Genomic DNA, 121,896 nt, shown 5'->3' with positions numbered 1-121,896 from the left:
TTGAAAAATACAAGTACACACGCAAGCACAAACTGTATAGGTATATATTACACATACTTTAACTTAGCACACAGAGCACCTCCATTAAAAGCACTAACCCAGAGTTAGGCCCAGGTTAAAATGAGCTGCAGAATAATCAGGTGAGTCCAAATGAAGCACACAAGACGTCTGTGGAATTTCACAAAGTTTCCACTCTCACACATGGACACACAGACACGCATGAAAACACTTGACTGTGTGCAAAAATGTCCTCATGCAGTCAGGTGCCAGTGTCCGTCTATTAATCATTTCATCTATTACACACTTTCTTTTGTGACTTATTAGAGGACATGGCTTTCAAGTAAATCAATGGGATCACATGCATTCAATTGTCCTGTTGTATCAAAATGTAATGCTGCCATCTAGTGGTGCCACATGTTTTTACTTGTCTGATTACCTCACGCTCCCATTTCCCCAAATAATGAATGATTCTTAACGGTCCTTAACATTCGTTAGTAACCGGGCTGAAGATAGAAACACTCACAGAATCAGCAAATATTCTCCTTTAAATTAAAATGGCTCCCATTTAGTGACACTGTTAGAGAAAATTTCAACAGTTGTTGTCATGAAAAACCCTAAATGTTTATACTGACATGCACGTTTAATACATAGAGTGATATAAGCCTGGTTAGGTTTAGTCTTCATACATTCTGAAACAACTCAAAACAAAACAAGTCTTGTACGTTATTTATTACATTTAGATTTGCAGACTTTTCCCTCACATTTCATTTAAAAAAGGCTAACAACTGTGGTGTTACAGATATCAATGTACAATTAATTTAAACGACTGCATTGGTTGCACAGTTCAGAAACAGCTGCAGCGTGTGGCCGCTCAGCTTTTCTTTTAACTGTGTCAAGTCCAGGTCCCAAAAGAGAAGAATTGCTTTGCTGTAATTAATAGCGGGGCATTTACATCTTTCATAATGATGACATGACAGAAGAGGAAAAAAATATATAACTGCATGTATGTGTGTTTACGCGCGCGCACACACATACACATACATGTATACTGTATGTGTATATGCTACATACATGCAGACCATAAAAACACATCCTTAAATTGTGGAAAAAAAGAATACAATAAAACAAATTCCTCAATATCACCCCGAAAAAGATAGAATTCAATCAGCTGGTAGAGAAGGTGAAGGGTAACAGGGAGGTAGAGATACACAGGGGAAAGACAGGAAAGAAGTAATGAGGGATTCTGGTAGTTCCCTCTAGCTTATGATTCTTTTTAAAAGAATGTTCCTTTATTCAAAGAGCATCCAGATAATCTCATCTGTAATCTCAGTTTAAGTGCAGGAGTGGCGAGGGGCTCTGCTCTCTCCTGCCTCTCTGGGCTTAGCTACGTGTTGTCCTTAAAACAATGTTCAGCGCTCGCTCGCTAAGTTCATTGCTCTGTACTGCCTAATTGCCGCTGCCACAGCAACGGCCGCTGCGACCCTGAGGGGCGGGTTCTTGTAGATCCACTCCTGTCCGGGTTCGTCCGCTCTGCCCGGCTCCGCCCTGAGCATCGTTCTTCGGTAGCTTCTTAGCTGCAGGGAAAAGATGCACACAATCATATTCAAATGTAAAATTCAAAGCTCATGGGTAAGTGGACTCCACACAAGACAACAAGACAGTTAAGAGGAGAATCATAGAACCTGTTCAGGCTTGGTACTTAAATCTGTTCTTCTCATGGCTGATACTACAGCCTTAATTACCACATCATTTTAACCTGTCAATTAAAAAGATCTGTTTGTGTTTGAACTTGAACCAATTTAAAACGATAATAACTGTGATATGCAGGTCAACTGTTGCTGCGTCCTGGTGCAGCTGCATCAAAAAACAAAATATTAGAATTAGAAAACCCAAAATATGCTTCACAATGTTTTTCTAAATAAACTTAATAGTTAAAAGGAAAGGAAAATATACATACTTACGCCAATAAAAGTGCTCAGATAAGGTCGGCGGTCTCAGTCATTAAGTTAAATAAATTCATAGCCTATTTAACTGAATCCTTTACACCAAAATATAATGAATATTATACCACGCTGAAACCCCGTAATTGATCAATTTTAATGTCTGCAACATTAACAGCTGACATTTTGTTATGGGGGCAAAACTGTAGTGTAAAGCAGCTTTAAGTGGTCATCAAGACTAGACAAGCATTATATACATTCACAATACTAAGATTGAGAGAAAATTCAGATTTAATTCAGCTAATCACTATACACTGCGTTTAGAGGACATGCACTATTTTGAAATAGGTTTATTCTGAAGTGCCAGTGTTCACACTAGCTTGAAAAATGATTTCAATGTAAACCTCAGACAAACACTAAGTGCTATTCCAATCTTTTTGTAAAATGCAACATGTTGGCCAGTAAAAGTGCTCATTTTGAACACCATTCGCCTGGACTTCTTTTCGAAGCCTCCACTGCCTACCACTACTTGCTAATCGTGCATGCACGCATGCACACACACACACACACACAGAAGAAACATAAATGACTATGTGTTTCAGCATATAATGTGTAATAATGTGGGGGAAGTGAGATCTGATCACAAGTGGTCACAGGAGACTGATGCAGGAGATATTTTAAAGCCAGGTGTGAACACATGATCTTCTCGTCACATCTCACAGGACAGACGCTAATAGCAGGTCTGAACATGGTCATAGTTTGAGCCCTGAACTTCAACTTTAAATTAAATGAAGAAATTTGATGGTGTAAAAATGTCATATTTGCCTCAATTCTTAAGGCTGCTCCATGTTCAATAGGCCATGAAACAAAAAGAGATGATGACGGGATTTCACTTTTTGTTTTGTGACTGAATTTTATCCACTAGTTCTAGTCTAGCAGAATTTTTCTTTTTCCTCCTTTCCTTTTACTTTGTTACTCTCAAATTAATACAATTTCTATAGCAGTAGTTGAAGGTGATGTTAAAATAAAGCTCTAGTATGTAGCCTATGGTCATTTCTTTGTTGTTGATTATGTTGTTTGTTGTTATCCTGCCTTTGTTTTGGTCTTTGTGAACAGAAAAATCATAACATTTGCTGGTTCCTTCATCTGAAAAGAAGGCTCTGTCAAGCAATACTATCACACCCAACTGAAGGAGTGCTTGTGTGCACACAGCAGCACTGCAGGATTGAGTGGGCCCAACAGGTTTTTATGAGCAGTAGAATTCACTTCTGCAAGTTTTCGTGGGAGCTTCTTCGTGTTTTCAGTCATATGCCCACCTGTTTCCTGTCATCTCGCTTCACAAGCGCATGTTTCTGCTGCCTCTATCTCGACATGAAACAAATCACTTTCTGCATGCAGCATGGGAATGTCACTGGGCGACACCGCAGATTAAACACCACTATAGTGAGAAACACACTAATACGAGCTAATACGATGAATCAGCACTGTGTGAACTCATTTGACAATTGTTAAATGGAACAGACATTCTTTACATCGTTATAAACTACTGTTTTGGAACCATGAACTTTTGCTTTGAATATTAAGTTCACTAACGTCACTTGAATATATGCAAAATTTTATCACTATATAAAAATAATCATTGATATACCTTGACAATGTTAATCAAGAGCACAATTATTTGAGCGCAAACACTACAAATTCATCTCCATGAACAGGGTATTTTCTATTGTTATTGTTAAAACATGCCCAAAATATGTGAGGAAACCTGAATCACCTTTGTTTTGTTTTGTGTGTGAGAATTCGTTGTAATATTACTTTTCAGTGGAAAATAAGTGAGCGTATTAAAACCTACATGGTGTTTAAAAATACTGATCTGTGGGAGTGGGGTCAGAGTGGAGTAACATTTGACTCATCAGGGTAACACAACACACTTACCAATAGCCATGAAAATTTCATTAACATTCATGGCAGTCTTGGCTGAGGTCTCCATGAAGAGTAGATTGTTTTCATCCGCATAGGCTTGTGCCTCCTGAGAACATTATTTCAACATTGTTTTTTTGATTTTTTTTTTTTACAATATAACAAATTGACACTTTGAATAATGAAATGAATGTGCTGTAAAAACTGATTTGTATGTATGCTTAAACCTACCTGAATATCCACAGCTCTCTTGTTTGCAATGTCCGCCTTATTGCCTGCCAGTGCAATCACAATGTTGGGACTTGCTTGTCTCTGCAGCTCCTTCACCCAGTTTTTTGCTCGTGCAAAAGTATCCTAATCAAGCAAGTAACTTTATTATTATCACTCATAACTGCTTCCCTGGGGTAAACTGCTCTTGTAAGTTAAAATGGGAGAGTCTCTTTTATCTCTAAGTAAAGAAAAACAACTCACATGTATTAAGTATTCAACAATGGACAATTACATCAGGATTTCACTGCCTATTTAACAGCAAAGTCCAACAATGTTTTTAACAAACACAAAAAACAATAAAGTTAAAACTAACTCATTATCAAACTGATATTTAAGCAACAACCCATCTCAGTTCATTGTATTATTAATGACTGATGACTAAAACTCTGCCCCTCTTTGTTACCCTATATGTCCGAAACCTACTGTGTTGGTAATGTCATAGACAACAATGGCCGCCTGTGCTCCTCTGTAGTACATTGGAGCCAGGCTGTGGTAACGCTCCTGACCCGCTGTGTCCCAGATCTCAAACTTCACAGTGGTGTCGTCCAGACAGACTGTCTGAGTGAGAAAGGCAGCTGAGGGAAGGAAAAAGGATAATAAATATTAGGAGAGTAAAAGGTGTCCATGTCACTCAAAGATACTGTTCAGGTGAAGTTATTGTATCGAGGCTGTGTAGCAATTCAAATTAGCCTGGCCTTTGGAGGGGTCAGCTGAAGATACGGGTTTGCAACCCAGGCAGAACAGGGATACATGGAGTTTGCACGTTCTCCCCGTGTGTGCGTCTACAAAAACATGCAGATTTCGGAATTTGGGATATTGGACACTCTAAATAGACCTGTCCAGGGTGTACCACGCCTTTTGCCCTATGTCAGCTAAGACTGGCACCAGCAACTCTCATGTGGATAAAGCAGTAGAAGATGAGTGAGTGAGTGAGTGAGTGAATGTGAGTGCAAATCATCATCATTCATCTTCTATCACCTTAAACTGTACTGTAGAGCTGCTTTTTAATTAATGATGTACCAGTTAGAGAGATCAAAATGTAATACAATTCGCAGCATTAATTCTGCAAAAATATGGCAAAAGTAAACCTGGTATGAAACTAAAACATCTCTAAATAATTTATTACTGAATCCAATCAGGACCTTGTAGAATTGGAATTGGACTGTTTTGCCATTTTACAATAATTATCATTATTGTTGACGTAGAGAGTCATCAACAAAACCACAATTTTGGTGTCAGCATGAACATGAAGGAATTATTTGGACACTTATATATTTTATATTTTTGCAGAGAAAAAAAAGGCCACTTTTGCCAACGTCTCTTACCTCCAATGGTACTCTCTTGGAATTCGTGGAACTGGCCTTTGACAAAGCGCAGGACTAAGCTGGACTTGCCCACTGCTGATTCCCCCAACAGCACCAGTTTGAATTGGCAGATTTTGTTGGTTGCTGTGGCTCCATTGGGCCTGGTTGTTGTTGCACTGCGACCAGCCATTGACAGAGAGACACTGATATTGAGGGAAACTATGCGCTCACAGGATGTTACGGACAGGTGCCAACTCTAAACAAACCGGTACTGTTGGTGGTCAGTGGGGTCAAGGATCAGTCTTCCAGTGGGAACAAGCAAATATGGCAGCTTGTGGTGGAGTAACCAAATTTACCTTAAAGAACAAAAACATGGAGAAATCAGTCAATCCACTTACATAAGAATAAGGAAAAACTGTGACTTCAACTCTATCTTTCTGAAGCTACTGAGGATGTAACCGACAGACTGGCATTTTGATTATTTGAAGATTATTACATATTTAGGATATTTTACAAGTCAATAAATATTTGAGCAATACTTTTCTGTGCAAAAAAGTGTGTAATTTTTAACCACAAAAGCAGAGGTGTAAGACCACAATTAACTGGTAACTCAGAAACTAAATTAAGTGGGTTAACCATCTCATATTTATCTAGATATTTTGTTGCAACAGGATAACATTTTGGCACTATCGCCCAGCCCTATTGTTGCATCAAAACACAAACAGTTGCAGTACAGAAGGACTATAACAAACTATAACTATATAACAGGCTAGCATTCATTTTGATGAATTGATTAAGTACTTTATGGTAAAGTATTTAAAGTCCAAAGTAATGTGTGTACTGTGCTTTAGGTGCCTGAACAACAACTCTTACATTGAGGTGTTGCGTTATAAAAGCTGGATCCAGATAAAAAAAAAAACGATTTAATGATTTACTGCAGCACAAGAGTACAAATACATGCCGTGTTTGTTTGATTATATCACTTAAACAGGAGTTTGATACGCAACCGCGTCCAACACACAAGCTGTTCTTATGCGTTCATTAGAAACCTGGCACTTCAAAGTGTCCAAAAGTTTAAAACCACAGCTACAACGTCAGGGAGTCAAATTGTCATGTAACAGGCAAGGTTACCCACTAAAATAATATAATACGATAAACTAGAAGGAAAACAACAGTTGGCTCCAGACCAGGCCTCAACTTTGACCGTGTAACCGGACAAAAACAAATCCACTTGAAGTTAGCCCCGAGGCTAAGCTAGCCTTGCTAACGTCGGATTACAAGGAAGAAACAGTGAAAGTGGACAAATATCACGCTAGAGTCCATACCAGCGACGAAAGACGACCTCCTCTCCGTGCGGTGCACTGTGACTTATATCAGTGTTGTTCCTCTTTTACGCTCTCTTCTTCTTGACTGCCAAAACACTTTTGGGGTTCAGTAAAAAATTGTGCTTCCGCTTTGTGTGACAAGAGCACTTCCTGGATTCGTCTGTCATGTGACACATAGTAGTAACCAATCAAATGAGCCGAGAGTCTTACTCTGTATTATCAAGAATTCGCCTCGCTGCCACTGTTCACAAATGATTTACACCCTGGCCTGCGCAGTCTTACAGAATAACATTATGAACTTATTTGACCTACAAAAAACAGATTCAGTTCCACAAAAACAAAAGAAATCCAAACAGTACAATACCTACCCTTCCAGTGAATTTGTAAGATTTGGATTTTGGATTATTGGGGTAAAAATTGCGTTACCGGAACAACAGAACATCTCTTTGTCTTGTGCTCTCATACTCAGTTGTTCTGGAAACACTTTATGGAATGGTTAAATGAAAAATACAGGTTTGAAGTTGTTACTACTATAAATAACAATTACCTTATTTTGGTGTAATAATAGAGGACACAAAACTGGACCTAATGATGAATGTTATTTTGACCAAATCTTTCCTCCACCAGGCAACATTTATTCAGACCCCACCCATATTTACATGCTTTTGTAATGAGATCCAACTCTATATAAATTGTGAAATGACCTCACAAACTGAAATTTAAATTCTGACTTTTGTACTGTACTTTTTTACTTTTTGTACTTTTGTACATTATATCTACTCTATATATGTATATATATATATAAATATATATTATATAGGATTTTTATGTAAGCATTATATGAGAAAAAAAATTGAACAGACTATTCAGTTTGTGTAAAATATTTGCATTTGCATAGTTTACTCTCTCTCACTCTGTGAATAAAAAAGAAGTTCATATCTTGTTAAATAGGACAGATGTGTCATAATCACAATATCACTATATCACAATCATTAGGCAGAGTGAGTGAGACGAGGATGAAGTTGGCAAGGTACAGGTGTGATATGTGGTGTATCGTACATGCCCACAAGATGGCAACACAATCTATGATGACATTTTGCATTCTGTTTTACCCTCCTCCAAAATATGAATCATCTCTATGTACAGTGCTCAGTTAATTATTATTAACTATATTATTATTAATATATCTCATGAGCCATTTATATTCATATAAGGAGCTGTGTCAGCACTACTGAGGCTGTCATTTTGGACCACTATGTTTTTAGCCCACGATGGACAAAAAAAAAAAGGATGCTCACTTTTAACACGTTTGACCTTGAAAGTGTTGTGAGCTGTAATTCTCATTTGTGACAATGATTGAATGCAGGTCAAAAGAAAAATATTGCATGTGGACAAATGTTTGAAATGAATAAACTTTATTAGGACAATGCAGTAAACACTGCATTCATTCATTGGCAGATGTGCTGCATGGCGTTCATTTATCAGTTGCACAGGTCACTGCTGCAGCATCTACCAGATCCTATCTCAGAATTAACCAATCTTGAACAATCAAATGCACTGTAGCAACTCCTGAAGTAGCCAAGATCTGTGACGACATGGAAAAAAATATGACAGAATGGTTCCTTAGACAACTTGTTCAAGTGTTCAGGCAAAGTCATGATTTTTTGCTGCCATTGAGAAGCCAATACTTACCGGTGTTAGTGAACCGAAAGTTGATACAGACTTTGTTTGAACCAGAGCAGGTTTGTGTTCCAGAGCTTGGACAATTTGTCCTGCCTCCACAGTTACACCTTAAAGCTTCACCTGGAGATGGAAGACGAATTGTATACAGTACTCAATTTTCACTGCAACGAAAGATTATTATTTGCCTCATAATTCCAAGAACAAGAAAAACAAGCATTTGTAACTAAATAAAAAGGTTGGTTCTGTAAACACATCACAGCTGTCTTGTTTGGTGAACAAATCGAGTTCACGCTCTGAAACAAACTCAATGTGAAGGTTTACTCACTGTGGCTGACGACCAGCACTACCAAAAGGGCCACGATCACAGTCTTCATGTTGTCACGTCACGTCTCTTAACACCTGTCTATGTGTGAAGAAAGTAAGACAACATCAAACTCTGCAGTGTTGAACACATATTAGAGCTTTGCTTTCATTATACACACTGTCAGAAAAGAAATCAAACATATCTCACCTGGTTGATTATCCCTCTTGAGTTGTGATGCCTCAAATGTTTGCTGCCACTTTACAGGATTCCCTTATTTATCTGGTGTTTGTTGCACAATTGGTGCAAATCCCATGTTTCATTAACTCAGGGAAACACACCATTTCACAACTGACTCACCTTTGATCACCCAGATGTTTCTAAAAAAACAAGTGTCTCACTGGGACTATGAGCTGAGTAGAAGTGGGGAAATACAAAGTCATATACAATGTCAATAACCCTCTCCCACTAATGCACTGATGTACATAACACCATACAAAGTTAATAACATCTATAGATGTTCTTGTGCATATTCTGTGATGCAAATCTGCCTATATTCAGATCTAATAGGCAGGCATACCTCTGCAAAAAGAACAAAACAATGTACACAGTAGTGCAGGCCTCACCGGCAGGGAGAGAGACAGACTGTGACTGCGAACCCATGGCCACAGCAGCACCATGTAGTTTCACACTCTCTCCATACAGCAGTCGGTGTTCTGCTGCAGGTGGCTGATGAGATCTGTAGTGTTTCCACCTTTTGTCGTAACCTTTTTCATGCACGTTTTGCAAATCATGTCGCTTTGCTCTTTGTTCTTTATTCTTTTCCTTAGCCACCAACTGCTCACTCTCCACCTGCACCGTGTCCGCCATGTTTTCATTCAAATGTTTGTTGTGATGCGTAGCAGCTGAACTCGGCTTGTAGGCTCAGAGAGAAGCAGGCGGCCGGATAAAATAGTGTTCACAAGACAACATAAAAATAATATATATTATACTGGTATGGCGATATTGTCTCAACTACTTTCAAAAACATACCGATATAACTCTTACTACCGATATGTCGCCCAGCCCCAGATGAGAAGTAAATTGTATTCAACTTAACTCAAGTAAGTCCAGTCGCCCACAGCTAACTGCTGAAGGAGATTATGACCTGGATGACTGAGAACCTTCGCCGACATATTTTTGGGGTTCAGTAAAAAATTGTGCTTCCGCTTTGTGTTTTTTTTACTTTTTGTACTTTTTTACATTATATGTACTGTATATACGTATATGTATATATATATATTATATAGGTGTGTATATACTGTATATACACAATAAGATTTTTATGCGTTATATGAGAAAAAAATTGACTATTCAGTTTGTGTAAAATATTTGCATTTGCATAGTTTACTCTCTCTCACTCTTTGAATAAAAAAGAAGTTCATATCTTGTTAAATAGGTCAAATGTGTCATAATCACGATATCACTATATCACAATCATTAGGCAGAGTGAGTGAGACGAGGATGAAGTTGGCAAGGTACAGGTGTGATATGTGGTGTATCGTACATGGCCACAAGATGGCAACACAATCTATGATTAAAAAAAAATAGTGGTTGAATGGATGAAAATGTTGCATTCTGTTTTACCCTCCTCCAAAATATGAATCATCTCTATGTACAGTGCTCAGTTAATATTATTAATATATCTCACCTGATTGCATTATTTGGTGATTTTCATTACCCCAGAATGAGCCATTTATATTCATATAAGGAGCTGTGTCAGCACTACTGAGGCTGTCATTTTGGAACACTATGTTTTTAGCCCACGATGGACAAAAAAAAAAAAAAACATCTCTTAAATTTGGATGCTCACTGAAAGCTACATAGGTTCTTCAACACAATTGGAAGGGAAGGGCAATGAATTATTTTTATTTTTAACACATTTGACCTTGAAAGTGTTGTGAGCTGTAATTCTCATTTGTGACAACGATTGAATGTAGGTCAAAAGAAAAATATTGCATGTGGACAAATGTTTGAAATGAATAAACTTTATTAGGACAATGCAGTAAACACTGCATGGCAGTGGATTATTCATTCATTGGCAGATGTGCTGCACGGCGTTCTTTTATCAGTTGCACAGGTCAGTGTGGCAACATCTACCAGATCCTAACCCAGAATTAATTAATGTTGCACAATCAAGTGCCTTGTAGCAATTCTTGAAGTAGCCAAGATCTGTGACAACATGGAAACAAAATGACAGAATGATTCCTTAGACAACTTGTGTTCAGGCAAAGTCATGACTCTGATTTGGGCCATGAAACTCATTTTTCTTTTACTAGATGAACAACGGTGCCATTGAGAAGCCAATACTTACCAGGGGTAAGAAACACAAAGCTGATACAAACATGGTTTGAATCAGAGCAGGTTTCCTGAGAGCTTGAACAATAAGCCCTGCCTCCACAGTTACACCTTAAAGCTTCACCTGGAGATGGAAGACAAATTGTATACAGTACTCAGTTTTCACTGCCATTTGTAACTAAATAAAAAGGTTGGTTCTGTAAACACATCACAGCTGTCTTGTTTGGTGAACAAATCGAGTTCACGCTCTGAAACAAACTCTATGTGAAGGTTTACTCACTGTGGCTGACGACCAGCACTACCAAAAGGGCCACGATCACAGTCTTCATGTTGTCACGTCACGTCTCTTAACACCAGTCTATGTGTGAAGAAAGTAAGACAACATCAAACTCTGCAGTGTTGAACACATATTAGAGCTTTGCTTTCATTATACACACTGTCAGAAAAGAAATCAAACATATCTCACCTGGTTGATTATCCTTCTTGAGTTGTGTTGCCTCAAATGTTTGCTGCCACGTTGCAGGATTTCTTTATTTATCTGTTTTTTGTTGGACAATTAAAGTAAATCCCATGTTTCATTAACTCAGGGAAACACACCATTTCACAACTGACTCACCTTTGATCACCCAGATGTTTCTAAAAAACCAGTGTCTCACTGGGACTATGAGCTGAGTAGAAGTGGGGAAATACAAAGTCATATACAATGTCAATAACCCTTTCCCACTAATGCACTGATGTACATAACACCATACAAAGTTAATAACATCTATAGATGTTCTTGTGCATATTCTGTGATGCAAATCTGAAATGAATGACACTCTTTTGTGCTGGTGATTGTGAACCTTAATAACATGATACATAAAGGCTGACAGTGATTAAATCTTCTCTGAAAATCATTGCAACTCTAAAGTTTTAAGTCTCTTGTTGTCGTATTGATTCAGTTTTGTTCAAACTCAAATTAACCTATGAACCTAATCTGCTTGTCTTTGAACTGTGGGAAGAAAGACCTGCAGAAGACCTGTTTTCTTGTGTCCTTAAAGCATCCCATGGACTGTGGTTTCAAATGAATCATCTTTATTAGGACAATGGCAGTGAATCATTCATTCACTGGCAGATGTGCTGCATGGCGTTCATTTATCAGTTGCACAGGTCAGTGTGGCAGCATACACCCATTGCTGACGTAGAATTCATCAATTTTTCACAATCAAATGCGTCGTAGCAACTCAAGAAGTAGTCAAGATCTGTGACAACATGGAAACAAAATAACAGAACGGTTCCTTAGATAAATTGTTAAAGTGTTCAGGAAAAGTCATGACTCTGATTTGGGCCATGAAATGTGTTTTTTTTCTTTCACTTTTCTTTTTTTTTTAGTAGATGAACATCGCTGCCATTTAGAAGCCAATACTTACCAGCAAACAAAAAGGCGGCACAAACTTGGTTTGAACCAACGCAGGTTTCCAGAAAGCTTGAACAATAAGCCTTGCCTCTACAGTAACACCTTAAAGCTTCACCTGGAGATGGAAGACAAATTGTATACAGTACTCAATTTTCACTGCAACAAAAGATTATTATTTGCCATTTGTAACTAAATAAAAAGGTTGGTTCTGTAAACACATCACATTCACTCTCTGAAACAAACTCAATGTGAAGGTTTACTCACTGTGGCTGACGACCAGCACTACCAAAAGGGCCACGATCACAGTCTTCATGTTGTCACGTCTCTTAACACCAGTCTATGTGTGAAGAAAGTAAGACAACATCAAACTCTGCAGTGTTGAACACATATTAGAGCTTTGCTTTCATTATACACACTGTCAGAAAAGAAATCAAACATATCTCACCTGGTTGATTATCCCTCTTGAGTTGTGATGCCTCAAATGTTTGCTGCCACTTTGCAGGATTCTCTGATTTATCTGGTGTTTGTTGGACAGTTGATGCAAGTCCAATGTTTCATTAACTCAGGGAAACACACCGTTTCACAACTGACTCACCTCTGATCACCCAGATTTTTTTATTTATGTAAGAGTAAAAAAACAAGTGTCTCACTGCTGCTATGAGCTGAGTAGAAGTGGGGAACGACACAAGTCATAAACAATGTCAATAACCCTCTCCCACTAATGCACTGATGTACATAACACCTTACAAAGTTAATAACATCTATAGATGTTCTTGTGATTCTAATTAAAAACTCCCCTCCAACACTCACTGCTCTCCGTGGACACAATGTAAGACCAGAGTGTCGCTCGGTCTCTCGGAAGATCACGCACACACATACACACACACTGTCCAACTTGCATTGACCCGTTTTTGCTGCCAAATCCAAATCCCTTCTATTTTTTTGACTCCCATTTTAGTCTCTTTTGGGACGTCACAGCAATATGACAGAGAAAGAAGAAAAAACTCAAGAGCTGAGTCATCAGTCGTGTGACTCAGTTCTGATGACTCAGTCTCTGACTCACTAACTCGGCTGATGATTGGCTTTTAATAAAATAAGAGGTGACAGAATATTGGTTCTCACGTTACTCTTCAGGAACAGATAAGGCATGAGTGACGGTGCATGAAGAGAAAGAAAACACTGACATTTAAATGGTGTTAAATGGTTGATGTTTACTGTGCATTGTTTTTTCACCCTCCGTGCAACATTACAGCACATGTCCACCTTTTTTTAAAATAAACACACTGATAGAGTTAATGACAGAGAAATCCTTTCATTTATTTTTTCTAAATCAATCTGTCCTTAAAGCATTCTGCGGTGTCATCATCACTTACTCAACGTAGGTTTGAAGAAAATGTGAACTATTAAAGGTGAAAATGGACCAAGGTTTCAAATGCATCATCTTTATTAGGACAATGGCAGTGGATTATTCATTCACTGGCACATGTGCTGCATGACGTTCACTGATCAGTTGCACAGGTCACTGCTGCAGCATCTACCAGACGCTTTCCCAGAACTAATCAGGTTTGCACAAGCTCTTGCATTATAGCAACTCTTGAAGGAGCCGGAACCTGTGGAAAAGACAGAATGGAAGTTGTTTAAGACTTTGATTATGAAATGCACATTTCATTCATTCTTTCTTTCTTTCTTTCTTTCTTTTTATTTCATTATGTTCTAGATGAAAACTACTTTCATAAAGAGGCTTGTACCTACCAGGGGGGTTAAACGTCATCCTGGCACAAACTTGGTTTAAACCATAGCAGTTTTGCTGAGAGAATGCACATGGAGCCTTGCCTGCACAGTTACACCTTAAAGCTTCACCTGGAGATGGAAGATAAACTGTATACAGTACTCAATTTTCACTGCAACAAAAGATTATTATTTGCCATTTGTAACTAAATAAAAAGGTTGGTTGTGTAAACACATCACAGCTGTCTTGTTTGGTGAACAAATCGAGTTCACGCTCTGAAACAAACTCAATGTGAAGGTTTACTCACTGTGGCTGACGACCAGCACTACCAAAAGGGCCACGATCACAGTCTTCATGTTGTCACGTTACGTCTCTTAACACCAGTCTATGTGTGAAGAAAGTAAGACAACATCAAACTCTGCAGTGTTGAACACATATTAGAGCTTTGCTTTCATTATACACACTGTCAGAAAAGAAATCAAACATATCTCACCTGGTTGATTATCCCTCTTGAGTTGTGATGCCTCAAATGTCTGCTGCCACTTTGCAGGATTCCCTTATTTATCTGGTGTTTGTTGCACAATTGATGTAAATCCCATGTTTCATTAACTCAGGGAAACCCACCATTGTGAAACTCATCTGAATCACTGCTGCTATGAGCTGAGTAAAAGTGGAGAAATACCTATAATCACATATCTATAGATGTTCTTGTGCATATTCTGTGTTGCAAATATGAAATGAGTGACACTCTTTTATGTAAATAAAGCTGGCGATTGTGAACCTCGTGTAATAACACGATACATAAAGGCTGTCGGTGACTAAACCTTCTCTGAAAATCATTGCAACTCTAAAGTTTAAGTCTCTTGTTCAGTCGTATTGCTTCAGTTTTGTTCAAACTCAAATTAACGTATGAACCTAATCTGCTTGTCGCTGAACTGTGTTTTCCTATTTCCTGAAATCATTCCATGGTGTATGGTTTCAAATGAATCATCTTTATTGGGACAATGACAGTGGATTATTCATTCACTGGCTGATGTGCTGCATGACGTTCATTTATTTGTTGCACAGGTCAGTTTGGCAGCATCTACCAAATCCTAATGCAGAATTAATCAATTTTGCACAATCAAATGCCTTGTAGCAATTCTTGAAGTAGCCAATACCTGTGACAACGTGAAAAAAAATTGTTAAAGTGGAAAAATCATGACTCATCATGGTTTTTTACCAGATGAACAACGCTGCCAATACTTACCGGGCTGACTAAACACAAAGCTGATACAAACTTGGTTTGATCCAGAGCAGGTTTGCGTAGAGCTTGAACATATAGAGTTGCCGCCACAGTAACACCTTAAAGCTTCACCTGGAGATGCAATAAAACATATACGATTATTATTATTTTCACAAGTGGTTTGGTGAGCATATCTAGTTCACCCTCTCAAACAAAAACTCTTGTGGGTTTGCAGGTTTACTCACTGTGGCTGACGACCAGCCCTACCAAAAGCACGACAATCACAGTCTTCATGTCTTTAAGCTGAACGCCAGTCTGTGTATGAAGAAAGTATGACATCATCACCTTGAATTATAAATATAGAAAAATATAAAGAGAAGGACCTGGATGCAGCCATGTGGAGGAGTCTTCTAACTAACCCGAAATGCCCAGACGTGGTAAATGTCTATTGTTCACACAAGACCAACTTAACATCGGTCAACTTGTGGTACGGAGGTTTTGCAGTAGCCAGGTACTCTCGAGCACATATTACCTGCTTTATTGTCCTTCGCGAGTTCTGATGACTCAAATGCTTGCTGCCACTCAGGAGAACTTCTGTATTTATCTGGTTTTGTGGCCCAATCGATATGAAATTCCATACGTCATTACCTCTGGAGACCTGACTCACCAGTGATAACATGGATTATCAAAAAACAGGTGTTTGTCACTGCTGATACCAGCTTTAACTGGGGTGAACTGAGGATATCCTTGACATTTGCAGACCTGAGTGTCTAACACATGTTGCTCTCTCACGTAAATAGTTACGGGAAACACTGAGAATATTCTAGACAGTTCCACCTGTGTGATTATACCCACGCTCCATAATTGCCCTCTCCCTGTGGAACCCACATGTCTGAGGCTGCCCCAGTGTATTCATCTTCAAAACTACAACAGCAACCTTTAACATTTTAAAACAGTTACTGTTATGCCAATTCAAGAGAGAGTGTTCTCGAACCTTTCTTGTCCAGGAGAACAATATCTACACCAGCATGTCTGTCCTAGTGGCCTGCACAGGCGTACAATCGGGGCCTGAGCCCGGCCCTGGCAATAGGGGATGGAGCCCGAGCCCAAGCCTGAGCGCGGCCCGACATGTTTTCAGAATATTCAGACCCAAACCCAAATCAAGCCCGACTTTTTTGTTTGTTCGTTTGTTTTGAAAAACCTCCCATAGCAACATATATTATTATATGTTGTCCATGCAGGGTGAACGCAGAGTGGATTGCTGTGTTCAAGTGTCGCCGTTTCAATTGCTTTAAGTTTTAAAAAAAACAAAACTTATACATCGCACTTATGTCTAGCACTTCATAGTTTGGCTCACTTGAAGCTCTTACTTTCTTCTAGCTCTTATTTGTACCCAAATGTTTAAATGCACTTATTGTAAGTCGCTTTGGATAAAAGCAGCCGCTAAATGACATGTAATGTAATGTAAAAGTTTAAAAACAAACACATCTTTCAAATTGGGAGGTTAAAAAAAAAAGAAAAAAAAAATCTCAAGCCCAACCTGAGCCCCATGTCCCACGTGATGATGTAGTAATTGCGACTCCACTGCAAACCCTTGTTGTTCTTCTCTCCTCTGGTTGAGGCATTTTTAAGAGGGGCACTGAGGTTTTTAAGTTTGTCACGCCCGAGCTACGAGCTCTGCCGGCATTGTGCTGTTCAACTGCTACAAGCTGCAAGGATGGATCACTGAACAATCCTACTGGGTCCAGGTTTAGGGGCCCAAGGAGCTCAGGGGGCCCTGAAGCCCAAACTCCTGCAATGCTATGCTAATAGACTGGGACAGTACTTGAACAGTTTACGGCCTGCAAATGAAAACAATGTGTCAATACTGGCATCATTGTTATCATCAAAGCCAGTATTTCAGTTTAACAGGTTTACATAACGGGACACACGATGGTGGAGTGGATGATGTTGTTGATTCACAGCAAGATGGTAGCAAGTTTAGACGCAGGTTCAACTGATGGCCTTGTCTGTGTGGAGTGGCCTTGTCTGGCTTCCTCCCATAGTCCACATTAGGTTCATTCTCTGTCATTTTTGCCCTGCAGTGGACTGGTGACCTGTCCAGGGTGTAATCCCGCCTCTAGCCCCCTGTGATCCTCACATGGAGGATAAAGTGTTAGACAATGAGGTGCTATATGTCAAAAATGTGTCAGTGACAGATATTTAATGTGTATAAAGCAATTACAGAGCTTTATTGTCACCTTCTTGTCTCTTATGCGGTAATTCTCCAAAGCAGTTGCCCTTTCAACCTTTGCCTGTAGCTGAAAAGTGAATTTTAACCAAACAGATTCAGTGTTTATAAAAACACTGTATATAGTTGTATTTGTTTGTGTACAAACACAGGGTGTGAGTTCTTTCTGTGTTTTAAACATACATATTTTACATACAGTAACTTTTCATTATTTTTGCAAATAAATCCAAGATTAGAAACAAAGAGTTTAGGTGTGTGTGATTTTTTTTTTTTATTTGACTTGAATTTTAGCATCTTTTTTCACCACAAGGTGGAGCAACATGATAGAGAAAGGAAATAAGTCCTGAGGACCCAGGTCACCAGTCATGTGACTCTTCATGTCTCCAGTTACAAATCCTTTAATCTCTCCGAACAAAAACTGCCCTTAAAGAAAGAAAAAAATGGAAAAGGGACAAATGTAATGAATTAAAAAAAAAAAACTTTATTTGTACACTCTACAGTGGATTCTTCATTCATTGGAGGATGTGTTGCGTGGCGTCCATTTAACTGTTGCACAGATCAGTGGTGCAGCAGGTACCAGTCGATATTGGCGAGTCGGTATAAAATTTGCAAAACGCTTTCATATGGCAACCCTTGAGGAAGCGGGCACCCGAGGCTACAGTGGAAGAAGACAGAATGAATCCTCAGACAACATGTTCAAGTTTTCAATGAAAGTTATGACTTTGATTTAGTCCATTTCCTGTATTTTAGGCCGACACTTACTGTTAGCAGTATATGTGATGTTGGCACAAACATCATCGAAACCACGGCATGTCTCCTGACCGCCTGGACAAACACGCCTGCCTGCACAGTAGCACTTCAACGCTTCACCTGCAAGTCATTATTTGCCTCTTAATTCTTAGAAGAAGAAAAAAAACATGCATTTGAAAGAAAATTCATGAGCACAGGTTTGTGCGTTTACTCACTGTGGCCGATAATCAACACGAGCGAAAGGGCGACAATCACAGTCTTCATGTTTTGTCTCTCAAGAGCAGCCTAGGTATGAAGAAAGTCTTGATCTCCTGATGCCTCAAATGTTTATTCCCACTCTGCAGGATTGCCTGTATTTATTTGGTTTCGTTCCATGTATCATTAACTGGGGGAAGAACACATTTCACAACTGCTCACTGCTTCACTGCTCACTAACCTGCATAAACAGCACACTAGCCCTTTATTAATAATTATTAAGCATGTATTAACACCTTATTCTACATAACCTTATTCTACCTCTATTACAAGATGAATTGATTAAGATGTTAATACATAATAAAGGCCTGGTATGGTACTTATATACATGTTAGTGAGCACCTAGTTAATGGTGAATATGTGTTCCCTAATCTAAAGTGTTACCCTAGGAATGTTTGGGAACCACCACAGCCTCCATTGCACAAGTGAAATATGCAAGACAGACAGACAGACAGACAGATACATGGACGTTAGCACACATTTTTGTGGAAACCACACACTCATCACAGGTGCTCAGGTCATTCGCAGAACAGTACAATATGTCATTAAAGCAATTTCACTAACAGAAACAGCACAGTATTTCCCCATTACCTGCAAGTTAAAAATCAATAGTTCCCTGGCAAGTACAAGTTAAACGGTGTAACAGCCAACAGAAAATAAAATCAATACACACGCTTTACTTCATCTGTCCATTTCTGGTCCATAGCAAACAAACAGTGCTGATGAAAATGACCCAAAAAGCACGACACGAGACCAGAGACAAACATGACTCACTCGTGTTTGTCTTGTGTTTCATGGTGTTCCATATTCAGAGTCCCTGAATATAAAAGTCGAAATGCACACAAAATGTTGATATTTAGTTTATTTAACAGACAACTACTTCACATCAAATGAATCTACTTGTGTCTGCATATTTTTTTTTATTTTTTATCTTTGCAAAAAGAGCTCAGTAACTCACTGCTCACTTTAAAATTCGCTTAAAATCAAATCAAATCATATATGAGCTACAGTTGTCAATACATGATTATTTCCTTACTTTTTCTGAATTCCATTTCATTTGCATCAAAAACAAGTTTCTTACGCAAAGTCAACTCGTTCCATATCATCACAAAAAAAACCCACTTTCACTTTGCAATTCTGTGACATGTCGTGGATATGGTGATTTGATTTTAAGCTCATATCACACATCACTCTCTCACGACCAGACTGGCTGCTCTCGGCCCCCCAGGGCCATTTGAGTCCTCCACATGAGGGGTCGCAGGGCTGCTGGTGCCAATCCCAGCTGACACAGAGCCAAAAGTGGACAGGTCGCCAGTCCATTGCTGGGCCAACACAAACAACCATTCACTCACAAATTCACACCTATTGTCCAATCAGCATCCGCATGTTTTTCCACATGTGAAAACCCACGCACACACAGCAAGAACCTGACTCAGTCCTCTAAACATCATCAGGAATTCTGACCCTGAATACGCTGCTGCCAAACTTCTAGAGCAGAGAGATTTAAAATGTTCTCCTCTCCCCAATGATACTGTACACACTTAGACTGAGCGTCAACACAGATCACATCAACCCTCCTCCAGAAGGAAATAAAAGAAATAAGCTGCAGCTTTTGTCAGCAACTCATCAAATTCACAGCCACAAATGAGAGAAACAACAGCAGCCGACTGCTCTCTGTCTATTCTAATCAACGTAGAGACATTTTCTTCATCACAGTATTGTTTTTAGTCTCCACAGCATCGGGGGAGATTATCAGAGCAGGTTTAAGAATGTACTTCTTTTTTTATTTTGGTAGAAGCTCAACAGAAACCTGACATTTTCATGTCATTAAGTTGCTGAGGTCAAACCCTGAAGAGGAGATTTAACTGGAGCTGAAGTACATGGTCGAAAATGCCTTCTCTTAATTCACCTTAAATTATAAATGGTATGATAAAGTCAAATTTAGATTTATATAGCCCTTTTTCTAGTTTTGGTGACCATACGCTGCCACAGTCGTAGACTAGTAGACAAGTGGAGCCTGGAATCCAACACACAACGTTCCAGTTGAGAGACGACTCACTCTGCTGAGCCACCGCTGCCCCCTTAAATAGTCCCTTAAATAGATTTGGAATTTATCTAAACATGAAGATGTGACTTGCAGTCGGCAGTCCAGCAGAAATGGCAACATTACGGGCTGTTTTTAGAGGGAAAGCAGATAAACACTTTGATTCTCTATAGAATAGACGTTCATTGGAAATCAGCAAGAAGGCAGCGGAGTAATTTTGGCGAATCATTATGCGGCGTTATTTGTCACAGTTGACAGATGTAAAAAAGAATTCTATCAGCTTAAATAGAAATGTGATTGACAACAAAACCAGTTTCATGAGAATGTTAAAAAATACTTTCTTACACCCTCTGATTTTCCGTAAAATCACAGTAACAGATTCACACATTTTAGCTGAAGCTTAAAAGTGATTTCCACTCAGATTTTTGCATTAAGTGACTTTGTGCCACCACCACACGCATCTCTCATTTTATTTATTTGACATTTATGAATGGACACCATCTATCACTGTATCCAAAGGTTTTATTCTTCTCCACACTTCTTCTTGCCAAATGAAGAAGTGTGGACAGTTGGACCAAAAGGTGCAATAAACTCTTATAACTTATATTGCTGCATGTTCTTTCTAAAGTCTGAAGTCATTCCAGGTGAGTTTAATTTCAACTGTAAATAAAACTGTGATACCCGTGTTTTCTTATTAGGATGAAATGCAAATATTGTGGCACTGAACAGTAAAGGATAGAGTCAGAGATTGTCTGTATACTTTTATTTTGTCAGCCAAGGAGAATACTATTCAAAATATCAGAATTAATCAATCAATCAAGCAGTCAATCAGCATAATTCCTGAGCTACTCGGAATATTTTACGAGTACCATGAGTTAATCTATTTTATCTTTTTTTTTTTTTAATTAACAGTCTTAAATATATCATTGGACTCACTATATGTGCATATTTAATTATGTTTCATTCAGCAGAGACGACATCATCTCTATAAAACCTTAAGAAAGAAAATCAGTCTTAAGGTATTTTTCACTGAAAACCAAATAAACCTCATATTTCATACAGTGACGGGGGAAAAACTTGGTATATTTGCAAAAGACTGAGGATATCTCTATGTGCGGCTTTGTTTGGTTTGGACATCAGATTTTCATAAACCATATTTATGAATTTGCAAATACAAAAGTGATAAACTGAGGAGAGACATACAATTTGAAACAATACACAGTCTATGCTGTGATGCACACACTCTACTGAAGCATGTGACCTTTTTCTTTTTCTTTTTTAAATGAAATCATCCAAGCGCTTGGACCTATTTGCCTTATATAAATACAGTATCTGTGTGCACAGTCAACAGCTTTTCACAGACTGAAGATGTTCGCACATTGATTTTTGGAAACATTTTCCTTAGGAAAAGAATAAACAACTTTACCATGCAAGGAGGTAACGGGTATTATCAACTGCAAATGACTCTGAGCACGTCGGAAAACAATATTTTCTACAACCCACAATTGTGGAGTTTTTTTTTTTTTCTTTCCTTAAAGACACACTTCAGAAAAAGCCAAGATAACGCACAAAAATGACATGCTTTTGCATAGAAATGATGTAAATATTGACAAAATATTAGAGCCCAGGAATTAAAAGAGGGAAATACGACACGTCTTTATAAACACTGTACGAATTTGCATTGAAACATCCGCGGCTTTTTGTTTCCAGTGGCAGTGAAATCCACGAGTCTGCCTCCGAAACACAGTTTAATCTGTGAGGTCCAGACACCACGACTGTTCTGTGCTCTGTGTCTGGACGCCGATGCTGGACCTCCGCGATGACACACTTTCACTGTCCCTGCTCTCCATCGATCCCCCGTTCCCCAGTAGGCACTCCAAACTCCTATGTTTGATGGGAGTTTGGTCATGCAGAGGGAGAGGGGGCTCATCTGTTCGTGGTGACCCCAAATCCAGTGAGGGTCCAAGAGGGTGGCTGGGCAGTGTGGGCAGAGAGGCAGAGACAGGGTGGATAGAAGGGTAAGAGTCCTCCATTTGAAAGATGGACGCGTCTTGGAGCAGATTGAGAGAAGATGGCGTGGACATCTGTCCGCAGAGGTCCTCGTGCGAGGTTTGAGATAAGCTGAGATGGGACTCTGAAGGCAGGCAGTGATGAGGGTTAGAGCTCAGTGATGGGACCAGCAGGCTGTGTGTGGACGCACTCACAGTGGCGCTGGACAAATGACTGGAATGTTCATTACTATCACTTGGAGGCTGCAGGCACAAAGTGGGCTGGGACAGGCTGATGGTAGGCGGGTGAGTACCGAGAGGTCTGTTGCCAGAGTCTTTGTGCTCAGTGTCAGGTAAAAGGCCTGGACTTCCACCCTGGAAGCCTGAGCTGACGCTGAGAAGAGATGAAGTGGTCCACAAATGTGGGGTCATGCTCTCAGAGCCATGACCTGAGTCTAACTTGGGTTCAGGGTTTATAGAGAGGGGTGGACGAGAGGGTTGAGGATGATGGTGAATCTCTGTTTCGGCTGTTCCACTGCAGCTCCAGTGGCCAGCGGTTGAGACACTTTGGTGGCTGTGGCCTTCATGGCTGCCAGGTTCATTGTGGAAGTGGTAGGCTGATGCTAGATTGCATGACATGCCAGTGTTGGGGTCTGTTAGATGACCTGCCACCATGTGTACACTGTTTGGGTATGAGGGGAGGGGGACACTGTAGTGCTGCACGGACATGTAAGTCTGAAGGAGATGCATCATGTGGTGTAGGCCCTTGGTGAGCTCAGATACTTCCTGGTTTAAGGAGCCCATCTGTGTAGAAAGAACACACAGTGTTGTCACACTCAGCCAATGTGATGATATTTGTAACCGAACATTTCCACTCATTTAAATCAAACGTACACTACATCGACAGTGGTATTCAGGGACTGTAATGACGTATAACAGCTACTACACTTCTTGGAAGATCTATGCGACGGTCCGAACGCTGTTCCAGTTCATCCCGAAGTTGATCAACGAGGTTGAGGTCTCTGTGCGGGCCAGTCAACTTCTTCCACACCAAACTCATCAAACCACGACTTCATAGTCCAACTTTTGTCCATACAGTGTATGTTGTTTCTGCTGCTAGGGATCTCTCAATCAATATAATGACAAAAGTCCAAGTTTGATGACGTTGGAAATGCTGTCTTGTCTACTTTGGTTGCGCTGCGTGTTTGTACTGAACAGCGAGAGCTTCAGTGGCAGAACAAACAAGACGACGAAGAGTAGTCATGATCCTTTCAGTGACATATAGACACAATAATAAGCGACTAACAAGCAGTAGCAAACATTTCCTTCCTCGCTCCCTGCGGAGGTTATAGTAGAAATAAATAAAGCGGATGACATCATTACAAGACGACCAGAATGAAACAGTCTGTTAATAGAAATACTGAGTTAGTGTTATTGAGTGTTTTGACTCGTGTAAGTAAACTACTCAACAACATTTATAACGCTATCTTTTAAAGATAAAAGATAGCGGCCTCCATAAACCAACACCCTGGCTTAAGGTATGTATAGAACTTGTTGTAGTTTTTATGCATTTAAATAAACTTATATGTATGGGAATGACATTCAATTACTACTAGTAAGCACTTGTCCTTGAAGGTCATGTTCACTTCCTTTTCTGATAAGCCCTTAAAAGAGAGCCAGACATAGTATTGTGCACCATATGGCTTTTGGAAGGTTTCTTATAGGCAGCAGTGAAATCCAGTGGGACACACGCTGACGTAAGCGACGGAAATAGAGAAGAAAGACGACAGAAAAGTGGGAACGAGTGAGTGATACAACAGGGGATAGGGGGCCAGAGCCGGGCCATAAGTAGCGCTGGTCTGTCATCAGATTTTCTGTTTTCTACAAAGTGTTGAGTCAGCACTCCTGGCAGGGCCTCTGCATTGCAGTAATGCTCCACTGATTAATTAGTATCAACTTCAGACAGCACCTACCACGGCCCATCTGGATGCTCTATTTGCACCTGCTTTCACTCTCGTTATATGAAGATGAAGAGTGTGAGGAAAAGACCCAGAGACCCTATGACAGAAACTACATCTACTGACTGACTTACTATTTTTTTTAAATTGCTCTAAATTAGACTCATTTGTGAATACAAACCTGAAACGTATAATTTTTTTGCGCAGGTTTTATTTTGTCATTACGAATTAATATATGCTGAATATGCAGTGCTTCACATTCAGTCTCCCCAAACAGGGTAAGACAGATGATGATGATGACGACGATGATGATGATGAGAGATACGGAGCGGCATACAAAGCTGATTTGGGTCTGCGAGGATTTCAATCAACCACTAGATTAACTTTGGACTCTCATCAATTTTAATTCAAGAGGTTGTACTTTACCTTCTGGTTGAGCTGACTGATACTCTGCTTGACCTCCTCTGTCTCTATTAGCAGAGCGGCATTTGGCTGCGTGGAGTCTGGAAAAAAGAAAGATGAAGGGATAATAATAAGCAGCTGAGTGATGACAATCACATGACAAATCGGAAAGAATTAATATGATGCACATTTTTGCACTGGGACTCCAGAGGAGGCCGGCATACTTTTATGTTTGTGTAGTACATATGATGCATATGAGTTACAGAAAGGCGTTATTCTTTTTCTAAGGTGTCCAAAAACTTTAAGGTTAACCCTTTAAAACCTTTTTTTTTTTTTTTGCTTATTTTAACCATAAAAGGACCAGAAAATGTCCTGTAACTAAGTGCAATTTCTTTTGTCAATGTTTCCAGAATAACTTCCAATATCTGGCAGTTATTTACAGTTTACTGCATGTTAAAATAGTCTTTTAACAGTTTGAAATGAAGAAAAACAAAAAGGTTGATTTAGTAAAATGCAGCAGTTAAAATGAACAACAGATTTTGCATGTCAAATTTTAAATTTGAACAGTAAACAACATATTTACAATAACGTTGTCTCTCAATGCGCAAAAACAGCCTCGACAAGCACATGGAAGCTTTATTGTGCATTTTCTCAACTTTCAGAAACCTTTTGTTGCACAAACCATCACATAATTACAGCAATGCAAAGTGTGTAGTCAGTCTATGCTTCCTACCTACCAATAATAACAACAACAACAATAATAATAATACAAATAAACCTCTATTTAGGTGTACTGTTGTGCATCTGCTGCCAAAGCTCTCGTCTCATGACAGAAAATGAGATGGAAAGAGAACCTGATATTCTTATAATAATGATAGTGATCATCAGTAAAGGCTCAGGTCAGATGATCACGGCCCTGCTTTGACCTTACTTGTCCTTTCACATGTTCTCTGACTCTCTGGACACCTGGCTGTCATTTCATGCCTCCTCGCTCTCATGTTTCCACAGGAGGAGGCTGTGCAGCATCGCGGCGTCCACTGTTTGAACTCCTGAGTTTACCCTTCAGCCACCTGGCACCCAGGTGACCGTCGCAGCTGGAGGCGGTTTGGCTTACCTTGGACGCTGCCTCCCGTGCTGGCCTTACGCCCGCTGTGCTCCATGTTGAAATGGAACGTGTGCCCATTGTCTTCGATACCGTCTACAACCCTGGTAGGAGGGGGGCAGACGAGGAGGGAAGCTTGAGTTAATGTTACAGTAGAGCTTTTTCAATTATCAATGGAGCCGGCAGACGACCCATCAATGTGCCACGAGAGCTGCTGCTGGCAGACGCCCATGTGAGTTTGAACACCTGAGCTCTCTGAGCGAGCACCCACAGCCATATCTTGAACTTATTGGATGACTTAGGGATACATTATGAATACAGCTGGTCGGGGCAGGAGGATAAGGTGCTCTATTAATGGAATGCAGTGGCATCTGTTGAAATTTGCAATGCAAATATTTCAGATTTACATTAAGTAGATGATGCAGGTGACTCGAGCGTGACTTTAGGTGTCCATTACTACGGCACCTTATCCAGAGTCATGCCTGACGTTCTAAGGCTCACACGTGAAAACGAACAATGTGCGTTACAAAGTTCAGTCTGAAAATGTCAAGCAATTAACGACAAAGGGAAACAAACTTCTTTCTTTCTTGCACCACCACCACTCAAGCAATGTGTGCACTTTTGGGCAATCAGCATTTTCATTCCAAGGAACTGGAAAATTCCACTCCATATTAGAGACTGTGCAACTTTTAAAATTTCTCTGAAGACATGGCTGAAAGAGAATCAATCATGTGATCATTGATCTTGTATATAGAACACCTATAATTTATTTTGTCTTTTGCATGATGGTTTTTGTTGCTGTTGTCTTGTTACTGATATTGTCTGCAATGTTTAGTATGTCTTTTACTGTCTTTTAATTCCCTGCCCAGGGACCACAGATGCAAATGAGCTATTCAGCTAACTCTGATATAGACCTGGTTCTGTACAACTAAACTAATAAACTAAACTACACAGCACGGGTAAGTAAGTGAGATCCAATTACCGGAGGTCACAGGACACGCTAATGACGGTTTAAAAAGTCAGACTTTGATCAGATCTCTTAGGGTGGAGGTGAAAACAAGGTCTGAGGTCAGGATTTTCATAATATCACAACTCCTGAAACGAACACTGATCAATACAAATTATAGGATGATGGCCAGCGCAGCAAAATAGATGCACAGAAACAAGAATCATCCTATATAGTCATAGTTACAGTGAAAACCAAACATCACCAACCAAACAAACAAAAGCAACAGTTAAAGTACCAATGTGTAACATTTAGGAGGGTTTATTGGGAGAAAGTATGTTTGCTTATTATTATACTCACTTATCCACATGGAAACTTTCACTTTATGAGTGACGTGTCTTTGTTCTTCAAAGGTTTGCAGTGCCACATGGCCAAGTGGAAACTGATCTGGGCTTGTAACTGGAGGGTTGCCAATTTGAAACCCCACCAGACCAAAAAGGCTGGGGTACCCCTGAGCAAGGTACCCGACACCCGTGGCTCTCCGGCATGCTGCTCAGTTGCTGTCTACTTACAATTCAGGACAGTTCCTAGTAGTGGATGGGTTAAATTTCCCAAAGGGGATTAATAAAGTACCAAATGTATATATAAGGCTTCGATGTGGTATCGTAACTCTGCCACTGAAATACACCAAAAGCCAAGACGCAGATGTGGAGCAACCTTGAGAGGTAGGGCTATGATAAATGTTGCATGGTTGCAAGAGTAGCATTTTAGGGATCGCAAAAAATATCGGTTCCATGCAAATAAAAAGCTGATAAAAACTTTTGTGGATTGTCCTGATTTGATCTCGTGTGTACAGGCCCTTAAAAGGCTGCCAACTTGTCCCATCATGCTTGTCGGAGTCATGTCTCATTTTTATTTGTGAGATTTTCATTTTTTTTTAATTTCTTATATTTTGCCTGAGGCTGACAACGGCACTGGGTTATTTGAGGTCACCTGTCATTTTACTCCGGTGTTGCCGATTGAGAGGGGCAAAGAGTGTTCTACTGTGCTCGGGTTTAAGTTTCGTTTTGATTTGTTTAACGGAAATGGAAAAATAAGTCGCTGATCATTTTTTAGACACAATCTGGTCGTGATTTCTACCTCAGTGCACAGGACTTAGTCGCTAAAAGGTTTCTAAAGAGTGGAGGGAGGAGCTGAGGAGTACTCTGTAACCCTAACCCTCTGCAGTCTCTATGTCTTATACACATTGGAACTTTAAAACAACTATAAGAATGTAACATTGCTCATTTAAATAATTTTGTGAAAAATAATGAATGTAATTGTGTCTGTTTTGAGTTTCTGCTTAAATTTTGGAACTAAAAATGAATGTTTGACTTAATACCTTGGACTAAGGTCTGGGGGTCCGTAGCAGGTGACAGTTGGTATAAGCAGCTTTGAAGGCTTCTGCTCATTGTCCGGCTCTGGCCGAACTGAAGCCAGGCTGGGAGCTGACGCAGGGGTGCTGTGCTCACGTTTCGTTGTTGGCAGAGGGGATAAGCTTTGCCCACGGAAGCCACGGCTCAGATTCGGGGAGCGGCAGCGTCGCAAGGCGTTGAACTGCCGCAACTCGTCTCCCAGGAGGTTCCCCAGGGACGTGCGGCGGACAGGGCTGCTCAAGTTTGGCAGCAGGAGGTTGCGGCGGGAGCGCGTGCCTGGAGAGAGATGGAAGGAGTCGTCCGAGTCGTCGCCCTTGGTTTCCACAATAGAGGGGAGCTTGGACTCCTGTGACATAATGGACTGAATTAATCATCCACAATTTAATAATATTTTTGTTTTAAATACTAACCCCAAACATTAAAAAAACAGAGTGCAGAAATTAAAAGACAATTGACATTTTTATATTTTATTATTATATTTGACTTATACACAATGTCATCCCCTCTTTTGTTTTAGTTTTAACTGAGAGACCCTGAGCTGCAGAACTTACATTTAAATCATTTTATGAATAACCTGGCACATCATAATGACCTATTTATTTTAAAATGCTGCACCTAAACAGCCCATAATGTCTTATTTACATTTTAATGGGTCACAGATGATATTTAATGACATTTTCTTAATCCTGTTACAAATCTATTATACCCTAACCAGAGCTGCGTGTGCTATTTCGTTTTATATTAAATAACGGCGTGGGCTGTGCAAACAAGAGCATATAGCATGATCATAGAAAAAAAAGAGGCAGGTAGAAACAAGGAAATGTGTTTTGTACAAAAGTAGCTCATAAGGTTTCCCATTAGGAGAGCTGTTGACCCAGTTAGAGAGCTAACTCCAGGGAATGAAGTGCCCTTTCTGTTCCAAATGAGTTTCAACCTGTAGGGGAAGTCCTTGCACAAACCCTCCTCCCACAGTGTTCATCACAATTCCAGCATGTCCCAGATACACTGAGGGTTTCACCTAAAAGACTAAAAACCAGCAAGTTAAAAGCACGATAAAAAACCCAGTTCTCCCTATACTCAAATTTTGAATTTATTACAATTTAATAGTGTGCTGAGGAAAGCCTGTTTTATGAACAAAGGGAAATAAAGGGAGCTCAAAGAGAAGAAGGCTGCATTGAACTCACATGTGAGAGTCTGGGTGACCTTGAAAATCTGTTGAGACCCTGCAGTGACAAAAAGAGAGAAACAGGAATTACAAAACACACCTTTGCAGGCGGAATGCTCCACATTTTTCTTTGAAGAGCAATGTGTGAACAAAAATGTCTGCAAAGATACGTGAAATGAATACATCTGGCTGAAGATGATGAGGAAGAATGAGTACTTAGTGACGTAAACGTTGCAACATGATTAACATACAAGCTCAAATTAGCACATACATTATAATGTGCATTTTAGATTGATGTGTTGTACTTTTTGGGACTTTAAGATTTTAAATCTTTGGAAATTCATAATTTGTGTTATGAATTTATGTGTACAGATCTGTAAAAAAAATGTATATTAACGTTTTTGTTTCCTCCACTGGAGCTATTTTAACCTTTTGCGATGACAAACACAGATTCAAGATAATTTAAGCATGATTGTATGCTTACACAACAAGCTCATAATATACTTGGCTAACAATAATAATAATTATGAAAGAAACACAGTGTTCATCTAATTATTACACCTTCTTTGGGAGCTTTTGGATAAAAACACGTCCAGTAACGGCACCTTCGCCAAACGAGCTGAATCACTCGACCGGTCCTATACCCACACTTGATTATAAAGGGATTCCAGCAGACGTTTGTGTTTCTGCGTGTGGAGAAACTGCCTCGCACTTCATTATAATCACCCGCTGCACAGCAAATGATACTGTGCTAGTGTGAAGCCTCCCCTCGTGTGTGAAGAATGTGCCTCTGACAACATGGCTCAATGTGACACAGTCTGTCACCGGTCTACAGCACCAGTAATGCTCTATGATGCATGGGAGCCAATTCACCGAGGATACACATTAAATTTAATCCATCACTGAAGCAAAAAAACAACAACTGAGTTTAAAAAGTGTCACAGTTAGAAGAGAGCGAAAGCAACAGTCACTCTCCAGCTAAAAATCTCTTCTGACTGTGGTGCTGTGTGAGAAATCTGTCGGTCTATCCAAGGCAGAGACTTCATGAGATCTTCTCATGAGCAAAATTAACCCCGGAGCCGCGTGGGATGATTAACAGCCAGTGATGGTTATTAGAGCTAAATGACATTAATTGAACAACAATAATGGGGCATCGATGCCAAAATGTCCCACATATTAAAGTGGGTTTGCAGGACTTAGATGAGTTGTTGTTTTTTGCACAGCTTGCCACTTTATGAGAATATATATCAGTTTTTTGTACTCCATTTGAGAGGACAGATAATCATGAAAGGAGGAGAGAAAGGGGGACAGACACGCAGCAAGGCCTCAGCAACCCAAAAATAGAATTTCTCATTTAAAAAGAAAAACACACACACACGCCCACACTAGACCAGAGTGAGGATAGTGTAGACTTTTTTTGTGACACATATTTTTCTAATCCAGGATATTTTTGGATATGAGAGGACAGAGAGTCTACACTAAGAGTAAATAAACTTCAACCACAGTAACAGAGAAAATCAGTCATCTGAAAATCAGTGGAGCTGTGGACAAATACATGTGATGTCATCACTCACACAAACTATGGCTCCAACAAACTAAAGAAAGTGAAGAAAAAGTGAACGTGAAGCTGCAGTGCACAACTGCTTTTAGTGATTTGTTTTTGTTGTTGTCATTATTCTGCCTCGGCTTGGTTTTGATGAACAGAAGCAATGAAACATTATTTTTATTCACGCCCTTCATTTGAAAACAGACTCTGTCGAGCAATACTATCAGACCTGACTGAGGGAGCGTTTGTGCGTATGTAGAGGCATCACAGGGGCGGACGGGAACAAGAAGCATCTATCCCATGAACCTGCTGAGTGGCCTGTTATTTTTTATTTTTGGAGTAGTAGTAGTACACTGCTGTAACTTTCCATGGAGGCCTCTTTGTGTTTCCAGTCATTCTCAGGTACGGGCAGAGGTACTTTAGGACCTGTTCTGGCATGAACACTGACCTTGTCAGGACCAGTAGTCCTCACAGGGACCAAAACCTGGTCCCAAAGAGGCAGAACCTCATTTCTGTGTGTTTCCAAAGGCAAACTGGAGTGGGGTTAATTGGAAAGTCTAAATTGAGTGTCCAATTAAGGGGGAATGTCTCTGGTTCTCCTCATATAAACCACTTTTGCACTCCGCTCACTCCACTTAGCAGTGGCTGCTTTTATCGACTCTGACAAAGTGCTGTTGTCATGTGTCCACACCACTCCTGACTGAATGGCTTGTTCCTCACACTCCATGTGACCACGGACTATTTAACTCTCCCTATGGCAACATGGTCATTATAGTCATGGTCATTATTCGTACTCAGCGCTGGCTCCCTATAGTGGAGTAGTGACCTTCGCACTCTGCCCAGGACGATAAATTCTCTCCTCCTTAGATTGTCTGAAAAAAACATTATTCAATCCGACCTTGAAGCTGGAATAACTTTGTTTGGCTTACTTGGAAACAGCTGTCAACCATGACAGACTACTATTACCTCTGATGAACAACTGTTTATTTGACTAGTGCATGAAAAGTGGATTTACTTATTTACTTTTCTTCATGAAGACAACCAGGAAGTAAGAATATATTGAATAGCCACCTGGGAGCAAAATGAACTCAGTTTTGTTTAAGTTAAAAATGAGCTGACTTCTCCCTTCATTTATAACGTCAGTAAACATTTTTTAATTAATAGTTAATGGTTAGTTAGTGGTCTCAATCACTGGTTTCAGATTGTCTTGAAAAGAAACATGATGTCACTTGTGAAAATGATATTCCCAGTTAAAGGGAAATCAATCTATCATGGTACATATGAGTGGACACCAGTGTGATTGACAGCTGATTGCAGGTGACTTCAAGATGGGAGATCAAATACTTATGGGTGATGTCCTCACTGGTTGCCATTTTTTTCAATACTACACTGTCAAAGTCTATAATAAACAACTCTATGCCTCTATTTGTAGGTTTTCAGTGGGCTGGGTAAAAAAGATGCAGAAGCTTCATATTCTCTATTCTCTTTCCAGGAATCATTTTCCATCTGGGTGTCCCTTTTGTCATGGTTTACTCTGCGATAGGACTTGTGTCTTTGGCAGTGTCACCACAGTTAAAACTCAAAAAATTTCCCTTGTGTCCAAAAGAAAACCCCCAATCCTACGACATCTACTGCCTAAAATCAGCCATAAAAAGTGGATCAGGTCGCTGGGAAATCCTTCAACCTGTCAAGGGAAAAAAAAACAACCCTCAGCAGATGGTGCGACAGAGATAGAGAGCAGGTACTCGTGATCAGCCAAGTCCCAGAGAAGTCTGCTTCAATCTAAATTAAAGACTGTAAGTAGAACAGAAGTCAGCAGAGCCCACACCTGAGCCAAGGCCCTGAAGTTCATTTACAGTGAATGAAGCCTTAAGGCTAAGCCAAAGAAAATGAAATCATAAGCTGTACTGCAACAAAAAAACAACCTGCATTAAGAACAGCATTGATTCATAACTGCACACATAACCTAATAGCTGAAGGCAATCATTGCAGTAAATTATGTACAAATATGGCCTGAAACACCAACCAGAGACCTTACAATAGTTCACTTTCTACAAGGACGCACATTTTCTCCATGATGTCTCGAACACTCGTCCGGCATAATCATTCTGTTTTTGAAGCCCTCCTTAATTTGGTCAAAGCCACTTTCCCACATCTGTATTCCCTGCAGGAATGAACGTGGCCAGCGCAGATGTCCTGTCCTTCATTTGTCAAACTAGACCAAAACAAACTAAACAGATGAAAAAGAATCTAACAAAAAAAGCCTTCAGTATGCTCAATGTCACACATAACTTTGCATTATTTTGTTTTGAACATATGGTGCAACCAAATGCTGAATTTGTTGCACTTTGTTCCAGCAGGATTGGAGGTGCATCCCTTACAGGACAAGAGCACATCTGGAACATCGACAGGTACATTTTTTTTCCCCCACACACGTTCTCTTAAATAACACTGAGGGGTAACAGGTGGTGATGATGGGGTAGGTTGGTGTCTGAGTGTAATCTCGTCCTGCAGTGCTGTGGTATCGGGAAGGCCATGTGGTGAACACACTGCTGGGACAACTAAACGTTTGTTATGGTGTATGCGCTACTCAATAGTGAGGGTGTAAAAGCTGCTGGCTTATTATAGCATTGTACGCTCTAAAACAGTCATTCCCAACAACAGGTGAGGACCAACTGGCAGTAGGTGGTGACGTCACACATAAGAATCTGAACTCGCGTTTTGAAGCCTTGAGATTTGCAATTCGACCACTGCCGTCACTTATTGTCAATATTCCTGACATGATTTACAATAGTGACATCATGTTCTGCTAAAAAAAAAAGACCTGAATTTAGTGATCGAGGCATTAACTGCTCAGGAAAATATTTGTTGATGTTGTAAATGAAGTGAGAAATGGGATAATTTTCCTGTAGCTTTACAGAATTTACAGAATATTCACGTAAACTGTCCACATGTATTCACGTAGATTGGTCTTCAGACAGATTTCCCTTTTAACAGTGGTTGGTGAAAGAGAACCGTTGAATTGAAGTGCCGATAAATGTGAGGAAATGATTTCGTAAGGAATAAAGAATCATTCGTGTATTTGATACCTCGTCCTGGCTGCCCTCACGCAGGTTATATGTGAGGTTGTTGTGGATGTCCGAGGCGAACACGCTGGCGTATTCAGGGTAAAGTTCAAGAACCTCTCTGAGGCCTCGCACACTGATGTACTGCAGGTCGCAGTAGGTCAACGCCTTCACATCAGCATTAGTCTTGATCACCTGCTCCATTTTAGGCAAGTCGGAGCCGATCAGGTCTCCTTTTCCTAAAAGAAAAAAAAGGTGACATTTTCAGTCCACTTTGTGCTACATGAACAACTTAAATTAGGGATGTCCCCATCCTGATTTAGGTATCAGATTAGAGCAGTTATTTTGTTTTTGTAAATTGCCAGCTACAGGGCTTTCCAAATCCGCTGACTCTTGGCTACTTTCATGAGGTCCTTCATGTAGCTCAGCTGCAGACTTTATTTAGGTCAGACTGCAGGAGTCTGCCTTTCTTTCTGTTTTATTTTCTTCGAAACTCCAGTCAGGAATATATTTTATTTTACGGACAGTGAATAACAATAATAATAATAATAATGATAATAATAATCATAATAACAATAATAATAATAATAATAAAAAGGCTGTTCTGTTATTTAAGCAAATACAAGTATCTGATCGGGACTCAATACTCAATAGTAATAAGATCATATCAGGATTAGCTGATTGGGAAATCCCTACCTTGCTCATGACACTGAAATCAAAAGTCACATGACTGCAATACAAACCTAGTATGGCCAGCACCATGTTGTCTTTCAGGACCTCCAGAGACCCAGAGCAGACAAAATAACTGGCATGCAGCGCATCACCCTGACGGATCAGGTACTCCCCAGGGACGCAGAAGGAGGTTTTTATGTGTAGGGAGAGTGAACGCAGGCAGCCGCGGCTGGCCCCCTTAAACACAGGCAGCTGGAGAATGTCCTTATTCAGATGCATGGCGATGTCTGCACGCAGCTCGTCAGGGAAGTCGTGCAGGAGCTGGGAATGTGTGACAAATGTAATGAGATGGGACACTGATTGGTAATTAGGGAATGGATTGTTTTGCCACTAGTTGCCCTCTTTTGAATTTCAATAAGACATCTGTTGATATGTTTACAGGCAGGTCTGTGTTAGTGCGAGATCATAAATAGTCATGGATTCTACGTGGTTGGATTGTTACCCCTCTGTGATCAAAACTTAGCCTCACAGCACCGTGTGCACAGGTATTACATGACAACAACAACAACTACAGAAGCGACCCCTACCTCGTTGGCGTCTATGCCATTGTTGACAGACCATGTTGTCTGGAAGTACTCCAGCATGCGTTGTTTGAGCTGCTGGGGCAGACGATGCACGCGGATGAAGTCCTTCAGGTCCTTCATACGCGTGTGGTAGAGGGAACGACGCGAGTACATGCGCTGGATGATGGCCGTCACGTTACCAAACACAAGGGCGTGCATCAGAGCTGCATGAGACACGGAGGTATGAAAGAAAGTAAGTGATAATATTTGTATAACCAGGTTAATAAAGGCTTTTTCTAGGGTTATGAAATCAAAAATATTTTTAAGCCATTATACACAAACATACTTATGCAGAGTATATTCCATATCTGCCTCCTAAATGTTACATAATGAGTTTTATTTTTCATATCTCTTGAATACCTTCCTCCAAACACTGAGTTTTCTCACTGTTCTAACAAGCAGTCTCAATTTAAAAATAACTTAAACAAACAATTTACAGGTTGTTGCACCAGTGCTCACCACCTAAGCCACAATAATCCGTTTATTGGTACATAAAGATGGCAACAAGCTGCGTCTTGATGAACAGCCAGACCATCCAACCTACTTCCTGCTGAATTCCTAGCTCTGGTGTGCCAAACAGAGGGACCGCTCTGCCAGGACACGACGGGGAGATTGCACCCCAGTGTCAGACGTACCGCCAATGAGCATGGTGCAGATGGAGAAGATCTTCTCAGCGTCCGTGTTGGCACAGACGTTGCCAAAGCCCACACTGGTCAGACTGCTGAGGGTGAAGTAGAGGGCAGCGATGTAGGAGCTGCGCACCGTCGGGCCGCCCACCGTGCTGTTGATGTAGGGCGTCTCCAGGCGTTTGCCCAGCTCATGGAGCCACCCTTGAATGAGGAGACAGAGCATGAAAGAAGGACCAAGTTAAAGTAGCTAAACTCTATGTTGTCTGTGTATCTCCTATCAGCTTAGAAGCAGGGATGGTTTGAATATTTGTTTAATTATAAAAATGTATGTGATTATTCATGATTATATTAAAATAAACAAAGTGATTGTATTGATAAATAGCCTTTCTACTACAATGACTATATAATTGGTGGTGCATCTTTTACCACAAGCTGGCATCAGTAGCATTAGTGGACTGCCTGTACGTTTGCAGAAGTGATGAGGTTTCTTGAATGCATCTTATAGCCGCTCTTCTAAGCTCAACACGCTGTGGATCCTACAATAGTGACGCAATTTAGCAGCGTCTTTGAATGCATCTTGTTAGCTGATCCTTTTGGATCCACACACTATATTACTTTAACTGGCTCTCATGCACTGGAGTAAGTTTGTTTGCTTGCAGTGGAGAGTTACTCCTCTGACAAAATGTCTAATATAAAAATTTAAAGTCTGTCAAGTACTGTAGGTTTTGGCTGTAGCACCAAGTTTTTTCTTCTTCACTTATAAAGATTTTGTTGAAGTTTGAAGAAAGTGCACACTGCTGGGACGAAAATGACAAATAAGTGCAACAGCCAACATGCACCTTACTTCACAGTTAAGTGCCATATTGTATTTTCACACACATGTTGGTATGTTTCTAATACACTGTCACTTGGGGGAAAGATGATGGTCTGTATTTATATAGCATTTTTCTAGTCTTCATGACCACTCAAAGCTGCTTTACACTACAGTTTTGCCATTCACCCATTCACTCACATATTATTCACACAGTATATCTTTGTGCAGCACAATTTCTGTCACACATCTTTCATACCCATTCACACACTGACAGCAGGAACAGGTGTCTTGGGGTCAAGTCTCTTGTTGACGGACATGTAGAGTAGCAGACCTTCCAGTTGAAAGACAACCTCCTCTACCACTGATCCACCGTGATTTCACCAGTCAGTCTCTGTCAGGTGGCAGCAGGGCTGCACGTGTGTGTATTCATGTGTGTGTTTGGGGGAGTTCATTTGAATACTTGACAGATAATCCCCTTGAATATTTGGGAAAAATATTTTTGCTTGATGTTCCCACCCCTGTTTGGAAGTAGATACTACACTTCAATAGCTGAACTAAGGGGAACAGAAGTGTATGTTTGGGTCCGTGTGTCCGTGTATGACAGGCAGTCAGCAGCAGTGTCAGCAGGCTGGCATGATGGTGCGGGACAGGGCAGAATTAGATTGGCTCCTCCAGGGATAAATATGGCCAAGTGTTAATTAGCGGGCATGACCTAACCTCCCCGTAGACACATATGAGAGCACATACAGTTGCAGTCACACATACTGTAAGTCCAAACAGAAACACACACACACAGGCTGAGCTGTGAAAAGGACCAGATGTTTCATTTTGCTGAAGATGGCAGTATGTCACAGTTTGCCTGTTGCCGTTTATGGTCGTTTAAGAATCATATGTGGCTCTAAAGCTGCGCTATTAAACTCATTAGTCATTTTTGTCAAATGAAAACCTACACATATGTGTGTGCCCACTTGCAGCTATCAACTGTCACTTGTTATAAATGTATTTAATAGTATCAGCCAACCCTCATGAGAGTGACAGAGGACAGTGTTTATCTCTATCTTACCACCGAGTATGGCTGGAAATCCCTATAGTTTAACCTAATAACCGCTGAGTGGGGACTAAACACATGTGCACTCATTGTATTGGTCTGTGTGGTATAAGATAACTGAATTCAGCGTAAGTCTTGATAGTCAGCACTTGAACAAACGGTGGAAATGTTAATTCAATTAAGGCTGGAACTATTAGTCAATTTAATCACTTAAAATAACCATATTTATCAGTTGGGATAGGGGTTATTACATTTTTACTAAGCCAAGGACACACTATAAGATAATATATATTTGTCCGGGCTCTCACTTAAAATTGCTTAGAAGATAATCAATAAACAGTTTGACCTAAAAAGTTAACCTCACCTTGGCTAGCAACTGACTTTTGCACGACACTGTGCAAAAGTCTAAGGCCACTATATGTATACATACTGTATATATGTGAAGAAAGCATGCATATACATGCAGTATTATTACACCTAAACTATAGGATCATGGCTTTTAAACCTAAATGGGGGAAACCCAAATTAATGACACACCTGTATTTATCTTCTCTATTTTAAGTGGCTGCTGTGAAAAAAGGTAAATTTTCCCCAGTTCATTCAAGACATGCTTGAGCATTACATGCTGCACAAGTTGAACTAATCTGAAGCTTGATAATATCAAAGCGCCTTTCCATTCAAAATGCCAAAGATCACAGAATTTGACATAAGACATAAAAATCGTAATTTTGCATCAGGAAGGTCACTCTCAAACAATGGATGGATTAATCATCGGTTGATGGATGTGGGCACAGAGATTAACACGGCTCTCTTTGTCAGAAGCTTGAAACTTAAGTTCCATACTTCCTAATTTACCTTGATACATTACTTATTTTTAACACTTTATATTAGGGAACACATATTCACCATTAACTCAGTGCTTACTAACATATATAAGTAGCATATTAACTATTTATTAGTAATTATTAAGCACGTATTAACATCTTATTGTACATAATCTTATTCTACACCTATTACGACATGAATTAAGATTTTTCCTAAATAAGGTGTTAATACTTGCTTAATATTTACTAATGAAGGACTAGTATGCTACTTATGTGCATGTTAGTAAGCACCTGGTTAATGGTGAATATGTGTTCCTTAATATAAAGTGTTACCCATATTTTCTGTTGTTGTGTGGTTTGTTTTTATTTCGGTCGAGACTACATATGTAAATTATCCAATGGCTAGAATCTGTCATATTTCAATGTCAATGTTTTTTTCAAGTGTATTGAATAAATAAATAAAAGGAATTAATAAATGTGAGTCATCTATATCTCCGGCCTGAGAGTGAGTGACTGAGTTGCCAGTGTAATGTGGGTCTTGTCTGAGGCTATATTTAGTCATAAACAACAAACCTGACCTTCATACTTCTGTCAGGACTCACCGATGTCCCAGCTCTCACTGGTCTCTATCTCCTTGCGTCCAATCATGTACCAGATGCAGGCCATCCAGTGCGCCAGCAGGGCGAACACAGACATCAGCAAGGTTAGCACCATGGCGCTGTACTGAGAGTAGCGGTCCAGTTTCTGAAGCAGACGAAGGAGGCGGAGCAGGCGCACCGTCTTCAGCAGGTGGACCAAGGAGGTCTGAGGTGGAGAGTGGAGTGACCGCGAGCAGAAAAACAAACAAACAAACAGGAGAGAGGAGAGATGGTGAGTAGGAGAAAGTATACATCTTAAGTCTGCAATGTTATTAGCTACACTGAGTGTACATGTTACACATACACAAATGTACATCTAAAAATATGCGCTACTCACCACCGTGATGTTGAAGGCATACAGCAGGTCAAAGGGCAGGGCAGCGACCAGGTCCACGAAGAACCAGGTGGTGGCATAGTGAATGCAAATGGATCGTGCATCATACATGACCTGGCCTGACTGGCTCACATAGGTGGTGCGGAAGTTCAGGATAATGTCTGCGAACATTTTAGGTTATTCTTCCTCATGTAATCACACTTTATAGTAGATAGAAACATAGAAACAACACACTGTCACTAACATGCAGTTTTTAGCTGATAAAACGAACAATTTACAAATTATAACAATATGGTAATAGTAATGGTTGTAAATGGAAATTACTATTAAGTAATAGGAAAGGAAAGCATGACAATAAAGATTATTGTCATTATACAACAACTGGTATTGCACAACGAAATGTCGAGGTCAGATGGAGGGTTAATCAGAGCCGCTGCGACTGACCGAATGTAACTAAAATGGTGGGAGGAAACCGGAGAGCCTGGGGGAAACCCACGCAGACATGGGGAGAACATGTTGACATGAACAAATGTTGAAGGTAAAGATCATTTACACATACCATCCTACCTTGTAAAATAATAATTTGTTTGGGTATGGCTAGAGAAACACTTTTAAATGCACCGCAAATGTGCGAACTGATCAACCTGGGTGAATTTAGACAGAGAAAAGTATTCTCTTAATGGTTGTAGATGCTCAAATGGAGATGACCTGTTTGCTCGTGCTGTGGTGGTGGTTTTCTGTATTGTCTGTTCCAATGATGCAACATATAAGTGTACTGATGCTGCTGTCTTGGCCAGGTGTCTCTTGAAAAAGAGATTTTCATCTCAGGGAGACTTTTCCTACCCGGTTAAATAAAGGATACGGGAGCCAAAGCCAAGGCGTGTAACAGCTGGAATGTGTCAGCGTGTTAAGGCATCAGTGTATATCAGCGAATTTCCCAGACAGACCCATCTAACCTCAGAGTCACAATGGAGCGAGCACACAGCAAGCAGACCTCTGGGTGGGAGGCTTGATATAACAAAACCTCATCTGTCATCCAAGCTGTCAGTGTCTCCTGAGATGCTGGCTCATTGCTCAATAACCAATGTCAAGTAAGGAAAAGTTTGACAAGGAAGGATGGTGATAAAGATGATGAATTTTTAGAAAGCGCACACAGCCATCCCGTACAGAAAAATGAGAGCTGTGAAAACCATCAAAAAAACCATCAGTGGCAACTCCTCGCAACATCCCAAATTCTTCTTTTTAGGAAATATGTAGCAATATGACATCTAAGTCTCAGTGGTGACCGAGTGAAAGCGAGTGAAAAACCTAGTTTCTCCCAAGCATAGTTGGTGGTGTCCTCCCCCCTCTGTTGAGTTGAGTAACTGTAAACCACTGCTCACTAAGTACAAGTAAGTGGAGAACACTGAGTTTCTACCACCTCAGTTCATCCCTTGGGTGCATCCCTACGGAGATTTAGCAGTGATTATCAACTGAGAGGATTGTCCCTGGGAGAGATTCAGGATATCCTGAAGGGACTGAAAAACCTAGGTATCATGGAACTAGGGGGAACCTTGTGGGAGAAGGATGCTGGGGTTGCTCTTGTCCCCTGTTGCCATGGGTTAGTGAGAAATCAACCATTACTTGTACGGAGTGTCTATAAAAACATTCTGTTACAAAAATGATTTGCCCAAACAAAGTTAAAAAACACAATACACAACATCGGGGACAGAGCAAATTAAACTAACAAACTAAGAACAGGAAGATTTATAAAATGGCTTCCCCTTCAAAGATGGGTTTTTGAAAGTGGCTGATCTAATTGGCGACAGCAGATTGCTCCAGGGTGTTGGGGCTGAAACGGCAGAGGCGTGTTCACCTTTTGTTTTGCAGAGAGAGCAGGGATCGGAGTTGTCAGACAGTGGCACAGGGAACAGGAAAATCAGTGTATAATCAAGAGGATCTAGTGATTTATTTAATATCTCACAGGAAATCAATGGAGGGATGCAAGAACATGGGTAATGTGGGACCAGCGATTTGTTTTGGTTAACACACTGGCTGAGGCATGAAATACAAACAAATGTCAGCTACTTTCACTTTCAAACTATTGCCAAATGAGTTCACATGAAGCTGATCAAGCCAATCAGCTCCTTATTAACTCTTTGTGTGTTTTTCAGTATGGTGGTGTTCCGCTCTCAAGGCACACAGGAAGTGACTCATTTTATGTTGAGACAGCCTGGGACAACAGCACCAATATTATTTTAAAAACTCCAGTTTATCTCTATGTACTCTGCTGTGCAACACATTTGATTATTCTATCTATTATTTGGTAAGTTATGTGTTGTATATCTGTTTTTAAATCAGTGGAAGCTCATTTCAGGCCCAGCTATTCATATATGAATTGCAGCAGTTATCCAATCATGATTTCCGCTGGTTTTAAAGCGCCATGCTGCTGGGGTAAATTAAATCTGTGACAAACGGCGGATTCTAACTAGACATGTCGTTAATCGAGTTCTAGCAAAGTTTTAGTGATGAAATGTAAACAAAAACAGTAAATATTTGATTGTTTTTTGCTTTTAGAGGAAGCCGAGTTCCCCTTGCTGTCATGGTCAGGAAACTTGGAGCTGCATGGTGCAGGAACAACAGCAGCTATGTTTGGTCAGGCAGTTGTTAAGGGGAATGCTTGATTTTCAATATCAGATAATCGCCAAAATCGTGATTTCGGTTAAAATGTGATTTTATAGACCCACTGAGCATCTAGGTTTAGAATCGCAAGATCTAAACACTGCTATACTGAAAAACACAAATTTCATGAGTCTCTAGAGTCATGTGGAACCGATTGTATTAATCAGCATTGTGGAAACTCATTTGACATTTGATATTTAAAAGTTATGCATTACAGCTTTATCATCCATTTGTCTTGTTGTGATAAAACAGTTTGACGGCGGCGTTTTAATTCAAGTTGAGTCACAGGAGAAGAACTTTGTGTCTTTGCTCCGTGACCTCCATCAGCACTCACCTATGATGAAGAGCATTTCCACCGCTATGTCGCTCACGATGGTGGAGCGCGCAGCTGTGACCGTGTCGTCGTATGGCGTGAAGCTGACATTGTACGGCACGGTGACGGCCACGTAGAAGGTCGCCAGCAGAATGAGCCAGTCCCACAGGGCTTTGGACACACTGTAGTGGAGCAGAATGAAGCGTGACTTCTGCACTGCTGCCACCTTGTACTCCGGTATTGAGGGTTTGTCAATCATGCCCTGTAAGTGAACAGGAGGACGAAGTGTCAAAGTGTTAAACATCCTACCACGAGAACAGACAGTGAGGACACATACTGCACTAACATGCACACACACCTATAGAAAAGGGATTTGGCATGTTAGGAGTTAAAGTCCAGCAATAACAGCCTCTCTTAATTTTCAAAGCTGAGTTAATAAATACTCGAGGAGCTGTTTAAATGAATAACTTGATGACCAGATGCTGACGAGGACGTGTGCTGGGGAAATAATGATCATCAGATGGACACTGCAGTGCCAAGATTTTGCATGAACAGACAATGCAAATGTCAACATGCTCTCTTGTGGGATGACCGCTGATGATTCAGTATAGGGAGGCAACTCAAGTGGAACAGATATGGTAATACTGCTGGTTATTTATTCTTGACAGCCTTTTTACAGACAGTGATAGACCTTTTTAAATGGCCATGTGGTGACAATATGCAATGATGGAGTTATGACAATGGTCAGTGAAGAGGAAATTTATTACCACCACTGATGCCTTCTAATTTCATACATGACTACATCCACCTAAATCTGTGAGTGTCTTTAAACTCAGTGGTGGATGTGCTAATATTAAGAAACAAGGGGAATTACAACACTGGCCATCCTCTGCTTTTATGTTTTAGAAACACACTGCTTATTCATTCCACTTATTTCATTTTTTGATAAGAAAACCCAATTGGAGAGAGTTAAAAAAAACTCAATTTTTTGCTACTTCTGAGGAGGTGGGGAGACCATTTGGAACATAATGGCTCCGTGGCTCTTCAAACGAGGGCTGCTTGTGCACCTGGCACATAATAGCCTTAACCGTGTTTAGGAGACAAGAGGAAAAGCTATTATCCCTGACAGTGGTGAGAGGGAAAACAGTCTATCCACAAACAATGCAGCCACTTCACAAACAGGTGATGCCAAAGAGGAGGCTAGTTAATGACCTAAGATTTCCCTGCATGATTTGTGAATCTGCCCACTTCCCTTGGCGGGAACAGATTGACTCTCTCTGAAAGTAATTGAGAAAATGAGCGACCCTTTCCTGTCCAACAAAAAAGGAGAAAGGAATACCAGAGAATAACTGGAGGAATTGTTCTTTTACCAAGAAAATACAGCTGATGAGTGATGATGAGTCCTTGTCTGAACTGTGGTGGACTCACAGAAAAGGTTATTGTGATGAGATCATCATGTGATGCTCTATGCATAGAGTCTTTCCATCACAACTATACACAAAGTGTGTGTGTATGTATATTGTAAATAAAACTAAAATGAATTAGTCAATTTTCTGTGGAAGAAAATGTGCAGAAAATAGTTTAATATTACAAAAAGGCATATATATCTGGAATAACTACAAAATTGATCTGGGAATGTCCTGAAAGAAAGAGAAAGAGAGCGAAAAACCAGAACAAAACTAAAAAAATGACCCAGCATTCCCAACTAATTAATGCTGCAAGCAGCAATGAAGGGGCCCCCTCACACCCACCATGCATGTTAGGGTGCACAGCAGCCCAGATGCCGACCAGAGGAATTGGTTCATGTAGAATTCTGGACGTCAATTGACAGAGACTGATGTTGCTTTCTTTATTTGTCCATTTAATAGATAACATATACATACATACATACGAATTCTAAAACTGAATTGAAGCTTTTCATGGTGTCTGTGAGCAGAACGTTCAGAAACAGCACAAACATTACTGACTGTCAACAACGGCTGTCGCCGCTTTAATGCCAGTTCCTGCAATGTCAGCAAATGGAATGTTGTCATGTTGTCTTTTTTTTTTAAGATTTGCATTACATCACAGAGGTCAAGGCGCCGACCCGACCTTTGGCACTTACAGCGGTCAGCCGAGCACATCGCGATGATTAGAAAAGAAAGCCCAGCACTGCAGGGACACGTGTCACACTGACACAGCTGGTCTTCACACTTCATTAACTTACTCTGTAGCCCAGGGCCTCATTATTTTCAACTACATCTCCCAGCATGCTTTGGGCTTTGATAGCAGTGATAAAAGCCTGGCCCTGATGAGTAAGGAGATGCATATGGTTCACCACATTACTCAAGCAGAAACCATTCCTCCATTCCCTCACGTGTACAATCTACATTCTCAGAGGATCCTTTGTCATATAAATTTACATCTCATATCTATTGATTACTTTAGAGCAGAATTGTTTTGTTAAAATGACCACAAGACTGTGTGATAATAGCAACTGGATTGTTTTATATAAAATCCAGTATTCTTCCTCACTAAAATTGAGTTACAGCGAGAGAGTAAAGATAGACCTTCACTGTCTGAAAGTGTGGTTCCAAGTGTGTGCGAGAAACGCCATAATGAAAGAAAAAGAAGAGATTGACTGAAGGAAAGGAAGAAATCTGGGTTGCACTATTTTTCTCTTTCATGGCCCCTAGACAAGTGTGTTAAAGTGAAACGAGGAAATGGTGATCCTTCCCTGAGAAATAGAGCACTTAGAAATCAAATCTGAGCTTCTTGTCAGCATGCCGCGCATTAGTTACACTACGCTGCTGATACACTCACAGGCTGATGGCACCAAAACCGCGGCACAACGGGAGCAAATACCAATTGAGTCAAAGTGCTCGTATATTGGTTTAAGGGGAACTTTTCAGGCTGAATATGTTGTTGAAGAGGTGATGTAATAATTAGGCCATAAATCATTTGAAAAGAGTGCAGCCTCACGATCTCAAACTAAGTTACACACAGCTAGTATTTCAGCTTTAAATCATATTCTTTATTTTATGACTTTATGAAATGGCTTGTCACTCCTGGTTCTTTCTTGTTTGAAGCTTTTGTGACTGTGCTAGGATTTTAAGATCAATGTGTTTGTTTCCCAGTAAAGTTATAGCTATACTTTTTCCTCCTTTACCTGGTTGGTTACAAATAGAGATTTGGTCAGAGCAGATGTAGTTGGCTGAGATGTGGAGGCAGAGTACCAGCCTGAGATCTGCTTGGTGTAAAGAATAAAGCGTAACATAACTCCTCCGATCACATTGCTTGTTAACTGTGGAGGGACGATCAGAAACAAACAGGCAGGGAGGACAGAGTGAAAGGAAGATGGAGGGGGCGACAGGCAGAAAAAGTAAAAGGTGGGAAAATATATCGCATATCAGAGAGGGAGAATTACAGTGGTGATGGTTTATTTTTAGAAAATTTACACCATAATGTATAAAAACAAAAACAACAGAAAATGATATTTGTAGAACATCCTTAAAATCTCAAAATAAAAAAAATATTAATTATGTAGAACTCTGTCAAAGTTAAAAGGTTTAGTTCATAGTTATAGCCAGGCTTGTGGCTTGAGTAAATGGTATTTTAGCATAAATGCACTTGAAAGTGTCAAAAAATAAAGTAGCAACAGAAAATCTGCCCTACACTAGAAGACCTGAGGGACAGGGAGAGATCATTTAAAAAGTGGAAAAGGCAAAGGGAGGTGAGGTGGGGGGAACAGAGAGACAGATATTAAGGGGAGAGACAGCGGGATCCAGAGGATGAGATGAGGTTAGAGTGACAGATGGAGAGCTAGAGAAAATGCGTTAAGGCTGCAGAGAAATAGAGGAGTGGCTGAAGCTATTAAAAAAAAAAGAAAGAAAGAAAAGGGGAAACTGAAGGCAGAGAAAAGGATGAGAGAGAAAAAAGGGTCATTAACATAATTGTGTCTCAGTTTCCTTTCACAAATAACAACTTTACAGCTAAATGCTAATAACATGGCTGACTATAATTTTCTCACAGCGGTGTCAGGTATTATGTCAGGATAATGCTAGTGTTATTAGAGAAAATGTCCCCCTGTGCAATAAAGGCCTCGCCACCAACCAGGCATTATGTAGATGCCATTTCATACTTCTCGCAGTGCATCAGCGATGTGTAGATGCAAAGGCAATTTATGTATTTGTTGTTTTCATTGTGTTTGAATGTACAGTATGTGCCGATTTTACTGTTGTAAATCTAAATTCCCACCTTGACAATAAAAGTCTGCCCCATCTTAAAGCCTCAGTAACGACAGCGATGGTGGAACTGCGTATTATCGTGCCAATAATGTCACATTTATATATGCACATATTAAAAACAATGTTTTAATCACAGGCTTAATGAGAGGAGAACTCTAATGTCTTGCCATGAGAGACCCGTGAGCACTTGGATTCCCGGTGTTACTCATTACATGACAGAGATACTCAACTGTCACTATTATTGGTTTGAGCCTCATTCCCAAGCAACTGCGTGGTTTCTGATTAACAAAGGTGACCGAGCTGCACGGTCTCCAGAGTCAACGATAGCATCACTGGACACAATCCAATAAGCTGTCAACAACCGACAAAAACAACACTGTCATCAGCAGGAATACTTTTTACTTTGCATGGTTTCTTTCATTCTTTTCACCCCAAAACATGCAGTCTCACTATATATATATTTTTTTACTCTTCTACAATATCACAGGCTTGTTCTGAATGTATGCAATTGCTGAAAATATTTTTAATGGTGTACTGGAAGTGTCTATGCTGAAAGACTTTGTCGTATGCCTTTCTTCTATATTCACACTTACACGATAGTTGGCACTGGAAGGCAGCGTCATGATTACACAGTGGGTGTTGATCATGCAGTGTTGTACAGTGAATGTTCTACTTTGTCTTTTTTTCTTACCTGCAGTGTAAAATTAAATAAAAAAAGTAATTTATGCAGGAGTGATTGGAAAAGTAGGGACAGATTGCAGTTTGTAAACATATTATGATTACATTTTTTTTATCCCTACATTCTCTGGAGCAAGCAAAACACTTTTTGAATAATCCATCTTGCGCTGAGAGAGCTGGCATAAAATTTGAATAATAAATCCTGTGTATCCAATTCTGAGTTTGTTGACATTGTGCCATATGTTTTTTTCTGTCCCCCCTTTCTGAGAGGGCAAGTCGGTCTCTGTCTGTCCTCATGTATGCGTCGATGTTTGTTTGTTTTTTGTTGTGAATGTGCACCGGTACGTGTAGGGGCGTGAGCACGCGTGGTGCCATCTGTAAGTAGGGTTGTAAAGCAGGACAGCAGGAGGTTGAGCAGACAGTGGGGAGGAGCGACACACTGACTCCCCAGAAAGGTACAATGCAGGTTGGGTCTGAGCACTAGAGCAAGAATTGCTTTGCTGGAGGCATTAACAGGAAGTAGTTCAGCTGTGCACAAGTTCATGTTACAGATAGTGGTCCTGTTTGTGTACATTAGGGCTGCAATGTGCAATGGCTCCACTGTAAAGAAGTAATTTTGACAAGTCCCAGTCAGAAATGAATGATGGCAGAGTTCCTTTTAGCTTCCCCAGTTACAGGGTGCATGCTGGTTCAGTGTCACATACTGTTTCTGATAAAACAAGTCAAAAGGCCCCGTTATTAGCATTAGCAACCTGTATGCTTTAATCATTTAGACCCATGGTTCTGAAACTGTGATACGTGTCATACATGTACCACCTTCTACTGTTCTACTGTCTATACCAGGGTATGTGATCAGAGTGGAGGTGAGGGATTTTGACCGGAATGTGTAGCAAATAAAACAAATAACAAAATAATATTCACAAATTAAATAGTTATAATTAGTCACCTTATCTCTCGCTCAATCTTCATCTAATTTTGCTATACCAGTGAATGAAGTATATGTGAGGAAGAGGAGATGATGAGAGAGTAAATTATCTTATTGGGAATAAATCAGCCAAAAAGTTGTTTTCATTTTCTTATTCAACATATCAACCAACTAATCATTCGAAACTACTGTTGGCAATTATTGTTCTGTCAGTCAACTCATCAGTTAATTGGTAATTTGCACATGTGGAAGAGTACAGTAAAAGTATGTCATGTCACTAGAGCCCATTAATATACAGTAGTAGTTGGCACTGGATGATGTAAACATTTTCTGTTGCGATTATACTGACCAAAGCGGTTTCATGATTCATGATATTTTTCAATAATTGTCGAAATAAGCCTATATGTGTGTGTATGTGTGTGTGTGTGTGTGTGTTTGTCTATACATTTTATAAAATGTGCAAAAAAAATGAAAGAAACAAGCTACAAATGTGACAAAAAAGGGTTAGAAAATATTGCAATTTTACAAAAGAAAAACATGAACTATACATATTTGTGTGAACATTTTACAGTGAGAAACAGAATCTTAAATAAGATCAGTAGAAATTATGAGTACCTGGAATAACTGGAGAGATGCAGACTCCTCATATAAAATATTGACAATTTCCCACATTCATTATTGTTACAAAAATGGAAATTCACCACGATCAACTTATTATGCATGTCTATTGATTAATTGTTCCATCCCTATACGGTACAGTTCAAATTCCCATACAATTAATGTTCATTTTAATTAAATATTGATACTGGTGTTGCACAATCAGTGAAGCAGTTATTAAGTTATTATTATTTTTAAAATGCTCAATCAGTCATGTCTTAAAACAGTTTTGTTCTATCATTTTGAAATTTAATTTGCTCCTGAAAGTTCCAGAGGTGCCTCAGCTTTTCAGTACCTACCCACTTGGTAACTGAGCGTCTGCAGGGAGGGAGAAGGATTATCTCAAAATGGTGCTCCAAAAAAACCCTGCACCTCTTGCCTCCTATGAATAACATTGCTTGAAGTGCAGCCTTTGTTATTCAAGGCATACAAAGGCCTTTGTTGTGTAGAAATGAAACATGTGGCAGTGGAATAGATCACCACAACAAATTACCTCTCCAGGTACTTTGAGCACAAACACACTTGTGAGACAGGTGAACGATAGTGACTGCACATGGAAAATAGCACACTTATCAGCCAAGGTGAAACATTTCAAATCCATGTTTATCATTCATCCATACATCATTTATCCAACAGGTCGTACATGTACTAAATATGAGGCACTTTGGAAGCATCAGTACAGCTACCTCAAGTGTAAAAAAGAACAATGCTGGTGACATCATGACCTATATCTCAATGGCTAGGACAGATAGTCTCAAACAGATGATGAAGATGCTTCCAGCTCCACCTTATGACCATAAAACACTTAACTGTCCGTGACAATCACCTCCCGGCAATCACAACTACCAAAGTCATCTTGCAATTCGTTTAATTAAAGTGGTTGTTTCAGGTTTCTTTTTAAGTGTGGTTGTAAATGATACTGACATAAGGTCAGGGCTGACTTCTGGGTGTGTGTCCCGGCACTTTCTTGTGAAAACATACTTTTATCTCGCCTTTTCTGACAGGAAACTGATGTTTGTGTTGCTTTGTAAACGGCTCGCTCCCTACGCCAAAGTCCATAGAGAAAATGAGCGATTTACCATTATAGCACACAGGGGTTGTTCATCCATGGCTGCCTCCATCAAAAAGTTCAAATGTGTTGTTTTGTGACTTGGATCTTTGAAATCATTTGTTCAGATGTACCTGAGTGCCACAAACTTACCGAACAAGGCAGCTGTAGACCAGCAGCTCCAGGGTTCACGTGAGCTAAAAATGCTCATTTTCTCAATGGACTCAATGGTGTGGTGGAGGGAGCAGTTAAAAAATGTTTAGTTTCCAGAAAATGCTGTCTAACGGCAGATACAACAGCAAAAATGTTTTTGTGTGTGTGAACTAAAGCTGACATAGATTACATTAGGTGAGCTTTTAGATGGCGACAGTAATTTTTTCTTGTTTCCTCACTGACAGCCATGTTTTCAGTGAGAGCAAGCCTCCATAGCTCAGGCTGTTTCTCGGCACATGTCAAAACCTGAACTATCACTTTAAAGCCACCAAACTATGTATAAATTGCAACAGAAGCACGGTGACGAAGACTGCAATAATTCAGGAGACTAGAAATAGCAAAGCTAGTGAGATGTGGCACACTCTGAGAATCTGGGTCAAAATTTCCCTCTCTTTGCCTTCCTAAAGGAAATCTTCTTTTTCGACATCAACATAAATAATTCAAACTCAAGAGAATGAGCGTGGTGCATGTCTGAGCAACCCCTGACTGTGCAATGGGCGTGTGTGTTAGGACCCAGATGAAAATGCTGTCACAAGCAAGCAGCCAATCAAGGAAGAGTAAATGAGAGTGGTAAAATGTACTCACGCCTCCCAGATTGACCTCTCCTTTGCCTCCCCTCGAAAACTGGTGGGTGAGATGGTACAACATGGTGCGTCCTCGCTTCCTGGCCTGGCTGAAGTGAGAGCTGCTCTTCCTCCGGCACTTCTTGTCGTCTGAAACTGTCACACAGTCATTAAGATCAGTGCACGTACGCTCGAAATGATGCAAGGTTGTGTCACAAGAAAGTTGGTGGGAGCAGAGGACAAAGAACATCTGTCTCTCATTAAATGCAACCAGTCATATTTACACCGACACTTTCTCACACACGCACCTTAACTGCATTCTTAACTGTGTTTCACATGGCTGTGAAACTATCTGAGAACGGGGCCCACAACAAAAATCCTCTGAAAAAAAAAACCCAACTTGGGTTCTTCCTCTCTCATTAACACAGGCTGCAAAACTTTACTACAAGAGAACCATCAGACTTCAGATTGATCCAGGAGTGCTTCTTGTCCAGCAGCCAAATCTCAAACACAATTGCAGTGTCCTCAACTTCACAAAACGACTGCAATCACATCAGCGTTCAAACAAGTGCAGAACTCATTCCACGACTTTAGATGCGAGCACTCGCCGATGCAGCAGACAGCATGCCGTCTTTAAGTTGACAGATTATCTGTGCAGTAACCCCATTCTTTCAGCCCGTCACCACTTTTCTCAGCTGCAGTCGTGAATTTCCTCACCTGTTGTCTTGCCCCTGAAGGGATCATTTCTATGACTGATAATTATTTCCTGGATGCACAAAGACCACACTTTGACCACATCAGGTTTGTTTTGACATATTACCTACAGTCATGTGGTTTACAGGTATTTAAAGCAACATTTTCACACAGAGGTCGAGGGATGGGAGACTGCTTGTAACAAAGAGACCAATACAGTGCCCAAGCAGCAGATTCAAGATCATAAACACACAAAAAATGTAGAAAGTTATGTTATTTAAAAATGACATTTTCCGATTAATTCGATCAATGTCTAGCTCAGTTTCAGAAGTAATCTGCTTCATTGCTGCTACGCCCTAAAAACTGGGCATTCAGATACACTGGGAATGTGCTTTACCAACAAGTATCAGGATGTCTTTTACCTGAGTGTAAGTTTTAATAGAGTTTGTCATTCACAGCTGATCGCCCAGTTGTGGCTGATCAGAATTAATCCAATCTTAATGTTCTCAGCTTTTGCCTGCATATATTAAAAACGCAGCCCTGGAGTTTTTGAACCAAAATGGAGTCCTCAAAACGGACTCTTAACTTCCAGGGATAATGTTGACGACAGGCATATCTGAAGCAAACTATATGCATTTTTAAACACACATAGAATAGTATATGTAGGTGGAGAGTGACATTTCAGCCAGATGTGTGCAGCATGCTAATAAGAATCTTATCATAATGTGTAATGTAACATGTAACATGTAACATGTAACGGATTCAATACAGTTGGTATCCAAAACATTGTTAAAGAATCTTTATCTGGTAATAAATACCCAGCCCTATAATTACAGTAGGTAAGATGATCCTCATGAAAAGTAATTGAGAATGCAGTTTAGTTGTGTAAGAAGACACAAAATCAAATATTTGTACATAAGTTTCACTTGATCATATTAAAACAAAACAACAATTTATTATCTGCTGGTGAACTGCTTAATATTTGCGACAGACCGTGTCCAGGTTCCACTGGAAGACACATTGCAGCCGAAATAAACATTGGGAATCATTGTCTCAGTTCAGCGTACGAACACCAGACCCAAACACAACTGCCGGGTAGAATGTGGCAGTGATGAACAGGGGAGAGCAAAGGAAAATTAAACCTGTAGGCCAGATGATGGCACACTCGTAAATCAAGAGCAAATTAAGCGAGCGACAAGAGTTTTTCTGAAGAGGACTTGTATCCTCCTACCTTCTCTCTTGCTGTTGTGGTGGCCTTTTCCATACGTGTCTGTGATGTCCTTGAAGGAGAAGAGGAAGAGGACCATTTCGCCCTTCTCGTTCTTGATGGGCACGATGTCCAGCAGACACCAGAAGGCCGTACCTGGGGTGGGGAAACCAGATATGTTGTAGGATGTGTAGGAAATCTTCACCAAACTCAGGTGTGCACAGGTTTACGAGATAAAACTCAATTATTTACATGACTGTCAAACTAAAATATGTTAAGAAAGTGTCCAATTTTGTCAATCAAAATCAAACTTTATGAGAAAAAGACGGATCATTTCAAAATAAAAGTGTTTGTTTTGATATGAAATGATAAATAGATCACAATACAAACATATTAATGATGTAAAATGAATCTATTAATAAAAAAAACAAAAAATAACTAATCATAACTTGATATTAAGCCACAGTTTGGGATATCTAATTTAGAGTTGGGTCAACAAACGTAGAATTCACAATCTCTGCAGGTCCTTCTTTTTGCAGATTTTACGTGTTAAAGTCAACTAAAATTGATGGCCACTTCCTTCGTCAAAAGATTATCTACACAATTTAATTGGACATGGAGGGGAAATAGTGATTGTATCCTGAAAAACAAATGACACATCTGTAAATTACATTTAAATAAACATTGGATGTAGTGAATATTAGAATGAATTAAGTATATATCATGTGCAGGTCATTTCTGAACATAATATAATTATAAATTACCTTAAAAATAACTTTGCCTTTTACTCCAACTCACAAGGTTTTCCATGAATGTATTAAAATATTATGCACCATGCGTTTATATGACTGTCTTGATTAAGGCTCCATGATGTACTGCGCCATATGTCAGATTTAATAAAAATTGGAATATTATCAGCATCCCCTGTTCTCTGTTATGTTCTTTCACCTTTACACAAATTCTGATTCTAATAATATGAATCGCTTGTGAGGTTTTATATTGAATTTTTTTTTATTATAACTCCACGACCTGATGAGAATCACCAAGATTCAAGGTTAATGGAGGAATTGTCTAGCGTACAGGCTTTTTACATCAGGAGCCTCATGCTGAATGTTCCTGCTCATTCAGCAACAAAATACAGTGCTTCAACTTTTTCACAGTTTCTTAGCCGGTTTTCAGCACCATGGACAGTTCTGCAGGAGCCTGTGCTGTCAGGGTCTTTTCACGCACACACATTCTTGTACAGCAAGAGAGAGGAAACTCTTTTAGTTTAGTTTAGTGTGTGGATGTTTTGTGTCTTTTCATACTTGTTTGGTAGTTTGTTATTTCAATTTTATGCTACCCCTGTGAAGGACATGTCCTTGTAAAGATCATTTCTTTATGGCTACAGGTTTTTGATTTCCCACGTCAGTTCAGCTCTCACTTTGTCTGTGCCGTGGCTACTTGTGAAGCATGGCGTAGCCTTTCTAAAAATATACCTCACATTAGCTATGGATCATGTTCATGGAGGATTGTGCACAAAGAGAAAGAGCAAGTCAGGGGGGCTGGTTATAACAAGTCAAAGCAGGAAGAGAGCGCCATAGATCCAAGACCTCGCCATAACCCAGTACGCTCATTACTGCAGAAACTGAGCTCTGCCACCAAACAGATGTTTCACATCTCCCCGGTGCACCAGCGTGTGTGTGCTTGTGTGCATACAGTATGTGTTAGACACAGACAAGAAGAAGAAGAAGAAGAAAACAGTGTGGATGGTGATGTTTAACACAAAGCTGTGGGTGTAAATAGATAATGAGAGAAGCTGCTTTTGTGTGTGTATGTGTGTGTGTGTCTGTGTGCCAACTTCATCATGAATTATATCCATCATTTAGATTCTATCTTTAAAAATATGCTCCACTTTCCCCTTTCCCTGTGTTTGTCCTCTTTACTTTTTCTGTTGCAGCGACACTTTGTCATTTTTGGAAATATTAAGAATGACCCTCATTAAGCTGCAGTGGCACTGCTTCACAGTCATTTACTAACTGATTTAGGAATATAATCAATTTAAAAAAAACGGCACTGCATATTTGATGAAGTATCAGCGTAATCAGTGGCTCATACACTCTGAAGCTGCTGCAGGTGTGAATCTCCGTTAAAGAAACCTAATCCCATGTGCCAATCAGGAAGGCTTTATGTTGTTTTTAATGCATGATGTCTCGTTTTAGGTTCAAAAGGGATTAGCTACAATTTAAGAGGGAATGAGGTAAATTCTGGATTTAAGCCGCTGCAATGCACAGGTACACACACACTATGTACAGTAATTTGTAGTTATGGTTGACTTTGCAAATGAGTTATGTGTTATTCCTCCAAACATGCACATTAAGCTGCAGTAGGCAGGATGACATGGTTGTTTAAGTCTCATCTCAAGTTTGTTTGGGTCACAGCTCTCTTCTCTGCCCATATTGACACGTGCATTTATTGCCTGACTCCCTTTTCACATTATTTTTTGAGGTTGCTTTTCCTCATATGCAGTTGATGCCAATGCTGCAATGGTGTCCTTGTTTCATAAAACAGCCAACAGGAGCATCTTCTCAGTGACTTAATCTGTGATTGGTCAATGTCACCCATTGCAGACCAGATTTCTGAACAAAGGCTATGAACAAAATTTGGAGTAAGTGCAGTGCAGAAGTCTTGTTCTGGCTCCAATCACTTGGGATCTGTCAATACTACTTTGTTTTCTTTTAAAAATGCACATATTCTGCTCTAGATACAGCTGTCATCGATACTAAACCCCAGAGTTTAAGAGGGTAGAAAACTGTGAAGTGTGAAAATGCAGCTGGTTCCATTTTTAGTGAGTAAACTACAGGGCTGCCTTTTAGCCTCAGCAATGGCCACGACTTGACAATCAGCTGTGAACGAAAAACTTCAAACAAAAGTCTCACAACATAAATACTTGCTCTTATTTTTTTGCCATAATATTACTTTCTGAAACAAAGAAAACAACTGTAGAGAGAAATATCTGCTTCCTGTTTATGCTTAGTGTGTCTGAGTGGTCATGTGATTTTCATATTCAGGTGTGTTCATACTGAATGGATTAATTTAGATTTAGATTAATGCTAATACGGAGCTGAAACGCTCTGAAAATGCAGTTTTCAAACTAATCATCGCAGTGTGGTGGTTGGATAAAATATCCAGGCTACTTCACCTTTACCTCTCTGTAGCACATGTTTAAGTTATGTTGGATCACTAAGAAAAATTAACTCAGTCAATGTTATTTCAATAAATAAACAAATATATGGGGGGGAAATGTCCTATAATTTCTCCAGGCAATAAAAGACGTTGATGAAGAGAAAAAGAAAAAGATGATAGCAAAGTTAACTGCTTCATAATCTTAAAGGACTAAAAAAGAATTAGGGGTTTATGTTTGCTGTGCACCCACCGTTCTTCTTGTAGAAGTGCACCTCGGTCTGGTACTCCTGTCGGCCCTCCAGAGCCTTCTCCATCAGCTGGGCCACGTGCTCGCTGGTGTCTGCGCCGTACAGGAAGTGGCAGCTACAGTTCTTCTGCATCACCTCCGTCCTTGTGAAGCCCGTCAGTTCACAGAAGCCGTCCGAGCAGTAGACGATGGGGTAGCCGCGGTGGCCCTGGGCGTTACCCAGCAGGAAATTACTGTCTGTGAAAGGGACATGGAAGAAACAGCTGGATGCATCATGTCAAAGTCTAAAATCTGGTCCATAGTTTGTCCCTGAAAAAAATCAAAGACTGTTTAGCTCTTTTGAACCTGCTTCAAAGCTTTGCAGGTTTAGTTGAGTTGGTTTATGACTTCAAAGTTAACATGAATCAGACTTTGGTGTGGACTCTGGTGAAATTAATTTCCCCAGGTCGCCATCATCAGATTTTAGAGCCGACTTATGTTGCTGTGGCTGTCAAAATTCTCCCCCCCCCCTTGCGGTTAAGGGAATTGACTTAGGCTGCAGATATTAAGATTAAAAAAAAAAAGCAGCTGAGTGAGGTACACAAAGAGCACAGGGTTAGTTATTGATTCTAGTTTAACTCTTGGCTTACTTAATTGGACCATGTGACCCACTGAAATACCTGACCCATAAATTCAGAAACTGACAGCACAACAGAAAAGTGCAGGAAAGCGGAAAAAGAGCCACGAGATTACACAAATACATGTGCATTCACAGGAACGGAACGATCAATAAACGTAAGGTTGAATAAACCCAAGCTTTACGCCTGTTTACCTTCAGAAAATGCAGCTCAGGTAAAAGAACAAGAAGGACTGAATTCTTCAACTCTCCTATAAGAAAATGATTTAAATGTGCACGTCAAAGCGCGTATCACACTTTCTTATTCATTATTCTACCTTCAGTTCAGTTTAGAGCTTTGCTGTCTCTCAAGGGGAAATTTGTATAAAGCGAGAAACAACAACATTAAAAACAAAGACATAGGACGACACTGACACAGCTCAACCACACTAAACCAGACGATTAAAATCATCCAGAAGGATCGACTTCTGCAAAACATACTGTATCTGTCATAGATTTTTATAAGTGAGAGCTACTTTGTGCCAATTATTTCACCGGCTTCCTTAATAATTTTTTCTGTCATTTTTCTTTTTTTGCAGCGAAATACTGCCATAAAAAGAGATTTAACTGAAAATTAAAATCGGCTCGATAAAAGATATGTAAAATAAAAACATCAAATGAATAAAATTCAGTCTGTGCAGAAAGTACAGGTCCTTTTTTTTGCAGATATTAGCTGTGTTAAGGTCATGCGACTCAACCATTATGAGATTTTCGAAAACTGATGACCATGTCCTTCGTCGAATGATCCTTTCTCTACACAATCTAATTGACATGGACGGGGAATATGCATAAACTGACTGAGCACACTGTATTCTGGATCGTATTTTGAAATGCAAATGACCACAAGTCAAAATGACATTTAAATAACCTTTGGATGTACTGTATATTAGAATAAATTAACACATTGAAAAATTTGAGGTACAGTATATATTATGAGCAGGTCATTTTTAATTGTAGAATAATTACAAATGACCTTAAATATAAGGTATTCTCTTCCTACAACCAGTACAACTTTTTTTTTATTTAACTACAATTACTTAATGTCTTCCTATAAAATCTTCCAATTCAATCCAACTTTATTTATAAAGCACTTTAAAAAACAACAGCAGCTGAAACAAAGTGCTGTACATCAGATATAAATAAATAAATAAATAAATAAAACAAATAAAATATAAAAAGGACCTAATAGACCTAAGAACATCATATATCATCATATAATAAAATCTTGATTAAGGCTCCTCCACATACTGCACCTCATGTCAGATTTAATAAAAAAAATTTGAATATCGTCAGCATCTACTCTTCTCATGTTCTTTCACCTTTGCCCAAGAGGTTTATTTCTAATTCTGATAATATGAAGAGCTTTATATTGAAAATAAATAAATAAATTTATAACACCATGACCTAATGAGGATCCATAAGATCCATATCACTAAATTTAAATTGTCTTGCATACAGGCTTTTTACATCAGGTCTTATGCTCAATGTTCCTGGTATTAGCTTTTTGACTATTTCTTACCCTGTTTTCAGCACCATGGACAGTTCAGTATATACACACACAGACAGGACATAATTGTACAGCATTCTTAAGAGAAGGATCTCATCAACACAATGTATGCCGTAGCCCCCTCACCCACACTTTAACTATAATTATACACTACATGCCAACTCTTAATGTAAACCCAGCTCTAACCTTGACCCTAAAACCAAGTCTTCACGCTCAAAAAAACATTTAAAGTTTTGAGATCCAGACAAAATGTCCTCAGAAACATTCAAATTTGCCCTCACAGACTACTACCGATGTGTACACGTACACACACACACACACACACACTGCAGTTTGACGTCACCCTTTTCCTCGGTTGCCTGAAACATGTGGCCTTGGTGTCTGCTGCAGTGTGGCTGCCTCCTTTGTTAGACAAATGATTTGGCTACATCTGCCACAGCAGCTACCAGCGGAGAGAAAAAAAACTACTTTGAAACACAATCCATTCAAAGCAGCGCCTGTTCACGCAACTCCTGAACATTTCAAAAGCCAAGTACAGAGCAGCAGCAAACTCAGATGGGTTTTTTTTTTTTAAATAATTAAGATAATAATAATTAAGAGTCTTCTTCTGACTCCTGCATTATTATTTCTACTGCTTTTGAGAAATTAAAACATGGATGAGTACGACCTACACAGAAGAAATAACAGCCTGCAGTTTGAGAAATAACCATACCATTACTAAATAGACTCTAAAGAACACATTCATCATTCCCCTTTAACTTTATTTTTGTGGAGAGGGTTAGTGTGACCTGAGTTGGTCCCACATTAAATTTGTCCATCCTTCCAAGCTTGCAGTGACCAAGCTTGGACATGTCAGGTGACTGGAAGGTTACCGATGAGTGACTGATTATCATCATTGTTCTTGTTTCTTACAAAACAAAGTGAATTAGGAATGTTAGTAAATACTGATACACTAAACTATTGTAATGGTGTGATCGACTTTTGTGTGTGTGTTTGAGTGTGGTTTTCTGACTGAAAATGTATGTCTTAATTTAACCCTTTAATACCTAAGCCTCAAAATGTCCATCTGGACTTTGTTTTGCTTATTTTAACCATACAAGGGCCAGTAACTGACCATTTTTCCAGAATAACTTTAAATATCTGACAATTATTTACAATTTACTACATGTTAAAATACTGTTTTAACAATTTAAAAAAGTGGTAGTGTTAAATTTGAAATTTGAACCGTATAAAACTAAAATAACCTTAGTTTGAGGCCAAAAAATGAAAACTATGTACAGGCGTTTTTCCAGCTCTTTAACCTCTGATGACAATTGTTGTGTGTCTTTTCCTGGTCTCTCTCTCTTCTGTCTCTGCCTCACCTGCCTCTTGTCCATTCTCTCCCTCCTTTCTCTCACCTTCCTCTCCTCTGTCCACTAACCGGTCGAGGCAGATGGCCGCACATTTTTGAGTCTGGTTCTGTCAGAGATTCCTGTTAAAAGGGACTTTTTTTCCTCTCCACTGATGCCTCATGTTTGCTCATTTCTAAGTGGAATTCTTGGGTTTCTCTGCTCTCTATAATGTTGTAAAGGTTTCTGCCTTGAGATCATGTATGTTTAATTGAATTGGATTATTGTCACCCCGGTATTTGGGATATGTATCATATAAATTATTGCCATTGCAAAGCTTCAATATAAATAAACAGTTTTAAGTATTTATTTTTTCAAAAATTAGCTGATTCACTGGTCAATTCTCCGGATTTATGCAATGTTTTTCTCGTCATTCACACACATACAGTAATTCACACTACTGTATCAGAGAGGCAACTTTCAGCGTCTTGCTCAAAGGACACTTAGACAAACAGACTGAAGGAGCCAGGGATTGATCCACCAACCATCTCATAAGTGGACGACCCACTGCACCGCTGTCTTCCCACATGCATTCTATTTACTGCAGAGTTATATCAGTTCGGATTGATTGAGAAACACTGCACGAACCGTGGATGTACAACAAACGTTATACTGTATATTGGGGCTGCACAATTGCAAAGTAATCACAATCACAACATAAAATATTAGATGAATATAAGACGTATGTTTTTTTGATGAAATTCTGCAGTGCAGTAGGAACTCCATGGCCCAAAAACCTTGCTCTTCGGAGAACAACATGTGTTTGGGTTTGTTGAGCCTTTCATCTATTCATGAAAATAACAATTAAGGTGACAAAAATATCCGTCAAAATGATTACATAATGAGTTTTTGACCATACCGAGTGGCTTTATATTATTATCCGTTGTTCGTGCTCGGGCGTCAGCCATCATCGCACAGAAAGTGACTCAACTGAAGACATCAGACTCCAAAATCTCCGAACGCCGAGCAAAGAGGCAGCCCAGAGACAGACGTGTCAGAATTCTACACAGAGCAAACCCAAGGAGGAGGAGTATTAAGCAGCTGCGACTGCACTTTCTACAATCTAGCATTTTAATTGGCCAGACTGAGCAGAAAGCAGTCCATAGGGGATGTCGTTTCTGAGTGGTGACAACCTTTCTTGGGTGTGCAGTGAGCAGCAACTAAATTGTCACTGTGGAATTAAAGAAAGAGACAGGCATTAGTCGGATCCATCAAGAGGGATTTTTTTTTTTCATAGCTAATGCTCCATCTTCCAACTCCTGCTTCCCACATTTCACTACATGGAAAATGATCTATTTCTATTTCTATTACCAGTGTGGTTTTAATGATGAGAGTCTAATAACTGGTTATGAGCAAGTTAAAAACAGCTCCACAAATCTGACTACCAGAGAAACAATGGCTGAACAAAAAACCATGCCCTCTTTTTTTATGTTCTAAAAATTCATGACTCTTCAACTCAGTGAGCCAGGAAGAGAAAGTGCATTCATCCTTCGGTTTATGTAACGTTCACCTAAGAATAGGTATATTTCGACTCAGCATCCCTAAATCGGTGCTTCAAATAGGTCAAAGGCAGGTACAGTCGTAAATCACTTTAGAATGATGCACATGAACCAAAAATCCGGTGAGGGGGAAAAAAGACTTTCTTGCTGCAAAGCACTGAGGATTAGATTAGTCACCGGAGTTATCTGCCGGATTGAGAGAAGTTTCATTCAAGCTCTAACGTTTGAAAGTTGTTGCTTTTTAGGAAGAAGTGTCTTTTATTTAGCATGAGCTAAGAATATTGACAGTATTGTCATGTCTGCACAAGTAGCTGGATCCAGCAGCTGTATACATGTCCTTGTATATTTCCTATAGGACATTTAAAAACAACGTCACTTGACAAAGGACACAAATACTAATATAAACAAAAGAACACTAGAAATAAAACACACGCAAAAAATAAATGATAAAAACTTCATACGGAGAAACACAAACATTAAAAATTGGATACGAATACACGTTAGGTCTCAACCAGAGCTGCAGCTCAGTGAGAAGAGATAAGTCTTCAGATGTTCTTTTGTTGTTGTTTTTAATTAGTCTAAGGTCTGGGCAGCTCTCACATATAAAGGTATAGGAGCTGCCACCAAAAGCTTAGCATAAAGACTGGAAACAGGGGAAAAGCGAGACTGGATTTGATCTCAAACGTACAGTCATTGTGATATCAACATGCTCCATGTAGACAGTTTCTTGTACTCGTTTTGTTTGGAAAAGAACTTCCCTAAACGTTAATTTACACACACTGCAGAGAAATAAGAAGGGAATTAGACACTTGCAACATGAGCTGAGAGGTTGTTACTGGATTTAAAATAATGCTTACATTTTATTTAAAACTTAATTTATACATTTATACCTCCCAGGCAGTGAGGGATGTTTTTGTGGGGAGTAGCAAAACAATTTTTAAAGTGATATTACGACGTTCATTCTTTTTTTTTCCCCATAAAGCCCACCCTGTTGGAATAGATTAATTTTTTTTCAGTGTCTGCACAAGATACTCGTTGTCTTCGGTCTATGTTGATAGCAAAATCACCTTTACATTATTTGTTATATATTATTGCAAAATTCAGCCACTTCAACAAATACTGCATGTTTTCCTAATATCACACACCCCCAATATCAGTGACATTTATACACTTTTGGTTTATAACAGATTATATATAAAATGCTATATTGCAAATAAAACATGTATATAATTCATATTTTAAAAGTGAAAGGGAAGGTCAACCATAGAGTGACCAGGATGGACAGGATTAGAAATTAGCATAATAGAGGGACAGCTCGGGCTTAACAGTTTGGCAATAAAGTAATAGAGGTGAGGTGGAGATGGTTCAGTGGACAAAGGATGTTGAAGATGGAGCTGCAGGGCAGAAGGAAAAGAAAAAAAAACAGAGAAGGTTTGTGGATGTTGTGAAGGAGGACATGAGGACAGTTGGAGTGGACACAAGTGGTAGGACAAGATGGAGGCAGTGATCGGCTGTGATGACCCCTAAAGGGAGAAGCCGAAAGAAGAAGTTTACAAACAGATTTTAACTTTGGAGTCACCTTTCTTAAGATGGAGCTGTTCTCCACTATGGCTTCAGTTATTGTACTCAGTTACTAAATTGTTTGTCTTCTGTCTGTACAAGGTTTTTTCTCTCTCTCTGTCTTCTTTCTTCAATCTTCCAAATTCCAACTCTCAGCAAGATAAATGTTATTTTATTTATTTTCAAAATGCCAAACTATTCATTGAAGTTGGGTGCATCATCTGTTTCAGAGCAGATGATTGTGTATCTTGAAAGCAGTCTTTTCTATGAAAAAAATGTCACTCTCTATCAGTCGATAATTGAACAATTGCTTCTCCTCCGGTAACTTTGTCAACGAGTTGTCAGCACTCAGATGAAAGTCACTTGATAAAAAGCGTGTGTGCTCTTTAGGGGCCTTTTCTGGCAGAAACACTGACCATATCAGGACCAGTAGTCCTCATGGAGACCAAAAACTCCATGAGTCCTAAAGAGGCAGAACCTCATTTCTGAGGAACTGGTGAAGTTTAGGGCTAAGATTTGAATTGTGGTTAGTTAGCGTTAGGGTTATGTGTTAACTGGTTGTTGTTAAGGTTAGGGATAAGGCTTTGGTTAGGCTGGCAAAATGAGAGGAACCCAATGAGTCCTTCAAAGTATAGCTGTGCAAACCTGTGTGTGTGTATGTGTCTGTGTGAGATTGTGACAATGCCTCAATTCTTAGCCATAATCCTCTCAGGGATATTGCTACGAGTGGCCGCTCCGCTGCGCCAGCCTCCTTAATTACACATCTGTGCCGACTTGCAACAACTGTAATCTGACATGAAAACACTACATGCTACACTGCTAGCAATGAGCAACATGCATTGTGTCTGCGTTGCACACGCTCACATGCGATGTTGCAGAAGCAATGAAGTCCATGAGGCTCGGCCTCTGCATCAGCAGCTAATTACCACCCAGTGGCATGTAATTACTTATTGGGAGCAGATGGGTGAGAGATGCGAGAAGTGGACTGGCAGGGAGAAAGGTCACTGGTGTGATAAAGCAGCATGAAGAAAATCAGTGCAAACCTTGTTTTTGATATCAATTATTGATTGGATTTTCTTTTTGGTGACAGACACAACATTTGGAGAAATGATTACCGTATTTAGAGCTTGTTTGATAAATTGTGTTTCTTGAACTGCAATTACAGTGTGAAGCGTCTTTATCACAAAAACAGTGGAAGGTGCCTCGCACTCACTCACACCATCATTCACACGCTGATGGTACAGGTGGTGTAAGGTACAGATGACTATTCAAAGCTGCTTTACACTACAGCTTTTGCCTTTCAACCAGAGATTAATACAGCATAGCTGTCCGGAGCAACAGTGTGTCTTGCCCAAGGACACATCAGGTAGACTAGCGGAGCTAGGAGTCAAACCCACAACCTTCAAGTTGAAAGACGACTCGCTCTACCGCAAAGCTACTGTCACACTACTACTACCACCCGTCACAGCAAATCAAATGCACTGTTGTATTTCGGTAGAATTGACCAAACTGACACTGCTGAATGACATCACATTTTCAACAAAAGTTGTGAAGTTCGATACCAAGCCCTAGGTGTGAAGGAACCAGGGTTTAAACCACCAATCCTGTGATAAAGCTCAACATCGATTAATGGTTTTGATACGGACAAATCATGAGCTCAGAAACTCTAAAACTAAATATCAGGGGGTTCAAAGAAAGCAGCAAAGGATGACGCAAAAGCTTGTGTCTGCAGCTCCCCATTAAGACCTGCTTGTCAGCTATAGGTAACAATGTGCACCTCGAGGCTTCAGTTTGACTGTTCTTTCTGTCTTCCCTTTGGTTGCCTTTCAACAAAAAAGTGTTCAGGGGGAAATAAACTGGCTTCTTATCTCTGCCTGCAGCTGCCCTGTGGTAACACTGTCCCACAGGGTGAGCGCTGCTGTCAATGTGAAAACACCGCGAGGGAGGTCGTATAAAGGGGCTGGGGGAGGTTGGAATGGACACAAAGGACAGACGCGTATGTTGTAAAACACAAGCACACACATAGATGCACACAATGGACATTAGCGGAGATGAAGCACATCCCCCCCCGTCTTGCGCATATGAGTTGTTACCATCGGGCAGATGGTATGTGGTGCCGTCCATCTGAACCAGTGGGGCTCGCAGATCATTTGGGCCAACAAGTTTGTCACTGCTGAACAAACTGTGGAACAAATCACGGAGCCTGTGTGTGTGTGTGTGAGGATGCACTTTGTAATATGTAAGGCACTTAAACAGGTCTACTTGTGAAGTTAATTGGTGGGGTTAATGACGTGTGTGGTATTATTGTTACTGTTTGCTTATGTGAATGTGCTCTACGGCGCACAAAGGTATTCCGAAAGGACTGATAAATCTGTCTATCCATCTATGCTTCCATCTTTCATCTACACATGCATATCTATCCATACCAGACGTCTCAAAGTCGCAGCCCCTGGGCATCATGAGTGTATTTCTTTGTTATTGTATTGTAAGTATTTATTTTTACATAACAAAAAACTAATTTTGAAATTCTCTGAAATGCCATCATGAATGTTATTGCGATATTCTGATGGAATATTGTGATGTCAATTTAAACTTATCACCCGCCACTTCTGAACAGTAGTTTTTCCCCAAAGTATTTCACCGTCATAGCTGATAATTATAATATAATTATTATAATATAATGTAAATAATTTTGGTTTAAAAAGTACCTAATTTGAGTCTAAATGTAGATTTCACATGATGCAAATTCCAAGAATGAATAACATTTCGCTAATTAAGTGGTTTTTCTATGTTTATGAACATTCTGTCATGAAGTGTGAGGAAATGTGGCATAAATGTAGTTTGATGTCTGCATTATTCAGATTTAATGTCATAATAAATTATTGATTCATGGCCTGACATATTTAGTACTGAATATTTCAGAAAATTGTGATTATGAGATTGCAAAAATTATTGCTGAGAGGAAAATCTGTTGTCTTGGTAGCATTTTTCACACAAAGTCAATCACTCATTGCCCCCCAGATCTGTAGTGTTTGGTCAATGCACATTATTCAGTGATGGTCCAAACAGAAAAGTGGAGGGTTCGTATTCTGTGTAACGATAAACATAAACACGTGCTTCAACAACTTCTCAACACCCTGACCCTGATCTTTGACCGCTGATAATTTCTCTCCGGGGATCAATTGTCACAAACAGTAAGTCCTGTGACATTGCTATGAGCTGTGCAGCGCCGCGCCATGCCATAGGTTAGTGATTTAACCTGTTGTGACATTTGCTTGATTGTGTTGGGAGTCTATATCCGCCATATACGAGTCATTTCCTCAGCTGCCAACCTGTTCATTTAAAATCCACTTTAAATGTTGCTTTCAGTGTTTGTAAATGCTATTACTAAGGTCACGCATGGTCCAGGTATTGTGTTTCATATTTTTATTAATAACTCTCACTCAGATTAGCAGAGTAGAATGCTGCATAAAGCATAACAACTGATAACCAAAACATTGTTTTGTTGTGTAGCTTTAAATAGGCTTGCTGTGGTAAAATGTGGTCTTGTTTTGCATAATGGAAACAATCAGAGTAATTATCATTCCTATTATTATTATTATTATTAGTAGCATGCTGGGTAAAATATAAAAAAAAATCATCCCATAATAAATTGCCTTTTTTTTATAAATAGATGGTGAAATTAGTGCCATTGCTGGAGTGACTAGATTTTTACATTTTGGACAGTGTTTGACGGCACGGCTGCTCAATCAGCAGTTCTGCTGATCTATAAGGCTTTTCTTTTTTACTCAGACTGAACAAAATGTGTGTCTTTTAAAGCCTGCATAGAATCATGAACGATTTGTTTATATCTTTGTGTACACAAATGATTAAATCTTGTTTTCGTCTTTGTTTTCACAAGCAAGTTAATTGGTTTCATGTGACCCAAATGCAATCTGGTGTAATTCAGGTTTGGAAGCCGTCAATCAGTGAGTATCATATTTTACATACATGTAAATAATGGAATACAAGAATAACTGGCTGATACAAATAATACATACTGTAAAAAAACACTGCAGAATAATTTTGGCTGCTCAGTCAGCAATGGTGTTTTCTTTTGCTTTGATGATTTAAAAGCATTTTAATGAGTCCAAAATGTAGATTTCATATTGTGCATTAATACATTTGGCTAATTAAGCTCGTTTTTCCTATGTTTATGAACATTCTGTTATGAAGAGTGAGGAAATGTGGTAAAAAGCAAATGTAGTGGGATGTCTGCATATTCAGATTAAATGTCATAATAAATTGTTAATTCATGGCCCGACTCCAAATTTAGTATCAAGTATTTCAGAAAGTTGTGATTCTGAGCTTCTCAAAACTATGACAAAACTATACAACTAACTTTGTATGATTTGTTTGAGATGCTTATCTTCATATACCTAGAGGAAAATCTGTTTTCTCATTTAACTGGTGGGCATACTTGGTAGCATTTGTCACAGAAAAATCCACACATTTGTAGACATGATAAAAATGTGTTGTTGTTGATGATGTTATTCTGCCTCTGTTTGATTTAAAGTATATGCTGCTGTCTATCAGACTTGACTGAGGGAGCATTTGTGTGTATACAGCAGCAGCACAGGAGCAGACAAGGTCATGAGACGTACACTTCTGAAACTTTGTGTGGTCGCTTTTTAGTGTTTTCAGTCATACTCCCATCTGTTTGCAGTTGTCTTACTTTATTAGCTCAATGATGATGTTGCCTCTTTCTATCCTGGCATTAAACAAATAACTTCCTGTGTGTCACGTTGGAATAACACAAGATCTAAATGTCCCTATACTGAGAAACACAGAGAGAGAGTCATGTGGAGCCCACTGGCTTAATCCACACCATGCATCCAAGTTATTTGTCAATAGTTTCAATGGACACTTTTATATTTAAAAAGAAATTACAGACTACAGCTTTAAAACACTTGTTTGTAAGTTAGAGAAATTGGTTCTGTGAATAGTCTATCGACAAAAATGGGAAGCCTTCTTTGGCGTTTGAGGTGATATTGAAGAGGAACCCCAGGTGCACACTAACACATTTTAAAGTGCACCTTTCTGAAACAAGCTGATTTTTAAACCCTCTTGATCGAAGACGGAGTTCAGATTTTTTTTCGGGCCGCTTTTTTTTTTCCTCAAAGACCGAAGTATGCAAGCATCATCCATGTCAAGTGGCAGGACCCCGTTGCCTTGGAAACAGGAAGGAAGCTATTTTGACTCGTGGGCATGCTGCCACTCCTCTATGAGCCATGGCCTCATGGAGAAGCGGCGTAATGTCTGCACATAGCTGACAACATTGATCTGTTGGACGACATGACCTTTGCCACTTAGTCAGTTGCATGAGGGTGAAAGAATAAACAACCTTTTTTTGAAAATATGAAATAATCTACAGCATATAGGCTCAGCTGTCCAGAGCTATAAGAGGAACCATCAGCAGATCACCAAGGTTTCTGCAGCATTTATTAACACTAAGTGATAATTATTATTATTGCTAATTTTCTATATGTGAAGCAGTGTTGCACATTACAGCAGACACTGAGCATAAAATGAAAGTGTTTATTTCCCTAATGCTCCCTCACACAGTGAGGTCAGAGAGGAGGTTCAACCAGAGAGCAGCCCTCTGGAGTTGGCAGTGAGAGCGAGTTTAGCTCAAGGACTCTCCAGCAGGGCAGCTGCAACATGAGGACATACTGTATTATGTGCTAACCATCTCGTCTCCGGGTTCCATGTATATTCTGCATATAAACAACCTTCTTGATTTCCATTTTGAAGCACCGGTGTATAAGAATTAGTGACATCTAATGGTGACACTGCAGATTGCAACAAACAAAGGACCTTTCCACTCACCTCTACTTTTCTATCAGGGAACGATGATAGTGTTCGCATACCAGAAAGGTATGAGCATCAAGGTGCCCTGAGACTGATGGGGTTTCCATATAAACAGGTAATAAAAACACACACTCACTCCACTCCCTCTCCTGTTTCCTGCATCTTATTTGTTGGTTTACATACTGTGATAGTAAGGACAATGCTGAGAATATTGTGTATCCCTACATGAAATACACACATGTCCATTCAGCCTGCTGTAGAAACATGATATCACAAGATGGTGGACTTCGTTAAAGCACGACCCTTGCCCCACAACATGCCACAACAAACAGTTTCTCCTTTTACAGTGATTATACATTTATACAAAATCAGTTAGGGTAGTAAACTCAATTTCTGCCGTTAAATCCTCAGAAAGGTTACACACAGGGGTTACAGTATATTCTGAATTCTGATATGCAACACATCATTCTCATTAAACACCTCTTTAGGATCGCAAAGCTAAAGCTGTGATTGTGTCGCCGACTCGCCAACAAAGTAATGTCACCAATCTCACTCTCTTTCTTATTTCAGAAAGTCTCACAAAAGGCCCAGCTCAGAGAATGACTGGGGAGAAAAACAGCCGTTCTTTCCTCCTGCTGCCACAGACAGAGGGAGAAAAGGAGAGATCGACAAGCGAACAAACACAGACGTCCCCACGGTATTTGTTTACAATGAGCCACAACTTCCCCTGAGGTGGCACAAGGTAACAAAACAAGAGACACAAGCCAAGCAGAAACGGCAGCACACACAGCTTAGTGGCTACAGCGGATGATTTGGAGTTATTGTTGAGTTTATAAAAGACAGATGATAAAAGACAACAGGATTTCAGAAGGTCAAGTCTCTTCTTGTGATTTCACTGTAAAAGCAGAAACAAACTTTTTCCTTTATATCCCTGTACGACCAGCAGCAGATGTTGCCTGGGTCCGTCAAAGTTGTGCTGTTTCTAGTTCAGATACAGAACATCAGACCTGAGGACACATGTAGCTTGCTAATATTCAAATTCAAGGGATTTTAATAAATGAATTTGCTTCTGCCTTTAAAAACTAGAGCATGGTGCAACCTGCAAGTCTTTCTTATTACCTGTGACGACAACCACCCTCAATAATTAATTGTTACTGATGTTTCTGAAGTATCTTTTACTGTCATTAGATAGGATATGATATAAGTGTTTCCACTGTACTCACGGGTGCCATCGAAGCGTGTAGCTATGGTGTCCAGAAAGGTGTTCTGGGGGGCCAGGAGGCCCTTCATCACTGGCATCTTGGCCCAGATGTGGGGCAGCCAACCACTGGCTTGGCGTCACACCATCCCAAAATTGGAGCAGGTGGCTTCCAGGGGCACTCAACAGGGGCAGGAGGAGACTTTTAAGGGGTGGCAGTCCAGTCACTTGGACACACATTTACAGTAAACTCAACTACCTGTCTCCAAGCGAAGCTTCTCGCAAAGACAGCAGAGCAGCCTGGGGAAGCCTGGAATAACTCAATCCACCACTGAAAAGGTTTAGGTGAGAAATTAAGAGTAGCAATCACCGGCAAAAGTCAGCAAGGAGGGATCTGGTCCTGATGACGATGAGATCCAGACAGCTTCTGATCCATCAGCCCAGTTGTTGATTGTCTGCTCCTCTTACTCAGAGAGCTCCTTCCAGCAGCAGCGTGGAAGAAGTTATGCTCTATATCACCTCTGTTTTCCATTTATAAGTGGACCAGGAACCTGATCTACAAGACAAGAAAAAAAAAAGACAGGGCATGTGTCCACACCTCTTTCATCCGTCAGCTCAGCACTCTGTCAGGATGCTGTGGCAGAGTAGTGCTCTGGAGCTTTCTCTCCCTCTCTTTCTCTCTCTCTCACACACCCGCTCCTGCTTCCATCCACTCTTGTGATAGCCCAGCCAATGATATGCTGGCATCCTCTGTGGGGACCTGTTTCCATCTGTGGTGGGGGTAGAGAGAGAGAGAGAAAGAGAGAGAAGGAGGGAGCAGGGAGGGAGGAGGATGCTTTCGGAGCAGGTGACAGCACCATTACACCACATAGAGCTACTATCAGCACATGGCTTTTGTGTGCATGTCTGCAAATCAAGGAAAGATGGATTACCTGCATTTCAGTCAATGCAGCCGATTGTATTCAGCCAGACCATGTGGTATTGTGCTGTTCTGTCATGGGAGTCTGACTTAAGGGGAAATTGTGGAAGTGTGTGTGTGTGAGTGTTTTTCTTTATGTTTATTTTCTACTTCTACTGCATCTACTTTGTGGTGGAGCTGTATAAGCTAATCTTTGAATATTGCTGTTTTTAACAAACTTTTTTCCTCTCTTCTGGATGGAGCTGGTCACTACCATCCCTTACAATATCCTCATGAGAGAATTAAGGCTCTGTGGGTAAAAGCTGCTAAGAGCGGATTAAAAGGATAAGCCTGGAGATGTTTTTCATGAGGACCAAAGAAACATCACATCTTATCTCACTTTGACCCAAGCAAACGGCACAGCTCAGCTGATACAGTAAACATCTAATGATGATGCTCGGCAGTTTAGAACATTTCTTGTCCACTTTAATATATATTTTCTTATTTTACAGTAAACGGAGAAAGATGAGCCTATTCCCTTCACTACGGATGGTCTGCGCGTTAAATGACAGCAGTTTAAGGTGTAATGTAATGATGTTAAAATTGACTCAACTTTGGGCAGAAGAGGTGACATAATGGGCCTAAAGACTGTGATGGTTGTGTCCACTTTAATTGTGACTAGAGGAGGTTATGAACAGGAGGGAAAGTCTGAGTTTTACTCAATTGTAAAGCTGAATTGTCACTGTGATTTATGTGCAACTTCAGGTTTTGCAGCCAGCACCTGAATAAAAACCATAAATAGATCCTACATCAATATGTCACTGAATACAGAATAAATGTATGTGTGTATATATACATATATATATGTATATGTATATGTATATATATATACATACACATATACATATATATACACAAATATATATGTATATATATACACATATATATAAATGCATGCATTACTCTTTGTTTTAATGACTCATGGGAGCGTATGAAGAAATGCAGCTGTGACATAACAGGTTTAAAAATGGAATATTGTCGTTTTTCTGTGGCAGTGCCTGCAACAAGAGAAAGGGGAAAACAGATGTTCACATTACATTTCCTAGACCACAAATCAAGTGTAACTTAATGCAAATTGGGAGTAAAGTGAACAAAATGCGTGACCAAAAAAATAAATAAGCAGACATATATTTCCGGTTGGGCGATGGTAATCTTGTGGAAGCTGTGCGTGAGCTTCCTCAAGCCCACAAAGTGAAGATTATAATGTTTGGGCTGAAAAATAACATTCCACTTGACATGATCGACTGGACTCACGGCCAACTGCAGATGTCTGCGCCGAGGAGAATCAGGTCAGAGAAGTGGTGGGTGACAATGACACATGCACTGGCACTTTATCTGTGCCGGAATTAAACAGAAATTCAGACACAAATAACAAGGGGAGGGAGCAGGTGGTGATTCTGATCAGAGGCAATGCTGTGTAAACTGATCATTAACAGCCTGTCACTCAGAAAACATCTGCAGAGAAAAGGAAACGGAAATGCATACAGTCATTAATCAGTCCATTAGACAGAGCAGGTGAGCTAGATTTGGTGAAAAGGAGTAAAAAGATAAATAGTGAAAGTAGTGTGTCTGACTGCACACACTAGCAGTGTATTGTCCCTGCTCTCAGATCCTATTCAAGCCCTGGCAACCCTTGACTGTTTATTTATTTTTAATGGCCTCTCATTGTCCTTTCTTCTTGTAGTTCATCCATCTCCGCTTGTCTCTAATAAAGAGTCTTATTCATTAAACATGCTCACTATCTACACCACAGTCTCATACGACAGAGTGACGCACAGGCAGCCACGTGAAATTTTACCCCAACTACATTTCCCATAGATCCTAACGTATCTAAATATGTGCTGGAGGGGAAACATGCAGGGGCATCACTTACATTTAAAATGTAGCACTCCAGATTTGGAATACATAATGAATTAGGTGTATCATTATTTACGAAAGGCATTCAAATGTGTTTACCACTTCAAACCTGAATGAAGAACCCACAGCCCTAATCCTGACTCGAGCTGTGAGATGGAGAGTTAAGCTTTATAGCCGGCATCATTCACTCAACATGCAACATTCCCTCCCTCTCAATCAAACACGTCCTCCTTTCCTCAGCCAAACCATTGAGAAATCCGGCCTTGCCATTCTCAAATCTCCTCTGTTTACACTGAATTAACTTGCGACTGAGCAGATGTGCTCCGAAGATCCGTGTCTGTGCTCGTGTGCAAATCCTCTCGGCACGTGGCGGAGGCAAACAGAGCGTCTCCCCAAACAACTGCACAAAGAAAAGAGTCTGTGATGAATTATTCAAATGAATATAGTCACATCGTGGTTTCATAATTTACAGTGACTTCATTGTCTTTATTCCCCTTTAATGTTTTAAGTTACTCCCACTGGTTGAACAGGATTATTCCAAAAAAAAAAACCTCTACTTCACTGAATAAACAAAAGTATGTGAGCACAATACAACATATTGTACATCTCAAACAAAAGATTATCCCACTTTTCTCTTTACATTTTCAATCGTCTTGACAGAAATTAGTTTAATGTGGGTTGTTAGTTTGAGCTTCAAAGGTTTTGCTGGTAGTTTTTTTTTTATTTATCGGTGACTATAATCAGTTTTAATACAGTATTCTACTTTTAATGTTGTCTGTTTCCCCAGTAATCAGGGAGGTGAAGTGTTTAAAGTCAGTAGTGAGGCTGTAACCTCACCAATGTGCTTGGGAATGTGAAGAAGAAGAGACTCTCCACAGATTAAACTGTTTAAAACCTCCAGAGAATAAAAGCCAAGACATCAGCCCCTGTTTCTTTACATCGCCATCTCAGGTAAAGGCCGTTTGTTTTGAGCCAAAGGTATGTCTAATCACTTCTACACTGCTGCACCGTGAGAAGCAAAAATAACATGACAGCAGTGTCAAATCTCTGCTGAAATTGAATGTTACTAAAAATATCGTTAACCCACTTTTTAATGAGGGAACCTGCAGGAGAAAAAGCACATCAGGCAACATGTGAGGGTAACATGCATTCATGAAAGGGCCTGTCCAATGTGTAGCTGAAGACTTTTACATCTTTGACAACGTTATACATGACTTACTACAAATCTAGACAGTAGAAAAATTATAAATTGTATTAACTGAATTTACCATCATTAGGCTAAATGCTGATGTGTTGAATGTTCATTATTCTGCCCTTGCAACTGTTCAGACTTGCTTTCCTCTGGTTTGGAGATGAAGAGGTCAGATTATATAATGAGTATCATGTACCAGACACAGAGGATCACTCTCACTGACAATATGGTTGCCAGTGGGAAAGGAAATCCAAATTTTAGTCACTTAACAAAAGGCTCCTTTAATAAAGTATACACCAACTTCAGTCTATCACATATTAAGACTATGTTTGCTGCTTTATCCAGCTGTTAGAAAACATTTTCTGTCTGGAAACTGAAGTGTATGTCTCTTAAGAAAAAAGCTCACTTACCATACCTTGGTCATACCAGTCCTTCCAATACCTACAAAAGTACACAATATTAGCTGTAACTATTTTAAATAAAAAAAGAAAGAAAAGAAACGTGTTTATCATATTTGGCCAGGTGTAACTCCAAGTGTAAGTCATGAATGTCTTTATTTGAGATGTTTAAGATATTTAAGATAAACATGTCACATATGACCCAAAATAAATATCAACGCTATCAAAACTATCACAGGCCATGCAGATTGTTTCGTTCAGGGTCAGTGCCACTGTAGGAATTTATGTAGGAATCTGTGTTCTTCTAGTGTTGGCTCAGTGTTGGTGCCAACAAGAGGTTGCTTTTGGGCCACATGTGGCCCACAGGCCACCATTTGAATAGGCTGGGCCTACAGGCTCGTTCATCTACTGCTTTCTCAACCAGTGAGGTCAAATGTGTTACTGTGTGACTTAGGTGTTTGAAATATGTTTTGCTCTGATTCACTTAAGTGTCAAAAATGTACAAATCACGACAGCAGCAGACCAACAGCAGCTCCACACAAGCTATAAAAGTGCTGAATTTCTCTCTGGACTTTGGTGCAGGAGAATGAGTCATTTACGAACTTCAGTTTCCAGTCAAGAAAGGCTGCCTAACAATGAAATAAGGCAGAAAATATATTCTTGTTAAGCTTTTTGTCAAACGGCTTCCTTGTGTCCTTGCCATGTAGTCGGTGAGAGCATTTTGTTCATGTCCCAATAAGGTCCTTGTTACAATCTACACTATGTGCCAGTATCCCATACATCCACACTATCCCTATAGGGGGGCTGTTTTCTATTAAATGGAAATAAAACAACAATGATAACACTGAAGTGCACATTCATTTGTGCCCTTTGTCATAAGTTGCAGTGATAACTTAAAGCAAATCTCATTTTCTTATGATCTTGTATATTGTGTAGCAGATAAGTAAGAATGAATCTTTAGCACAGATCTCCTGTGTTTGTTGCACAGGACCACCTTACCTGACACGCTAAACCAAAAGACAAAAGTTTGTGTCAATAAAATAGTAAATACAGTTTTATATATGTATATAAACATAGTCAAGATAAGATGACTCAGTCAGTCAGTGCGGACCACTGTGAGAGTTACAAGATTGTTCGGTTTCCCACAACAGGAGCTTTCAGGAAATCGTTTTGCCCAGTAAGAATTCAGCATATTCTTTCCTGCGCAGCACTCGGTGCATTTTGAAAGTGTTAGGTGAAGTGTTTGAGAAGGCCATCATCTGCTTACGAAGCTCCTTGAACGCACCCTCGGCCACAAGCTGCACCCTCATTGATCCTATGCTGCCTTTGATACGGAAAGACCTGTAGACAGCCGAGTCCTGCTGGAGACAGGCGTCCAGCTGAAAGAAAGGAGGGAAGAAATCATTCAGGCAAAGAAGATTAAACTACTTGTAATTCCATGACAAAGATTTGGTGTATTTTTGCTGCTTGCACTGATGAGCATACCTTGTACCGTTGTTCTTCTGTGAGGTTCCTCACACCTTTTAGCTCCACAAACACCTGGTAATGAGGATCTGAGCCGCCTATTGAATCTCCTGCAACACAACAGTAAAGTAAGATTTACTTCACCTCCGTGGAGTAAGCTGTATGAAATATTTTGGGAGGATACAGGAATTTTAAATTTTTTTGACACTGTTCTGTAATGTTTTTCTGCAACACTTTTTGTCTTATTTGTTAAAATCCTACCTCAACAGAATTGAAAATACTAATAATAATAATAATTTAATTTAGATCAGGATGGAATGATTTTCTTGTGTATCTGTTTGTTACTAACTGATCGTCCTGTCTCGGTGCATCCTGACTAACAGGTGTATACCACTGAAGCAGAGACGACAGCCAGATGTTAGTAAACAAGTCACAGAAAAAAGGTTGAGAAGCAGCCAAAATGTTTACTTCCACTACAGACTATGACTTCCTGTGTTTTTTGGGGTGGAACCTTGGCAAGAGAGCTCATGGTAGTAAAATCATCCATCTGAAGACTGCAACTTTTAAGAGAACAAGACTTTTTCACATCTTTTTGTCCTGGACAGCCGGGTTAAAAAAGACAAAGAGATCAGATTACACGTTCTGATATGACCGTATTCAAAATATCTTACCCAGGATGCCACTCTCTGCACAGCAGTAGTCGACCAGCTGAGCTCCTGGCCACTGAGCAACAGCTTTTTTCAGAGTGTTAAGGAACAACGCTTCAGAAACTTTCTCCCCTCGAACGTTCAACATCTGCCCTCGTCTACAAGGAGACGGCGATGGAGGCAAAATATTTTGCTTTAAAAAGTGCTCAAGGGGACAACAGGACATTGAAAAACACATCACGATATACATGCATTTACTTGCTCACAGTGCCAAACTGTACCTGTACTGAAACTCAACAATGGGACACTGATTGTGGAATCCAACAACTTTCACAATGTCTCCAATGCAGTATCTGCAAAACAGCCAATATCAGTGTCACTAATGCAACATCCAAAACATAAATATCAATAATTTTTGTTTGACTTTAATTGCATATTAGATTGCCTGGTGAAGCCAGAGCACAAATCTTGAAATAAGCTTCATCATGCAGTGCAGTCAAGTGAAACCACATCACAACAACACAAGGTAATTATGGGCCATAATTTTAATCACACTTTTTTATAGCCTATAATTTGGCTGAAGTCAGTTAAAAAAAGTCAGACCACACAATCGTCTAATCATGGAGGTCAAAGAATAACACACCATGTTAAACCAAAAAGCAGATTTGAGATCATGTACCTGAAGAGTCCTGATGCATTTGTAATGACAAGTTCATAGTTTTGTCCCTCCTTCACCTCGTCCATGAGCAGAGTGTCAGGCGTCTCCTCCCCGAGGCTGCTCTCTGGCAGGAACTCGCAGAACATGGAGCGAGGACACAGACAATAGTGTCTGTTCTGCTCCTGAGGCCAAAGGTTGACCCCTATCAGACCTGCCCAGGTTCATGCATTCAATAGATGACATTTTAGCACGTAAACACTTAAATAATGATAATTGAATTTTTTTTTAAACATCTTAAAGATTAAGTCATGATCAGACCTCAATTTAAAAGGACATTTTCAAGTGTGCCAGGGAACTACAGTGGTCTTCACATACCAAAAACAATGTTGTTCTTCTTTGTTTGAGTATTAAACTTCCGCTTCAAAATGCAAAGTACATGTTCTTGCTAGTTTGTCCTTTTTTAGGATGCTGTAGAAGTATGGCCGTACAAGTTGGTAGCCTCATTAAGTACGTAAAAGGCTATTCTAAGGCTACGAAAACCAAACAAGTTTCATTTTATAAGGAATATATAATACAAATATACCAACAGTATTGGGTAGTATATTCATTTTCTGACAGTAAATATGCACATGATATACATAATAAATACATTATATTCTGCAGAGATCTCCCTCTTTTTTGGCATCAAAACTGCAATTTAAATTATCAAAATCAAATATTAGAAAAACGACCACAAGTTACCAGTAGGAGAAGTGGCATCAAATAATGCTTCATATGTAAACAATGAAGGAAAGAGCATAACTCTTTGTGAAGCAGGAGACGTACTTTTGATGGAAAATGAATAAAAAATAATACAACTAAAAAAACACTACATTTTTGATGATCTTTGTTACATCAAAGAAACATTTCCTGGCACTGTACCATCTCAACTGACTTCCACATTATTATTTATGGCAGCTGGTATAAAATCATTTTGGTTGTGTACTGGTTCTCACCTTCAGTGGCAGCATAGAAGGGTGAGTAGAAAGGCACTCCCTGGCAGTAATTCTCCCTCAGCATTTCCCCATAGATCTGATTGGAGCCTGAGTCGACTGCTAACACGAGGTGGAGGTGAGGCCAAAGTCGCTTGGCGATTCCCCTGAAGCCTTCCTTAAAGTGGGCCCGCAGCTGAGCAGCTCTCTCTGAGTCTGGCTTCATGAGAGCTTCGAGTCTCACCCTCACTTTGGGATCAAGAGCCAGAGCATTGCTGACCGTCCCCTGTTCAATGTCCCCCACTAGCTCCTGCCAACGATCCTACAGGATGAAGAGGAGATCAGATAGAAACTAGAGAACGCACTAAGAGAGAACAAACCTGCTCCAAGGCTGCTCAGTTTCCCCAAACTCATAAACCATGTCACCACTAAAATCTAATAATTTCTTCCTGAGGCCATAACCTGCACTCCCGGGAAATTCCACACAAATACACCTTCTTTCTTTCTTTCTTTCTTTTTTTTTTTAATTATGCAGCTCGTAAACAGACTAACTCACTTTCATGTAAAATGTTCAATACTTTTCTGCATTTATAAATCAAATCTAGTAGAAAAAAGAGGCTTTTACATTAAATGCAACCATTAATAGATCAGTTGGTGAACTACATTGTACCTGTAGGGCACTGAAAGCATAGAAAACTGTGGAGGCAAAGTTGGACTCCAGTGTTCCTACACTGGCATCTTTCAGAGCAAACAGGAGGTGCAGGTAGAGGGTATCCTTTTCACTGAGAACCTTAGGACACAAGAATATAAAACATGACCATCAAATACTGTGAATCATCCATCATTTGACATAGAAAAGAATTTCAAAACCTCAAAGGCAGGTGCTGGGGTGGTATAGAGATTTAACATGTGGCGAGAAGATGCTGGAGTGGAGGAGTTTGGTCCGATGGGAATGCCGGCCTCAGACTGCCGAAAAGTAGGTGTGTAGAAGAACTTAGTCGTGCGCTGCAGGTTGTCTGCTGCGGGGAATGCCTGCCGCATGGCATCCAAACATACAGTGACACCCTAGTGGAAAAACATAAATGAATAGGGTAATTTTCATGCTTTAATATGTCCAAGAGTAGATCTTACGTGCCAGGGCGCACAAACAAGCAAAAACTTCACCTGGAGAAAGAACTCAGTGTTGGTGTCTCTGGTGCTGAGAAGCATGGCACTGGATCCTGATGTCCCAGAGGTCATGGCCAGGATCAGTGGCTTCTTGGCAATGATCACCTTCTCCTCCCCTGCAGCGATGCGTCTGATGAACTCTCTGTAATGCTCATATGTGGTGATGGGGTGACGTGCCCGGAAGCTAACACTGTCTGAAACATGAGAGTAACTGTGAAAAAGCAATTTAAGTCACATAAAGATTGCTCAGTTTAAAAAAACAAAACTTAATTTTGCTGATGAGAAAGCCCAAGCAATGCTAATAGGATATAACTTGTCACACATGATTGCCAAAGACAAAAATTAAACTCCATGTTAATGGCATTATAGTTTTCTTTCTTAGAGCTTTTAATTCCTCTGTGGATTGATGAGTTCATAAAAGTCAATATTGTGCCTTTATAAAGATTTTTTATCGACAGTCACAGTACATAAAATTGTTGTTATATGACGGCACATTTGATATAGCCAATTTGGGATTTGTCTTCAGTTTGCTAGATGATGGTTGACTAAAAATAAGCAAAATCAAAAACATTATCTTGATCAATCGATCCATTTACTGATGTAAATATGGATTGATAATGAAATGGCTCACCTTAATTAGTACAAAAACTATGATGTCTAGTAAAAACACTTCTTTGGGGCAATGATCTCAGTAATATCGCAGTTCTGTGGTTCTGACTCTGTTGCAGTCTATAGACTCAGAATAACAACAATATCAAAATAACACAACAGCTGTCCTCATAGCTCATCCTAAATGAGGCAGAACCTCATTTTTAACGCTCTGGTTAGGGTTTGGGCTAGGATGTGAATTTTGGTTAGATAGAGGTAAGGAATAATGCTTTGTTTACTCTCTCCATATGAATGACAATTATTGCAGAGTCCTAAAAAGAATTGTTGCACAAACCAATGTGTGTCTATGTGTTTGTACTTGTATTTGTAACCTCTTTGGGACCTTTTCTGGCTCAAACACTAACCCTGTCAGTAACTAGTAATCCTTATTGGACAGCAAAATCCAGTCCTAATCAGGCAGAATCTAACTGCTGAGGAACTAGTTAAGGGCTGATATTTTAATTGTGTTAAGATAAAGGTTAAGGTCACACAGTGGCTGGTTACTGTTAAGGTTAGGGATAACACTTTGTTTAGGCTGTCCAAATGGAAAAAAGAGCAGTGTCCTAAAGAAGAATAGCTGAGCAAACCGGTGTGTGTGTGTGTGTGTGTGTGAGCACACATGTGGAGAGACAAAGTGCGACATTTCTTGTTATACATCAGACAAAAGACATAATGAAGATTTTTTTAAGATGTTCACCTGCTCCAACACACCTGATTTAAATAGTCAGCTCTCCCTGTCTGCAAAAGCGTGATAACAATCCACTCATTTGAATAAGGTGTGTTGGAGCAAGGCAACATCTAAAACATGCAGGGCAATGCAGGACCAAGATTGAGAAACACTGTTAATTCACGGAAATAGGCTGACTGAAACTACTGAGTTGATAACATATGTGTCTTCAAGGTTAAATTATATTTGACTGATTAAATGATGTTTAATAAGACACTTATCGGTGCTCATAACCTCAGTAATGTCCTGGTGTTGTGTTTATGACAGTTGCAGCCCACAGCCTCAGACTATGACATCACTCTGACTCTATGTGTGTGTGTGTGTGTGAACTGTTTTTATAACACGTGCCGGTGGATACACTGCACCAGCCCAAACATCAACTTGTCAGTCACGTTTCATGGAGAGGAAAAGCGAATTTCTTGCCTTTCATTGAGCTGAAGTCATACTGCCGTCCATAACATGTGTTTTCGTTGTTACGCAAGCGCTTCAGCAGCGTCTCCTCCTGAACTTGCTTCACATTGAGAGTGTCCGCTTCAAGTTTCCTCCTCTGCCTCTTGCCCAGCCAGCCCACAGCCTTCAGCGACACATACTGACTGAGCAGACCGCTCACAGTACGGCCTTCACCCCTCATCCTCGACCTAATGTCCCTCCATAGCACCAGCGCTACACCGGCAGCCAGAGAGGACACACCGAGGGCGGCAGACATGGCAGGCGGCATCGCTGTAAAGAAAAACAGGGAGCAAAAGAGCCACGTGGGGGCGCTGTTGGTTTATGTTACATACCCACATACCCTCAAGATTGGACAACTATACTGCCAACGCTACTGCCAAACTTATTTTCTACTTATTTCCGGTTTCAGTTTTATCAAATGTAATCCACTTACCCTGCGTCTGTCCCGTGACGACACATAAAACCGCTAAACAGAGCGGCACGGCGATGTGAAACCAAGAAAAATCCATCTTGCGGAAACAGTTATTATAATTTTATACGGTTTACGGTAAAAATAATTATGGTTTTGTTCCATCGATACACCTAAAATATAAGCTTCAACTTTTGCTTTCGCAGGTTGACGCTGCTTCCGTGTTTGGGTCATAGGCTGTCGCTAATTGGTTCTTCGTCTATTTCTTCTTCTCTTAGTTTTAATGGCGGCTGTCAAATTAACATACAAGTGCAATACCGCCATCTATAAGACTGGAGCTTGGATTAGGTGAAGCAAAATAAAGGAAAAACGTTCAAAATGACTTTTTTTCTTGATCATATTTCTTATATCTAGTTCACTGTCCTGACTTAAAGTTAATGTGATCAGTAACACATGCTTTTTCTGCTAAAACATGTCAACATGGCAGCTGTAACCTGTAAATCTGCCCCTTGTTTATGCATTTTACTTATCTCAACATTCCTCTATTGTTTTTCCCTGTACTTTTGAATTCACCTCTGATTAAAGATTAAAGAGTAAAGAATATGGTTGCTTAACACAATATTCATTTTTCTAATCTGTTTTCATTTCTCCTTGTGTGTGAACCCACATAAACCCAGTTGATATTCATCAGTGTAAGAGACGGATTCATGATGACTGTAGTTGAATTAACTCACTTTTTTTGGACTCAGAGTCATGTATATTCTGGTGTATTTATTTTACTCTACCTAGGAAAGCACCGTCATCATCTCACAGATTGGTTGACTAAACAATGTTATTTTGTGCATGGAACAGGTGTTATCATGTATGATAATAAATGAAATTTAGACTATGAATAATCAAGATTTGCAAGATGTATACTGATTGTAATCAATATCAGTGATGGGTCTGTTTGTGGATTTTCCACTGTTATTCACTACTTATTTGCTTGCTGCATATAAGCAACTATAAACATGCATATGCATGTTTCCATAAAACATTTTAATAATTTCTGAAGTGGAGTTTTTAAGATTTATAACTTGGTCTAACCTGTCCAACACATGGAATTTTGGCACTGTAACCCAAAACCTGAGACATACAACATTACTCACCCGTCTCTCATTTGAAGTCATTCAGAGATGTGATATTTTTTTGTTGTGAATTTCACTTTTTTTTCTCCACTTTCCCTGACACAGAAACTAAAATGTGAAAGGTCAGGTCATTTTTGTACTTGGTGTAGAGTGAAGTGATGACATACAACAAAATTCTCTTTTCTCTGTTTCCTCACCTGGTTGGTGCTAATAGGAATAAATATAAACATCATCAAAGCTTTGCTTGAGGAGAAGTTTCAGTCTTCTACCCCCCCTGTGATTCATTCTTTAATTACTTAATGCTCATATAAGTCACAACTCACCATAACACATCTTCACCCTCATCTAATTTGTTTGAGAAAAAATACAGTTGTTCACGGAGCATAAGTAGGTAATAGATAGTAAACCAGAGACACTGGCTGTGTGTTCATCATCAACTCCTGAAAAATGCAGGGTAGTGACGGACAAATTTATTGTTTATACAAAAAATCAATGATCACATTTATGATTATTACATTATAGTAAAGAATTCAAGGATATTTACAGATAATATGTCCCTACATTAAACATAACATGAAAAGTATTGCCTTGAAACAAAAGATAACATAAGAATGGTTGAATATCAACTTTATATTGCGATATTTTTACCAATATTGCTTCCCAGACTTTGTCATGTGGAAGTATTGCAGTGATGATAGCCTGGAGTGATCGTCATTATTAAGCTGTTAGCTGGATATTACTTTGGGAATAACATGGTGTTACAGTAATATTATCTCTTCATTAGCACACTATTGTCATCATTATTACCAAGCTATTAACTGGAAATAAGATGTATTATATGCACTACATTACCTCCATTACAATATTATTAATTAACATGCGTTTACTGAACTGTAACATACAGATGAACTGACTCCATCCTTATTACTTATCCTTTTGGGGATATAGGGACAGCTGGACAGCTGACATTGGGCAGGACTGGCAATTATTGGTATAATTTATGCATCAGGGTCAGAATTTGTCAGGTCTGTGATTGCCTATGCGAAGGCCATGTAAATGTCAGGACAGTAATATTAGGGGTCGTGTCCTGAGCTGCAGAGTGTGTTATGAGTCAGTTTTGCCTGTGGCGCTACATTAGTCCACAGAGACCTCTTCATCAGCTCTCCTCAGAACCTGCAAAAGGTCACAGAGAACATTAAAACCCTTTGATGCTGGACTCAAATCAGTCAGAGTCCGGGGACATGCACTTTGCTCACCTGTTTCATTTCCATGGTGACAGCTGGTCACGAGAGGGGACGTGAAATTAAAAATCAGTCATTAAATGAAATCATTTTAATGACTGTAAGTCAGTTATGTTATACTTTACTTGTCCAAGAAGAGGATGTCACCAAGGGTCCATCGACAGACACACCATAAACAAGCTCAGCAAGCCAGGAGACCTCGTCTGGGTCGTCAACAAAGAACTCCTCTGCTTCATCACTGCACATCTCAAAGTCTGCCAAAAAAACAAGAGTTTGTCAGGGTGGCAAGGCAATATACAGTATTTATCTTAAACTGTACATAATTGCCAAGCCACAATGTTGAAGATGTTTGGATGTGCAAGTGTGATTTTTACAGGAAAGTACACATTTGCTTTCCTCTACAGTGTACTTCTCATTTATTATGACTTCTAAGAAACCTAAATAGGTAGAAGCTGCCACACTAACTGAGCCATAGAGATTTAACCCCTTAAAATGTACGTTTTCCTCTTAGCTGACCTGTGACAGAGCCTTCACCTCCGTCATCCTCCTCCTCTTCTTCTTCTTCTTCTTCCTCTTTGAACCAGCTTGTGCTTGTTCCTACAGCAACACTACAGTCAGACATGGAGGAGGTGAGGCTGCAGCTTTGAAGTCTCTGTCTCAAACGTGCCATGTCACAGATGTAGGTCTCTTTGTAGAGGTGACTGGCTGCAGATGCAGAGCGTTGGAAAGAAAAAGACACATAAGCATTGTGGCTATAGTATAAGAGCAGGTTTAAAGTAGAGAGGAGGCCTTTTCGGACTCCTGTAGAAACATGACAGGCAAAATGGCAGCCTCTGTACGGCAAGACCCCAAAAATCAAACACTTTCATTTTACAGTGATTTTACACCTATACTTAGATACTTATATTACAATTCTGCTCATAAAACCTCCTAACTAGACCTTTAAAGGAGGAACTATTTCTTAAAAGTATGAAATAGTGACAGAATAAGAACTTTTTATGCATCACAACCAATTCTGTACACAAAGCCCTGATGACTGACCCTGCATGTCCTCGAGCTGCTGGAAGTAGCTTGCTGCCTCTCTGGTGTTGATGTGGAAGCGGTGGCTGTCTCTGAGGTGCTTCAGGATGTGTTTGGAGTGGAAGGCTGAATGAGTGTGGTATACCAGCTTCGGGAGACACAGAGAGCCCACTACAGCCACTTCAAACCTGCCGCCCTGAATGAGAGCAAGAGAGCCAGAGATGATGATGTTGCATTTATACGTGGAAATATACAGTATTTTGTTTGTTGGTGTTTTCAGGCTGCTACCTGGAAAGTGACGCGGTCGATGTCTGTCCAAGGAAAATCATACAATAGACACAGTTTCCCTTCCACCTCCTTAAGGAAAAAATAATAATGAAGCAAGTTCATATGTTCATATTTCAGTTTATATGAGACTTTTTATGATATGTATTTATTTCTTTTGGTTGAAATACAGTGTAGCTGTAACTCTCACCCTTTTATAAGTACTTTAGTCAGGGGCCTTGTTTCATAGAGTCTGCCGTTTTGTGCCTCAAGTCCTAAAATGTTATTTAATAATGGGGGCTATGCTTCAAATAAAACATTAAACTGTAGAATGATTTGTTACCTTGTAAATATAGACCCCGTTCTCTGCTACACCAAGAAGGATTGAACTTCTCTGCTCTCTTTTCTCCTGGTCATGACATGACAGATGGAAAAAGCAGAATGCAAAAATGCAAGACTCCAAGTGACACATAACAGATGCTGCAGCAGTTAAAATAAACATTCATGGAGCACCGCAAGTGTCCGAGATTACACTAAACCTCTGCAATGGCAATAAACGCAGACAAAAGGTCAAAGCCGTCTATGTGTGACCTGGATGTGGTCTCACCTGCCTCATTCTGTAGAAGGTGAGCGGTCCATCCTGCAGGCTGTTGGCCTCTTTTATGAACCGCAGGACAGCCTGGCTGCGTGACAAACCTCTCAGCTCATCATGCAACACGGGACAGTGCAGGAGCAGGTAGTCTCGCCCCCGACGCTTTATCAGCTGAGGACACGACCGTGTTACACATACAGTACTGTGCTGAAGTCTTCACAAAGCCACAACCAGCTTTGTTGTTGGCCTTGCTGTTGTATTTTGCATTTTGATTGGAATGATATGACTGAAAGTTGGCCATATATATTATAAAATTGTATGTATTCAAACTACAAAACACAAAAATGTCTTGAATAAATCTGGTGTGATCGACTTTTTTTACAGCAACCATTTTAAAAGAGCCATAATCCTGCTTTTGTTGAAGCGTAAGATGGAGGACACTTAAAACTTGCCACTTTATTGTGCAGAAGCTGTTTTTTTTTTTTTTTTGTATTTTCTAATAAAAAGGATTGAGCAATGAACATACTGTATATGGTCATTATGGCAAATCTAATCACAGCCAAGGACTTTTGCACAGTACTGTACACAAACATGGACACACTTTATTTATTTTACCCAGGAGGGGAAGTACTCTTCAGGGAGAAAATAATGTCTCCGTCTTCCCTCTCGTCTTTCTTCATTCACCTCCTGATCTCCAACGTCAGCTTGAAGTGCAGACGCGGCCAACTGGAAGAACAAAGCTTCCTGATGGCGGCTCTGAGAGCGCAGCACCTTCTCCCGCAGCTCATTGTAATAGAGCTGAAGCACTTTGCTGCTACTGGAACAAACAAGAGTCACAAGGAAACATGATGTCAAGACCGTGTGGTTTGTATATGTAACACGTGGAAATATTACAGTATTTCAGAAAAAGGTGCTTACAATACGAGCTGTCCATGCTCTACGTAATACTGCACTCTCAGAAATGCAATAAACGGCACCTGAAGAGATTTCAACACAGTCTTAGTCAATCTCACTCAATAATCTAGTACAGAAGTTTTAAGACAATAACAAATAACTCACTGTTGTGGTGCCTCTGCTCCATGTTTTGCCAAAGTACTCACTCAACTTTTGGTCCAAATCAAGAAAGAGATATTCATTATCTAGGAACATTGGTCAAACAGGGTGGAATCAAGTCAAAACATGTTTTTCTTTAATAATACTTAATGTTAGTTAAGTTTGTCTGCTAACACACACATTTATACAACTGAATTTGTGATTCTTTCAAATAGTGTGGTGAAGGACTGACTTTGAATCATAAACAAAGTCACAAAACATTGCATTGTCATTAGTTTCTATATCCAATTCTTGTGAGTAAGCTCCTTGAATACGAGCAGCCTCCCGGGTGTTCCGGCGTTCCGCAGTAAATGAAGTGAAAACATTTTCACTTCAACTCCCCCCCACAGACACTCGCTGACCTCTGAGAACAGCCAGGCCGAAGACGTGGAGGTCACAGACGCCAAGCTGCCTCAGCACAATGCTCAGCACCTCGTGGCCTCTGGCTTTCACCTGAAAAAACACACACATTAACAGCAAAATAACGAGAAAATAACTGCCATCTAAACAGTAATTTGGGATTATTGTAGACGTTTAATCGGAAGTGTTTTCTGGAAGGAGAAGACCTGAAATACATATGGCTACATTGTGGTGACTGACTTGTACTTGTACTTGTACATGGAATCATTTTGTTGATGCTGTCTTCCTACATATAAACACATATGTACTGTAAATGTATAATGTACATATATTTTCATGTGTACATGTACTATATGTATGTATTTTTATGTACATTTTTCATATTGTAAATGATCTTTTGTTAATTATCAACATCAAACAGCTGTGACTGTAATGTCTACATGAGACATAATATGTATATATCTATATATATATGTATATACATATATATATATAATAATCTTGAATCTTAAGCAACTCAAACATGATATTTCTTGGTCCAATGTTTAGAACACAGATATACTTTGTAAAACCGACCAATTTTGACAAACAAAATCCTCCCTTTTGGCCTTCACTGACATAGCCCCGGGATTTGTTATTGTCTTAAATACAATGTGTACTTCTACTCCACTTTGCATAAAACGTCTACTTATTTCAGTTGTGACAAGAGAATAATAATGAAAGCACAGCCCTGACCTTTATGGCCACAAAAGATTTACAGTTCCAGTCTAGAAAAACACAATTAAAGTAAGTAGATGTTCACCGTGTCGTGACGAGCATAGTGGCCATTATATGAGAAAACTAGGCTTAAAATGTGTGCTTATTTACAAAAGGTCAGTATTGATATAGTGTTTTTGAGTCTTGATCATTATATTACAGTTTTGTCATTCACTCACTCATTCATTAATATGCAGCACATGATGTGATACGCCAGCACAGACAGAATTTAGGGTTAAGCGTCTTTCCCACATGAAGACGACCCTCTCTACCACTGATCCACGGCTATATCATTATCATACAATCATCTTTTTCTTTTTTGTTCTTTTTTTCATAACCTTTTGTTAACATTTTTCAGCTTAATACAAATTGATTTATTTTTTAAATCAAGCGATGCACTCAGAAAAAAAGACACTCAAATCAACAAATCAAGAAACTGATTTTGAATGACACAAAGTCACTCACCCCGACCGTAGAGTCCAGGTGCTGTTTGTCGGGTAGAAGGACACAAACTTTCCTCGTCCTCATTGTTTTTCACAGTAGCGTCAGTACGTCTCAAACGTTTCCTCCATGTGTCCTTCTGCCGTCCTCCCACGAACTCATCAAACAAGTGTGCCCTCCCTCCTCCACCTGACACAAAGTGGCATATGATGTGGTGTGTGGTGTTTTCAGGGGAAGAGGAGTGAAATATGTGAAACATTGACCTGAAACACATGACCATGTCACATGAAGGCATCTGCTCAGTCCCACATTCATTCTGCAGCAAGACGACAAGTGCACGAAAGACAGACGGAGTGATAGATAGATGGATGAATGGATATATACACACAGAGAGAAACCAGCATTTCATAATTTAACTAAGAAAATCAACTGTAATTGCTGATAGTAAAGACAATCGCTGTCCACACTCATCTGCCACTTTATCAGGTACATGCAACACCTAATAAAGTGGCAGTATGATCTTTTGTTGCTGTAAATTTGACATGTTGTGCATTCAGAGATGATTATGTTGGTTGCAAGTGAATATTTGAATTAGCTGCATTTCCAACATTATGGGCTAGTCTTGTCCTCATGACCATTCCCATTTGAGCTCTGGCATCATCAAGGTACCATCCATCTTCTATCGCTTTATAGTCCACATAAGGGTCACGACGGTGGGAGCTGGAGTCAATCCCTTGTTCCAACCCGGTCACAAACCCAGTCTTCTTGCTGCAAAGGTAAGAGTGCTAACCTCAACAAAGTACAGCTTTTTCCAGCCAGTCTCTGTAAGACCAGCACATATTATATATTATCATATATAGTATAAAAATGACAAAAAAAAATTTCAGAACAAAACAGCTTCTCCACGAGTGTGTCCTCCATAAGTGTCTGAAAGCACAGAGTTGCTACCATGTGGTCCTCGGATTAGGATTATGTACCTGATGAAGTGGTCAGTGAGTGTACTTCAGTATTTCATGCTGGGTGCTTAAAATATACCGACATTGACATTCAAACATTTACCGTCCCACCCCCCCAAAATGAAATTACAGACAAGAGGCTATCTTAATCTATCATTAATTTATTCAAAAACAAATCTAATAATGCCAATTGTGCTTTGCCTTTGGACAGCAAGAACCAAAAATGACATTTGTTTTAAGGAGCTGGTGACTCTTTTGTTGTTTTCTACACTTCTGCATATGTTTTCTTTTCTTTTAAATTACAACCTAATGTTTTTTTTTGGATTACTTATAGGTTAACATGCACAAAAAACATAACCAAAGAACCTACAGTGCATTAAAAAGGCACCTGCTCTTCAGACACAGGCAAGTTTTCTTTTTAATTCTACAAAATGTATACACATAGTTGTTTTAGGACATTGTTAATGTAGCTTCCATGAGCAGTGAGTCTTCATAAATCCCACAAGCAGTTCATAAAAACTTAATCTTGTTTGTTCTGACTCTACAATATCTCACTGACCACTTGGGGGACAGATGGGATACATTCAAGAGGTAATGTCATCCTACACAAACAGCTACAGCATGAAGCTCTTCAATGTACATTCACACACAAGACTGTAAAAGACAACTCCCAAGTTAAGGAGAGTTCACACTGAAGAGTGGATGATTAAAGGCGACCAGAAGGAGACATGCAGTACAGTACATACAGTGGTTTTGTCCCTCAGCACGGGGACATACAGGTTGAGGGCTCAGAAAAGCTTTAGACGTCACTAAGTTCCCACCGACTTTCAGCACAGACACTACTCTGATCACACGACCACTTAAAGCACATACTATTCTCTTCTTTAACATGCTTATTCATGTAATTTACCAATCCATAAACCCTTGAAAAGTAAACCTTTTGCAATCACGGGTCATTTCATTTGACAAAACTGCATGAAAACATGCAAGGTTTCTTATATTAAATACAACTGGATGTTGACAAAAAATCTTAAATTGTACAGACACATTGTCACCAACTCTTGAAGTAAAAATATTCAATTCAATATTAAATGTATACCATCAGACATCCGAATCATAACAATAATGATAATATCAATAATAATAATAATTCAAATTATTATTATTATTGTTGTTATTATTATCATTATTGTTATGATGTTGTTGTTGTTATTATTGCCTGGACAGACGGAGTGTTGAAATGCAACATTCATACTGTCTTCACATTATCATTGTGCGATCCATATCATGATAACAATACATCACGCCCCCTTTAACCTTTACAAACACAGGCCTTCCTCTTTTCCTCAAAGAACCTGAGTGAGTGCATATGTGAAGTATCACACACACACACACCAGCACTGAGTTGGATAAGAAGCATTTATGCTATCTTGATTTAGAATGAAACCCATAAGACCAGAGTCCAGATGTGTTACTGACCTCTTTTTACAATAAATAAAAGCGTCATGGTACGATGCACTGAGGCTCCACCATCAGGTGAAGATGTTTTCTTTCAACAACCGCAGTTTTAATTCACAGCAAGCCTGACACACTATTTGTGACTTGACCTTTGGGGGAAAAAAAAGAAAGAAAACAGGAATAACTTAAATGATTAGAATCTATTTACAACTACAATTGTTATGTTTTTTGACTAAATGGGTTGAGAAGAAGACATTTCAGTTAAATTAATTTTTAAAAGAAAAACAAGCTTTAGGTAAACCATACACTAAAGGACGATAGTATCATTTGTTTTTACTGCACATTAAGGCAGCAAGTAAACGACTCGAAAAGGAGAAAAAAATAAAATAAAATAAAAAGTTACTTGACAGAACAGTCACATTATCATGCTCTCACTAATGTTAAGTCTCCGAGACTTGACCTACTGTTAACATGGATTACACAGTGGCTTGTGTAGCTCATCTGTCAAACAAAACTTCCATTGCTCTCTCAGCAGCGTTGCTATAAAGGCTTTATACAGTTTAACTACACAGGGAACAGCGGTGGTAATCCCCAAAATCTCTGCTCTCCCTGAAAAGCGTGACCTAAGAGTTTCTGAGCTTGTTGTGTTTGAATGGAAGTGGATGTAATGGCTGGTATTCAGTATTTTAAGCGTGGTTCTATGTAACATTCATTGAGAAACACAGAGATCAAAGTCTTCTGCATCCAAAAGCAAGGAGGAAATGTGGAACTGAATGCACTTGGATATTATTATTGTGAATGCACTTAACTGTAAATGCTCATGGTTATGCAGGACTTTGAACAGGTACATTTTGTGTTTGCCAAGCAAATATTTTTGAGCAGAACAGGTAGGTGTGTTGCTTCTAGTTAGGATCCCTTTAACTGGTAAATGTACAAAACGATTAAACGGTTTGACAGGAGCGGATTTTTTTTTTTTACAGATATTTGATGTCAAATACACTTTGGATATGTGCGTATTTAGCAGGGTTAGCATATAACCCAGGAGTCGGCAAATCTGTATATTTTTTAACTTTCCTGTATTACTGAATGTAACGACACAAAACAAGTATCGGTGTTTAAATACTAACTAACAGACTACATTTCTACATGTTGAGTGCACTGGAGGTAATACAGCAGCATTTTTTTTTCTTTTTCTTTAACTAACAAACAGAGAGGTTTACATGAAAACATACTTGTTGTGGGGTAAGTTCATCGTTAGTTTCTATGGATATTATTAGTCTTGTTGACATAAATAAATTAAATGCAGATTGTTTTGTTTAGGCTGCTGTGAAGGTGATGCTTCATTACTAACGTGTTCCAGTGTATTTTTTGATGGTTTAAAATTTAATCACATTAAAACCTTGTCACATCACTGGCAAAGTTCACAGAGGATGATACCAAGAAGTACCTCTTCAAAATTAACAAGACCGGTGTTTTTATCAGCTGCACAGTTCCACGACAGGGAGTCGTAGACGTACACACAAAAAGGGAAGACTGGCTTCAAGTCTCTTTTACGGCTAACAGCTAACAGTTAGCGGCTTTTGGATGAAGGCACTTCCTGGTAAAGTGTTCCATGGAGTAGCACCTGGGATTGTTTTGAAGTAACCAGTAGAAGCCCTTAAGTAGAAGGAGCCTGGGGTCAGAGCTGGGCTGAAAGGTCACAGCAGCGTGAAGCCGAGGATGTAATGCAGGAGTTTGTTCCGATTGGCCTGAGGTAGAAAGGTACTGCTCAGCTCCAGAGTGGTCACCTTGTTCTCTCGTCTCTCCTTCAAGACCTACAAGGAAAACGACAGAAACAGAGAATGAAACACTCGAACACATGAATATTTACTTCCTGCTTTTCTAACATAACAGAACTTTTTAAACAGTCAAAAAAACACCAACCTTTTGGATGAGTGTTATAAAATAAAATAAATATATGCATAACACACTTACCCCAAGCTCTTTGAATGTCCTCACTGTGTTCTTAACCAGGTAATGCGTTGCACTTTCACCTGAAATTGATGAAAAAAAGAAAATAGGATTACCGGATGAGTCCAATGATAGATTGATTTGATGTCACAAATTTTTACAAACAGAACCTTAAAGGAAATGACATAGATTCCAGTTGGTTTACTGTTTTTTGCATCAAGGTCAGACACATTTTCAGGACAAAGACATCTCAGCTAGCTAGGAAACCAAAGGCAGTAGTGTAGGTGCAGATGAAGCTCGATGAGGGGTTTTATATCATGACAGTGGCTGGCTATCGAGACGCATTTTAAGTTAGCCTAAAATCCTGAACAGAAGACACTTTTTACTCCATATTTTACTCCAGAGTTGTATTTTTTTTCCCACAAGTTCTCAGCCACTATCTTCCAATATATACAATGTGTGAAGAGGAGAATCGCATGTGCTTTGCATGCACTTTAAAACTTTATAGGAAGCAAATACAGTAAAAGTAGACCTTCCATGCATTTTATTTCTTTGGCTGCATACACAGTTCTCCTAATATATCTTTACTGTCCACACTACCCTGGTGAAACTGCAGAAGTTTGCAATCTAGATGATTAGCTTTTAGTTTGAAAACTGAACGGTCAGGTGATGCAAGTTTCCCGGATTATGTCTGAATGCAGATTTGACAATGCTGTCGTCAAACAACTTAAAATAGTACCATAGGTATGTAAGGTGTTATTTTGGTTTTACCATAAGCAGCCACTCCTCTCTCTGTGCGGGTGAGCAGGTATCTGAAGAGCCTTTGGGTGTAGTCAGACTCAGTCATGGGCTGACTCAGACTGTGGACAAAGATAGCAGCTCCGCTGTAGGCCTCCAGTACTGGGCTGAGCAGTCGCTGAAGGAAAATGAAGAAGTCCTGGTGCTCTGCTGAAACGCTGACCTGAGCATATCGAACAGAAAACCAGGGAAAGAAAATGAAAACTGAACGCTGCCACGTAGTCAAGTAGAGTTTGAAAACAGAATCGCAAATCATTTTAAGAAATATCTTAAGGAGACCTTTAGGTATCGATCTCTCTGCTCCTCTCCGAAGTCGCTGTCCTCATCCTCCTCATCGCTTCTCCAGGACAGGGGCTCAGGGAACTTTTGGGACCAAGATTCTTCTGTGGGACTGGGGCTCAGTTCCTCCTGTTCCTCCTGACACACACACACACACACACAAACACATATGAACTGGATCATCCAAAAACAGATTACACATGAGCAATAACAATGATCTGCCGTTTCCCAGACATTCAACTTGAAACAGAAGTCACAGTAGTCGTTGTCAGTTTTTTTGTCCACCGTCGGTGACGTCCGTGTGTGATAACTGACCTCTGCTACGTACAGAACGCCATACTGGATCAGCCGCGTCACTGCATCGTGGAAAACTTGGTAAATGGTCTGGCAGGGCTGTGGAATGGTGAGGGAGTGACACAGAGGAGCATGGGAGAAAACATTTTCATTTACTCCACATTAACATAAATGACAGCAAGCAACATTTTGACAATTATGAAATTCTTAATACAAATACCAACAGGAAAATCTCTGGATGAAAGTTGCCAAGAAGTAAACATCTAAATTTCAGAATATTTTCAGACACAAAACTTATAGTAAAAAGCATTGAAGTGAGACTAAAACAATTCATTAGTTTAGTTTATGGGGCTGCTATAGCTATAATTATTAACCATGTTAATGTTCTGACAACCCTCAATTAAATTCTATCTAATAATTATTTTTGGTATTGAGTATTGGTTATTATTAGTAACAGACAATAGACACAGGACACCTTTACTTTCAGTGGGCTTACTGATGATGAAATGGTTAATAAACCATTCTATGAATCAAAGATAAAGTCCTGGTGAAGACTAAAAGCTGGTCATATTTCATCGTCTTTCAATAATTCATCTGGCAGGTTATGTTTTTATCCCTTCTAATCAGTCAGGCTAATTAATAGGAGTTTACAAAGACTAAGACAGTGAGAAATAAAGTTGGGTCTTACAGGAGCCACCGCCACTTCATTGGTAAGAAAGTAGGAGAGGCTGGCAGCTTTGCGGATGAGTCTCTCCTGACTGAGGAGGCTACATGGACGACCAGACTGGTGATCAGACTCCGATTCCACAACCAGCTCTCGCTGCAGTGACAGGATGCTACAGGCTGGAGACCAACAATGACAAGCATTTAGTTAAAACCTGCAACTGTTAAAGACTGATCATCAGTTAATCATCATCTTTAAAAAACACAAAAAGTATGTATATTTCAGTATGTAGCATGAATGTTTAGGTGACAGGTTTCAGCAAAGCACATATAAATCAATTTAAATGGATGAGGATGGGCTGATTATTTTGTTTTTATTGCTCTCTTTTATTTCAACATTGGATTGTAAATAAATTTGGGACAGTAGTTTATATATTTAATATTGGGTTGGACATACTGTATGTTTTGGAAGGACATTGTATAGTTATTTTTTGGGGCGTAAATATATTTTGAAGACACTTGAGAACGGGGTAGGAGTAGTCTTCTTATTTGATCTTTTTGTTTACATTTTGACAATAAATTCATTCATTTGTTCATACATGTAAGTAAGACAACTGAAGTGTTGCTTTCTTGTGGAGAAGAGGATTTTTCTTTTGAACAGGACAAGCATAGTAACAAAGATCAAACCAGAGAAAACACAGAATAAGAACCAACAACCTGCTGGCTCAACATACCAATGATTGCATCAGAAATGAAGACATGGAAAAGGCCATTGCTGTAGAAGTTGAGCTCAAAAAGTGCTGGCACAGTTTGGCTGGGTGCAATGGTGAACTCTCCATTGCGATTTGCACTGCTGGTCACGTTGACACAGTTTCCCAGGAGGTGGAGTGCACGCATGACCACATCCTCAGAGTTCCCTGAAAAGCCCAAGTCAAAGTCCCTTGAGAGAATCTCCTCCTTCATGTTGAAGAAATCTTCCACCAGCTTTGACAGCACCACCCCCTGGAGCAAAGGAAAAAACAAAAACATATATTACATCTATTTGCCTGCAGAGGGCAGAGGCTCACTACTCATGGGTAAACATGGATGCAGGAAGAGTGAGATCTCTTCCTATGATGCAGGGGTGTGTGACATTTGGATCACCTTGGTGTAGGAGAGGCAGCGTGAAAGGAAGAAAAGACAACGAGACAGAAGGGAAATGAAAGACAGCTTTACTCACCTGTCTATGTCTGTACAGCAGCAGACAGGCCACAATGTTTGTAGACATGATTGCTGATGACTTATTAGCCGCTGTGGAGGAGTCAACGACAGTATCATTAGAAACAAACAGCATACAGATATGATCAAAGGCAAAGATGTTAGATTAATGACACGAAGCGGGGAGAAAATGAGGAAGAAGACATTGTCAAGATTATCAAGAAACTCCAAATTCTAACATATATTTTACATATTTATTAATAGTTAAGAAGTCTTATCAATGTTTTTATTTTATTGGTTTGAAATTCCTCAATTATATTAAACAAAATAATATAAACTAGATTTGTCTCTGGTATATTTATGAATGAGTAGTGTGGATTGTGTGCATGTGTCCAAGGACGGGGTTACTCATGGTCAATTTGAGCATAGTTCAAGCTCAAGGGCGTAAAACACTGTCAAACTCTGGTACTGCATTCCTCCCCTCCCCTGCTTCTCTAGCCTCCCCTTCATCCTATTGGCTAAAAACAACATGCCATCCAGCTGGAGACTCTGTGATTGGTTGAGGGTAAAAAAAAGAAAAGAAAAGCAATAGCTGGGGAGAGACAGTTTCTGTCGTGCTTCCCTGGGGCAAAACACCTACAGTGATGGGAAGTGAATGCACTGATGCTGCTGTGTTGGATTTCAGTTAAAAAGATAAAGCGTGATGGATAGCATGTCATGAGAGTGACGGTCGCTACAGTAAGCAGGTCTCGCTGTGTCACTAAATGAAAAAGAGAAATGAACGGGCTGAACTCCTAAAGCAGGAGCCATGTGATCAACATTCTTTTAAGCAAGGTGGGGTCTCTGACATTAGCATACTTTGGCTTCATGGTGGGTTTTTAATGACTCATGAACTCTGGTAATATATAAAGATTATAGACAATATGGTTTCTTGTCTCAGAGTAATAAAATCACAAGCTGCGTGAATCATGACGGTGGATTTCTTACTGAAGAGAACGTGCTTGGCCAGGTTGTTAATAAGCTGTCGTCTGAATATGTCATCAGGCAGCTCTCTGTTCATCTGCTCGTCCTCCTGCCTCTCCAACAACTGAGCATCAGGCCTATAGAATTAAGATTAAACAGGTCACAGTTAAACTTTCTCAACATTAAGTCTCATTAAGTTTTACTTTGTCACAGCATGCCATTGGTCAGATTTTGTTTGTGACCATGTGACCAACATGTTTGAACACTTCAAAAGAGAAGTGTTCAAACGAGTGTTTGGTCATAAAGACAATGATGTAAAAATTCGTAAAAAACAACATTTAAATATTTTTGAATGAATTACAACCTCCATTAAGGACAGATATGGATTTTTTCAGGCAAAAACCAAAAACAGATTTTAGTAGTAATCTGGATTCAAAAACTGAGGAGCCTTGGTGGAGGGTTTGCATCCAAGTGAATTATACAATATAGGGCATCCAAAAAGCTTGAGCCTTCACTGTGTATCATAGTTTTATGCTGAGGAAAAAATAGCAAACCCTTGCCTTTTAAATAAACACTATTCTAAGTAAAGGACGTAAAAAAAAAATTACAAGTATTTGTCAAATGTCACTAATTTATCATTCACCTCCAGGAGGAGGAGGTTTACTTTTTTTCTAGGCACAGCCACTAAATATCTACATAACATATCATACACATTATTTTGGAAGACAGGTTCCTAGAGTGCAGGTTAACATGCTCAAGGGAAACTTCTCTGAAACCTCTGCAGGAATGAGTGTTCAATATGTGACACCAAATAAAGGGACAACTGCCAGAATATCAGAATAGAGTTTGTAATATGGAGTTCAAAGCATTATCCACAAAAGCAAGTGACAGAGGAGAACAGCTGGGACAACATGATACAGGATAGTAAAACAAAAGTTAGTGCATTGAACTCAAGTGACCTATTTTGATTAACTCTAGTGCTGTGCTCTCAGATGTCACATAACAGACCCAGCTGCAAAGCAGCAGGAGGGAGAAGTCAAGTGTGGACTTGAGGGTTCATGATGTTACAGGTGGGACAGTCAAACTGTTAGTGACTGCACACTCTCAGCTTTCAAGGATATTTCCAGTGTGTCGTCTGTCAGTGTGTGATCACACTTACTGTGCAGAAATAATGGTCGGCATCAAGGTGTGTTCCAGTGACTCGAGTGGAGGAATATGTCGACTTCTCTGGGTGCTCAGGTACTCCTTTTGTGGAAACACAAGGGGTTCATAAATACAAACTAGTCTGTAAACACTGTGATGTTGATTGGCTATGAGTGCTTCTAAAGTAATTGAGTCGATTGATTGAACTGATGATAAAATAATGACAGTGTTTTATCATCCAGACATATGTGTGGCCATGACAGCAGTGGTTCTATTTTCCATCAAAGCTAATGTCGATATACAATCACCTTCAGAGAGAAGGGTTGGTTGAAATCAACCCTCACACAGCCGTTGTTCTTCCTGAGCATCCTGAACACTCCACATGCTATTCCCCACCAACTCTCATTCTTCTTGGGCTTGCCCTGGAGGAATCAAGGATTTCAGTTTAACATTGGTAGTAAAACAGCACATGGCTTATTTGCCATCCACGAACAATAATTTTTTTGCCAGAATTGCTGCAGTGCATAACTTTTAAATACAAATGACTGTCTGCCATATAAAAGCCATTACCAAATGAGTTCACAAAATAAAGGCTACACCGATCAGCTCCACATGGCTCTGAGAGGTTTTTCAGTATAGCATTGTTTGGTTTTTCTGTCGCCTGGCAGCATTCCTGTGCCATGCAAAGGAATGTGTTATGTCACAGATGACAGAAGCAAAGTGGAAGCACGTGTAACAGTTATACTGTGCTAGTAAAGTGAGATGGCAGCAAGAAATACACAGGAAACATTTCAGAGCTGCTTTCTACTGCTACTGGAGTCCTAAAGCTATTGTCCGTGACAGGTTTCTAAAACAATTCTTTAAAAGGCTGTGTAAAAATACTGTATTAGCATTAGTTAGGAGTAGAATTTCAGTATTTTCAGTGTTATGAGGGCAGAACAGGGTGGTGAATAATGGCTGCATTGGTTGCAGTGTAGCCCACATTGCAAGCTTTTCCAGAATACTGCTACACCAAATGTTATTCTAACCCATATTTATGGATAGCTACCCAGTCGTGAAGAGGAGACACAAAGTATGGACTCAGGCTTTAAGTTACAAACTCAAAAGCTTAACATATTATGCACATCTATTGTTTTTTTATGACAAAACTTAAGCACACAATAAGAGACCCCATACAACCACTTACCAGCTGTTCACTATTGTAGTTGCCCTCAATAATGCGGTCGTAGGAGATGCCAACTGGCACCACCTGCACGTCTGGGATTGACCCATTCAACAGTGTGTCTACCACGATGGACAGCATGCCCGCACGTGCTGGAGACAGTTTACCGCTACGAGAGCGTGTACCCTCCAGGTAGACCTCCAAAAACTGCTGCTGACGCAACAGCTCCTCTGTATACTGAGGGTGAGATGAATAGAACAAAGAGGAGTGAACATAGAGGCACTAGATATGAAAAGAGAGACAAATGTGGAGATACTGTGAAAAAAGGTCATAGGATTTGAGAGCCCATCACAAAGTAGAAAACAAGCATGAGCTTTTCTGCTATGAGTTAAAATCAGTGGTGGTCATTTAAAGCCTGATGCAGGCTTGACAATTCAGTACGTACAAAAGAACCCATGTTGTGCAATGGTATCCTCCTGTAGTATGTACACAGCTGTCTCTTTGTGTGTAGCACTTTTAAGAAGAGATGCTTTGTCCTGAAATAGACTCTAGGCTGACGAGAACAGACATCCAGGTTCAGCTTTCACTAGCTCCATGTGGCTCTTTTTATTGCCTGCACTTCAGTTCTAACCGTGGAGGAGTTTGACTAATTACTTCTCTGTGGGTGAGCAACACACGACTGTCAGATTTAAATCTTATCGGTAAAGGAATTGAAGAAGTGCTTCATCCAATTGCCCAAAAGTTTTTACTCTTTTAGGTGGGATGCGGGATAAACTTTTGTGAACACACAAGAAAAAATAATATGTAGGCCATTGCTTCTGACAGCTACTTATGTCTTCAACTGATAACTGTTATCTTACAAGCTCAATACAAACTTATCTTAGCGGGAAAATACACAGACTGCGATGTTTCCCACTAACTCCAGACATATAATGCTCATTTTTATTTATGATAACTGGTGCAACAGAGCAAATCCACTGACTCTCCTAGTCGTTATAAACCACACTTAATGTTATTTGTTCTACAAGCAGCTTACGATATTAATCATTCATTAATCATATGTAGCATTAGTCCTGCTTCAGGTTTTCTCATTAGCCACAACGGTTAAGCCACATTATCCAAACACTAGAGCTGAAAAGAAGCTTGGAACGGCTTAAATGTAAAATACTAAGAGCTACAGCAAGAAAGCAAATGTGGAAAGACAACAGACTAGAGGTGAGAACCGAGGACAAAATAGCTAGACTAACATTATAAAACAAAAGCTTTTAAGACCACCCATCTATCACTCAGGAATAAGAAGATAACAATGCAGAAAAGCATTCTGCCTTTACATAATGGCATTAACTGAATTTAGAACAGATGTGTTTATCAAACCTTTGCTTTAGAAGATTAACAGACCCTTGGGACTTACTGCATGTAAGAGTGATCTGTACAGAATATCCTTCTTCCCATCCCCCGTCTCCTCCATTTTCCTTCTTATGAAGAATCCTCCTAGTTTACGGATCAGAGTGCTGGAAGAGGGACAAAAACAATCAAGTTGCCTTTGCTACACAAACATCCTCATATTTAAACAAACAACAAACATTTGACAGCTACATTTGCAGTAGGTCAGTTTTTGTTTTTATGACATTTCCCTGTGTTCCCCTTTTCTACTTTTTCATGCTCCAAATGTATAACTTTCAGTGCTTCTTTATTTTTCATCTGCAACAGCCTACTCCATCCATCTTGAATGAATTTTGCTATTCTAAAGATGGCTCAGGTTGATATTTGGGGGGCTTTGACATGAGCACCCACGTGCTACAGAAGATTGATACGATACGTCATATCATATCAAGTGTAAAACAGATTGACAACCTGTTGTCAGGCTGCTACAATTCCTTCAACATAAAATCAAGGCTTTATTTGAGCTGACATTGCTTTCTGGTCTTTTCCCCAGGGAATTCCTGTTCCTCTCATATCAAAGTCTATCCAACAGGCCAAGAATTACCATTTATTTTGAGATCAAACTTGACATGTGGTTGCATGGGCGTTTTACCTGAGGATGGGGATGCTCAGGTTGTTTCCAGCTGCGATGTGGGGGGCTTTGATGTTGTGACAGAACAGGATCAAGGTGATGAGCAGGTAGTCAATGTGAGATTTGTGAACAGGAAGGAAGACCATGGGCACATTTTGCTGTAAAGATAAGATACAGACACAATAGTAAAACTGTTTTTCAGTCTATTAATCTAAGCCAAACTCGTGAATGAGTGTAATAAACACAGTCAACAGGAGGTAGGACCATGTAGATAAAAACAGAAAGTTGTGTTATTGTGTTTAGTTTTGAACACTGTGGTTTGCACCGACAAACATAATGACAAGCATGGAAGACTGTTGTGACAGTTTGGTCCATTTGCATGTTACTGACCTCTGTAGCAGCTTTCTTGACCATTTCCAGCTGACCTTTGTGGATCTGGATGCTCCAGAAGAAACCATTAAAGAGCCTCAGGAGGACCCACCCTGTCAGTCTGAACAAAAAGAAGAGTGATGATGCAGAAGAGACAAAACGTACACAAAACAACAGCTGTGATGGTATGAATCAGAGCAATACACAGTTACATTAATTTTACTGCAGTACAACAACTAAAAGAGAGTTTGCTTAATGTGTTACAACATTCTTTTGAACAACTACAAAGCAACGAAAGGAAGGTGGACATGCACCTGATGAAGGCTGGTGAAATGTTGGCAACCATCTCCTGAAGGAAGGCCCTTGCTTTCTGCTTCACTTTACTAACAGCTCTGCGCTCCTGGACAGGCTGGCTGGTTGCAGCATCCAGATCCGTAGCGACCTTCACAATAGCATTTTCCACACTGTTTACAGGAAAAAAGCAAACATGAGGCTTTGTATACCAGACAACAAACAAGTATCATTAAAACCATCCGTGTCTTGTGTTTTCTTATCAGAACATGATATGATCTGGTCTCCTTTTGTTTACTTTATCACCAATGTCATTTCTTAAGTGTTTTTATTTCCCACGTAGCCTAATAATGCTAGCCTTGTTTTATTCTGACGCAGAAGAGAAAAGAGATCCAAGGACAGGATGTGTCTCCTGTCCAAAAATTATGTTTTTAATGAGCCTGACTACACATAATGTGTCTGTTGTCAATGCATTTGTCTGTGCAGTGATAAAAAGAGAAAAAAAAGAGAGTGGAGTGAATGAGTGTTTCAAAGCGCAATTACAAAAAAATGTGATTCATGTTGATACTGTCAAAGGATGTCAGGACGTCTTTAAGATAAGATAAAAAAACAAATGTACAATATAGAAGATACTGACTAATAAGATTATAAAAATAGAACAGACTACACAGTACATACATTAAGTAACCAGAATATATACAGTATGAGGATACATACTGCACATATACAGGATTACACTTGAGGTATTGCACTTATGTGAAAATTACATGTTACATGTGCTGAGAACAGTTGTACAATGCATCTGGAGAGCATACATGAACTACGTTTAGGAATGTGGCCACACGTGTCCCCAAATGGGGTAGTGCATGGGGTAGGCTCTAATAATAATTGATTTTACAGTGATTAGATCACTAGGAATCTGACTGTTCATGTCAGGTGAAAGCAGGGGTTGTAGTCTCATTACGCTTATTCATGTCCTGAATAAAACTTTGGCATCACATCTCATGTTCTGTTGACCCCTACCTGCTATTGTTAAGCACATTGTCCACCACGTTCCTGGTGAAAATGTCCTTGTTGACATCTCTCTCCATTACAAACAGCACATAACTCAAGTTGCGTGCCAACCAGCCCCGTTGTCTGCATGAGCACACATACACAGAAATACAAATAAAGATTACATGGAAACATGGAAAGAACACAGAAGAATACACCCCCAAAAATAGACTGTGGGGAACATACTCTATATCTAGTACATGGTGTTAAATGCTTTCAGGAACAGATATGACTCAGCATCAGATATCCACATCTTAAGACACACCCATCTTTCCCCCTTGTGCAAAAGTGACTTTTGTGTGATATTTGGTTATAAAGACGTCCTGTAATTTGACACATTTTCAAAAACCGGCCCATGCCGACATATCCATTACTTACAGCTTTCACAACCATAACAATGGCCGTGTTAACACAGTGCTGACTGTACGAGACAAAATAAAGACTTACTCTGCCATTTTTCAATAATTATTTATAAATTGGTCACAAAATGTATAAGTCACAAAAACATATTTCTTTCCTTCCAAAAATGTACATAAACTGGAGAGATCATTAGTGTTGTTTAACAACTGCTTACTGAAGTTATTATTCAACGGTAACATTTTATGGAGGGAAAAAAACAAATCGGTTAAATGTAAGAGCCAAACAATTAGTCATCAAAATCTGCATCAGCATCAGCCACAGAAAAATCGATATCAAGCGACCTCTACTCATCCATAAAGGAGTGCAGCCCATTTTGCCTCTGGAGTATCTTTGTTTACATATGAATACAATGAAAAATAAAAATTAAATACACATTTTTGTTCACCTTTGCGGTGGGTACAATTTACAAGTTCTTAAATCCAAAGGGTCACCTTGGATTTAGAAAAACAAACTGTATAGATTCATGTAAGCTAATGTTCATCTAGTCTGGGGTGAAGGCATTATGGTGTTTGAGTTTTGCCTGTTGAGCTCAGTCACTGGATGCATGTGTCCGTTGTCGCTTAACAAAAACTTTAAATTATTCATCCGTCTACTTTTCCATGGTTTCAAAGATCAGTCCTCTTGACTTATCATGCACAGGTTGTTAGGGAAGCCAGTGCCTGTCCCTAATGTATTCACTGTACTACACAGGAGGCGTCTTATTGCCAAGTGTCAGCAAATGTTAGAGCAACATGATTACCTCGTGTGGGTCTCATTGATGTAGATGACGTTGCGTAATCCCAGGGATGGAATACTCGGGTTAAACAGCTTCTCCTGTGACAGAACCAGAAATGAGCACAGTATGAGAGAAAAGACACTTAACGTACCTGTATGTAAGAAATGTATTACATTAAGTCTTAAAATGACTATGATATGATATGATATGAGGGAATCTGTTAAATTGGCTTCACTATATTCACAATTTAAATATTAATTTGCAGCCTGCAAATGCTGTTATGTTGTGTTGTGGGAACACTGTGGAACAGTGTTGCTTCTTGAACATCCATCTTTCTGTACATGTGGGAATAGTTCCTCTTCGAGGAAGAAGAGGAGGGGGAGGAGGGACAATGCTCTCCAATATCTTTTATTTAGATTGCAGGATCTTTTTGAACTCCTTATGAAGTAATAAATTATTACATTAGATTAACATAGACTGGATAATTTTTCATTTGTCTTAGAAGAGTACTTGGCTTTGACATTGTCAGCAAGAGTGACTTGCAACGTATCATAAAGTCAGTTGAGTTTATAGATTGTGGTTAGCTCAACAACTTGTTAATTTGTTGCACAGTAATTCTCGTCAACTCCAGTTATGTAAATACACACTATTTCTTATTTAGAAACCTTTGTCATTGAGCTTCTCCACCATTACTTAATTGTGAATACTAATGCATATACACTTAATGTTGATCCATTTCTTCTAAATCCATTAAAACCCCAATGGAACAAACAATTCCCCAAATGGACTTGACTAGAGTCAGAGCAAATGAATTCACGTTGGGGTTAATTAGTTGTGGTGTAACATTACCCAGCTCTGTGGTGTGCAGGAGTGACAGCAGCGGCCCACAAATGGCCTCTTTCTGTTCAGCAGGCCTTCCTTCCACGTGCTGGCAACACAGCGCAGTACTGAGGGGCTGGTGCTGCGGTCCTTTAAATTAAGCCACACAGGAAAAAGGATTTAAGGTGACGGAATAATACGTCACACATAAAAGGGGCCTGTTCTATGCAGCCCCTATAATCTGACAAGATGTGCTATAAAAGGAGGCCTATTACAAAGATGAATAAATCTGACTCCAGGTCTGTAACTTACCAGGTCCTCATTGGGATGCTTCCAGCGGTTACACCACTGTTCTCCATTGTTGACCTGCAGCAACAAGCCATCTGACGGCTCCATATTCTCTGCAGTCTTTGCTCTCTCTCTCCCACCCTCCAGGGCAAACACCACTAGCTGGCAAGCTGGTCAAGGCACAGGGACTTCACAAAATTAGCAAAAGCAATGTCATCAGAAATGTTTTCAATTCACGATTGGTCATCAAATACAGACAAACTTTTACCAGGATGCAGAAGAGATACAAATGCTGCAGTATAAAGCTTTTCAGACAAACTGATGAAATAAATAAAAAAAACTTTAAAGCAGATAAATACTGTGGAACAGTAGGATGGAAATTCGACTTATAACCCCATATAACCACTGAACTTCAACATCTTCCATTATTTTATACCAGACTATTTTAATCAAGAAACAATCAGTAAGAGAAACTATGTGCATTCAACAAGTAAAAATGTGGTTCCCTCCCACACGATGCATCACCCTTTTAGTATGATGGGTTCATCAAACAACTCTTTGCTCCAGTTAGACTTGATTTTCCAAACGGAGGCTGAATTGTTTTGTTTGTCCCAGGACACTGTGGATATAATATAAAGACTGGTTTACTGTGATTCAAATAAATGACAATGATTAGGGCCAGTTATTATGATTTACGTGACAAGACCGACTACAGTACGTCACTCAAATGGATGGATTGTTTATACTGGATTTACCATTCAAATACATTGGTTTGTTTAAATCACACTTATGAAAATGTCACACCACAAGACAGGAAAGACTTCTTTATTGTCAGAGCCACTAAGTTATCTTAAGACATCCCAGAAGGGACTTACCGACATGGTAGGACTACTCATCCATCAGATGTGCTGTTCATTAACTATTACAACTTTTTGGAGCAACTAAAGGATAACACTGACGGAGTACAAGTCTTGATTGAATGAATTTGAAATTATTTTGATTCAAAATGTCAACATTACATTATGCAGCTCTGAGATAAAACTTATTGAGGGATCTTGGATGACCACACAAAGCCTGGGGCAGTAGGAGATTCTGACTGTAAAGTAATCTTAAGAAAACTCATACAACATAAAACACATAAAGCTCTAAAATGTCACCTCCTTCGTCCATCATGCCATCAAACAAACGCAAATGATTGACTGCTCGCACCAGCACGCAACCTGAGAAATTTTTCTCCGTTTTTGACGAGTCATAAAAACAGCTCATACCTTCGACACAGTATGACAGAAAATTGGATCCCTGGATACCTTGATTTTTCATGACTGCAGTAAACCTTCAAACAAGTTGTCAGCCAATGCCTATCACACAAGAAGTTTAGGGTGATTCACTAAAGCTATTTTGGTCAATACTTTTCATGTAAGCCCTTTAAATGTTGGTGGGAAGTTAAGTGTTAAGGTCTGACTGCAGTGAACCACACACTTCACTACTCACCAATCGCTTAATCAGGAAGTCTTACATGAAATGTATTGACCCAATTAATTGACCAATCTAATTTAGAGCAACGTGAAAACAAAACAATTTAGAATTATAATGGTGAGACACTAAAAAGTCTAAGTTGTATAGTAAGTAAGCAGTTGTATAAGAAGAAAATGTATAAAAATAAAGTACATTTGAAACAACTTTCAAATAGAAATAAAAAAGTTATGTAATATTTCTAACGACATTAAAGACAATTACTTCTGAAGTCAGTTTTATTTTGTTTAATGATACAAAATGATTTGAAAGATTATTTTGCATTCTGAAGATTAAGAAATGAACTGGTCAGGTCATGTGACCTCAAGTGTGACAGTGTGTTAGTAATTGTCTTGATAATCCCTTGTAATGCTGAGGGTGTGCAGCATCTGGGCCCCAAATACCAACAAACACAATACAAAACTCTGACTTTGCTCTTGTCTGCCTGCTGTGCCTCTGTTGCTTTCTGTTTAAATATTAGCAGGTGAACGATGTGGTCACTGCTCTGCAACACACTGGGCTTAGCTTTTCTGTACAGCATTTTAAATGTTTCACTGCTTTTGTAAAGAAGCCATGTGCAGTACTGGTAACTGACCATAATAACCACCAATCCATCTTTGAATGAAGTCCGCCTTTGACATGGGAACTACAGTGTGGACCATTCTGACACATCCTCTGCATCTAAAACATTTATCCTCTAAAGATTGCAAAAAAGTTATATTTCTTAATAAATCCAACTGCATATCTGGACTTTCCAAAATTAGAAGTTGTTTTTGCCTTTGTTGCAGACGTGTCTGAATCACAAACAGAACATTTAAATTGGAATTGAATAATAAAACAATAAATGTGAATATCAAATATTAAGATTAAACTAGCAAAACTACTGAAAATGTGACGAGCATTTATGAGGTTTTGAAGGAACCTGCTCGAGCAAACGTTTTGCACCTTCACTCTATAAATAACAGACTGCATGTCTGAGTCCAATGGCCCACAGAGATAAGGACAAAGTGAAAAGACAGTACAGAGTTCAAATGTATTTAACAGAAAACACTGCAGCCAGAGTCCCTTGTTAGTTCCTAAATAGGTTTGTGAGTCATATTATTAATGATGGCTGTCAGACCAAACTTTGAATGGAATGTGCATCGGTTAAGGTTTGGTGCAGCTCTGTGTTTCTATGAATAATAAGCCGAAGGACGAAAGACATGCAGAGTCTTGGCAAAGAAATGGCCCTGCAGTGAATGAATTCTCTATGAAGCATTGTCTCCTTGTAGTGATGTGGTGCTGGTAGGTGATATGCACACTGATGAGGGAAACTGTGTATTCAAAAGGGTGAATGACCAAGGGAATTCCACTCATGGCCTGATGGAGTCAATTTGGCGGAAGCCAAAAAAAAAAAAGCTGAAGAATAAGGAGCTGTGGGTATTAGGTAACAAAAGAACAAATGACAGCCTTGAAAGAAGTTTAAAGCAAATAAAACGGCTGATTTCCAGTAATAATATAGGACAAGTAAAATTAAATACTCTGTTGATATTGATTCATCAAGCCATAATGATGCTGCCAGCATGACTGCAACTTTTTAGAAATGCACCAATGATGCTTTGAGCACACACAAACCAACACTATTTGCAAGTGTGATTTTACTTATAAAACCAATTACTTTAATAATCTAGTAATTATTTTATTACAGTGAACAAAAAGCAGTGTAATTGTCAGGGGAGGCAGCTCATCTCCAGCCAAAATGTTTTCCTTTCCAATAATGCATTACAGGACTAGGTTAATCCATCTCACACACCACAAGCTGTCTGCAATAAGCAGGTCAAATGGGAGAATTCTCAGTGTGACAGATGGGGGAGCAAATAAAGTCACTGCTGTGCAGTCTCACCACAAAGGCACAGACCAGGCAGTGTGATATCTGGCTTAATTTCCTTCCCATGATCTCCACATGCAGTGAAGTTAGGTTGTTTCTTGTCAACCCATGCCTTGTTCCAAGCACATGGCATGACCTGCTCCCTAGCACAACTCAAAAATGTGTAAATTTTACCTCAAAATAAATATATGACAATGGAATTGTCACTGAAAAATAGGGGGGAAAGTACAGTTTTTACCAGCGTTTTACATTGTTATTATTTTTGAAGTAGGAGGTAACATTTTGGGGCATGTTTTGTTTGTTGCCTTTGATGAAGATCTGGAAATATATTTTTGTTATTTATTTGTTGTTAGGCTATTGTTAACCTTAAAGCTAATAGGATGGCAGTCTTGGCATAGGGTTGCACTCTCTAATTGCTATATCTAGTTGTTATTTATGTCTATTTGTGGTAGAGGTACATTTATGCTTGTTTTAGTAAACAAACTGCATCATCTTCATCTTTCATAAATTCTGATTATTGCTTATTTGTGTAAGTTTACATATTTCCGTTCTCAAAAACGTGACGAATGGTGTTACGTGGACACAACTTTATTTTTTAAATTTAATGATTATTTTTGATGACCTGTTTCATTTAATTCACATTCATTTTAAATTGTATTTGGTTATATATTTTATACATACCAGAGCGGAGTCTATGACTTTGTGTATATCTATGCGTTTGTTTTTCTTTCATCAACCTGACAACAGATGGAAATTACCCTAAGGCGTCTTTAATATGTACCGTTACTATTTTAAAAAAAATAAAAAGACTGACTGGTATAAATACATCGAACTCCCAACACTGCAGCTGCCACCAGACATGAAAAATCAAGCTTAGATCAAATCAAGCACTGTCTCTGTAAAGTTAACCGGTTTAGCCGGTTAACCTTAAATGTGCATTGATTTCCACAAAATTCAGCACTGATGTGATTGAATTATTCCAACTAATATGTGTACACGACCCTGAAGCGTTACTGTCACGTTGCAGTTATTGTTTCAGGACAATACGCGCTCAGCGGCGTCGGTGACAGTTACTTGAACCCTGGTGATGTATTAGCAGTAGCTCGCTAACCGGTGCTGTGGGGAGAAATACATATCTCGCTTACCTTGAATATTGTGTTACGCTGACTCATATCTCAAAAATATACTCGTCGACTAAACCCCAATCTGTAACTGAAGACTTCGGCCGCCTTTGGTCTTCACACGTTGGCTCCACTCTGCTCAGAGAAAGACCGGCTAGGCTTGCGAGGCTCTGCCACATAAAGCTGCATGACTAGAGGACGGACCGCCGTTGTTTTTAGGACAGTGGCCAATGATGACGCAATCTTAAGTCGACTGTCGTGTGAGAGTGACGTAACTTGCAGTAGACACGTTTGTGGCACATGAGGATAGCAACATTCACTTTCTTCTTCATAAGCAGGTTTGTGTTACAGCTCACACTTTTATTAATTGTAATATTTTATACATTATTTAACGCCACCATCTATTTTAACTCAATTACGAGGAACGTAACCGCAGCGCTTTCTATGTAGCTTACGTTTGTTTACAGTTAGCATTAGCCACCGACACAGCGTCAGCTGACTGTCAACATCATTGGCTGCTTTTGAGGTTTTTCGTAGAATTTACTTTTATCTGTGGGAATATGGATCATATTGTAACTTACTGCCATTTATGAACGTTTCCCGCCGTGTGTATTTTTCTTCTTGTTGTGAATTTGCCATAACTAACCTTAATTTCTGTCACTACATGATCTACATCTGCTATTGTTTTGCACTGCTACACCACTGGTGAGAAAAAAGGTTGATGTACACAGAGAAAGCCTTCTCAATGACGCACGTCTTTATACCATATAGTACCATAACCTGGCAGCAGGATTGAATTTATTAGTGTATAGCAGACTCTAACATCAGCTTCCCAAAGAACAGCCCGATTAATGATTTATTTGTGCTCCAGATGGACTCAAGTTTTTCCCCTCCATTGTTGTTTCTCATTCACTGTAGCTTCTTCATCACCACCTTGTGGTGAAAAGTCCTGTTAAAAGTGTAAGCAGTGTTGTGCAAGGAAATGGAAAAATATGTGAGGAGAAAAACTTAAAAATAAAATGGCATCAAATGGTTTGTTTTGCCTCCTTTTTACTGCATTCAGAATGACTTCTGTTGTGTTTATGCATACATGGTCTCAAAGCCTTAACCCCCTTCAAGTCTTTTAATTTACGGTTTCCAAGAATGAGCCAAAAGAGAGGTGTAGATGTGTAGGAGAGATGTCATTAAAATACCTATACGTATATCTTCTGTCTCCAGGTAAAATGGCAAAGAACAAACAAAAAGGGAAAAAACAGAAGAATGTCTTTCAAGTGGCCAACAAGAACCTGAAGCACAAAAACAAAGCAAAACCTGTCACAACAACACTCAAACACGTGAGACCTCTTCTGTTTTACTCTTTTTTCCCTGTCCACTATTACAAACACCATTCCTTCGAGTATCCATTGTAATGTAGCATGTGTTGCACTTTGCCTTGCATCATTTGTGGCTTCACAGATCAATGCAGTTAAAAATGACAAGGTGGAGAATCTCAATCAAATCTTCTCAGAAGTCCAGAGGGATGTTTCCAGATCTGTTGCTCCTAAACCAAAGAAACAAACACAGGTGAGATAAGGAAACTCTCTCGTATCTTTCATTTAACATTTCAATTCTCTATACATTATAACCTTTGTCTGTTTAGGTTGTCAAGGAGCCACCGAAGGAATCAGTAAATGTTGACACTGCTGCTCAGCTGTTCTCTCAGCTATGATGGACTCACTAAGAAATAAGGACTGTTAAATAAAGACGCAGTGGGAACCACTTGATGATCAACTTCATGTCCAAAAAGCAGACTCCAGATGAAGGCTGCAATTATGGATTTATTTTCAAAAAAAATATATATTCTGCATTTTCTGTGCAAAGAAACATTGTCACTTGACAACAGTTTGTTGTGTCATTTTTTGTGATTTTGTTTTACTGAAGTTTCAGAAAATATTGAAGAAAAAACTGACAAACTGACTGAAAAGTGACTGTTGTATCTGTCTAAGATGTGTGATTTATGCTTGTTGCTTTTAAAGTTATACCTAGAATTGGCCCTTTAATGTCCTTAAAGACACCTCAGACCAGAGTTGGTGATGAATTCTAGGAGATTTTGCTGATGCTGTGTCCTTTAGTACGATTTTGTGCTTATTCAACAATCTGTTCTGGTACAGTACTGAACAATAGTATCATCACAGGCAAACATAAAAAAGCTAATCTATCCATCTAGCTTTGGAATTTCTTATTTTTAATATAGGTTGGAGTTTAAATAAAGAGATGTCACTGATGAAATTATGGTCTGGGTTCTCTTTAAATCAGCCAAAAGGTTAATCGTCCACCTCTCCTCCTTTACCACATGATGGTAACACAAAAAACACCTTTTTAAATATTAGTCCTTTAAATGTGGTTGACGTTCGCCCTCTAGCGGTCGCATAGAAACAAAACGTGGACTTGGACTGTACCACTGTCCCATAATTACGGGAATCCATGATACGCTCAAGATTCGTCTTTTTTAACAGAGTGGGCTTTACAAGTGCATTTTGACATGAAACATTTTATTTTAATCATTACGATAATAATTGCCATCACTAATCAATTGTTTATATTTTAAAATTTCTGATACTGCTACAATCGATTCACCCACGTGACGATTGCTATAATGGTCAGGTCTGACGCTCTCCGTTTCCTCTGTCTCTGTCGAGCTAGCAGCAGCCATGAGGTGAGCTACACGTCACTTGTTAAAATATGGTTTTAATCCTTGCGATAACTTAATATTGTTGTAGGCTTTGTCATTAAACATGACAGAGAAGTGTCTGGCTTTGTTTGACGTGGAGTCACGTCGTCCATTTCCACTAGAATAGTAAAATGTCCGGCCTGTGTTGAGCTACCGAAGCTAAGCTAAGCAAAACATGTCACAACATGCTTCTGTAACACATCAGGGTTATCGGTGGCTAATCAATTAGCAACTTTCAAGCTTGTTGTCACTATTCGTAGGACACTGGTCATTACAGTAATCGGTTTATTTCTGACAAAAGTTAACCTGGCTGCTGACCAAATGTTCGCCGTTCAGACTTTGTGACATAGGTACCCAACTGTACTTGGACTGAAGAGATGGTCAATTAATTATCAGTTGAGCTGGCACCTGAACTGTTACTTATTAAAACGTTCATGAACGGTATACAAATGTTAATAATTGTTATTTTACATGTAATTGTGCATATAGAAAAACACATTTTTGAAAAGTAACTTGGAAGGAGTTTGCATATTCTGTACTGTGGCAAGCTGCCCTCAATAGCAGAACATACATTTTCATTTACAGTACACGTCTCAAGTACAGATAGAAATCTGGAAACACTCACTTGACCTAACCTCCATAATTGTTTTTTAAGTGTAATATAAGTCAAGATTGCAGTTTAGCACTGATGTTATACAATGAGATGATGTGCCGACAGAAAACTGCCATGAGATAATAATGAATAATTTGATATTACCGGTATACATTATAAGAACTGATTTATTCTTTGTAAAAGTTGAATAGATCAGTTACTTGTGGTAAATCATGCAAACCAATTATAATTGACCCGCATGTTTGCATAATACATGCAAAGATTGACTTTTGTTGGTTACCAATACCAATATGTTCTTGTCTCAACAGCATGCTCAGGCTCCAGAAGCGCTTGGCCTCCAGCGTCTTGCGCTGTGGCAAGAAGAAGGTGTGGCTGGACCCAAACGAGACAAATGAGATTGCCAATGCAAACTCTCGTGAGTTTAGTTGTGCCCCCTCAGCAAATTTGTGACGTGAACTCCTTTAATGTAGCTTATTTTCGTTGTTTCAATGTTTTTTTGTGGTTGTGCTGCAGGCCAGCAGATCAGGAAACTAGTAAAAGATGGCTTGATCATCAGGAAACCTGTGACGGTCCATTCCCGCGCTCGTTGTCGCAAAAACACACTGGCACGCCGCAAGGGACGTCACATGGGTTATGGTATGTATGGTCCTTTTCTCTTTTCTTTTTAAATTGGTAGAACTGAAACAATACAACCCCACGCCATCGTATTGTAGTTGTAGAAAAATTTGAAATGGATAAACGTGTTGCCATTTTAAAGTTTTTATAACTTGTTTCCACAGGTAAGAGAAAGGGTACAGCCAATGCTCGTATGCCAGAAAAGCTGATATGGATGCGCCGCATGAGAATCCTGCGTCGTCTTCTTCGTCGCTATAGGGAGTCCAAGAAAATTGACAGGCACATGTAAGCTTCAACTTCCTTGCTTCCTTTTTTGATTTCACCACCTTTTCAAGAAGATATCCTCTTCTTCTTTGAAGCACGCTGACATGTTTCCTGTTTACACCAGGTACCACAGTCTCTACCTGAAGGCCAAGGGTAACGTCTTTAAGAACAAACGCATCCTGATGGAGCACATCCACAAACTGAAGGCAGACAAAGCTCGCAAGAAGCTTCTGTCGTAAGTTGCTCTTTCTTTCTTTGTTTGCCTTTATGTTTCATTATTTTAATGCCAAAGCTAATTTTCTGTCTGCACTGCCTTTCATCCATCCAGTGACCAGGCTGAGGCTCGGCGCTCAAAGACAAAGGAGGCTCGTAAACGCAGAGAAGAACGTCTCCTGGCCAAAAAAGAAGAGATGATCAAGAACTTGTCAAAGGAGGAGGAAACTGCAAAGAAGTGAATTTAACTTGATTTATTTTTCTTCTCAGATTTTCCCTTTGATTGTTTAATAAATTTGGGTAAAAGTGACAGTCATTGTCTTGTGATTTATTTTGGTATTGGACTTTTAAGAATTAATTTTGTCTGAAAACCTTATTGTTGACTATGATACATGGGTTAGAATACTTCTAAATCAACCTGCTGAATAAGGCACTGTCTTGTAAACATTATTTAATATAATGCAAACATAATCATATTGAGAATGAGCAGTCAATATGATGAGTATTCAGATCTTGGGTCACCAACAATGTAGAGGTGACAGTAGTTTTGTTCACAGAACTGCTAGAATGAGGTCCAAACTTTACAACACTAGAGTTCTATGTCTCAACAGTCCAACAGATGGCAGCAAAATACATGTATTGAAGGTTAAAATGTTCACACAAAAGATGTCCACATCATTTTCTGTCCTCTAGATGTTTAAACATTTATCTTCTGATCTAATCTCTTTTGCTCCTCATCTCATGAACCTTGTTTTAGTTAAACACCATGAGCAGTTTTCAGGGCCACAACATACTAATACATAAAAACAGATGGTGAATTAGATATATTATGCAGTTAATTTAACCATGTTTTCTTGCATAACATATTACCAAAGTATCTACTTCTAATGGCCTTTGTTAAACTCCAAGAAGCATCGGTTGCAGTTTATCTTGCCCTACATTAAGCATCTATGTGTATCATGAGAAAGTAATAGCGACTCTGAAGACATCCATAATTTATGAAGCACTTTTGGAAAGCCTATATGTAGTAGTAAATTCTCTGCTTAGGCACGCACTGTGGAATCTTACAGATTAGAGAGATGGAATAAAATGCTACTTCAAATACCAAAATAACACATTTGAACTTGCTAATGAAGGCAGCAGTGGATCTACAATTCCTGTGATTTTGAGGTGGGGAGTGAGCAATAAGCAAAGCACAAACCTCATTTTTCAGTTGGTAAAAGGCATCTAATGGCAAGATAATACAGCAATAACTTGTGTGAGAGAATATAGGTCATACACTGTGTCTCATACAACCACACTTAAAAACCAAACACTGAACTGCTCCTTTAGTTGCATCCTTAAAATTGAAGGATTAAACGTCCTTCGTTTACTCCACAACCTGATGTCATTGATTTCACAACAAGCACTAGCATCTTTCTACCTGTTATTACTCTGGGTAGCAGGGGCTTCAGTTACCATCATGTATAAACAACAGGACACCCCAAGCTTCAGATGCAGATAGCGAAGAACTTGCATATTCATAGTCTACGTATCAAAGGCGCAGAGGAGCTGGAATGAATTCCTATCTGTTTATCCTGACCTCCTGATCTAATCACTCGATCAGCTTCACAAATTGTACTTTTGCAAAAAAAGAAAAATGCAGTTTAACTGAATGCAATGATTACTAAATTGGATATGCGTTGCATAAATACAGACAATAACAGTCGTATAAATCGATGTGGGAGGCCATTTTGTAGCTGAGTTAATGTATTTCTTCATTACCAGGAGGCACTCCTATTTCCTCAAGCGTCACCCTTAATGGGATTAGATAAGGAGAGGAATACGAGCTGAAATGAAGCGGCGCGCTTTATTACAATTGGCCTTCAACCCAGGCAAAACAAATGGAGCATGCACCAGAGTTCAGGAGATCTTAATGTAATAGCAACGTGAGAAAGTAAGTACATTTGGAGAAATTGTTCAGACGTCTATTAAAAAATACCCAGCACTGTCCGATGACCTTTATAATAAGCTGTTCGTGGGCTTCAACTATAACCTGACAACACTGATTCGTCAGACATCGCATCTCGTATTCCAGCAATGTCATCGCTGAACCTGGCTCCACACACTCATCCTGTCATTGCACACATGCAAAACGCAAGGAGATCACAACAGATGATGTGTGATTGTCAAATGCATCACTAGTTATTTTGGGACATGTTTGCAGCGTTGGACGTAATAAAACAAAAGAAAAGATGTCAAAGTGGCATCATTTTATAGACAATGTATAGCATTACAGTCACATTGACAAAAACACTCACACGTTGTGCAGCAGATCAACTTTATAAAACTGCATTACGCCTAATTATGGTGGCACTTTTCTGTTGTTTTACTGCTCTCTTACAGTGTCTGGTGATGCAGGTCCTTAACTGGTGTTTCAGCAAAGCGACATCCAAAGAGCCAAATTAACGAATACAGTGACAGACAGTTCCAGTGTTTGTACACTGAATAATTAAAATACGACAAATGTGAGGAGTCCAATGTCAAGTATAAAAAAGTATGTGTGAGAGTTTCCCCAGCAACATGAATATCTTCTTTAGTTGTGTCATTTACGGCTGAATTACCAAGTGTTGTTGAGCTGGAACAAAGCTGGTGAAATCAGAACACATCAGGAAAAAAATCTTCAGATGATAAACTCAGATTAAGTTGAAGATTGAGTGGTGGTCAAACAGGGAAAATGTATCGCCTTCATAAAAGTTATATCCGATGCTTTCTTCACATTAATATTGCAGCCAGAAAAAAGGAAAAAAGAAGAGAACATTGTTTTCTTCAGTATTTCACACTGCTTTCATTTTTGTCTCCTTCTGTCTTCTCGTGGCCTCTTTCTCGAAACCTTTTCGTTTAACACAAGAGCTCAGGCGAGACTTCACTATATGCTGAATCTCTCTTCATTTTCCCCCATTTGTCATCACAAGAGTTGTTGACTTGGCGGGAAGAGAGAGAGAGAGAGAGAGAAAAGAAGCACATTAGCTTCAGCTGATAGCAAATAAAGCATCTTTAGTGGAAAAAAGTAGCCACAGTTATCTTCTAATCCCCTGGAGCCTTGAAGGCAGAAACCTCAAAGTCTGTAACACACTTTAAATTCAAGAGGTTAGTTTATGTTTACTTTACAGTCATCAGATAGTGACGGTGCATTTTAAAGGCTCTTCTGTAGGAATTACGATTAGACTTTCCTGGCATACATATATATACATATGTACTGTATATATGCAGACTATATATACACCCATATACAGAGTATATTTACACATACTCACATATGCTGAGGCAGAGAAATTGAAAATTTCACATCTTCACGTCCACAAATGCACTGTGATATGAGCCATGGGGGGAGAGGGAGAGAGAACCTGTCCAGTGGATTTCAAATCCTTTTTAGTGACTTAATGGATTTTTTAAGTACGCTTTCAAGATCTTAGAGCATGCTGGAAGTAGAAATCATTTAAAGTCAGTGCCTGGTATGGTTCAGGAGGCTTACATCGTACCATCTAACTGAGGTGTGCTATAATACATGTATACCTACTCACAGACAGAGACAACTAGACATGTAGCCTGTAGAGCACATACTATCTATATTCCTTTTCTTTTAGACAATAAACATAGATTTTACGTGGCTGGTGTCAACATTTTTGTTGTCCAATCCAACTTTATTAGTAAAGCACTTTAGAACAACCACAGTGAACCAAAGTGCTGTACAGAAGAATAAATGAAAGAAATAATAAATAACTATATAAAAGGCACAATAGCTCTCAAGAGGCGACGAGATACATCTAAAACAACTAAAATAAATGAAAAGATATACAAATGTGGATAAAAACCACAATAAAAACAGATCAAATAAATTATAGTAAACTACTAACACAGATTAAAATGTGGTAGAGAAAGAGACAGGACCAAAACCAGAGGAAGGATTTTAGAGCAATCTGATTAAAATCAGTTAATTTTAAATTCCTGTATCCCTGAATGATGAGGTGCTCTTTTTGTAAAGTAATGCAGCGATCAATATTAAAGAAATCAGGCATATGTAGAAAGTACAATAACAATAATAACAGGTCAAATCTGAGGGATAATGATGTGAATGTTGTCAGAGTGCTGGGCACTTTCTCGATGTATAAACTGTAACACAAAATCAGTAGAAACTAACCAAGTAAAGTGTTTACACATCATTCTGTGAGATGATGAATAACAGCCTGGTGCAGTAATGAATCACCAGATGCCCTCAAGTGTCTGCACTAAAGCAAAAATAACCTTTTTAATGATGAAAACAAAAGCAAATCAATTCAAAAGGACTCGCCAAATCCTCATGGATGTGCTCGTCTGTCAGCTGTGCTGCTTGACCTCTGCTGATTTTCCCTTTTCAGTCAAGAGGCCGAATGTCTCTCAGTGTTTAGATCTTATGTCACCCGGTGGCGTTGCCAAGCTTCACACAGGCAATGATTTGTTTCATGTCAAGACAGATGGAGGCAGCAGCAGCAGCAGCAGCAGCAGCAGCAGCAGCAGCAGCAAGTAAAGTGAGACGGCAGCAAACAGGTTGGAGTTTGACCAAAAACACAAAGTGCCCACAGAAACTGTGATTTCAGTGTATACACACCATCACTCCCTCAGTCAAGTCTGATAGTATTTAGTCGCAGACAAAATTTGATTTCAAAAACTATGGACTGGCGAGTGTGACCCCTCCTTTCACCCCACGTCAGCTGAGATTGCCACAGCACCCTGCACGACCCTCATGTGGAGGATAAAGCGCTTGAAGACAGATGGACGGATGGATGGATAACAGAAAGCAGAGAAATAGAGCTTTGCCCTCAGGACCTCCGCGGAACGACCGTACATATTCATAAACGGTTGAATAAGTGCCAGATATCGAAAGTGAAAGTTATCTTGGACAAAGGAGCAGAAAGGGGCAGAAGCACTCACTCTTTGAACACAGACAATTCCACAGCCATAAAATCAATATAAATCCAGGCGACCTGCTTATCTTGATCTTGTCATAACAGGGTTAAACAAAAATCACCCAAAATGACACACTGCTGCTTTAACTTGCACTTCATTGTCAGGAGTGATCTCTCCTGAGATGGAAAAGGCTTCATCAAGGTTACAGCGAGATTTTGAGCTGATGTGAATGAAAGTGGTAATTTTGTACTTGATTGCTCAAGATCAATCGAATTAATCCCAGTGTTGATGTAAACAAAGGTGGAAAAGAGCTCCGTTGAAGGATGATGAAGTACAGCCACTCCTCTAATCACATGATTTAAAGGGTCATTTACTAAATTGGTGTGTGCAAAGTGATTTTTGGACTGGAACCAGGCTGTAAAAGCTTGCGTGCTATATATTTCACCTGACTTTTCTAATAATGCTGACGATACTGTATAATGCAGGATGCATCCACTTCTGAAGAGCTGATTTGGCAGTAACATGCATACACATTCACAGTGTCATGAAAACATATTCATTCTTATAATGCAAGTTATCAATACATTATGGTTGGTAGAGTTTTCAATGATACTACTACTTCTACTACGTCTACAGTACTACTACTACTACTACTACTACTGCTACCACCAATAGTACTACTACTACTAGAATGTGTAACTTGGTTTCTGTGAAATGAAAAATTCTTCATCGACTGAACCTCCCAGAAAGGTCAAAGTTCAGCTTCCAAATTACTCAAACACATACACAAATGTGTGCCACTGTTATGCTACTTTACTGATTTAATTTTCATTCAGATTTTTCTTTTCAGTTTCATTTTTAAATTCTTGCAGAACTCTATTTGGTGCATTCTGTGACTTTTCTTTGCCCCATAATTCATTTTAAGAAAGTAGATTCTGGAAACTGTTGGGATGTTTTTGTAGCTAATCCATCCTCATAAATAGAACTCTCTTGATCTGCATCTTCTTTTCTTGTGTGTAAAGAATAAACAGTAAATCACCCTGGGCCTCCCCTAAAATACTTATTCTATGGAAGCAAAGGAGCATATGTGAATCCTCAAATCTACCATTCCCAGTGTGTCCTGCCTTCAAAGACAGCTTCCATGTGTCAGCCCCGGGGGCCGACTGTGCCTTCTCTGTCCTGTTCAAACGAACAACACTGACTCTTTGCTACTCCTGGATGTCAGTGCACCGTCTTTTACCTCTGGACTTGTAGCGCCCGTTCCTGTCACTGAGAGAGTGTTAGTGCTAGAAGAAATTCATTCATTCATTCACAGAACTGGAGACTGTTCACTGTCCTCGCTCCCAAATGGTGGAACGAGCTCCCCATCGACATCCGGACAGCGGAAAGCCTCCACATCTTCCGCCGCCGACTAAAAACACATTTCTTCCGACTCTACCTCGACTAAGACGACGACGACAAAAAAAAAACAACAAAAAAACCAAAACGTATACATCGTACTTATGACTAGCACTTCATAGTTTGGTGTACTTGAAGCTCTTACTTACTTCTAGCTCTTATTTGTACCCAAATGTTTAAATGCACTTATTGTAAGTCGCTTTGGATAAAGGATGTAAGGAGTCAGTCAAATACAAGGGGACTGGATATACGTCAATAATTTATATTAAAAATGTTTTCCAAAGCCTTTAAACACAAACAAAGACGATATATGTTCTTTGTAAAACCTCCACAATAACTTCTCAAAACAGCTTTTATATGCTTCTGTCTTACACAGCATTAAAATGAATGACAATGTAAGAGCAATGACAAACACCAGAAAGGAAGTCAGCTCAAGGCCACTTTCATACAGTGACACATGACAGTGTTCTTCTGACTGAGTTTGCAGGTGCAACATGAGACTAATGAGACTAATTGGTAATCAGGGTGTTGCATCTTGAAGGTCGGTGTGTCAACGTGCGCTACATGATGCAATTTGTGTCCAGAGATTTGCAAAAAAGACCAGTGGAAGACTTTAGCTGTGTGAAGTCATGTTGTGGATCCACAAGCTTCAGGTTTTCAGAAATGTGTATATATACACAAAGTTATATATAGGTTAATTTAAGTCAATTACATTCTATTTAGGCTATTAATTAACCTGAAATTATTAGTTGTTTGATCTCATTTAATTTCACGTCATTGCAACTTTTCCAAATTTGTAATCTCAGTCTTTAATATATTTATAGAAAATGATTGCTTGTACAGATTATTCATTCATTCATCCATCTAATCTAGTTATCCTTTGAGGGAGCTGGAGTCAATCCCACCTGACACCTGGTTAGAGGCCAATCAAGTATCTCAGTAACCAAGTGATACTGGGTTGGAGAGGCAGGGGGCACATGTTTAAATTTCAAGACTCCAGTAATCCTAATCCCAATCTGTATGTCTCCTAAACTGTAGAGAAAGCTGATGCAGAATGGGGGAAAACATGAAAACTCCACCCTGAAGAAACCTCCTTGTCATTAGGCATCAGTGCTATAACCACGCAGAGACCAGTCAGCAGGAATAACTTAAATTGGAATAACTACCGACACTATATCCATCATTTGTACAATAACAGAATATTTGGGACATTAATCCATGTGCAGACATTATCTGCTGTTACTGCAAATTTAAA

The 121,896-nt window shown here is 39.5% G+C and overlaps 7 protein-coding genes and 4 long non-coding RNA genes across 16 annotated transcripts; 2 read left to right on the top strand and 9 right to left on the bottom strand.

Annotated features, from left to right (window-relative positions):
• Positions 1 to 527: 527 nt before the first annotated feature.
• Positions 528 to 6,923, bottom strand: LOC122759630 (ras-related protein Rab-5C-like). The gene is made up of 6 exons (XM_044014588.1): positions 6,760 to 6,923; positions 5,456 to 5,790; positions 4,554 to 4,705; positions 4,092 to 4,214; positions 3,876 to 3,969; positions 528 to 1,574 (listed from the first exon to the last, which is right to left on the bottom strand). Exons 2-6 carry the CDS (start codon positions 5,622 to 5,624, stop codon positions 1,447 to 1,449), a joined length of 666 nt encoding a protein of 221 aa, XP_043870523.1. The 5' UTR covers positions 5,625 to 5,790; positions 6,760 to 6,923; the 3' UTR covers positions 528 to 1,446.
• Positions 6,924 to 10,754: 3,831 nt separating this feature from the next.
• LOC122758926 lies at positions 10,755 to 11,426 on the bottom strand. Its single transcript, XR_006358211.1, has 3 exons — positions 11,361 to 11,426; positions 11,097 to 11,204; positions 10,755 to 10,954 (listed from the first exon to the last, which is right to left on the bottom strand). It is a non-coding gene; the product is annotated as an uncharacterized LOC122758926 (long non-coding RNA).
• Positions 11,427 to 11,547: 121 nt separating this feature from the next.
• On the bottom strand, positions 11,548 to 13,216 carry LOC122758927. Of its 2 annotated transcripts, XR_006358213.1 has the most exons (6): positions 12,922 to 13,210; positions 12,741 to 12,813; positions 12,490 to 12,591; positions 12,099 to 12,321; positions 11,697 to 11,748; positions 11,548 to 11,618 (listed from the first exon to the last, which is right to left on the bottom strand). It is a non-coding gene; the product is annotated as an uncharacterized LOC122758927 (long non-coding RNA). The 2 variants fall into 2 exon arrangements; XR_006358212.1 differs by having other exon boundaries at positions 11,697 to 12,321; positions 12,922 to 13,216.
• Positions 13,217 to 13,772: 556 nt separating this feature from the next.
• LOC122758924 lies at positions 13,773 to 15,253 on the bottom strand. Its single transcript, XR_006358210.1, has 4 exons — positions 14,699 to 15,253; positions 14,513 to 14,590; positions 14,229 to 14,336; positions 13,773 to 14,086 (listed from the first exon to the last, which is right to left on the bottom strand). It is a non-coding gene; the product is annotated as an uncharacterized LOC122758924 (long non-coding RNA).
• Positions 15,254 to 18,121: 2,868 nt separating this feature from the next.
• LOC122759284 lies at positions 18,122 to 18,765 on the bottom strand. Its single transcript, XR_006358250.1, has 3 exons — positions 18,626 to 18,765; positions 18,423 to 18,530; positions 18,122 to 18,315 (listed from the first exon to the last, which is right to left on the bottom strand). It is a non-coding gene; the product is annotated as an uncharacterized LOC122759284 (long non-coding RNA).
• A 2,692-nt stretch (positions 18,766 to 21,457) lies between these two features.
• Positions 21,458 to 71,870, bottom strand: kcnh4b (potassium voltage-gated channel, subfamily H (eag-related), member 4b). 3 transcript variants are annotated; one of them, XM_044014044.1, is made up of 17 exons: positions 70,391 to 71,870; positions 70,157 to 70,312; positions 56,478 to 56,711; positions 53,087 to 53,218; positions 51,185 to 51,318; positions 42,874 to 43,114; positions 39,882 to 40,039; positions 39,509 to 39,710; positions 36,227 to 36,421; positions 35,556 to 35,755; positions 35,040 to 35,289; positions 34,321 to 34,535; positions 29,705 to 29,743; positions 28,487 to 28,866; positions 26,172 to 26,263; positions 25,082 to 25,158; positions 21,458 to 23,501 (listed from the first exon to the last, which is right to left on the bottom strand). In XM_044014044.1, exons 2-17 carry the CDS (start codon positions 70,230 to 70,232, stop codon positions 22,458 to 22,460), a joined length of 3,669 nt encoding a protein of 1,222 aa, XP_043869979.1. In that variant the 5' UTR covers positions 70,233 to 70,312; positions 70,391 to 71,870; the 3' UTR covers positions 21,458 to 22,457. The 3 variants fall into 3 exon arrangements, with proteins under 3 accessions (XP_043869979.1, XP_043869978.1, XP_043869977.1); XM_044014043.1 differs by having other exon boundaries at positions 70,157 to 70,687; positions 70,825 to 71,870; XM_044014042.1 differs by having other exon boundaries at positions 70,157 to 71,870.
• A 1,533-nt stretch (positions 71,871 to 73,403) lies between these two features.
• On the bottom strand, positions 73,404 to 81,907 carry ghdc (GH3 domain containing). The gene is made up of 11 exons (XM_044014546.1): positions 81,702 to 81,907; positions 81,242 to 81,538; positions 79,441 to 79,637; positions 79,147 to 79,341; positions 78,947 to 79,066; positions 78,301 to 78,598; positions 77,327 to 77,516; positions 76,929 to 77,000; positions 76,672 to 76,805; positions 76,022 to 76,110; positions 73,404 to 75,915 (listed from the first exon to the last, which is right to left on the bottom strand). Exons 1-11 carry the CDS (start codon positions 81,775 to 81,777, stop codon positions 75,694 to 75,696), a joined length of 1,890 nt encoding a protein of 629 aa, XP_043870481.1. The 5' UTR covers positions 81,778 to 81,907; the 3' UTR covers positions 73,404 to 75,693.
• Positions 81,908 to 83,224: 1,317 nt separating this feature from the next.
• LOC122759056 (FERM domain-containing protein 6-like) lies at positions 83,225 to 89,606 on the bottom strand. Of its 2 annotated transcripts, none has more exons than XM_044013544.1 (13): positions 88,595 to 89,606; positions 87,376 to 87,466; positions 86,981 to 87,060; positions 86,840 to 86,898; positions 86,537 to 86,738; positions 85,937 to 86,092; positions 85,673 to 85,738; positions 85,354 to 85,422; positions 85,087 to 85,261; positions 84,562 to 84,750; positions 84,171 to 84,299; positions 84,061 to 84,083; positions 83,225 to 83,977 (listed from the first exon to the last, which is right to left on the bottom strand). In XM_044013544.1, the coding sequence occupies exons 1-13, from the start codon at positions 88,655 to 88,657 to the stop codon at positions 83,939 to 83,941; spliced, it is 1,341 nt and encodes a 446-aa protein (XP_043869479.1). In that variant the 5' UTR covers positions 88,658 to 89,606; the 3' UTR covers positions 83,225 to 83,938. The 2 variants fall into 2 exon arrangements, with proteins under 2 accessions (XP_043869479.1, XP_043869480.1); XM_044013545.1 differs by having other exon boundaries at positions 86,606 to 86,738.
• Positions 89,607 to 89,667: 61 nt separating this feature from the next.
• On the bottom strand, positions 89,668 to 110,113 carry gpam (glycerol-3-phosphate acyltransferase, mitochondrial). 2 transcript variants are annotated; one of them, XM_044013543.1, is made up of 21 exons: positions 109,927 to 110,113; positions 105,427 to 105,590; positions 105,145 to 105,264; positions 104,320 to 104,393; positions 103,131 to 103,244; positions 102,131 to 102,280; positions 101,838 to 101,937; positions 101,469 to 101,605; positions 100,845 to 100,944; positions 99,458 to 99,670; positions 98,580 to 98,693; positions 98,288 to 98,373; positions 97,153 to 97,265; positions 96,188 to 96,258; positions 95,703 to 95,970; positions 94,994 to 95,148; positions 94,327 to 94,404; positions 94,012 to 94,149; positions 93,706 to 93,895; positions 92,959 to 93,017; positions 89,668 to 92,798 (listed from the first exon to the last, which is right to left on the bottom strand). In XM_044013543.1, the coding sequence occupies exons 2-21, from the start codon at positions 105,508 to 105,510 to the stop codon at positions 92,682 to 92,684; spliced, it is 2,481 nt and encodes an 826-aa protein (XP_043869478.1). In that variant the 5' UTR covers positions 105,511 to 105,590; positions 109,927 to 110,113; the 3' UTR covers positions 89,668 to 92,681. The 2 variants fall into 2 exon arrangements, with proteins under 2 accessions (XP_043869478.1, XP_043869477.1); XM_044013542.1 differs by having other exon boundaries at positions 105,427 to 105,572.
• A 33-nt stretch (positions 110,114 to 110,146) lies between these two features.
• rbis (ribosomal biogenesis factor) lies at positions 110,147 to 112,170 on the top strand. The gene is made up of 4 exons (XM_044013547.1): positions 110,147 to 110,240; positions 111,121 to 111,236; positions 111,358 to 111,465; positions 111,542 to 112,170. Exons 2-4 carry the CDS (start codon positions 111,126 to 111,128, stop codon positions 111,608 to 111,610), a joined length of 288 nt encoding a protein of 95 aa, XP_043869482.1. The 5' UTR covers positions 110,147 to 110,240; positions 111,121 to 111,125; the 3' UTR covers positions 111,611 to 112,170.
• A 352-nt stretch (positions 112,171 to 112,522) lies between these two features.
• LOC122759057 (60S ribosomal protein L19-like) lies at positions 112,523 to 114,627 on the top strand. The gene is made up of 6 exons (XM_044013546.1): positions 112,523 to 112,597; positions 113,534 to 113,640; positions 113,739 to 113,861; positions 114,005 to 114,125; positions 114,229 to 114,339; positions 114,433 to 114,627. Exons 1-6 carry the CDS (start codon positions 112,593 to 112,595, stop codon positions 114,557 to 114,559), a joined length of 594 nt encoding a protein of 197 aa, XP_043869481.1. The 5' UTR covers positions 112,523 to 112,592; the 3' UTR covers positions 114,560 to 114,627.
• The last annotated feature ends 7,269 nt before the right edge of the window (positions 114,628 to 121,896 follow it).

The sequence above is a fragment of the Solea senegalensis genome, linkage group LG18, assembly GCF_019176455.1.
Source record: "Solea senegalensis isolate Sse05_10M linkage group LG18, IFAPA_SoseM_1, whole genome shotgun sequence".
Lineage (NCBI taxonomy): Eukaryota > Metazoa > Chordata > Actinopteri > Pleuronectiformes > Soleidae > Solea > Solea senegalensis.
This window is presented reverse-complemented; position numbering and strand designations above follow the sequence as displayed.

What these genes read in the sequence shown, in the direction of transcription:
- ghdc (XM_044014546.1), bottom strand. Translation starts at nt 81,777, where the DNA reads ATGGATTTTTCTTGGTTTCACATCGCCGTGCCGCTCTGTTTAGCGGTT. An exon ending in ATGCTTTCAGTGCCCTACAG is followed by an intron (nt 78,599 to 78,946) that starts GTACAATGTAGT and finishes TTCATCCTGTAG; the next exon opens with GATCGTTGGCAGGAGCTAGT. An exon ending in TGCAGAGAGTGGCATCCTGG is followed by an intron (nt 76,111 to 76,671) that starts GTAAGATATTTT and finishes GTTGTGTTGCAG; the next exon opens with GAGATTCAATAGGCGGCTCA.
- LOC122759057 (XM_044013546.1), top strand. An exon ending in GATTGCCAATGCAAACTCTC is followed by an intron (nt 113,641 to 113,738) that starts GTGAGTTTAGTT and finishes GTTGTGCTGCAG; the next exon opens with GCCAGCAGATCAGGAAACTA. An exon ending in GGGACGTCACATGGGTTATG is followed by an intron (nt 113,862 to 114,004) that starts GTATGTATGGTC and finishes TTGTTTCCACAG; the next exon opens with GTAAGAGAAAGGGTACAGCC.
- LOC122759630 (XM_044014588.1), bottom strand. Translation starts at nt 5,624, where the DNA reads ATGGCTGGTCGCAGTGCAACAACAACCAGGCCCAATGGAGCCACAGCA. An exon ending in CCAAGAGAGTACCATTGGAG is followed by an intron (nt 4,706 to 5,455) that starts GTAAGAGACGTT and finishes TCCTTCCCTCAG; the next exon opens with CTGCCTTTCTCACTCAGACA. An exon ending in AGAGAGCTGTGGATATTCAG is followed by an intron (nt 3,970 to 4,091) that starts GTAGGTTTAAGC and finishes TAATGTTCTCAG; the next exon opens with GAGGCACAAGCCTATGCGGA.
- gpam (XM_044013543.1), bottom strand. Translation starts at nt 105,510, where the DNA reads ATGGAGCCGTCAGATGGCTTGTTGCTGCAGGTCAACAATGGAGAACAG. An exon ending in ATCAATGAGACCCACACGAG is followed by an intron (nt 103,245 to 104,319) that starts GTAATCATGTTG and finishes GTGCTCATGCAG; the next exon opens with ACAACGGGGCTGGTTGGCAC. An exon ending in ATGAAGTGGCGGTGGCTCCT is followed by an intron (nt 94,405 to 94,993) that starts GTAAGACCCAAC and finishes ACCATTCCACAG; the next exon opens with CCCTGCCAGACCATTTACCA.
- kcnh4b (XM_044014042.1), bottom strand. Translation starts at nt 70,232, where the DNA reads ATGCCAGTGATGAAGGGCCTCCTGGCCCCCCAGAACACCTTTCTGGAC. An exon ending in CCCCCAGACCTTAGTCCAAG is followed by an intron (nt 26,264 to 28,486) that starts GTATTAAGTCAA and finishes CCCTCCTACCAG; the next exon opens with GGTTGTAGACGGTATCGAAG. An exon ending in TCAGTCAGCTCAACCAGAAG is followed by an intron (nt 23,502 to 25,081) that starts GTAAAGTACAAC and finishes CTTTCTACACAG; the next exon opens with ATGGGCTCCTTAAACCAGGA.
- LOC122759056 (XM_044013544.1), bottom strand. Translation starts at nt 88,657, where the DNA reads ATGAGGACGAGGAAAGTTTGTGTCCTTCTACCCGACAAACAGCACCTG. An exon ending in CGGCCTGGCTGTTCTCAGAG is followed by an intron (nt 87,061 to 87,375) that starts GTCAGCGAGTGT and finishes CAATGTTCCTAG; the next exon opens with ATAATGAATATCTCTTTCTT. An exon ending in GGAGCAGAGGCACCACAACA is followed by an intron (nt 86,899 to 86,980) that starts GTGAGTTATTTG and finishes AAATCTCTTCAG; the next exon opens with GTGCCGTTTATTGCATTTCT.
- rbis (XM_044013547.1), top strand. Translation starts at nt 111,126, where the DNA reads ATGGCAAAGAACAAACAAAAAGGGAAAAAACAGAAGAATGTCTTTCAA. An exon ending in TCACAACAACACTCAAACAC is followed by an intron (nt 111,237 to 111,357) that starts GTGAGACCTCTT and finishes GTGGCTTCACAG; the next exon opens with ATCAATGCAGTTAAAAATGA. An exon ending in AACCAAAGAAACAAACACAG is followed by an intron (nt 111,466 to 111,541) that starts GTGAGATAAGGA and finishes TTGTCTGTTTAG; the next exon opens with GTTGTCAAGGAGCCACCGAA.